Raw genomic sequence first — 118,690 nt, forward strand, 5'->3', positions numbered from 1 at the left:
CCTGCCTCCTCCTTGACCTTAAATAATCACAATAAGTACCGTCGGAATTCGTAGATGATTTTTATGATACGTGTGACCAAGTTGCGCTTTTAATTGAGGAAATAAAACATCAACACAAAATGCATGATTCTTGTAAATAGGTCCATGGTGTGACATATATTTAACGTGTTCAAGTATAAATAGAATTTTGACAAATAAATGCGCGCTGACGTCACAATGGATGAACAGGTGATTAATTAGCTGTGGGTATGAGCTGATTTTTCTCATCATCTGCACTCTAACTGCAGATCCGATGCGTTATTTTATGAAGCTAAACAAAATGAATTATTTCATGGACCATTTTTAAAAATATCTCTACAATTTCAAAATACTTTACTCTGCAGTGCTGCCAAAAATCACGATTATGACCCCGAGATTGAATGAATGGTAGAGTGGTTTTGATTTTTTTCTTCACATAGATACAAAGCATTTGGCGCATTTTTGGTGTTTTAAAAAGCACATTCGCTCTAATAAAAATGCTGATAGTTTGAAAACAAGCACATGAACCCCTATTTTTTAATGTTTGCACCTCTTAGGTATACCTTCCTCTACAACTTTGCAAATTTTGGTGAAAATGACATGGATTTTGAATAAAGTGCAGCATTTATTGTACTTTTGTAGTTTGTTATTGAAATTTCACATTTTTTAGATTGGGTTTTTGTTATCTTTTACACCATTTTCAAGAACTGACAGTGCTGTTAGACTTAAAATTGCTAACAATAAATAGCACTATGAATAGATTCTCCATTCTAACGATATAATTATTAACTCTCCTGCGAAATTTGATGACCTTTTCATGTTTTTTGACGGAGTAATAGAGGTTTAAACTCATTGTAGTGATATTGCGAGGTCTAAAAATGCCAAATTCTTTTGAATGCTTAATTCTTAAGAACATCCAGTTGGGTGAACTTTGAAGCTCTATAGCAAAAAATCAAGCACATGGACCTATGTTAATTTTTGCATATTTCGAATATTCAGGTTCTAAAGTATCTATGTGCAAAGTTTGGTGAAAGTGACATGGATTTCACTTTAACTGTGGAACGTCCTTAAACATGAAAGTACTTAAAGATGAATGACTCTTAATTGAGAATTCAGACTATCACTTTGAAATATATATGTATAAATATATATATATATATATATATATATATTTATATAATATTCTGATGATGATGATATACATAATACAGTAACCCTGATCATGCTCTATGCCCTGATATTGACCACAATTTAATGGTACATTATAAGAAATATGTCGATGAATTTTCATTACATATGAATGGAAAATTAAATAATGTGATCAGAATAAAATATCATATTGGACACTGTAGAAGATGACCAGTTTCTGGATTTGATTCCAGATCAAATTGTAATTTTCTGTAGATCTACTCGATTTGATAGGCCTATAACAGGAGTGTGTTTTCAAATATCACATCTCATATAAAAGGAAAATGTAAAATTCTATATCATGTATACTGTCCAGGTCTTTCAGTTATTAGAACATATTAGTGTTTTTTAATACTGTCTTATATAATTAGGGTCACCCGTCAATGGTCGAAAAGCAGGAAACTCTTTTATTATAAAATAGACCAAAAAAATATAAGTTGTATTTCGAGAACAATGAAAGAAGAAAATAATCGGACAAAAATTAAGTGTTCAAGTTGTATTATCACAGTTATTCATAATAATGGCAGAAGAATAGAAAGTGGATATATTTCATTCTTTAATCTCTACCTATATCATCCTAAGATATAGCTTAGCGGCTTAATCATTTTTTTCATTGAATAATATCACCATGGTCATTTTTGGTACATTATTAGCATCAATCCCCGTTTTTCAATTTCCTTTCTGCTTGTCCAAATTACATATCTTTCGAATTTCCGATTTATTGTTTCCATTTCCGTTTTCTGGGGGAAAATACGCTTTCGCTTTTCAGCATAATATTTTTACACTTTTGAATGAAAGCAATTCCATGAAGTTTTAGTGCATACCAAACTGCAAAAAAAAAGAAGTTGGAAGAGGTTTTATTACGATATTCATCAACAAAAGAGGGCGTCTACAGGTTTTTATTACCGCCCTTAGTTTATTGCTGTACAACCTTGTTTCGTACATTCTGTAATTTTTTTTTGTCTCATTTAAAATATATATGACCGCTGTTTAATGCCATGATATTTTAGAAAACACATAAACTTTATTTGCATACCCTTCCCCAACAAAACAAAACAGAAATAAAACAAGATATGTATATCATAAAATGCATAAGAAAATACACAAACGGGTCTTGATCGAAAGGCACTTAGTTTAAAGGCTAATTTTTTGCTTCATATTGTCATTTTACTATATGTGCAAGAGACAATGCTATAATAAAGTCGTCCAGATTACGTCGTTATTGCACCAAGCGAGGTTACGACAACCTGTGAATATCAGTCTAAACGTACATTCTCTTCCAAAATAATACTAATGATAAGAGAAAGAAACGCGTAGGCCTACCAACAAATCAAGCGCATCCCCAGTGCGATGATTCTCGAGTCTTTATTTATAGGAAGGGGGAGGGTGGAGCTCACCCATGGAAGACAAGTCAGACCCCCCCCCCTTGCTCTAAGCATAGCTACTAGGAGATGACACAAATTTTGGATCTCACATTTGCCAAATAATAATAACAATGATTTAGAATCTGATAAGGCACCTAAGAACAAGTCACTGGTCGTTCGTTAAGTACTGTGTAAGTTATGAGCAGTTTTGTGAAATACGACCCTGGGCATACAATATTTCTGTGATTATAAAGTTCGTTGAGGTTTAGCTAGTTTTCTTGAACAACTGATCGTATCCAGGCAACGTAGAAACTGAGACGTGTGAAGAGGTTCGGAGTATAGGGGGCGCCACACATTGACCCACCGGAAACAGTTCCTATTATTGTCCACTTTCCATTCCTCTGTACCACCGCGGGGCCTCCAGAATCACCCTGCAAAAGATGGAAAGGGTGACTTATGAGGCGTTGCAATAAAAATTATTCTTCAATTCCAAATCATGCATAAGCCCCCAAATCATGCCAAAGTCATTTTGTTATTAAAAAAAATTGATGTGGGGCCCGTTGCACAAAACTTTTGCCATAAAAAAACTCTGACAATTTTTTTGGCCAGAGTTTTTAATGTGTACTTTTCAATGGCATAATTTGGTTTGCCAGAGTTTTTATGGCAAAAGTTTTATGCAACGGGTCCATGATGTTCTTTTTTTTTGGTTAGCAGCTCTATATGGTAGAACACCAAGATGGTGGTAATGCGCCACCCCGTATACATATCAGAAATAAATAAATAGATAAAATTTAAGTGCAACTTTCTTGTAACGCCAATTGTGCTTGATATAGGCCTTATTCTTCATTTGCAATTATACAAAATTTCTTGCAATGCCCTAATTGGCCAAAGGCTGATTCAATTTTGCTAGCAAGCATAATTACAAGTACCTGCATGCATCAACAAAACCACCCAAATATAGCACCGCCTATTTGAAGATTATCTAGTAAATCATTTAAAAAATCACAACAAGATAATAATAACTACATCGATATTAAGGAATAAGGCCATTTACTTTAATTAATAAATCTGTTATAATAAATGTACAGTTTGAAACTGACTGATATAATTATTGAAATTATATACAGTATCAATTCGGGTTGTTGATAAATGTCTTACAATGAACTTTTATTACATGGCGTATATTTTGCCTAATTATCATTGGTTTTCTTGGATGGGCTTCCAACTTTGTACACCTTCTACCCTTCTTACTTTCCTAATGTATGATAATATTTATTTTGACTTTATACCTGCAGACAATAATTAATAAGGATATGATTTTATATTTTAATACACGCTATAACATAACTATGATTAACGGCGGAAAGGGTGAAACAAATCAAAAAGGGCTTACGAATTCCTATATTCATAAGGCCATCTCCACTCGACCATGTTCAGGGGTTATTTACCCCATTTTATTAATTTCATTATTAGAATGTATCACTTACGAGTTCATCTACGTATTCATAGATGTATTTTTTATAATACTTACGTAGCAAGCACTTTGCATTCCGCGCTCGTAGCCAGCGCATATTATTCGTTCTTCGAGGATTCTGCGACTGAAATAGCACCATCTATCACATGCTTGAGGAGGAATTAGGGGTAGTCGAACCTCCATCAACTTAATGCCATCGAAGCCTGGAGAGGAAAAGAGATGAAGCGAGAGAAAGAGAGAGAGAGAGAGGGAGATGGAGAAATGGGAGTTAAGTATCTTAGGAAGGGATGCTTATCGATTGTTAACATTATTTGCAATTGATCCTAAAATCAATCATGAGACCTTCAATTCTGCTTCCTGCAACAGAAAGTGTGAATTGATTTACCATAGGCTAAAATCGATCGATCACATGCAAATTTAGGATTGGTATTTTGCAATCGATTGAAATTACGTTCCTGATGGCATTAAGGAGTATTGGAAAATAATCTATGACTGAGATCAAACCGTAAAATCAATTCCGTTTCGTGATGGTGTAAAAGGCGGCACTGCGTTTCACAAAAATGCCCTTAAACAACAACTAATAATCAGCGTAATGAATATATAGCTCAGAAGGTCTAAAAAGGAAACAAAAAACGCCTTTTCAATATGTATTAAAAATACATGTAAGATGATGATGAAATAGCAACCCGCTTTTAAAAGACCATTTGACGCCTGGGGTAAAAGTGGGGACTGCTTTGCGACTAGTTTATAGATACAAAAGTAAAATAAGTATCATTTTCTAAGTGCACCTCCTCTTTGTGGGGGATGGGGAAGAAGGGTGGGGGGAGGGGAGACACCTCCATATGAGTAATGGTACCATACCTCCTCCCGTAGCACCCCATCCGGTCACGGTCAGGTATTCGCCTGGATCCAGGATGATGTCTTCATCAGGGAGACACACTGGTTGCACCAGGGCGTTGTAGGTGAAAGGCTCCGTAACCCGGGCCAAAGCGACGTCGAATCCACCCTTCGAAGCGTTAGGGTGTCGAATCACGTGGCTTAACTCTCGGTACTGGATATCCGCATGGACGTCTTTACGATCAGTCACGCCAGCCAAGACGTATATTGATCCAACAGATTGTGAGCTGAAAAGAAATAAAAACGATTTTTGAGGAATATTGAATTATTTCCTTTTTTTTGTATGTAATACTCCAGTCCCCATTCCCGTACGGTGGCAATACGCCGAGTCGAAAACAGCCGTTTTATTCATGTTTATTCAATGTATCTGGTACAATTTTTTTTAGAACGACTGTTTCGACTCGCCGTACGACCGCGGCAGGGGAAATGAGACTGAGGTATAAGGAGAAACAAGTCTGTATCGGTTGATATGAGTATCATTTCCTGATTATAAAAAAGCCCAATCTTCTATCTATGTATTTATTCATGTATTATTATTATTTTTTTTTAAACTAAAATCGATAAAACTGATATTTACATATCATTATACTATAATTTTGTCGGTGCCCCGAGGCGAATGGGAGGGGGTTGCAAAGTGTAATAGAACATTTTGGATGTCTGTCTGCCAGTGTAAAATCTTACTGAAGTTTGTCGTCGTCAAGTCCTATCATAACTTCACTGAATTTTTTTTTAAATATATTGTTTTAGACTGCTGTTAGGAAACGTTCTATGATCACAAAGAAGGGGCTGTAAACTTGAGAACGATTTAAATATCTTAATCTCCACCTTCTATAACTTGCCTTATACAATGAGCCGCAGTGACAATCCAATTTCTGTTGATAATTGACCCACCACAGTGAACCCCTTTCGTAGAGTTTGACTCTATAATGTATAAAAGAAAATCGAGGTTATAATTAATATTCGATATCATTTGCTCTCTCATTGATATTTAATATTTATTACATCTCACTTTTTGTTCACATAACCCTCTAAAGACCCTCGGATGAATCCACCCCTTCTCTCTCTCTCTCTCTCTCTCTCATAATCCCTCCCAGGTTCAGCCACACTTCTCCCCTGCTTTCCATTTTCATGTTCGTGCTATAATCATGTATGTAGACCAAAGATGTAGACTGCCTGGCTTTCTGGCACACCCCTCGTCATGTATCTCTATGTTGTCACACTCTTTCGCAGTGGCTAAATGAGCCCCAAAACTTGAGGGGACCAGACATGGCGTATATGGGGCAAAATTTCTATGAAGCTGCGATCGAGCAAATATTTTGACCTTTATGTTAAGAAAGAACGGAAAAGTAGTCATAACTATTAAACTTACTGGTTAGTAATACCTGCCAGGGCCATTCCCCTTTCTGATTTACGATTTGTCCTCCTAGTATCTTAGCTCTAGCCATAGGTTTGGTACCACAAGCTGAAGAAAGTGAAAATATAAAACTAAGATATGGAACGCAGGAAACATCTAGAATCAAATTCACGTCAATTGAAGTAACAAATAATCTCAGATGAAATAAAAATATGCATGTTTGCCAACCGCAGGGTTGGAATCAACATGCTTACAATAGAAAACAAACGCAACAATATTATTATTGTTCATACATATACATAAGAATGCGCATGAAACATATATAGGAGACTTCAATTAGATGCATTTTCAAAAGGCGATTACGAATTAGAAGGTAGCAATCGGAACGGAGCTTGAATTTATAGAACTAGAGGACATTGCACAATTAACTTATTTTTCTTGATACGTTGTTGACTGTCATTCGTATAAAGAGATTCTGACTAAAACAATGCTAAAAAATAACTTCCATTAACTTAAGATTATAAAAATCATTACTGTACTTACACCTAACAGCCGGAAACACTGAAAAAAAGTTTGAGAATTTGGTATTTGTTTTTAGTCTTCTTTCTCCTTTGTCAGTGTAATACGATGGTATTTCGGTATTATTGGGAGGGGGCGGAGCAAGACAACATAAAAACAGGTCCCATTTCTTAGTTGAATAATAGGAGTAATAGAAAATAGCGCGACACATATATCTATTTTCATATTTCTATTCTTTCTTTTCTTCTGTTAAAACACCTATATCCTATTTTTTCACTATTTGAACAATTATAGGGAGGGGGTGGCTTGCCACTCCTGGGCATTTCATCTTTTACATTTAACATAAAGAAAATTACATTTGACTAAAGTGAGAGACATGATTGATATTCTTACTGCAATGTTCATCCGTTCCGTTGATGCAGTCATCTTTTCCATCGCAAACGAAATACGAACCATCACCCATCTCCGAACAGCTATCTGAATAATCATAATCAAGATGCGTATACAGTGAATGATCCATTATCTGATCACAAAAGTGTATAATCAAAGTTAAAATGTTGTTTAAAATCAATAGTCTAACCATTACGGTTACTTTTTTAATTATAATACATATAAGATTTATCATCATGTCTAGCACTCAATCTGTGGGGGTAATACAACTGAAGAGCCTTACAATTCCTTCTGTCACATACATACTCCCAGACCTACAAATAAAATGTTCTTTTATGGTTTACCTTTAAAAAGAAACTGCAAACAAAAAGATATCTCACTTTTTTTTCTTTTCAGAAATCACACATTAATGAGTGATCGCTTATGTCACTAAAAAATGACGAGAAATTAATCTTCATTTTTTAACCGAAAATTTGAATCACTACATCCCCCTTCACTTTGTGAAAATGATATTTTATTTGTTTCTCTACAAATACCATTGTCGTGTGACACATGGCGACCACGGAAATCCGTGATGGCGACAATCACTGTCTTCTTACCAGCCGTTTCTGTGCAAGAATCTTCATCTTCACCTCGTGGACAGTCTCGTATACCATTACAGAATCTTGATTTTGGTATGCACGACTGGTCTGACGTACATAGATCTTCTCCTTCTGGACATGGAGCTGAAATTGAATTTATTAGGATAAAAATCAAGAAGGCAAATCCCGGGAGGCAAATACACAAATTGATACCAAACTAAAAAGAAACCTTGGCGTTACACAGGAATCCAACAACGGATTTTTAAAAAGCTTATTAAAACTCGATGACAACATAGTTTATTATATAACGCTATAAAAATATCACTAAAAGGTTTCATCAAATCCAATGAAATATTTGGATGCCATCTATGCAAGATGAGCCAAATGAAACGCTGAATGGAGTAAAATTATATGGAATTATATCGAAATGTCGAATTTCGTTGGACAAAAAAATATCCCGAATTCTGAAGTTAAGCGTTCTTTAAAAAATGTTCGCGTTTTACTTATGCTATTTGCCATTTGCAGACGCTCGTGACTCGTGGGGGGGGGGGGCATAAATATGACATCATAAAATGATTTTTAATCAATTGAACAACGAGAGTAAATTGACGTTACACGACCGTGACTTCTCTTCGAAATTTTCTTCTTTTTTTTCTTTATTTTTTTTCTTTTGCTACTTAAAAAATAATAGGGGGAGGGCGGCCACGGCCCATCTTCCTGTATCGTCACCCCTAGCTACCTCTCATGTTTCCTTACATTGTGTAGTAATTGGATCGGTCATTGGCCGTCCTGTCGATGATTGGGTCGTGCATCCCTCCTCATCCTCACCACTGGTACAGTCCGCGTTACCATCGCAACGAGCATCCACTGGGATGCACTCCCCGCTGCTGCACGATATACAGTCACTGGCATCGGGCATTTCTTCAATTAAAGAATAAAGAAAATATGCAGAATATGATCGGTATTTGCCAAAGCGACGTAGACAAACGCTCCCTTATAACACCGACATGTAAGTATTTGCTCATATCAAAACAGTCATTTTTTTATTTATGATGATGATGATTAGTATTATCATCATCATCAAACTCATCAATATTAATTATTATAATACGGACATTTTTTCGGGTTATATTCATAAACACGGGCAGTCGGTCCAAATATTAGATAAGTGTGATTCATAAAAGCAAACAAAGTAAAAACAAACAATACTTATTCATCGACTATAAAATTGTACCCTGTATATCATAACTAATTATGTATATCCATGAAATTTTTGTCATGTAAGTAGATAATAATTTTTCAGAGTGAAACTTAGATTTTAGTATGTTAATGTCGTCAGGCTGACCTTGATTGTGATACTATCCCAAGTTGATCATACTGTCTGAGGCTTCGCCGAGGGTAGGGGAAGCAATGCAGGAAGAAGATATACATACCTGTCGGTTGAGTACAGTTCTTTTCATCTTCTCCTCGAACGCACTGCTTTACACCATCGCATAAGAGGCTCGGTCGTAAACATTTACCAGAGCAAGACAACTCTCCAGTCGGGCAACTAGGCATTGTTTTATTCTCTGGGTAAATAAAAAATAAATTTGTAGAAAATGTTAAGTAAACGTTACTTAATTAATTCAAACATGGACGTGTAATTGGTGATGGTTGTGAAAGATGAGGACAAGAAAGAGGAGAGAGATGAAGGGGGGGGGGGTGCAGGGAATGTTGGTTCTGAAATAATGTGGTTTACAAAGAAATTTAATACAATAATTATATCCCATTTACTCACCTTTCTTTCTCCTTTTTCTCATTCTCATTATTTTCTTCTTCTACCTCCTCCTCCTTTTCTTCTTCTTTTCATCCTTTCCTTCTCCAACTTTCTATTCAGCAATGCAACGAATATTAGCAAATACCAAGACTAAGAGAAAATTTGTTTTAAAAGAGAAACGTTAAAAAAAAACATTTTTCTTTGTTGAAATAAATTGCTATCGGGTTAGGCGTTATATGGCAGGACCAGTTTTCACAAAACACTTACCACAGTTCATCTCGTCATCTCCTTTGAAACAGTCTTTGTGTCCATTGCAAACCTTCTCTGCAGCCAGGCATTGGAAAGAGTCGCATTGATACAACTTATCGGCACACACTGCGTGGCAATCAAAATGAATACAGACACTAAAGAGACTACGATGATATAATACTGACAATTCAAACAATTATGACAATGTTGATAAAAGTGCAAGTGTCATTGAGCCGACTACTACCATGTCACAATATTACTATCATGTGATATGTTCCTAGAGGCCTGCCTTCGCATCGGAGATCTCGCCCCTTCGCCTTGGCCTTGGAGGCCAGCTCGGAGGTCTGATATCGTTGGCCGTGACCTCGGGCCACCAGGCCTTGATCTTAAATGCCTTAACTCGTCGCTAGTATTGGAATACGATTTCCAGCCTTGAGCACTCTCAACACTGTTAATAAGAAAATAATCAATCGCCATCATTGTAATTGTGATTGTCATTGTGATCATCATCATTATCATAATCGTCATCGGAATATTCAAATAAGTGTTTAAAAGTGAAGAAATATGTAGTTTTTTAACAGAACCAGTGAGAACTCCTGATAAGTTTCGAGTTAGCATGTTTAACATGTTTAAGTATTTGGCATTATTCATAATGGTTTGTTCTCGTTATTGGTTAAAGAGTGATTGAAAGTGGAAAATAACATTGAATTGAATAGTAATAGTAAATATTTGAGAACAACGAATTGAAAATTACCTGGACAATCTTGCTCGTCTGAACCGTCACCACATGTATTGTTTCCGTCACACCTCTGCCAATACGGGATACACACTCCTGAATTCTGACATTCAAACTGCCAACTCAGGCACGCTGAAAATTGGATATTATTTTGATAAAAAATGTAATAGAGCCATAACACAATCAATTAGAAAAATTGCTGTCAATGAATAAAATATCCTTTTCTACAAGAAATGTGCAAAAAATAAATCAAAATCCGTATAAAGGCTTCAAATGAATGATTATAAAATAAGCTTATCTTAATATGTTTAACAAGAAATTGAAAAATAAATGATTTCTAATGACATTTTGAAAAATGGAAGAAATGTATCAATATTGGGTTGGCGAAAAGACAGTAGACAATGGTAGAGGATACAGGAATATGAATTCCCTTTTACATGTTCATCTTCTTTTTAGGACATCACTTAATTACAAGGTGTTCTATTTCGAGGGGCGTAATGTGTGCATTATTACTTTTACAATTAATAAATGAGCTGCATTTTTCCCAGAATATCTACCAATTCTTTTACCTGTGAATCAAATGAGTTACTTTGAGCCACTTACAGCAATTAGTTTCGTCTTCTCCACCGGGGCAATGAGGGTAATCATCACAGACGTTATTCCGGTAAATGCAGGGCCCATCGCCAGGACACTGCCACTTCTCTCCCGTACATTCTGTAACGAAATGAATTGGTGTTAGCATCTACGGTGTTGTATGTTGGGATCATAATCGTGTAAGAATGAGCGCCGAAACATGCATTTGGATTTTGGAATTGATACTACGCACATATAATCAATAGCTGAACACCGAAAATGTCCATTATATTACATTAAGAACTGTCCTTCGAAATTTATGTTTTTTGTCACAGATAGATTCGGGTGATAAAGATTTTGTTTTCAAAACAAGGTGCAAGAAAGTTCATATTTTTAGAAATTTTATTTTTATGCACTGCTACAGCTTTACAATTAGATTTACAGATGTTTTCTTTATTTTGGGGTAGACTTTGAAAGGAAAAAAAATGATGCAGATAAAGTTTAAGCTGTTATTAAGTAGGGACATGACATCTCAATGATATGAATAATTGGAGTAATGCAATTCGGATTACCTCAATTCAAAACACTATCCGAGATGTAATTTGATATGTATGATTTAAATCACCTGGATTAGAAAAAAAAACCAAATAACAAACAAAGAAAAACAAACAAATGGGAATGAAGTCATTCAAATATACGAATGATTAAGAATGGCACTGAAATATATTGTAATGCAAAAATGATTTACCACAGTTTCGTTCGTCTGTGTAATCTGTGCAGTCATTTACTCCATCACAAAGGAATACATTGTTAATTGTGAAGATTCCATTGTCACATTCAAAATCTGTATAAAAAGACAAAATGTATTACTTATACCCACGTCATTTGATTTATTCATTTTATAATAATGTACTTGGGCATGTTCTTTGTGATATCAAGGATAAAGAAAGAAATGAGGGAATAGGGAGGGGTAGAGAAGGGGGGGGGGTAATATTAAAAAGAGAGAAAGTGATCGATAAGGCGAGGAAGACAAGCTCATTTGCTCTGCAGTTGCAAATCCGTTACCGTTACCCCATAAACGATGTCCAGATGCTCCTTTTCTGCATACGACCACAGATAAAATATAGTTCTCTCTCAATTATATAGTTAAACTTTGGTCGTTTTTTATCAATGCATTGTCATATTTCAATTTCTGTCCTCGAATTCAGTGTTTTGATTAAAATACTCTCTAAATAGTGAAAAAAAGTAATCAATCATGTCATAGCTTACCACAATTATGTTCGTCATCCGAGCAGTCTACTACATTGTCACATACACGTAAACGTTTAAGACATCTACCATCGGAACATTTGAACAGAAAGGGACTCGAACATGCTTTAAAGAAAAAAAAATTAGTGAATAATTACATGTATGATGATCAAGATCTACGCTCTCACATTTTTAACCAACCAGTTAGCTTGGTTCATTGATGAATCTACCAACCATTGGTCTGTTGGTGAAATAATTAAATTTGATTTCACTTTAACAATAAAAGGGAAATAAGTTTTGCTTTTAGAAAGATTCAGGAAGTAAATCAAGGTTATTAATCACTAATTAGACGGTTGGACTTTCACGGGTCTTTCATGCCTAGTGATACACTACGGAACAGTATACAGGCACACCAACGAAACCGAACCCAAATCGATCGAAAATATTCCATATGAAATATAGTAACAGCTTTGATCAACATGGAGCTAACTTCGTAAGTGTGACTGTTGAAATTAGGAAATTCATTCTATTAATGCCATGGACATCCGTGAACTCCATTAAAATCTCTCTCTCAAGCAGCTGCTATGAGTGGTTTGGAACGAATGTGCTGCAGTCTGGCAAGTAAATCAACCTATCGAATCAGAACTGAGGGCGTTTGCGAAATATTTAAATCGATGTCTACTGTCACAGTAAAAATATGAAGCAATGTCTTCCACGGAAACTTAAAGACAACGCAATACTTTGAATTCAAAAGGAATATAGTAGTCATTTGTTTATATCGATTTCTATTTATTTATTTATCTATTTATATAAAATTTATTTCTCGCTTGTCATATTTTGAGGAGCCCACAATATACAAGCTTTGCTTTTTAGTGGGATTCTCCATTTTCACAAATTGTAAATCACAAATCCTTTACACAAGATTATTTTGTATGTAACTTTCTTATAACATGTCTTTTTCAAGTTGATTTTATGACCTTGGTATATTTTTTATGATGTCGACTTGTTATGATTGTATTTATTTGATTTATATTTTGTTGAAAATGAAATAAATGAAATGAAATGAAATGAAAATATCTACATGTATGGTTTGGCGTCCGCGCATAAAATTTCCGGATGTTTCTTTTTCTGTTGGTAGTTCTAGGCTCACTCCGAAGTCGCTCAAAATGGTTTCCACCACATATCAATGCGCCCTCTTCTGTTTGTGGCGCAACCACTGATGAAAATTATGCGATACGACTATCCTCGACTCACCACAGCCTATCTCGTCGTTTCCAGAGATACATTTAGAGCTGCCATCACAAGCATGGGCTTCGCCGTAGCACTCTTGAACGTACTTGCATGGTTTCTCTCCGGCATCGCATTCAATGACGGCATCTTTTAAAGAGAGAAAAATAGAACCACTCTCCAACTACAATGAACCATATTATCATTGATACCATCAAAGCCCATTTAAAGTTTAGGCGAAGGGTCCATAATTATGATGTGAATTAAACTTGAGTATCATCTAATATTTCAATGTTACTCTTCGGCCCTTGTAAGGGGGTGCCCCCTCTCTCCATCTTACTTTTTGTTTAGAGTATACCACTGGATGTAGTCTTCAAGGTCGAGGTAAAAACGCATATTATCTCGGCTGTTCTCGGATATCACTGTTGTTACAGCTTCTGATATTCGTCAACCCCGCCTTATAATAAAATATTTCACTGAAACAGATCATCTTCAATCACTTTGCTTCACATGACATATCGACATAATATCGACCGCATTTTACAGGAATTATGTGCGAATCTTTGCCTCTTGTCATTCAATAGAAACAATGATGACCTTTATATCATTGTTATGTTTTGGCTTGTCAGAATTTTTGGTGAAAAATGCGACCACTTTTTAAATGATAGATATATATTTTTTATCTGTGCGACAATAATGTTAGGTCACTCGGCAGAGAATGATATGAAACCAGTTTGAAAATGTCATATTAACATAACAGAGTTATTTGTTATATATTTATATATAAGATATAAAACAGCTTACCACTTTCTGGTACAGCCCAGATTTTCGCATGGAAACCAGATTCAGCCGTGACGCTGTCACTGAATAACTGTACCCACAATGCATTGCCCGATGATGTTATGACAGGTGGTAGGTCATATCCGCTGAATGAAGCAATGTAATCAATTTCCGTTTGGTTCGAACTGCCTATCCTCACCAGGTCATAGTCTTTGTAAATAGAATGATGAAATTATATAAGATTATATTTCACCTGCTAAGGATGATGCTGTATGTTAATTGGTCAACATGAATCACCTGATAAATTGTAGCTTTGTCTTTCAGTGACGAGGTGTTGTTTTGTAGGGCTTATTAAAACCCCTTTTTAAAACCTGTGAAGGAACAAAGATGGCGGTATTAACATTCATTAAAACATACGAGAGAACGTAGCGATCCAGCGAGAAGATTTGTAGTTCTCACCAGTATTTTGAAGTTACCAGTTGGTATACAATAAAATTTGCATTGGATTGCCGCTTGACATGAGTGCGAGCGGCGAACCAACTGAGCAAGGAGAGAATTCTATTCATAAAAAATGTAAATAGCATATTAGCATTTAAAACCCACACTCGGTATAAAAACGGACACACTTGCAAACAAATTGTACGTCTTATCAAGTGAAACGTAGCGATTTGGACCCAAATACGATATACAATAAATTATAACAGTGAAAGTGGTCATGTGGGCGATTGTGCGTCGCCACCGAGCTCGGAAAGCGTCTCTCAATAGGATTCTAGTGAAGAGACATTTGTTGCCTTGCTACTGGTATAACTTTTGAGAATTTCAAACATATCATTTTTATATCAATTTCTGCGAGTAGGGGCTGGGATGTAAAGCAGAATCCGTATTTTTTCTTGTTCTTTCTCTTTTTTTTCAGTTTTGCCACCTCTAACTTTTTTTTTGCTCGCCTATCAACGAGGGGGCGGGGGGCATCATTCTCTGTACACCCGAGCTATGTAAGCGTTCCATTTACATTATAACCGTAAGTAAACCCAGTCCGAACTATACTTACTATATTCTGTTCGTAAATCTACGAATTCTATCCGGACCCGATATTCATCAGGAGCGATGGCAACCCAATACTGTCTGCTCATATCCTCATAATTATCCGGATAACCGGGCGATGTTAGCTCGGTTATTTGTTCTGTCTTGAGATAAACTGTTGAAATAACAAAGACAAACATAGTATACTTGTTTTTTTTTCTTGACCTCTTACCGGAATTTGAAAACTCGGTTGATCTAATTAAAATATCATTATATCATGGTCGTACCCAACGCCACACGTATGTGGGTCATGCTTAAACTTGATCGAAATTCGTTTAATTGGTTCAGGAACGATGTATATATTTTTTGGCTATACTTTTACAGCATGCATAACAAAATATGAATTGATATAATATGATGTTACATTGATGATAATAATAATACATGATAGGAACTATTAAGCATAAACAAAATAGGTTTCAAATGCAGAATCCCTTAAAAAAAATCGTAGGTAAGTAATTCGTTGGACTAAAACATGGCTCGAAATAAGCATTCATAAATACCAGAATAAAAACTGAATAAAAAAAATAACAATGCCCCTATAGCATATGAAGATATACACACCATTTGCAAATAAAATCAAGAACATCATCGTGCACCTAAATTATGATGATTACTTTAAAGAAATATTATTCACAGTATTCAAAGAGCAACAATTCCTTCATAAATTATTATTCTTGAATGATAAAATATTGTTACAAATTCGTATTTAAAGGTTGTGAATTCCAAATGTTAGGCCATTATAAACGTTTCATTATAAACGTCAACTTTAAAATACTGCTACTAATACAATATACTATTTCTATTTGATCCGCCATTACTATTACCATGGCTTATATGTGGCTAATTCACGGGCTGATTTTATAACACCAAAATAAACTGTCATTGTGCACTGAAAGTTGCGTTAATGTATGAATTCATGACCCTTCGAGATTTTTTAAGTAGATTTTTAATGAAAGGAAGATGAAAGTGAAATTCGAACTGTTCATTTTATCTATGTGCATGAAAAAGTACTATTATATACTAGATATGTGTTGACTGTTTTTTTTACTCTTGTTTTGTGCACACATGTTGACCCTGAACTTACCTTTATTCAAGCTGTCTCATATTTCCGAACCAAAATATTAACATGTTAGCCGATTTCAATGTAGCGTGTTTCCTTACCGGAATAAGAGATTTGTCGTTATTTCTTTATAAAAAAGGATACTCCCCAAAACAAGGAACACCCATAAAAAAGTAAATAGTACAATATCCACAGTTCTCAACGTTGTCGAAGTTTTAATGGTATATTTTAAAGAGTGAAGCATAGCATTTATTGCTGTTTTTTCAATGGTTTGCTTAGTCATCCAATATATTAAAATCATTCCGTTGTGTTTGATAAAATAATTCAATTGATGACGACACATTTTGTAATATGTTTATTATCATATCTAAAACAATAAGAAACGGGTCCCTGGGTCGGAAGCACGGTGAATAAAGACTATGCTTTTTTTTGAGCGAAAAAGAAATGAGATGTCTGTTGTGCATTAAAGAAGGGAGTATCATACATGGAAAAGCGAATAAAAATAAGAATGCAAATCATGAATTAACATAAACCAATACGCTTTTTTTTCGTGTTCTCTCCTTTTTAATACCGCCTATATCGTGATATAGGCATATCCGAAATGCCATTCCCAATTTTGAAATGCATCATTTGTTTTATATAAAACCTTACATGCAAATGTTCTTACTTGCTTCTTTAATTAGATCTGGTTCGTCATTTTCCTCTCCTGTATTTGAGTTTACCCTGGTTCCTGAATGAATACAAGTTAATGACATACACTACTCAAAAAAAGTTAAGGACCACTTTTTAAAACGTACATAAAGATTTTATACAAGGTGTTTTATTTCTGGAAATACCTCAGTACAACTGTCCTAAATGTCCTTAAACACGCTGTAATCAATTTCACGCATGGGTGGTTTCAGTTGTTGCACAATGTCTCTCGCATCACTGCACATCCTGAAAAGTGGGCCCCGAGGGGTATCAGCTACCGACATGAAGTGGTAAAAACGAATGTCTGAGTGTCTTTCAGGCAGTTCAGTAACGAGTGTGACCACCTCCTGCAGCAATAACGGCTTCACAGCGCTGTCTCATGGAGCTGATGAGGCGATTGATGTCTCTGACGTCCAGTGCATCCCATGCAGCCTCCAGAGCCACACCCAGCTGCTGCAGTCCAAGTGGATGGGCTTCGAGCTGCTCGAGACTCCTCCCCATCATGTCCCAGACGTGCTCTATCGGGTTTAAGTCCGGGGACCTCGCTGGCCACTCCATACGCTCAATCCCCTGGCCCTCAAGGAACTCGGTCACCACCCTAGCTCGGTGGGCACGGGCATTGTCATCCATGAAAATGATGTTTTGTCCCACATTTTCTGCAAATGGCACCACTATAGGTTCAAGGACCTCATCCCTGTACCTCACTCATGTCATTGCTCCCCCTGGGACCACGTAGAGACGAGTACGGTTGGCGTAGGTGATGCCTCCCCACACCATGACGCTGCCTCCCCCATAACGGTCATGTTCTGCAATACAGGGGTCTGCAAATCTCTCTCCTGGTCGCCTCCAGACTCTCGAACGTCCATCATTGTGGTCAAGGGAAAATCTGCTCTCATCTGTGAACAGAACTCTACGCCATTGCTGTCTGGTCCATCTGACATGCTCCCGGGCCCAGTTGAGACGAATTCTTCTGTGAGCAGGGGTGAGTGGGACACACTGAGCTGGCCGTCTGGCATGCATATTGGCTCTGTGAAGTCGGTTACGGATTGTTTGAGTGGAAACAATCACTCCAGTTGCTGCAGCGAAGTCATTGTTGAGGCGGCGTGCACTGTGAAAGCGGTTGCGGAGGCTGAGATTCGTCAAGTAGCGATCATCTCTAGGGGTTGTCGAAACTGGTCGGCCACTGCGGGGTCTCTCGGAGTATAGCCCTGTCTCTCGGTGTCTTTGATTTGCTCTGCTAATGACACTGTGTGACACGCCCATCATTCTGGCTACTCTTCGCTGACTGAGGCCAGCTTCCAGCATCCCTAGGGCTCTGGCTACATCTGTTTCACTTAGGTGGTGTCTTGGCATTGCTGTTGTAGGCAAGTTGGAAGCTGGCCTCAGTCAGCGAAGAGTAGCCAGAATGATGGGCGTGTCACACAGTGTCATTAGCAGAGCAAATCAAAGACACCGAGAGACAGGGCTATACTCCGAGAGACCCCGCAGTGGCCGACCAGTTTCGACAACCCCTAGAGATGATCGCTACTTGACGAATCTCAGCCTCCGCAACCGCTTTCACAGTGCACGCCGCCTCAACAATGACTTCGCTGCAGCAACTGGAGTGATTGTTTCCACTCAAACAATCCGTAACCGACTTCACAGAGCCAATATGCATGCCAGACGGCCAGCTCAGTGTGTCCCACTCACCCCTGCTCACAGAAGAATTCGTCTCAACTGGGCCCGGGAGCATGTCAGATGGACCAGACAGCAATGGCGTAGAGTTCTGTTCACAGATGAGAGCAGATTTTCCCTTGACCACAATGATGGACGTTCGAGAGTCTGGAGGCGACCAGGAGAGAGATTTGCAGACCCCTGTATTGCAGAACATGACCGTTATGGGGGAGGCAGCGTCATGGTGTGGGGAGGCATCACCTACGCCAACCGTACTCGTCTCTACGTGGTCCCAGGGGGAGCAATGACAGGAGTGAGGTACAGGGATGAGGTCCTTGAACCTATAGTGGTGCCATTTGCAGAAAATGTGGGACAAAACATCATTTTCATGGATGACAATGCCCGTGCCCACCGAGCTAGGGTGGTGACCGAGTTCCTCGAGGGCCAGGGGATTGAGCGTATGGAGTGGCCAGCGAGGTCCCCGGACTTAAACCCGATAGAGCACGTCTGGGACATGATGGGGAGGAGTCTCGAGCAGCTCGAAGCCCATCCACTTGGACTGCAGCAGCTGGGTGTGGCTCTGGAGGCTGCATGGGATGCACTGGACGTCAGAGACATCAATCGCCTCATCAGCTCCATGAGACAGCGCTGTGAAGCCGTTATTGCTGCAGGAGGTGGTCACACTCGTTACTGAACTGCCTGAAAGACACTCAGACATTCGTTTTTACCACTTCATGTCGGTAGCTGATACCCCTCGGGGCCCACTTTTCAGGATGTGCAGTGATGCGAGAGACATTGTGCAACAACTGAAACCACCCATGCGTGAAATTGATTACAGCGTGTTTAAGGACATTTAGGACAGTTGTACTGAGGTATTTCCAGAAATAAAACACCTTGTATAAAATCTTTATGTACGTTTTAAAAAGTGGTCCTTAACTTTTTTTGAGTAGTGTATTAAACATCAGTCGAATTAAAAAAATAATTCAAAAAAACAAATTCAAACTTGAGGCCAGTTGTGGAAAGATTTGTAATCGAACACAACTGAACAGAAAATTAAAACATATCTTGGTTTTCATTTATTTGAGATTGCGAATATATGACTTTGGCTTATTTGTGTTTAACGCAACGCTTTCTACAAGAAGCGTCTACATGTTACAAATTCCCGGATTTCAATAAAGTGCCATGACATAGGCGGATCCAGCTTTTGGCGAAAGGGGGGAGGGGGCGCACTGCCGAGCGGCGCACATATTTTTGCACTTCACCGGCGCCATAAAAGAAAATGTTGAAAAAGGGGTAAAGTCTGACCCTGTCAAATGCTCTTTTAAAAATGTAGGATTTCCAGTCATGCCATTTTGCATGACCACACGCAGATAATATTTTCGGGGGGGGGGGGCAAGACTCGAAAATTTGGTGCACATCTCACATTTGCACATTTTTCATAGTTTTCATGAAATGTTAAGGAAAAAAATTGTTTTTCACAACAGCAGATCGCGAATATGCCCTTCCTCCTTGCTGCGTACGACCATTCCCTGAAGTCCACTTAAACATATCTCATTATAACAGAAATATACATCAATTTAAACATATATTCTTTCTAAAACATATATAGAGAGAGATTGAAAAACTTATTAAAGAAAGAAACAAACAAAAGTAACACAAATTATGCATGTTATGTGCGATTTCAAAATCTCGTGTATTAACCCTTTTATTGCGATGAGGCCAATACTTTTGTATATTAATAGAGATACAAGTTTTTTTTTACTATATGTATATATATATATATACACAGGGGCGTCGTTCCTTTTTTTAAGATTTGGGGGGCAAAATCATGAATCAACTTTCCAAAGGAGCTCGATATCACACAAAACAAACAAACTCACACAAACACACACACTTATGCATATATATATATATATATTTATTTATCTGACTCATGAGATAGAAACACATATCTCACCAACAAATTAATGCGAGCGCGAAGCGCGAGCTGAAATTTTTTAGTATACTGACCTGAAAACAGGAAAAGGTGCCTGTTTAGGACTGTTTGTAGTAACTCATGAGGAGGATACATATCTCACTACACAGATAATGCGAGTGCCGAGGGTGAGCTGAAATTTCTTTATATTCTGACCAGAAAGCTTGATATTCTATGCATTTTTGGTACCAATGATTAAGATGAGTATCTAAAAAAAACAATAGATGCGAGCGCGAAGCGCGAGCTTAAAATTTTGATCTGAAAAAAAAGACAATTTAATGGACGTTTGTAATAAAGAACAAGATTATATCCAGCAAAAGATTATTGCAAATCGAAGCGGGAGTTCTTTTGACGTTTAGTCCTGAAAAAGGGACATTCTATTCACCTATTTAATCATGAAAAGTATGGGGTTTCTACAGAAATGATGCGAGCGCGAACTGGTTGCGTAATTATACACTCCCGATACTAGCAACGGGTTTTAGCAAAGTTTTAACCAGGTGGTGCTGATTATTCTTGTCCGGCGCCGATTTAGATTTAGGTGGAGCTGATTATTTTTGATCGGCGCCGGTTAAGACTCAGGCAGCGCCGATTTATAAACATATGTATGGCGCTGATTATTCTTGACCAGCCCCGATTTAGATATAGGTGGCGCTGATTATCCTTGATCGGCGCCGGTAACGAACTCAGGCAGCGCCAATTTTTCTTTTCCGGCGCCGATTTATAACCAGATGGCGCCGTTTATTCTTGCCCGGCGCCGATTTAGATTTAGGTGGAGCTGATTATTCTTGATCGGCGCCGGTTAAGACTCAGGCAGCGCCGATTTATAAACAAATAATAGGGGGGCGCGCGCCCCCTGCGCCACCCCCCTGGATCCGCCACTGCATGACTTAATTAAAGATTTAGAATCTAATATTTAAAAGTAATATCCTGCAAATTCCCCCTATATTAACCATGTTTGCCCCCTTAAAATGTCTGCCTCATTATGCCACTGTGTCGAAACAGTGTAATAGATAAGGAAGTACATTTCTATTTAGAAATGTATTTAGTCCTCAGTGTTGAAGTATATAACACAAGAAAGCTTAGGGATGTATTAACATTTGCTCGATTTAATCGGGTGTCAATTATTTTATAATTTGTTGATCAACAGCTGGTGTTGCAAATGACTTTTCCATAATTATTCGGTTTCTCAAACTGATTTCGCACTATAACAAAACCGATTTCAAAACTGGTGTTGATCGATCCAACATATATTAAAAATAGTGCAATCGTTTGGTTCAGACTGTATAGTATGTTCCCTTTGCCAGAGAGTGAAGAGGTCCTACTTTAGGGACAAGGGGTCGTTTCAGAATGAGCCAAAGGTATGGTAAATCTGCCATTATGGATAATTTCCATGGTAACCATGGTAACAATGCAGGGCTAAGCAGACAATCGCAATCAAGGTTCCCATGCATGGTAGTTACAACGTTGTCATAGATGCCATAGTTGTCTGGATTAGACCAAGTTAGATAAGACCAAATTAAAAGTATAGTAAACCAAGTGGCAATTACTATTGTTATATACATGGTAGATGAATATCTTACCGATTATAACCCCCACGATTATTGCAATGGTTACCATGGTGATGAAGAAGACTGATAATCCGATCTTACATTCCCTGGATTGACATCGGTGGCCATTGTCCCCACCATTTCCCTTCTCTTCCACGAACTGCATCATCTCCCCAGAACTGAAGATTTGGAAGAGAAAGAAATGGGATGGAAAAGGAAAAATGTAATGAAGGAGGAAGAAATAATATATATATATATATATATATAAATTTATGGGTGTGTGTGTGTGTGTGTGTGTATATATATATATATATATAAAGAGAGGGAGGGGTGGGGAGACGATGGGATGGACAGAGTTTCGGGAGAAGGATAGAGAAAGATAATGTGTACGTGAGAGGCGGGCGGAAGGGGTGCAGGGTCAAAATCAAACTTAGAATTGGATCATTAAAATTGAAAATAAAAATGTTGCTATTTTTGTTAATAATAATTACATCCAAGAAATGCCGAAACAAAATGCAGGTTGGTCAAAGCATCCGAAATTCTAGTCAACAATATCATATCTCTCGCGGAAAATACTGTATCCCATACAAGATGAAAGAGATACTGGAATGTCTTTAGCATTTAGTTGATAAAGTTATTCCATTATTGAAAATATAAATAACAATGCATCATACGTCACGAAAAAGCAATGTGATAAATAAGCACGCCAATGGAGGCGTTAGCAATGTCACAATACACAAGCTAAAAAATTAGTTTTTCTTACCTTTCCACATTTTCATTATCTGCCATGTTGTCCCAAATCAGCTGTCCTTATCTCCGGATAAATCCTGGTATAGAAAAGTTGCCTCTCTACGGGAAGATCACCCGACCCGAACAAGGGCAGTGACACTGTCAACCCCAATTGCTCCGGGAATAGTTCAATCCACTCTCAAACGAGTAATGTCATGAACTAAATGATGTGATTGAAAATGGTTAGCACGGAGAGACAAAGGGGGAACTTGACATTGGTGGTGACAGAACACGCCCGTGCAACTCTACTAGCGGTGCAAGACCAAATGGTAAATTAATTATCTACTTCCTAAACATAAATCAAATAAATAAAATTTAGTATACACAAACAAACTAGGTACAAATACAGATGGATGATCATGCAGGCGCGTAGCCAGGGGGGGGGCGGTCGCCCCCCCAAAAAACGTCCCCAAAAAGAAAAAAAAGAAGGGAAAAGGAGAGGAGAAAAGGAAAAGGGAAGGGAGGAAAGGGAAGAAATATAGCTTTTTTTTTTCACTCTTCACTCTTGCTTTAAATTTTTATGTGAATTTCGCTTCCGCGCTGCGCTCGGTTAAATGACAATATTGAAGTCTACATTGTTTCCCCCACCCTTTCTCTAACCCTGTTTTTCCACCTCAGCTATATGTGTTTCTTGCCAGTTAAAGTTCAAATGTACACATTAGGGCATGGAATTTGAGTAAGATTAGGCCGAACTATATGAAGTTATCTTTTTTTTATTGATCGCGCAACTTCTGGTCAGGTCGGCTCCGGGCGGGTAAAATCTTTATATCAATTTCTGCCGTCACCTCCATAAAGTCAACTTTTCCCGCTTTTCAGCTCATTACTAAACAACCATAATTTTGGGGCAAACAGGTTCCTAATTTAAAAAGAGGAAGGTATAAAAAATGCGTGTCGTATTAAATAAAAAGTACAATATTTTTATCGAATTCTATTAAACGTCATGTCATTTCCCTGCACATTCATCTCCTGTCCTGTTTTGCGCCCTCAGTTTGAAATTTTGAATGACACTTGAGTTTCTTTATAGTTCAATATGAAGCGCTTCAGGATAAGTCAAAGAAATTAGGCATCCTTTTTTATATAATTTCAATAAATCACAGAAGTTTCAACTTTTTGCGCACTATTTTCCTTGTAATGAAGTTCAATAATCTTATAAAATCAATTGAATTAGAGCCGATGGGGTATTAGAGATATCTGCATTTGATGAAATGTCCGCCCTTTGAAATTTCCGAGTTTCATTGCTCTGCGCGGGGAGGAATATCTTCCTCCCGGCATATACACTTCTTCTCCTCTGTTTTGCGAGTTAAAGATATGCACTGTCGCTAAATTGTTTGTAATCAAATCTGATCTTTCCAAGGGAAGTATTCAATGTATCTTTGAGAATACCCTTTTCTCGGGACCCTTTTCATGGCAAAAAAATTGATAACACGCTTTAGCTTACGCGCTTCGCGCGGGTTTATTATTATTTTAACTTCCTCCATTGTATTCCTTTTTTGTGCGTTCACAATCACTTTTGAAAACAAGGTTCAAAATCACAATATAGTCAACTGAATTGGAGCTGATATAGGTACTAGAGACAAGAGAGACGGCTCCTTTTCATTTTATTTTATGAAACACCAAAAGCTTCGCGCTTCGCAAGGGAGGGGGAAACTCCCCCTCCCTGCACCCACCCCCTAGGGAGCGCGCTTCGCGCGCTCTGTAAGTGTTGGCACGCTTTGCGTGCATTTACCGCCCCCTCCAAAATGAAATCCTGGCTACGCGGTTGGGATGATGGAACAGTAAATGAATACATAAATGGATAATGATAGGAATACAAAAATTGATATAAGGACAAATAAGTAAATAAATAATCAATGAATAAATGGGTTAAAATTAAAGTATGAAATTGGACCAACAGATGAATAAACTTTTTAAGACCTTACTTGAACAATAACACGAATAGAGAAATTAAATGTAAAAGAAAGTGCATCATGGATTTGGTCAACGAGCAGAACTGAAAGTATGAAATTGGACCCATAGATGAATGAACTATTTAAGACATTAATTCAACAAATAACACGAACAAAGAAATTAAATGTTAAAAAAAGTTGTATCGATGTATGGATGTGCATCATGGATTTGGTCAACGAGCAGAACTTAAAGCGCCAAAATAATATTCTAGAAAAGACTGGGGGTCACTTACTTCACATGGCTTCTTTTCATTGAAAATTGTAGGAAAGTAATAGATAGTCGTTCGATAACCATTTAGAGAATATGTATGTTGTTGTGTGTAATAAATTTGCAATGACTACGATATATTAAAAATGTTTGTTTTTTAATGAATATGATATCGGTTGAGTTTTTCAATCTATTCTAAGCTCGAATGTGTTTTTGTACCAAAAGGAAATATTTTCATAAAAGAAATCGCTTTCATTTTTTAGAGCCCAGCCGAAATAAATCGCCAAGTCAAATCGCAAAATACAATACTATATAACCCAAACACGTCCACACCATCCACATCTTTTTGGACACATTTAAGCATAATTATAGTGACCACACGTTAAGAAGAATAATACCCCAAAATAGAAAGAATACCTGTACTCTAAACTCGTTTGAAAAGTTAACTTATGACAAGGAAAGAAAGAAAACAAAAACAAAGATGGTTTGAAAACCCGAAAAAGAAAGTGTGATTTTTTTGTTTGGGGGGGGGGGGTGACAGAGGAAGCTGATTTCGCCTGACTACTTCTTATCCATTTACATGTATGTTATTTTTGCAGTCAGCTTTATGTTACTTTATTCATTTCGTATATGTAACTTGTAAAGATTACTAAAAGCAGGGGCGTGCCAGTGCGATTTGATTGGGGAGGGGGCAAGGCGAGTTCTTTAGAATAAATTGATTGACAGGGTAGAATAGAGTTAAATGACCTATACTCCTTTTCATGATGCTCTTCCGTCTTCTATTCTCCCCCCCTCTCTCTCTCTGTTGGTCGCTTTATTAAGTGAAAAAATTATAGGGCTACGGTCGCCCCACCCCCCGTGGCACATCCCTTTCGAACAATAGCCGATACAAAGGGATTGTTATCCGATTGTTCGATCCCTTAAGTGAAAGTTCGATTCATTAACGAATGAACAGACTAAACATTGACCATGACGGTATAGGCAGACAATACGCCCTTTACGTCGCGACATTCAGGAAATGGAATAAGAACAGGACAATCTTTAATGTACTTTCCAGATGAGGGCAATTTGGCTGCAAGAGAAATGAAGAAAGTACAAAGTTTGGGAAGATTTGTTTAGGTCATTATACTTTCAGCTAGTTGACCATGCTAACTGTGTTGCTTAATTTTAAGAGGACCAGACATGGCGTATCCGGCAAAAGTTCTATTTATGACTTTACTAATAAAAAAAAGAAAAAAAAAATTACGATATATTTTTCATTATATTCAGAAAATGATATCACATTATACCCTTTCTCATTTCCGATATGCTACAGAATATAATTATGTGTGATTGAAATTCGGTATTTCAAGCTCAATTCTGAAGGGTACAAAAATATTGTCAAAAATACAAACCGAGCAATTATCAATTTATACAAGTAAAACGATTGGAATTGTAGCCTAAAATTTTCAGATGGGCGAAGTTTAATTTTTTTAAGCCACATATTTTCAAATGAAATATTAATTAATGCAGAGAAAGAGAGAGAAAGAGAGTGTGTGTGTGTGTGTGAAACAGAGGGGTAGAATGAGGGTGGCAGGGAGCAACCGCATAGCCAGGATTTAATTTTGGAGGGGGCGGTAAAAATGCACGCTAAGCGTGCCAACACTTACAGAGCGCGCGAAGCGCGCTCCCTAGGGGATGGGTGCAGGGAGGGGGAGTTTCCCCCTCCCTTGCGAAACGCGAAGCTTTTGGTGTTTCATAAATTAAAATGAAAAGGAGCCGTCTCTCTTGTCTCTAGTACCTATATCAGCTCCAATTCAGTTGACTATATTGTGATTTCGAACCTTGTTTTCAAAAGTGATTGTGAGAGCACAAAAAAGGAATACAATGGAGGAAATTGATATAATAGTAACCCTGCGCGAAGCGCGGAAGCTGAAGCGTTTTATCATTTTTTTTTGCCATGAAAAGGGTCCAGAGAAAAGGGTATTCTCAATGATATATTGAATACTTCCCTTGGAAAGATCAGATTTGATTACAAACAATTTAGCGACAGTGCACATATTTAACTCGCAAAACAGAGGAGAAGAAGTGTATATGCCGGGAGGAAGATATTCCTCCCCGCGCAGAGCAATGAAACTCTGGAATTTCAAAGAGCGGACGTTTCATCAAATGCAGATATCTCTAATACCCCATATCGGCTCTAATTCAATTGATTTTCTAAGATTATTGAACTTCATTACAAGGAAAATAGTGCGCAAAAAGTTGAAACTTCTGCGATTTATTGAAATTATATAAAAAAGGATGCCTAATTTCTTTGACTTATCCTGAAGCGCTTCATTTTGAATTATAAAGAAACTTAAGTGTCATTCAAAATTTCAAACTGAGGGCGCAAAACAGGACAGGAGATGAATGTGCAGGGAAATGACATGAAGTTTAATAGAATTTGATAAAAAATATTGTACTTTTTTATTTAATACGACATGAATTCTATACCTTCCTCTTTTAAAATTAGAAACCTGTTTGCCCCAAAATTATGGTTGTTTAGTAATGAGCTGAAAAGCGGGAGAAGTTGACTTAATTGAGGTGACGGTAGAAATTGATATAAAGATTTTACACGCCCGGAGCCGACCCGACCAAAATTTGCGCGATCAATAAAAAAAAAAGATAACTTCATATACTTCGGCCTAACCTTACTCTAATTCCATGCCCTAATGTATACATTTGAACTTTAACTGGCAAGAAACACATATAGCTGAGGTAGAAAAACAGTGTTGGGAAACAATGGAGAACTTCAGTATTGTCATTTAACCGCGCGCAGCGCGGAAGTAAAAAAAAGAAAAAAAAGAAAAAAAAACACAAATCTATCTTTTTTCCCTTTCCTCCCTTTCCTTTTCCTTTTCTCTTCTCTTTTTTCCCTTCTTTTTTTCTTTTTGGGGACGTTTTTTTTTTTTTGGGGGGGGGCAACCGCCCCCCCCCCTGGCTACGCGCCTGGCAGGGAGCTCATTTCTATCATAATTGCTTATCATTGCTTGCTAGCTCGTTTGATGGATAGCGCCATCTCTTCACCTTCAATAACATAAGATCGGTTAATTTCATTACTGACAATCTATGCGATATCACATTCGTTGTTTAGGGGGGGGGGGATATCATACAAACTATGCTTTTCAGTGGATGGGCCATTTTCCACAGATATTTAATGAACTTCATAAAAATTATTTCAGAAATCGTTCATCAGATTTGCGCTTAATCGGAAGACTTCCACTTGATTCACGCTCTAATTGGAATTAAAGGCAGTGTTCTTGCAACGCCCCAATGCGAGGAAGAAAATGAATGTCAGCTGGGATGGGGTACTTCGGTTGGGTTTGACCCCAAGCCCCCTCGGCCGTAATAATTTACCCACACATCGTGTCAATGGATCGAAGTAAGTTAATATGTTATTAGCACTGGATTACGGATGGGAGGATGGGGTCTCGGGGTCATTCTCCCCCCAAAAAAAGTCTAGCACCGAAATAAATGTAGAAAAAGGAGAAAATGACAGAAAAGGAGGGGGAAGGATATAGATACCATGTTTTTTCTTAATATTATTTCAAAACCCATTACAAAATTATTTTCCTTTTAAAACGATCATTTTCTCTCTCGCTTCGCTCGTTTGTGATTTTTTATGAAATTTTGTCACACCTTCCGTGTTGTGCTCCCTTATTTATGTTTTTGCTTACAGCATTGGTTAGAAGTTTAGGGAGTTTCTGCTCGGACACATACGGAGGATTCAAGAACACACAAAAAATGTATTGTCATAATTATGCCCGTCATGAGAGAAAAATGAAGAAAAACAACAAATGTGTTGAATATATTGGTGAATCAAAACGGCGGTAATTGATTCTGGAAAAGCAATATATTTGCATTTTTTTCGTCAGGCTCTGAAACTTAGGACGAAACTGCTGTGACTGGATAACCAATTTTCGACAAGGCCCTCCCGGCGGTTGTTTAGCATTTAAAGGGCTTTTTTAAGTACATTTACTTTGTTCTTGAAAAATCCGTACGTCACTGAGCAAAAACACCCTATTATATAATTATACCGAAGACCCTCTCCTATTATTACTACAATTGTTTTTTTTTTTTTTATCCCAGTCGAAGTAAATTATAATTACGCGTAAAATCAATGTAATATTTCCTTTTTTAAGATTAAATTCATGGGACAACAATTCTAATAATTATACAAACCACGCCTTCACAATGATTTCCTAGAACATTAAAGTTGAATTAAGAAGGGGGTGAGTTTCCATAAATATAGGTTCTACATACAATATATAGTATATATAAGTTGTTCAAACACATAGCATGTCACAATAATCCTCTGCCTTCTCGATATTTTGCTTTGAAAGTCTATGAAATTAGCCACCTGTCAGAGCCCGAGAGACGAGTGTACAGAAAAGTCACTCGGAGTGTGACGTCACCGGGGGGAATTTAGTATAAGAGGTGCCTGAATGTCATACAGAAATGCTATGCAGAGAGAGAAAGATATTTTACAATTTTTTTTCAAAGCAACTCAAATCAAATAAATAGGACTGATATGTACAAATCTTTACTTTCCCTGTATAAAAAACAGTATGAATAACCACCATGAACTCTTCAATCATGATGTAAGATAGCAAACAGTGAGTTATTGAATGATATTTTCACTATTTCTCATTTATTTTATCACGATGTTCAATCAAGTGAGTAGCTGGAAAGTAATTCCGGCGGCTAGCTCAGCGCGCGCTGAACGCATATTAGCGCGTTTTCGCCCAGCGTCGTACGACGCTATCTACGACGTAGAACGATCTCTTGGTTCGTGCGTCCGTCGCGCTCAACTCTCGCTTGTAAGCAGTTTCGCAAATCGCTGAACGCGGCCGGATCGACCGCCAACACATGCATTGTATATGTTCCTACTATGTGCACACAACTGGCAGTGCCATGTGTCTTGCAGTCGCGTCGTCGACCGAGCCATGCAACGGCTTTTCAATCATATTTCAATAATCATACTCGTTTAAACTTCTACTGTAACATTTTGAAATTATACTTAGCTTGATTTTAGTATAATTGAAATGGTACTCACCGAAAAACTCGCATTCGAGTCCATGTTTTGAAGCTTTCAGCTATCAGTGTAGTCAGAGTAGAGTACAACATGTGCATGCACGCGATGGGCGAATGTGTTTACATCGGCTCAGCTTGCTCGCTCTACAAGCGATCTGATTGGCTGTTGACGGCTGTTGACAAATCCTACGTTCTAATGCGGACGCCCGCTAATTTGCGGAAGAACCGTCCGTGATTTGAGCTCAAGAACGCTCGGGCCTCTGTTTCCATGGAAGTTGGCGATTTTTGCACACGACCCTTACGTTCTACGTCGTACGACGCTGGGCGAAAACGCGCTAATACTAGTACACACAACACCCAGGCATTGAGTGTACTGTTATGGTCTGGTATGTCGACTTAGTTCATGGCCGTGCAGCGATCCCCTGGCGTTTTTTCTTCTTTTCTTTTGTCTTTGACTCCACTTTTATATCCTCTGGATCATTTCCACTCATAGCTCATTCCACAGAACAATCTTGAACCAAACGTATAGTATTCTTTCTCGGCCTTCTGAGTTGTTTTCTATATTTAATTACGCTAGGGGTCACCGTCACACATACAAACGCAATTCGGAAGTGAGTTGAAGACAGAAAGATATATAGTAATTAGTATACATCTCTATGGTTGAAGACAACAAGAACGGTACGGTAGCTCGACAGCTAGCTGCGCCGGAGCGGGCGGCCGGTCGGCACAAAGCAATTCCGCAACCAACTGTGTTTTTTTGCAAGAGCCGCGTCACACGCGGATAAATATGTCATAATAACACGTCTGCTACGTTATCGACTGGTGAGAAGATCTCGATCAAATTTCATATTATTCACCTTGAAATTATTCCTTTAGGGTCTATGGTATCATTCTGAGGGAATTCACATATTTGGAATAATAGTACGGCCACAAATATTTTAATCATTTCCTCTTTGCAAGTTCTATGGCTCGCAGATACAACTTCAACTGCAGTTATTCCATATGAAGGAGTACGTGCATAGTACACAAAACGGCACTGCCTTGATTACTACACCGGGACCGAATACCCCCCGGTGACGTCACACTCAAAGAACACCCGTCTCGGTAGGCATTGCAGGAGCGAACTCAGGGAAAATGGGTAGGGATAAATCGTTCAAATTCACTATTTTGAAAAAAGAAAATGGGGGGTCGAATCACCTATTAGTGTTTGGGGGGTTGTAAGGTTGCTATTAATGTAAATATCTCAATATTTGGAATCGTCTTCTTAATTCAACTTTAACATTAACTTATTGATCTATTTTTTAATTGAAACGACGTTGACGAAGGCAATTACGATGAATCCATGAATAAAACGCCCGATGTCAACCCTATTGAAACGCACTGGGGTGATGAAACGAGGGCACAATAGCGGGAAATTTGAAAAGGCTGACGAGACAGGCGCGAGATAGGAATGTAAGCTAGCCTACACAATGCTGAGAGAAGGAATGACATTTTAAACAGCGTATAAAATGTTCTCCTATGACAAGACATCCGAGAGACTTTCTTTTCCTGATATTTCTGCGGATGTGAGGACAATTTAATAATGGAAACTTCAGGAACTCATTTGGATGTGATCTCAAACATTTGTTATTACCAGGTAAGTGAAATAATTATCTAAATGTTCATAAAATGTTAAGACTTGTACAACTTTTAATGGCTCAGAAAAATAGGTGTTTGCTAGCGCCGAGCAGTAATGACGTCAAGAGCATTATAGGCGTAATGTGTTTGCCTAGATTGATCAACCCTGATTTTCCTTTAAAAATATGAGCTACAATTTTTTTTTATCACCTAGTTTTGTCAGTGAGATGTCAAAATAATTACTGCCTGATAAAATAAGCACCAAAAATTATTATCAATGCTTCGCAAAGTGAAATATAAAATAACCGGAAACACCATCTCAATTTTGTCCTTAGATCTAATTAAAATTACTTTTGTTGTATAAATCTCCCCTGGAAATTGTTAATTGAATGGATATTTCTCAGCCAGTGACACTTTTAAATGTCTGCACAAATGTGTTTTCCTCCCTTGGGTTTATCTTTTTATCCATTATGAGCATATTCTAAATACAAAATTAACACTTATTAAAAGGATTAAACAAAAAATCAAGAAGACCTTTGTTATGACAACCAATTTCTTTAACAGTGTATCTGTCAGTTATTTTACAAACCTAAGGAAAATCTCACAAGATTGAAAATAACTTTGGACTGAATTGGGTTATGACACAGCCTCGTTGTGAAGCGACAAAGGCAAAAGACGGCTCAAGTCAGAAGAGATTTTTTTTTATATGAAAATGATAAAGTATATAGATGATGATTATTTTGGCAGTGAAAATGTAGTAGGCCTACATAAATAAAAGGAAGAGTTGTCCTCTCTTATAGGACTCCCTGTGTAGTGAAATAAGGTTGGCAATGTTTGGCTTATTTTCTCTTGCTCTATGGGGATAAATGCTTGATTTGTTGACACTGTCAGTTTCCAATACAGCTATTCATCATACAAATTCGCTTTAAAGTAAATTGAATTCTTTTAAAGATTTTTTGTTTTGCTAAATAAAAAAGAGACTGATTGGTTCCACTAAACTAGATCAACTTTATTTTATACCGATAGATGGCCGACAGACACACACAAAAATACTCACACTTCAAGTTTTTTTAACGCGCTGGTGAAAAAAAAAGATCCCCTAGTTAATGATAAATAGAAATCTCAGCTGAAAGGAAATATTTACTGTCTGCAAAAATAAGTTGATGTGGGCAAAGTAAACATTCTTAGTTCATATAGGCGGATCCAGGGGGGCCGGGTCCCCCTACTGGTGGCGCACAAAAAAAAAGAAAAAAAGCGGGGACAGAAAGGGGAAAAATTAGGAAAAGGAGAGAAGAAACATAGGAGGAGGAAGACGTGTGAATAAAATAAAGTGAGGGAAGACTTGAAGAATAATTCATATCACTATAACAAAAAAAAATCGCTCGCGCTCGTATCGCTTGTTTGATGAGATACATATCTTGCTTACTCAGTTGAAATGGTGTTTAAAATATCCAGTTTTGAAGTCGATATACAAAACAAATTTCAGCTTTTTTTTATTTACAAATTGATTTTTTTTGCTGTGTAAAATGTCTTGTTTCATGGTCTGAATGTCAAAATACTTTCATTCATCATATTCTATTAAAAAAGTGGAATTTATTGATTTTTTCATTACATGGAGAAGCTGCATAATGATGTCGGGAATAAAAAAATAAAAATAAACATCGCGTATACTTTGATAGATATTCTTTCCACATTCTTTTTAAATGCCAGATATATAATTACGGTCAATTTCGAAAATATGAATTTCAATGTTTTTCTTTTCTTGCAGGTTGATGTAAGAGTGCCAAAAGCTTGTCATCGTGGTTTTGAGATTACATTACACACACACAGAGGGCCTTTTTGGAAGATATACCATGATTGTAAAACAACCCATATGAATATCACAGTAGTTGTCAAAGTGGGCGAACCGATGACGTCACCTACTCACTGTTTCTTTTAGGCTTATGTTCTCTGGTAAGAAATATTAATTTTGATTTCTGTTCCCTTTATAATGTGTAAAGTTTTATTCCTCCCTGGATATGTTGATTCATTGAGAATCTTGTTCATCAAATATGCAGATATTGTAATATTTCAGAAATACATAAAATATAAAAGAAATATAGTGTGTGACGTCAACTGTGTTGTGCATATGATTTTCGTATGAGAAATAATCGAAATGTCAAAACTTTCTTATCTAACATCCTAATAAATTTTCAGCATCTTGCTTGTTTGATTTTTCTATTCTTATACAGATCTATCTATTTGATGCATGGGTTGACGTCTCCTTCCAACAAGAGCCCTAGATGGCTTTTCTGCCGTGACATCACTCTATTTTCGATGAGCTGATAAACAGACTGGTATGTACCGTTGCTATAGGTTAACATCTCTTCGCAGTTTCAACAAATAAGGTGCAGAGCAGACATGGTGAATCATCATCAGGAAGAGAGAGAGAAAAAAAAAGTTAAAGATATTCTATAAAAGCAGAGAGTTACTTGTCATTGTCTACGAATGAATAAAGCGCAAAGAAATAATAAATCTATTTTATACGATGGAAAATGGAACCAACGTTAAAATTCATGATCAGGATAAGTAGGCCGGCCTATATAGGAAACGATGCCAGGGCGAAGCGCGAGCTCATCTTTTCTTCTTTTTTTTACATACATGCACTGGCCTGAAAATGGGACATTGAAAATAGCACAATTTGAATTTATAAGCAGATGAACATACAAGTGCGAAGCGCTATCTGCTAACTTTATTAAGAAACATTTAAAGCATCGTTGGAATTAGTGAGAGAATAGAATATCTTGGAATGAATAATGCGAGCACGAAGTGCGAGCTAATTTGTTTAGAATGATGACTTGAAAGAGAGAAATTTTAAGCACCGTTTGATTTCATGCACAGGATAACTATATCAATTAAAAAAATGATAGAAGCGCGAAGCTGAGCTGACTTGTTTTATATAGTGACATGGAAAAGGGACATTTCGATCACTTTTCGTCGATCCAACTTTCTGCCTCCCCCCCCCCCCCCCCCGCCTTAGGATACGCGCCTGGCGAAGACAAGATTTTGCTCCTGAACTTCCTTTTTTCCTTGTCTTTAGTCTTCACCTTTTTATCTTCCATTCCTTTGTAGAAAAAAGGAGAAAATGATAAAGAAAAACTGTTTTAAAAAGTTCAATGAGCCCCCGCCCTTCATATCAACCTATTCTCAAGGACAGAGGCTGTCCTTCCATCTTTATTCGTTTTCTCATTCCCCATCCCTTTCACTTTTACTTCTCCATCGATCTTTTCCCCTTCTTTCCTTTCTTTCGTCTCTCCCTCTTGTCTTTTCATTTTTTCCCCTCTCTCCTCCATTCATTTTATCTTTCTCATTCTCTTCTTTTCCTTATCTCTCTCTCTTCATCTCTTCCTTTGCTTTCGTTTCTTTCTCTGTCCTTTCTCCTTTCTTTTCTTTCCCTTCACTTTTTTTCCATAGCGGTGGTCCTTGAATTGTTTATGCGAGCATGGACCTACAAGTGACAATGATGTTGACAACTTTGCCATTAAAACTTGATTGTGATTGGCTTTCGAGACATAATGTCATGGTATTTGCCAACTTGCCATATTGAAAAAGTTACCTTATTTGTATTTCTTCTTGACCTTCCTCCAGGTGGGTGTTCATAAAGTTGTTCGTAAGTTAAGAGCGACTTTAAGAACACATGGTGATCCTTTCTTGTGGTAAATGATATATTCATTGGCGATGGTTAAGCACGTAAGAAAGGATCACCAGTCGTTCTTAAAGTCGCTCTTAACTTACGAACAGCTTTATGAAACGGCCCCCAGATCTGTTTGTTGGCCTGTTTGCAAAAGACTATTTCAGTTTTGTTTTCTCTTGTTTTCTCCCCCCCCCCGCAATCAGCACAAGAATGAACCTGACATCGACCAAGACTTCTATCCCTCTGAATACGATCAATGTTAGCCTCATGCATGCTGAGCCACTATTGGAAATTGAATAGGCCTATGCTAGAGTATACATCACCATCAGCGAGGAATGGAGCAGGTTTTTATCAGGAGGTGATGGCGGGACAGGTGGATAGAATTCAGAATGCTGCTTGGAAGGCATCCTTATGCGACTGTCTAATACCGCGAGATGAGGTGTGACGTCATAGTTCACTGGCCATTGCGATGTCCTTCGCTAGAGGACCGATAATGTTACCATAAGGAGAAGGAATATAGGGTGTGGACGATGTATTTCAGTCGACAATGTATTAATACGATTGTCATGATAATTGGCCCAAGTTCACTCCATACAGTCTCATTATGGTGAGGGGTGAACAAGGATTCAGTTGGGCAACGGGAATGTTCAAGAGGACGCTTATACAGCAGGATTCAATGCAACAAAAAAGTCAACCACCCTTATCTACTTTGCGCGCGGGGAAAATAAAATGCATTTTAGACATTACCTGTATGTGGATGCTCGATTGAATTCTGTTTTAGTATAAAGCGTTCTATGGGACATTCCCGTGCTGTAATGATGTCTCTCAAAGTCCAAAAGAAGAGGTGGTATTTATTTTTTTCTCTTATCAAACATGCATTATAAAGTTTGTTTAAAAACCTTATTTTGGACATGAGACCTGATTGGCGCCACTTTAAGAATGTACAAATAAAAAGGACATCCAGCACCACCTCCCCGCCTCGGGGAAAAATTGTTGGAAGGGCGCAAAAGTAATGCTTGCCCCGGATGGCATGCAGGAAAAATGCAACGTTTTACGCCACTTTGTAGGTCTACTGATCTCCATTAGGATTTTGGATCAAATCATCATTGAATAATTACTTGTTGATTTTACAGTTGTGCTAAAAATTAGTGAACCCCACAACAAAACGCACCTTTTCATGCTGAGTGTAGAATGCAGACAACAGCACTGCAATGTTCTGCGAGCCTACTTAGGCTAGAGAAACAAACTTTATCTAATGTATTATTTTATCGCCTGACTTCACAAGACAGAACTTGAGCACTTAAAATATGTTCATTATCTGGTAGGATTCACTAACTTGAGTACCACTGTAGTACTCCAAAGTTTTTATGAAAATATATAATTATCTTATTTTGAATGTAAACCTTATATTGCATTGAGTATTTGAATAATTATAAAAACGATCCACGTACATGATCTTGTGTGTAATTAATAATTCTGCAAAACCACAAAGAATCACCCCAAAATGAACGAAAAAGAGGACTAAAATAAAAACAGTTTCACATTTCTTCAATTTTCTTGATTAACTTGAAATGAACTATCGTGGACTTTCGTGGTTATTGTTAAATTCATATACTCAATTAGTGGTTTCCTTTTCGTTTTTTTTTTTATTACTATTGCGTGGTTCATGATTATACTATGTAATTCATTGAAATTTGCAGAATTAAAACATTTGAAGGAATAGATAACTAAGCCCGAATTCTGAATAGATTAGATCGATAGATACATAGATAGATAAGTAGATAGATAGGTAGATAGAGAGAGGGGAGGAGAGATAGGACTATGCTAAACATAGAATGATTGCTCTCATCTGATTTATTTTAGATCCACAGCATTTTATTTTATCAAGCGATTATGCATAGAATATGAAAAGTTAAAATGTACAATTTTCGGCTTTCAATTGTTGATACAGTGTATCTCCCAAATTCTTGGTAAAGAATGAAATATGGTAGGCCTTTTTTTCTGAACTACCGTTTATAGTAATCAGAAATGTAAGTTCCTCTGGAATCGACATTCGGGCTAAATGCGAGAGTTTTGCCCTAGTGTCTGGAGTGGACAGTTGATTATTAAATGGCAATTTTGTTATGGTCACCGCACACCTTAAGACTAGTCTACGCTCCGATTTAGGGGAAAGCCAAATGAATAGTTCTTTTTACCTGAAGTTCCAATTAACTGTATGAATACTAATATAAAAATTGTGGATAAATGAAAAGTCTTCTTTTGGCGGAAAGGCTAAATTGGTTACAAATCGTAGCCGATGTTAAGCTTGCTACGACGTCATTACGATTAGATATTAAATTCGTTTTTATTCTAAGGATAATAATCATAGTCACGGATTTACGATGATTCACTACTTTGCACAGTAAGACGTGCCAAGTCTAGAATATTCGGATCAAACGTAACAACGTTTTATCGTAAAATCGGGTCGCAGATCAGTCGTAAGGTGTGCGGTTGCCTTAATCTCCGTTTGGTTATTTGTATTCATTCTCGTATTGATTTCGTGTAAAACCTGCCCCCCTCGCTACCTCCTCTGTCTCTTCTTGAAGTCTATTTCATCATAAACCATTCCCACTATCTCTCAACTGTCATCTCTTTGTTTTTATATTGACAATTTGCATTCATTATTTCAACCATCATTTCTTTGTAAATCTTTCAAACTTTCTTTCTCAACCCAATAAAACAATCCTCTCCCCTTCTCTATCTCTTCCATGTAAATATGTACTTTCCTGTAACCCATTCTTAAATATCATTCGCTATACTTCAAATTTTGAATTCATACTTTATTATTCTATCCCCCCCCCAAAAAAAAAATGCATTTCACTCCCTATTCTCACTCATGTTTTTTTTGCATTCTTTGTTTATTTCAATTTTCAGTAATCTCTTTCACGTCAGTACTATTTTATCAATTAATGTTGGTCTATATCTCTTGCTCCGTCACATCAAACTTAAGCCATGACTGTCATTGGTTACTTTCTCTATTAAAAACTTTTCATTTCATCACTTCTCTTTCGATCTCTTTCCCCCACACTCAATGGGGAGAATTTCATGAGATGCTTTGCCAGTGAATTTCATTCATCAATTTGTTCTCAGCCAATCAGATGAAAGGATTCACAGTAGCTTATTACAAAAGTGAATGAAAATCACGGACGGTCTGTTTCATGATATGCTCACCATGTCAATCCAATTTTCACACAGCCCTTGGACAGAGAGTGAACTTCATGAAATAAATTATTACTTCAGCAAACAAAAATGTAATGGTAAATATAAAAACTGAACAAATTTTCAATTATCCTTGGATCCAAAACCCTTATGATTTACACTTAAAATGTGCACGAACGTTAACTTTATCCAAAGTTCATTCTAACTTTGAAATGACACTTTTCTTCATTAAATGGAATCTTTCAATGTGTAATAAAAATATATAGCACATTTTGGTACACCCTTCAAACAAATTTTATCAAAAATCTATTTAATTACTTTCATTTTATGAAGTTCACTCTGGGTATATCCATGTACTCGAAATGTTGCAAAGTGGATTGGTATCTAGTTACACTCTATGAATTTTAATGATTTTTATTTTGGATTATGGAAAATTTTGTGGTTGATCAAGCATCCATTTGGATGTATAGTGAAAATACCTGTGTTCAATCCCTAAATAACGGGACAATGTAGCAATTCCTGCTATGGTATGAGAAGACATCAATATTTGAAAATAGTAAGAGTTTACCATCAATTTCAATCAATTTTGCAACATTTTATCAAGTCCATGATCAGGAGGGGGAGGGGGGGGGTGGAGGAACACTAGTGGAGGGTTGCACATCTACAAGGGTTACAATTTTTCGAAACTTCTAAAAACCACCATTTCAGTGGAATTTTTTATTTTATCAAATTCTTTTTCCCCAGATAGCGAAGTGATTTTTGTGGATGTGCAATGCTCAATTTAAGGGTGATTAAACCTGATCTACTGCAAGCCAAAATATGACATTTTCCTTGAAAGTACTGTATAAGTAAAAATCATGATTTTGCATTTAACTGATTTTTTCAAGTTGATTACCCACAAAATTAAAAAATCTGCATGTTTAAGTGCAAAAGAAAATTCAAAAATCCAAATTGGATGAAAAATAAAATATCATTGACTTTCTATTGATAACTTGGCCTTTCTTTTTAAAAATTTGAACCGGAAAATGGATCTATAAATTTTAATTTATTTTAATCCTTCAACATGTTTTAGATTACCTACCAAAATTATTAGAATACTATTCCTGGAGGTTTCAGGAAAAATGTCAACTTTGGCTTGCAAAATGGATAAAAAGGGGCAGGGCAACGGGGGGGGGGGGGGTCACAGTTGATTAAAGAGAGGCAGGGAGGGGGTCACAGTGGATAAAAGGGGCAGGGTCGGGGTCATATAGATAAAGGGGGCAGGGGGTCCCAATGGATAAAAAGGGGAAGGTCATGGGGGCCACAATGGATAAAAGGGGGCAGGGAAGGGGTCACAATGGATAAACAAGTTTCAGATGGGGGGCCATCATGATGGATAAACAAAGAGGAAGGGCGAGTCAGTGTACACAAATAAGCATAAGTGAGAAGTAATAATTTTTCATTTTTATAGGGTTTATTATCAATTTTGTCAAAGAAAAATAATTACAAAAAAAAAATGACCAGCAGCCAAGAAGATTCATTCAAGTAAAGAGGTTACCAGAGCAAATGACCTCTTGAGACAATGGGGTAAGCCCCTTAACCTCACAAAATGGCCAACAGCCCAATGTGAGCCGAGGTCTTCTTGACAGAAATCACACAATGTGTAACAGCGCCTCCAATAGTCCTCAGTGTGCAGAGCAAGGCACTGGACACTGCCATGCATGGCATACAACATTTTTAATGTAGGTGCTTTATTTCCAAGTTCAATGCTACTTTGTGTAGCCAAATGTATGCAAGACAATGCACTGATTTTCTACCCCCCCCCCCTGAATTGGTCTGTTAATCTCCTTTGTATTCTCTTTATTCACCCTAGAACAAAACCCCCTTCTTCATTACCACCCCCTCCCCTCTTCTTTCTACAGATATACCAGTTAATCCACTGAGTGTAACCTTTCTCCATACCTCCCTGTACTACCCATCTTAGGGAGCGTTTCATGAAGATTTCTGTCTGTGATTTTCACCGACTGAAAATCCTTGCATCTGATTGGCTGAGAGCTAATCAGTGAAAATCATTGACAAACCTCTCCATGAAACACTCCCCCGTATCTGCCTTCATTTCACATCCTTCAACATTTACTAGCCATGACTGATATTTTAGTAGTCTTTCAATTCTTTTTTCTTTATTTTCATCTTTAATTTTCAAATTACTTTTTCTTTTTAATTTTTGAAATTCATTTCTTTTATTGATTAATTTGGAATTTATTATTTAATATTATTCATTTATCATTTATTTATCATTGTTATTATCATTATTTTATTTATTTATTTATTATTATAATTATAATTTTTTTTTTTTTTTTTTTTTTTTGGGGGGGCTTTCTTATCAAATGTGCAAATAAATACACCCTTTCTGTACATGATGCAATTCTTTTATGAACTCAAATGTATATTGCATGTTGGTCAAATATTTAGAAAGAAACCAACAGCAAATTTTCTTCTTTTTTTTTTGGGGGGGGAAGGTGTTTTGCTTTTTTTATATGCTTTTGTTTTCCCCTATGAATTCATTCACCACCATACAGGAATCAAAATGTTTGTGATTGCTACTTCTCCATCACTCCACCATGAACTCTGAGAGACAAGGCAAGGCAATGAAACGACAAGTGAATCTAGATCTATTTATCGAGCCCTCAACATCGGCTAATCCTGAGGAAGTGCACTTTATATTCCACAATGGTTTATTATACTCCAACAATCATTACAGTACAATGCATGAACCCTAGTAATGAAGCGCAATGTCAAATTTCATAGAACGCACCCAACAAGATTTTTGAAATTCATTCCAGGCTGGATGAAAAAAAAATAGCCAAAGGGTCAAGAGAAGCAAAGTCAAATTTCACAGACAGCATCCAATAAAACATCCAAAACTCATTCTAGACTGGACGCAGAAAGCATTTCTTTAGCCAACGGGTCTATGGAAGCAATGTCAAATTTCACAGATGACACTCAATAAAATCTCAAAAACTCATATCAGACTGAGGAAACCTTTTAGTCAGCCAAAGATGCAATGACAGTCGGAAGAAATTGAACTGAAAAAGAATCTTCTTTGAAGCCTCTTTCATCAATCACCATAATCAAGATTTTCAGGTCGCCTCTTGGGTGAAGAAGCAGCTCTGGTTTGGACTGAATAAATTTTATTAAGCCCAGTAAAGAGCAAATGCCAATTTGAAAGACAATGGGATCAAATAAATCAGATGTACCAAGTTCCATCCAATGCCTTCCTGAACATAGCAACGCCGCTCTAACCAAGTGAATAAATGCACTTCTCGTTAACACAGGATATGACTTCCCTAAGGAAAAACTACCAGACGATTTGATGACTGGAAAAACATGAATTGGGACGATCAGGTGGATCACTGACCTACTCTATGACCAGAAGGCGGATGAATAGCCCAACAGCACCTCATGTCGCCAAAGAACGTGGCTGAGAAACTTCAAACTCACCGAGGCTGATGAAATGGACAATAAAGAAGCAGGAACCAACTCTATGAGGTCTGCAAATACAACCTATACATCATTATAAAGACACTGAAAGACTTGCAAGTTCCCACAAAAGATTTTACAATGCAGATGGTGCAAGATCCAGGGATATGTCACTGATGCTTAGAACAACAAAGGTCACAGAATTGGCATTTTAGAAGATGGAAAACTGGGGTCTCTATCCAAATGCAACCACAAAGAAGCCAACACTCTCATAGGATACTGTCCATCAGCATGGCAGGCATCATACAAAAGGCAGACACCTAATGAACAGACCTGCCAACCTCTGGGAATTAATAATTATATTCTTTGATCCCTAAACTGTATTTTCTCCCCCCCCCCCCCCCGTATGAAAGTTACCTGAAATTAAGTTTATCCCATTGACTATACTTGTATAAGTTTTATGAAATAGAGATATACGCAGAAATAATTTTCTCAATGACATGATTTTTTTTGGATTTTTTTTTGGGGGGAATTTCATTTTATAAAGAAAAACATAATGCCATATTATGTTTGGATAAAATATACTATATTCTGCAAAAAAAATACTGGTTGGCAGCTCTACATAAGATATCAGCTTTTGATTTCCACAAAAGATAATGTGCAAGTTTTGAAGAGCTCTGGATACCACAAGTAAACTGAAAAGGACAACTTTCATCTTGGTCAGACAAAACCTGATGTATCCCAACATTACAAGATTTCCAAACACCAAATACAAAGATGTATGCATGCAACTGAACCAAATTTCTGGAAGCCAGCAGTGCTGTGTTCAAAGATAGGTCAACAGTTCCTCTCTTCTCTTCTTTGTGCAGACCAAATGGTTACCTGGGTCAATTCTGAGTACAAACTGGTCCTTGAACGATCTTAATCAATGCCACAAAGCCCCAAAGCAGTCTTAGCTAAACAGCTCCACTGATGAAATTTGACAAACATGCAAATAGAAACACGACAATGGCAAGGCTCTTGTGAAATGGATTGAGAAGTACTTGACAACTGATGGCAGGATAGAAATCAAAATTTGACATTGCACTTCTAAAACTGGGTTTCAGATATGTATTGCATTAATTGAAGGAGCAATTTTTTTTACACATTATGGAAAAACCAATGTAGCACACAATCCTCATAAAAATGGATTAAAACTTAATATCCAAAATTTAGTAAATACATTTTTTTCATTCATTTGATTTTTGGGGGCGGACGAACCGATACTGAGAAGCCACATTCATCACTTGTCATTTCAATGCAGGCCAATAAATCTCTACACATTGCTTTGATTTCATGATGGATACACACTCAGCAAACGTCACAAACATGAATTTTATGGTGAATAGGGAAAGTACCAAGATAAAGTTTAAAATATTAATTCAAATTTGTCAAAAAATGTAACATGCACATGTACAGAAAAGGGAATATACTACATTGTAAAATAATTAATACTTTCTCAAATACTTGCTCTGCAATTATTGTGAAAATAATAAGATCAAAGTATGCAGAGATTTATGAATTGTCTTCTTAGCACATTATAATATCAGTCATGGCGAATATCATGTTGCAACGGTGTGAAACAAAGATGAATTTAGAGGTAGTGCAGATAGATACATACAGTACAGGGAAGTAAAGGACAGACGACAATCAATGGATCCGAAGTCCCGACAAAATTATCAAATTTTCTATCAGGAATTGTATATTTTGAGAGATTTTTAAAATGAAAAAAAAAAATATTCCAGGGATTACAAAGAATGTCATAAATTCAAAAATTGCAAACGTGGATAAAATGCCCACATTTGGTAAACCTGGTGCCCAATATCTCCAAACTACTTAATGCCCTCAATAATAAATGCTGGAATACCGATTGCATTGTCTCGCATACTCTAGGCTAAACAAAATATCATTAAAATCATTAATAAAGCACTTACACTTTAGATGTTGTATACCACGCACAGCAGTGTCAAGTGCCCTCCTCTGCACACTGAAAAAGAGAACTCTTGGTAGTGATGTCACATATTGTGTGATTTAGGCAGGAAGATCTCAGCTCACACCAGACAGGAAGCCATGTTTGTGAGGTCTGAGGCCTACCCCAGCAATCAATGAGGTCAAATGCTCTGGTCCTCCGACTTGAATGAATCTTCTCGGCTGCTGGTCTTACATTGTTTTTTCAAAAAGAAATGTACATATTGTATGAATACAAAGTTAAAGTACATGTATACAGTACAGACAATCATACACTACATGTGTAGGGCAGGTCCAAGCTATCTGACATGACATTAGGGACAGTGATTCTCAGTTTAAAAAAAAAAGGATCCTTCCTGTTTCTGAAAATCTGTTTCAAACTTGAACTGAACTGGAATATTCATTTTGTCATGAAACAAAAATTATGCTTGTCAAAGGTAAATTCAATGAATTTTTGCATGAAAATTAAAGAACCAACACATATTTACCAATAAATGGAATATCACTGTCCCTAGAACATGTGGCATAAGAGACAGATCAAAGAGGTGTTTCACAAAGATCGCAAAGATTTAAGTGTGACTGAAAATTTCTCATAAATTTCCACTTGTGTGGAAAATAACAGATCACCATATCGGTTGGATCAGAATCAGAAGATACGCACTTCTGCATTCAATCATATACATGGATTCAGATTTAAATTATCATGTGTGTATTAATACTTCAGCATGACTTTGAGTCAGTTTTAACTATTTGTGAAACACTTCCCAAAATTGTCTTGGCAGTTTCATAAACTTTTACATGAATTCAAAATTATCTGATATTTATACAGGCACTTTTCGAATATCATATACAGTAGGTACCGGTATGTGTTTTCTTAATGAAAAATACCCCAAATGACTGGAACAATAAATGTACATTAGTGGGACTATGCAAAATTTGATAGAAACTGATGGGATTCTCGAGTGCACACAGTCAAAGTTTATGCCTCCACTATTGCCAGATTTAGGATACATTATACAACCAACTTCTAATAGTTTGAAATAATGGCCTCGGTGACCTTTAAACCCTGACCTTGTGAGCCTAAAATCTGATTTCTGATTAAGATCATCATCTCACATTGCATTCATGAGTGAAAATTGGAGACATTCTCTCAAGCAATTCTTCAATTAAAGTGAAAACAAAATATCTTAATGTATGAAATCATCTATCGCAATAACGAGATATTCCTGTTTATAAAGACCTATGTGACATTTAAACTTAAACCTCATGACCCTAACATCTATTCAGATCATTACTTGTGTATGTACACATGTATAATCTGAAGTTGAACCCTTAAACGGTTCTTTAGTTGTTGCTAGAAAAATACATTTTCAGGTATATCGTGACCTCTGTGAACTTTGACCTCCTGACCCAAAAATCTTGTCAGATCATTGCCCTTTCAATATACTTACAAGCTTGACCGAGTCTGCAATTGATCTATCATACAGTTTTTAAATCATCGCGAGAACAAGGTATTTGAATGTATATAATGACCTTTGATGTTGATACCCTACAAAAAATACACAGATCATTTTCAATCCTACAATACTTGGAACAAGTTTGAAAGTGATCTGTCACACTAATCTTCAGCAAGTATAAAAACAGGACGGATGGACAGACAGCCCAAAATCATGACGACTCCAGAAACCACCTACAGAGGCTTGAGGTATAAAAATCATTCCCTAACAAGCATTTAAAAATACTGTCATGTATATTCAAGCATTAATTCCCCTAATTGTCATGTTATATTCAAAAATTAATTTCCCTAAAAATTATTTGTCAGGCGCTATACACAACCATCTAATATAAATTAATTAAACCCATATGTCACTCAATAACCAATACAGATTTGCTGCCCTAAACAAAGCTTGATTCATCTACCAATGGAATACTATTTACAGGCTTCAGAACTATAGCATCAGGTGTGCTGCTTTAATCATTATGGTTTGAAACTTTGATCTTTGTTTGCGAACAGTCTACCTTTTGTTTAATTAATGTTAAATCTTATTTTATGCCCATAATGTGCAGTGCTCCGCAAGGAAGTACAAACTCGGACCATTCCCAATTTTAATGATTCCTCTGAAATACAAATTTAAATTATGTATGCAAATGATACTAAAATATTTTGTCACCTAAAATTGAACAGTCTAATTTATCAATAATGGGCTTTGCTTGTGGCTGATAGGCATTAACAAGATTAACAATGTCAAGCACAGGATATTCTGAGCATTTGAAATACATTTTTTTTCTCTAATTAGCAATCAAAATAGGTAATACTGAAATTGAACATAAACTTTTCCCCAATGATGATTAATGAAATTGAATGATTCCATTGATTATGCTGTAAAGTTATGCATAATCTACGTCCCTACAAAACCTTGTGATTTAGATTAATTGTGCTACGACACCCCATCCCCCCAGCCCCCGACTAGTTCTACGACAAGTAGATCCAGGGTAAAAAACCAGAGATAAAACTCGACAAGGAAAAACTCTGGAAAACCTTTGGGTCCACTTTTGCAGAATAGTCAGCCCAACCCCCAGCCAATCCCCCCTCCGCCTACTAGTACCGGCAGTACGACAAATCAATCCAGGGCAAAAAACAAGGATAACAATAAATAGGGAAAAACTCTGGAAAACCTTTGGGTCCACATTTGCAGTATAGTTAGTACAATATAAACACAAATACAAACTTCATAAAGATAGAAGTTGTAAACCATTAACTCCACAAATATCTCCTACAACTATTTTCAAACTATAATAGCTTGGACCTGTTTCTAAGAGCTACACAAAATTCATCAAATTAAAATGGGTTCATGAGTAGTGAATGCATTTGCAAGTCACATATTTCATACTAAAAATATTTTCAATAATTTACATCAAATTTGAACTAACATTTGGTTCATGCAGTCTGATGACCCCCTCCCCCCACCAACTGAGTTTTAACCATATTCTTGACATTCTTGGGAATATTAATCCATATAACTTTACACTTACATGTAACACCAAACATCATCCTTACTCTATATCAGTAAAAACTTTATCTTAAAAAGCCCAGTTAAAATAGGGCTAATATCAGACAGAGTGTAGATAATGACTGGTGTCAAGAGAAAATCCCTGTAAACTATCTCTATCGTGACTACTAGGAACCTCATTAACACAAGATGATGGGAGTATATGAAGTGTTTGGTGTCAAATCCATTTTTATGTTGACCATACTTCAGCAAAGACCTTCACGCCAGACATCCGTGTAGATGAAGTCTTGAAGATTGGTGTCATGTCCTTATCTCTGGTAGACTATCTCTCTCACCTCTGATTGGAAAATGGTTAGAACCAGAAAGGGGGTGTCTCCACTCAGTGACATGACTGCAATTGTAAAGTGAAAGAACAAAATATCATTCTAACACATTCCCTTTCAAAACTATTCATCATACTTTGACGTATGTACATAGGAAATAAATCAGAGGTTGCTTTGGTATAAATGCACTACTTTTCTGTTCCTTTGTCGCAGTTTGTTGTATTTCAAGTCTTTTACACATGCAGCCTTGATGTGTGTCAGAAAATTCTTTTTCTCTTTTTCATCATGAACGCTTGAGGTGCGGACTATTTTAGTGCGGGCCTGGTGCGGTCCAAAAACTCAAAAGGTTACTGAAAACAGTAATCAGTCTCTCTCATCGCAAAGTAATACCTCGCGTACCTCAAGTAATGTCAGAAGCAACTGAATGGTACATTCACACCAAATAATAACTGAGGAAGAACTCGTTGCATATATGTGTTGCAGGTTTGGATTCAACTTTGTTTTGTAAATTTTCCTGGACTTTGTATGTTGGATATTAAAGTGTGCTGTGGTGATGCAGCACACTCAAGGGTATTGACAATATGTAACAAGCATGAGGTGCTTGCACCAATTGATTTTGCATTATAAGGTGTGAATACCTGAGATGCCTAGATCGTCACTAACATCAAACATTTTTTTGAATGCACATCAATTGTTTATAAATTAAACTGTGTGGACCGTTTGTTCAAATCGTTCAAAATTTTCTAGGGTCGCAAAGACAAAGAAGTCACATCTGCTTTCTATTTTAACATCCTAGTCATATCTCATTTTGAGGGGTTCACAAAGTAAAAACATTTATACAAGCATTTGCTTTTTAGTGGATCCCTACATTTTCACAGCAATTGATAATTTGCTTTTAAATATTATTTTGTTAACCCATGGAAAAAATATTAAACCTATCTTGATTTACACTGTTTGTAGAAGTATATTATTATATGCCAATGTCATGGTAATTACAGCCATTTCATTTTGTTCTGTTGGAAATGAAAATAAGCAAATTTGAATGTGAATCTAGTATGCAAATTGCAAGCCTAATAATAAGAGCATCAAAACAGTTACCATAGACTTTACTTTGATTATTTCAGATGGCATCTCCGTCTTTACGCGCTATAGGGAGAATATGCCCCCAAACTGCATGGAACTGCACACTATATACCCCTTGGCAGAAGCTTTACTGGGACTAGTAAGTTTTGTAGAATTATACAATGAACTTGTGACTTGCATATTATGCAGTTATGCACCCATCATTGGCTAGTGACTACATCCTTGAGCTCATTCTAACAACTTTGATATTGCACAGACAAATCATATAGATACTAAAATAAGCATGTTAAAAATGCACCACTTTTTCAAATGCCCTTTGGAAATAATTATTAACGCTGCTCAACTTACCACTCGTGATGGTGGCATATTTCTGGACAGTTTCTTGATCTTTGACCCAGGTTTATTGAGCTGAAATTCTCCATCATGACAACTTCTTTATAATCTAGCTCCATCCTGTTTTGCCATTTCTGCCAGATGAACCTTGTAGGGTTTTGCTTTCATGAATAGCATTGTATGCTTACTGCAGAGAGAAAAGTATTAAATTAATTGGTTATGAATTTGAAAAATAGAATTTCTCAGATTATAAGCGATATTATGCTCAAGATGCATCTAAGATCAATTGTTTGCTCTTAAACCTAATAGAGTCGTATTATTTTGACCCAGTTTGCGGCCAGGTTCTTAGCTGAAGATTGCATGAGCACCGTGAAAATTGCACAGTGGTAGAATGCGATATGATCTACAAGGTCGTATGGTTAATTTTTCCAAATTAAGATTTTTTTATGAATCAATAATGCTAATTTATGAATAAAATATAAATTTTGCCGTAATACACTAAATAAAGCATGATAAACTGCTAATTTTATTGAATTGATAAGATAAATTTCAATTTTCAGATGGTTCATGATGACTAATAAAATGTTTCTTTCAGGAGCAGGTGTGAAAATATTTGTCTCTTGATATACTGAAGGTACAATACAAGTGGAATGCATCTGGCAGTCTCATCTGCATTACACAATTAGATCGAGTAGCAGTGCCAACATTCAAAACTGTAAAACAGATAAATTTTTTTAAAGGAGAGAGAGATAAAAAAAAATATTCATTTGATAATAAAGCCCAATACCGTACCTATTGTCTCGCTCTGCTATGCACCCATGACAAAACATATGAGACAAAAACATAGAAACAAGGAGAGCTCTGAATTGATTAACTTCTATATTTCTTACCACAGATTGCTTCCTTTTGTCTGAAGTAGGCAGCACCAAAGAGATGATCAGAGGTCCGTTCACACTAGAGAATAAAAAACAAGGAAAAAGTTCAAAGATAGATTACATAAGAAACTAATTATGCATTAATGATTATTTCATTTCATTTCCTTTTCAGTCCAGGCTAGGCCCCCTAAAAATGGACTAAACCATGTTTTTTCATATGTAGGCCTAGAATATTCTTTTATGGTTTATTGTCAATTCGAGGGTGCTGATTCCAAATATAAATTATTCCACTTGTGTAACCTTGAGCATTTTCTGCAAATTGGCAAAATATAATATGACCACCAAAAATATGCAAATTACCCACAAAAATAATCAAATTCCCTGCACATTGGCTATAAAATGCATTTAATTGTGTTGTAGGAGGGAAATACTCGCTGAAAAAAAAAATGATTTTTTACAAAACATTGATGTTCTTGATATTCAAATTGGCCGCCATAGAACCCTGTATTCTCTATTATGTCGATTATGCATGGGGAAAATTAATTTCAAGGACGTTCCACAGTTCAAATGAAATCCATGTCATTTCAACCAAATTTTACAGTTAAAATAAATTAGCACCTGATTATTCCAAATACATGTATGCAAAATTTATTATGGGTTCATTTGCTTGATTTTTTGCTATTGAGCTTTACACAATACACAATAAAAATAATTTTGCATTTTTTAAACCTCACGAGATCACAACGTTGAGTTTAAACCTCTATTACTCAGTCAAAATCCATCTTAATAATAATATAACCAAATTTTACATTGTAGTTCAGAATTTTATACTTAATATAAAGAATCAACCCATACTGCTATTCTTGTTTTACCTTTAAGGTGTAAAAGATGACAAAAACATATATCTACAAAATTAAAAATTTATATAACAAATTTAAGAAATACAACAAATGCTGCACTCTGTACAAAACCCATGTCATTTTCACAAAATTTTGTATGGTTGTAGAGACAGGTATACTAAATAGGTGTGGATATTGAAAATTGGGGGTTCATGTGCTTGTTTTCAAAATATCAGCACTTTTGTGTGAACGAATTTGCTTTTAAAAAGACAAATAACACATCAAAAGGCTTGTATTCTCAAAAAGAAAAATGCTACACCACTATCCCATCTAATCAAACTCGACGTCATATTTGTCATACCTCGCAGCACTGCAGAGTAAACTATTCTAAAGTAGTAGAGGCATTTTAAAAAGTTGATCCATGGGATGATTGTACGTTTGCATTTTAACTTGTGATACAGATTTCATAACTTTCATTACTTATCTGTTATTACTACTGTTTTTTTCAGTTCTGCATAAGAACTAGAAACATATTGAAAATCATCAAGCTGGCAGTATGCAAAGAAATTATGATGCAATTTGATATACGTTATCTATAGCCTTTGTTACAAAAACTTATTGCCAGTGACTCAGTGAGAGTATAGGGTGCATATATGCACATTTGTGTAGACAACTAGACATGCCTTTAAACACTGCCAAAAATAAAATTATGGACTATATTTTTAATTAAAAAATATAGAGAAATTTGCCTGCCACATACAGGCAGTAAGCTTGATACACTGTATGTTTGATCTCGACTCTAATTTAATTTACATCTACATTTATGAGCTGGCTAATTAATAACTTATTACATGCATTGTTTTGAGATTGTACTTACCAGGGGATATGTTCATCTCATGTGACATAAATATGTCGTACAATCTTGTCCCCGCTGTGCCTTGAACTGCCTTTGCGTCCTTTCAAAGTCATCCCTCGTTTGTTATGTATGAACGTCTATAAGAAGAATTTTTTTGAAATACAGAAATCTTGACTTCAAATTGAGAAGTATATACAGCATAGAGCAAGACAAATAATATTCAGAATAGAATAGGGTACCGAGTTGCTTTTTTGGCCGTTTGGCGTTTTTAATTGTTTTTTTGTTTTTGTTTATTATGTACAAGGGAAAATTTGGTGTTACATACACCTTACATACATGTATGTAGGCCCTCAATAAATCCCAAATCCTATTTTATAAACAAAATTATGTTATCTAAGTAAAATACTCATTCACTGGAGTGCAAGCTGATTGCCTTCAGGGTGATAAAAATACATTTTTATGAATATATTTTTCTCTTTAATAAATTCATGCATATAAGTATTTCTCACATTCCATGTGGCAGGAGGAAGAACAAGTCCAAAATAAGTCATCGAGAAGACAAAATTTCATATTTGCACAACACTGCAAAGTTTTTATGTGTCATTTTGAAACTTGTATTAAAGTTTGAAATTCAAAATAGGAAAAAAAATGTAGCAACAAATGCTATATTATGCATCGGACAATAAAAGTACATACATGTATGTACGTCTTGATGAGTAGATTTATTTTCTTTTTTGTGATTAGTATGGGTCAATGAAAACAAAATTCACATCACAGGCAGAATCTTTGCTCTTTAAACATATACCTTCATCTTGTCAGTTTCTCTGAAACTTAGAATTATGTTGGAATAGGTGGTACTACTGTATGTACACAATAAAAATTGGTTTCATCTATGACTTATTTAGATAGTAATTGACAAAAGTAATTGGTAATTGATAAAAATATTATTTAATTGAAAAGTAATTGTAATTGAACATTTATTCAATTACATAATTACAATTGTAATTGTAATTAAAGAATGTAATTGAGCCCAACCCTGACATGTACGTATTATAGGCCTATAGATTCCATGCGAAATGTAGCTGGAGAGGAGGGTCCCTCATTACATGGGTGCATGGTTAATGAGCCTGCAGCAGGCATCCCAATCTTGCAGCTTCTACATTGTAGTCTATAAAGAGTTAAAGACACTTGAGATGAGACAATTCTGTTGTTGTTTGTTGGATTTTAATGGCGACCAGTCATATTTGACTATTACCGCCAACTCATTAGGCCTGGGTCAAATCAACCAATTTTCAGACAATTTGTCACCCGACCCTCTTCGATTTTCTTTAAACTCGGACCAAATGTTGCCCCAAGTGTCTGACGGAAAAATCTCGAATATTTTGCCCCAAGGTCAAACGGTTGCTAAGATATGGCCTCCCATAGCAACCAATGCGCACTCAAAGAAATTATTTTAAATAAAATTGCCTATTTTTGATTGACAACTGCAGAAAAATTTGATGAGTTACAGTCCTCATTTTAAGTAAATTGGAAGAACTTTTTGGTCTAAACATGCAGAGTATACTATTGCGCGGACCTGTCGACCGGATTTCGCACACGAGGTCACCGAAAATGGTGTTAAGCATCCATGTCAATGTTTTCAGAAGCATGTTTGGAGGCTCATAAATCAAAAATTCAATTAGCTTAGAACCAAATATTATGCACATTTATGGACTTTCATATACTCAACAGAATTAGAAAATATTGACCCAAGAGTGTGCGTTGTTTTCTTGTAGGGCGCCCTCAAAGTTGGATTTTTTTTCAAAAGATGCCAAGTTCAAGGTCACGGATCACCTCCCGTCCCATCAAGGAGGGGAACCAATTTCTGTGTTTTGATAGACATTTACCCATATTGTCAAGTGTTACTTGAGAAATTTTGCTACCGGAATGTTTAGTGGCTGATTTACGCATTCCAAAATGGCATGCTTTTCACCACTTTTCAAATTGTGATAACTCAAAAATGAAGAGCCAAGAGACATAGATATCTTCTGTGATGATAGTCTGTAATTAGTATTAAAAGGACATATCTTCATAAATAGTTTGTATTGTTGGTAATGACCTTGAAAACACACCTAAAATTCGATAAAAACAATAACTTGGTTAATTTTCCAAAATCATATGGCATTCAAGTGTGTTTACATTGACTTTCAAATGGGTGTCATTTCAATACTAAGGGTGAGTTTAAGCCAAAAATTGAAAGACATGTTCAACTTTTGTTCTCCTTTTAGCAACATGAAATATTTGAACTCAACACCATATCATTTGACCTTGAAATTATTCCAAATATTGCTATTTGTGCTCCATAAGTAGCAAATTCAAATCATGCGTGTACTTTGCAACACATTTCAAAGTGGATTTTCTCGTAAAGAGAATACCTGATCAGGTTGATATTTGCTGTATTTGTAGTCTGTAATGAGTACTTGGAGGATCTACAGTTTAAGTAAATTTTCTTTAATGATAATGACCTTGAAAATATAGCTTAAAATCATTTAAATCAATAAATCAGACAATTTTCATTACCGGTAATAATCAAGTGTTTTCATCCACTTTTAATTGTGTGTCATTCCACCTTAGATTGTGAGTTCATGCTGATAATTGCAAATCATGCTCCACTTTTGGTCTACTTTAATCTACATAAAATATTTGAACTCAAAACCATATAATTTGACCTTGAAAATATTCCAAATACAGCTCTTTGTGCTTCATAAGTAGCTTCATATCACGCATGTACTTTGCAACACATTTCAAAATGGATTTTCTCATAAAGAGAATATCTGATCAGGTTGATATTTGCAGTGTTAGTAGTCTGTAATGAGTTCTTGGAGGATCTGCAGATTAAGTAACTATTCTCTCATGACAATGACCTTGAAAATACAGCTGAAAATTGTAAAAATCAATAAATCAGACAATTTTCATTACTAATCAAGTGTTTTCATCCACTTTTAATTGTGCATCATTCCATCTTAGATTGTGAGTTCATGCTGATAATTGCAAATCATGTTCCACTTTTGTTCTACTTCAAGCTACATAAAATATTTGAACTCAAAACCATATCATTTGACCTTGAAATTATTCCAAATATAGCTATTTGTGCTTCACAAGTAGCACATTTCTGAAGATATATCCTTTTAATACTAATTACAGACTATCATCACAGAAGATATCACCATCTCTTGGCTCTTCATTTTTGAGTTATCACAATTTGAAAAGTGGTGAAAAGCATGTATGTGTCATTTAACATTAAGTTTAGGGTGTTTACAACCATTTTGGAATGCGTAAATCAGCCACTAAACATTCCGGTAGCAAAATTTCTCAAGTAACACTTGACAATATGGGTAAATGTCTATGATCAAAACACAGAAATTGGTCCCCCTCCTTGATGGGACGGGAGGTGATCCGTGACCTTGAACTTGGCATCTTTTGAAAAAAAATCCAACTTGGAGGGCGCCCTACAAGAAACCGACGCACACTCTTGGGTCAATATTTTCTAATTCTGTTGAGTATATGAAAGTCCATAAATGTGCATACATTGTAATATTTGGTTCTAAGCTAATTGAATTTTTTATTTATGAGCCTCCAAACATGCTTCTGAAAACATTGACATGGATGCTTACATGTAACACCATTTCCGTGACCTTGTGTGCGAAACCCGGTCGACACGTCCGCGCAATAGTATACTCTGCATGTTTAGACCAAAAAGTTCTTCCAATTTATTTAAAATGAGGACTGCAACTCCTCAAATTTTTCTGCAGTTGTCAATCAAAAATAGGCAATTTTATTTAAAATAATTTCTTTGAGTGTGCATTGGTTGATATGGGAGGCCGTATCTTAGCAACCGTTTGACCTTGGGGCAAAATATTTAAAATTTTTCCGTCAGACACTTGGGGCAACATTTGGTCCGAGTTTAAAGAAAATCGAAGAGGGTCGGGTGACAAGCATTGGTTGATTTGACATGGATTGACCCGCCTACTATTATTTATTTTTTTTCGACGTGTCCTTTAAAATCGTACCTCTCCTTCTTTTTTTTTTCTGGACTGAGCACTGCATTATAAAGGGAAGGGGGATGGGAGGGGAAGGTTACATAAATCAGTTCACAGTGTATTTGAATATACATGTATGGTTAAATATATAATTTATATTCTCTATAATTATTTCTTTCACAACAAAATAAATGAACAAATAAACAAATTAATGGATAAGTAAATCAAACAGGTGGACCACTTCTGGCAGTCTTGTCTTGGTCTTCGTTCATATATTTGAAATATCACTGACGAACACCAGTAAAAACCCACTCTTCAGACAAGGGTTCATTACATGCTGCCACGCACAGAAAAATCAAGCCACAGAAGTCGTGTTGTGGACGCCAGAAGTGGCGTCGCAGCACGCGAGACCCACTAGTTAGAAATCCACTGCAAAACGCGGTTCTGTGTGCGGGGTTAGTATACTACTAACCTCGCGCTAGTGTGAGTGGTAAAAACCCAATGTTATGACTCAGGCATAATTCTATATAAAATTTTACTTCATTCTCAAAAAGAATTCAAAGGAAACTCACCTTCATTTGAAACCATAATATTCACACTTTCATTGCTGACACGCTTCATCTGATCCCCTTCATGAAGACATCCTGTAAAATAAAAATATAACGAAAGACCGTTTAAGATTTTTGTTTCAGATTTTTTTTTTTTTTTATAGATCTAGATTCTAGGCCTACATGTATATACATGTACATGTAGATCTACAAAACATTCTTATCCTGGGTTTGTTTTAAACAAAATTGTATGCTCACAATATGCCCTTTACCTTATTTCTATAATGCAGTCATAATAATCATTATAATTATGCCTTCATTATAGAAATACTAGGGTAAAAGACATACGTAGGATGAGTGGCCAGACACATGTCATAAGTAACCCTGGGACCTGTTTCATGACGAGATGAGCGATACGTACATGTAGGAACGTCCTTTGACCATTCTTCCAAGATAGGAAGATTGGCGACAAATCAGCGCTTTCCGTTTCACGAAGGCAATTTTGTCTTCCAAGTCCGCAACATCGTTTGATATCGATAGTATTGGAAAAATATTTAGTCTTCATCATCACCTGAACCTTTTATTTCGGAATGACGACGTTTCATAAAATCATGTTTCAATAAATGGAGATCAAATAATTTCTTATTTATTACTGATTGTAGAATTGATGTATGGAGCTTACTTTATGAGGTCAAAAGAGAAAAAACTTTAAAGATTTACATACATAATTGGATAAAATCAAAATTTTCATTATTTCCCTTATCTAGAACACGGAGCAATTTTAGAGACACCTTTCATTGATATTTTAATGAAAGAGACCCCTTTCTGACATAAAAATTGAAGTAACTAAGTACTTTCGACATTGTATTCTTATTCTGAATTTTTATAGAATACTTATATAGTGATAATTTAGCAAATTATGCTTTAAATGTTATTTGTTGAGGTAAAAATAGGGTTTGAATGGAGCTAACAAAACTCAATGTGTCTGATTGTGTGAGACTTAAAAGGAAAATATGAGAGGCTGCATGTGAAAAATCAAATTGATTTATTTTATTGTCAGCAAGAAATACAAGCAAAATATGAAAATTGCTGCAAACATGTCAAGTGGGTAAAGTAGTACTTTGCAATATTAATAATAAAACAGAAAAATGTGTGAAATCAATTCGCAATGGAAAAAAAAACTATTTACAGAAACAATTAATTCAGAAACAATTAAAGAGAAATTCCAGTATTTGCAGTAAACACTGATTTCATGAGAAAGTCTGTAAAACAAGGCTTAATTGTCAGTATATCATCGAGGATCTAGATCTGGTACAGTTACATAAACTGAACTTTGTGAAATCTTGAAATCTACGCTGAAAAATGTTCACACTGAAGATCACCAACACAGATAGGCACACGTGGGACAGTGTATTATTATTGCTAAAATAAAGACCCGACGGAAGTGACCGAATCCGCGCTTATTTTGCTTATTTCTCAGCAATTACACAATTTCTTCCAGAATCCTTTGGCACATATTTTTTATTCATACAAACAGACACTTAGGTGGTCATTATATTAGATTCTGTAAAAAGTCATTTTTAGATCGTTACCAAAACTGGAATTTATCTTTAATGCTAAAAATGACAATGATCATAAACATGATTGGTCATATCTAAAGTTTATGGAAGTTTATAAGAACATAAGCTTCAAGAATATAAAAAAATATTATATGTTCAACAATACAAAGTTAAAAGGTCCAATGCATTATTGCTTTAACATGACCGCCTACCCAAATAACAAATACTAAAATTCAATACGTGATTATAAATAATTAATATAGGGGCCTAATAATAATTATTTATAATCACATATTAAATTTTAGTATTTGTTAAATAATTTTTATCTATAAATTGTTCTTCAAAAACAGCATTTTGTAACATCGCTAATCGAAGGTACGTCAAAAAGAAGCGGTTCAAGCATCAGACCTATTGTATACGCTTTGTTGACAAAAAAAGGGAGCTCCGGCACGCTTCGTGGGCCAAAGCAAAGGCAAAGAATCGACCATGCAAAAAAAGGGAGACACGGGACTGGGGTAGCGTAGATTAATCTTAATAAAATGTGGAAACAAAAATTATGCACTTACCACGATTGTATGGATGAAGGTCTATCATGACACACAAATCTTGACATCGATGCACAGACTGGAACCTCAAAAAAAACAAAATATAGCCTCGGTCTCGATCGACCATTTTGTTTTGAATTTTGAAAGAAAGGAGAGGGAGAGGTATCGCGACAGAACTTTTCGTTTCTTGTATCAAGGAGCTGTGTTGGAAGCTCCTTGCTTGTATTAAGGTTCCAGTCTGTGCCTCGATGTCAGGATTTGTGTGTCACGATAGACCCTTCATCCACATAATCGTGGTTAGTGCATAATTTCTGTTTCCACATTTTATTAAGATTACTATTGAGACCCCAATCTACCCCAGTGTCTCCCTCGTTTTGCACGGTCGACTCCTGGGCTCCGGCCCGCGGGCCGGAGCTCCCTGGGTTAGACTTAGTTAGAGTTAACCACTCATCCTACGAACATCTGACTCTGAGGGAGCGCACAATCAGTCTCACTCTCAGTCAGAAACAGACAAATTACACGATAAAACCCAATTAATAATTCACACATACTCACCTTTAAATTACCCTCCTTTATTTCAAGAAAGAAAAGTGCTATTAAAAACTCATCAATAACGACAATAACTCATTGAAATCACATTTTGGGTCGTACCTTCTCTTCTTAGTTTCAGCATTCGTGTTTTGAATATGGCGCTTTAATTGATGGTGTCGCCGAAACGTCCAATCGCTTACCCGGTAATGGAAAAGGAAAGGAAAAGAAAGGAAAGGAATTAAAGGAGAGGAGGGGAGGGGAGGAGAGGGGAGGGGAGAGGAGAGGAGTTGATTTTTCTTTTATATTCCAATATGAAAACTAGACATATACTTACCCGACAAGGGAACCTGTTAAGCATGAAGAAGATACCCATTCTTTCCGTGATTATAACCAGTGCATAGAATGTTCCTGTTTAGGTCTAAATCTATACAAAAATAAGCTGGCGCTTCGTCTTCGCATTTATTGTCTATTCAGTGACTTGCATATAATTTTTCTTCATTTGAAATTAAGTGCCCAGTTTTCATGTCAGAAAATCAAAAACTTTAATCTTGGCGCTCGCATCAGCTGTTTTAACTTGTTTAGTAATAAACCACTCCTGTTCATGGTTACAAAAGTGCTTAGGCCTACAATTTCAAATTTTCAGTTTTTTTTCATATCAACAATTTTATAGCGCTTTGCGCTGGTAATATACTCAGAATATCCATTTCAGGTCGGATTATAGCTTGCGCTTCGCGCGCTTCGCGCCCGCATCAATCACTGATTTGAAAAGTTATCAAGAAATTTGATTTCTTTTATTTGTGTCAATTCATGGCCCATGCTCGCATTTTGATTAGTAAGAAATACATAATCTTCATGAATTCTTTAAAATTTTCCTATTTATTGTAAGTTTTTCCAAAATTTTAACCCCGCGCTACGTTCGCATAGAAACACATCTTTTCATGAATTCCTTCAAACAGTCCTTAAAGGGATGATCCAGGCCGGAGATATTTATATCTCAATAAATAGAGTAAAATTCACAAAGCATAATGCTTAAAATCTGATCAAAATCGGATAAAAAATAACGAAGTTATTGAACTTTAAAGATTTGCATTATTCCGGTGAAACATGCATACGTTCTAGGCATGTCTTTATGAATATTCATTAGGTGGGCTGATGATGTCATATCCCCACTTGTTCTTTTTGTATTTTATTATATGAAATTAGGTTTATTCAAAAATGTGCCACTAAGAACTAAAACAACTGGATTGACAACCGATTAAGTGCATAGTTATTTATTGCCGTAACTTATTTCATCATAATGGAGACACATCATTTACACATGTATGAAAAAATGAAAAATTTATGATTTTATGTAATGTGACATCATCAGCCCATCTAATGAATATTCATGACGATGTGCATATAACTGTTTTCACAAAATGTTGATAAACTTTAAAATTCAATAACTTTATTTGTTATCCGATTTTGATGAAATTTTCAGCAGAATTGCTCTGTGAATTTTATTCTATTTACATGTATTTAGATATAAATATTTTCAGCCCGGACCATCCCTTTAAACCATTCCCTGATATCATGATTAGCTTTCAGAGCCGTAGCCAAGGGGTTCCCTGGGTTCTGCGGAAACCCGCCGCTTACCAACAGCCAAAAAAAAAGGAAAATGGGAAGGAGAGGAGGAAATTAATAAATTCCCTTTTCATGTCAGTAGGCCTATATCAATTATTTTCAGCGCTTTGAATTCACCTTAAAGGGCTACTCCAGCCTGAAAATATATAATACGATTTGAACAGATATATATATATAATCAAACAAACAGCCCTCGATCATCTGATCAAAGTCGGACAAGGAAAGAAGTTATACCATTTTGAATTACTTTGCATTACTTCCGTGAAACAGCTCCATACATATCTTCATGAACATTCAATAAGCAAACTGATGATGCCACATATCTCCCACTTGTTTTTTTTTGTATTTTGTTACATGAAATTATGTCCTCTTTATTTAAAAGCGTGCTTACAAAGGTGTACAGCTTATTGTTCATTCCTTTGATACATGCTTAATTACAGGATGCGTAACTAAAAAAAAATCAATTTCTAATCTATTTATTACTTATTATTAGGTACAACTTTTTTCCTCTATAGCTCTTTCACCCTCTCTCCTTTTTTTCTTCTTCTCCCCTCCTCATTTTCCTCCTTCTTCTACAGGAATCTACAACAGATATCTAAAAAAAAAAAAAGTGTTGAAAATTATTGTTTCCGCCCGGGCTCGAACCGGGGACCTTGCGCGTGTGAAGCGCACGTGATAACCACTACACTACGGAAACGCTGTTGATGTTGTCATATTACATCACGTTTAATTCAGTTCTTGGTTCCTGTTTGCCATACTGATAGATTATGAAGGCTCTGTGTGGGTACTGATTGGTCATTTATAAACGCACCTCAGATCCTAGAAAAGGGTATTTAGACTATTATGAAAAAAGAAAGAAAATCAATTCCTTTGTTATTTTCATTTTGACACATAAATTATTTTTTATTTTCATTATTATCATACTTCTTCTCGTCTCCTCCTCCTCTTCTTCTTTTTATTAGTTGTTCTCTTCCTTCTTCTCTTTCTTCTTCATTCTCTCTCTTTTCCTTCCTCTCCCATCTTTTATTCTCACAAGTCTTTTATTCTTATCAATTTTCATTTTCATTATCATCCTTATTCTTGTCTCCTCCTCCTCTTCTTCTTTTTATTAGTTGTTCTCTTCCTTCTCCTTCTTTTTCTTCTTCTTCTCTCTCTGTTCCTCCTCTCCCATACTTTAATCTTATCAAGTCTGCACAAGAGGGAACAAAACAGGAGCAGTCTATTCTCTAATGATTCTTTCTGTGGACATCAGGGCCCCATCTTACAAAAAGGTCGCGATTGATCCAATCAATCGCAACTATGGAAAGCCAGCAAAGTCAACATCTAAAATTGCATGTTTGTTCAAAACTATTTTCCAGAAATGATGTAATATTCATCCATTCACTGTTTTCTTGACAGCTCATATGCTTCTCTTTGTTTCCAAAGAATATCGATCAAATTTCCTGAAGAAAAATTATGGCATTGATGGATACTTGAGATTGATAGGATCAATCGTAACTCTTTGTAAGACGGGGCCCAGGACAGTTGGTCATAAACTAAAAAAGATCTCCCCTGGCGACCCTAAGGAAAATGTAAACATAAATGTAGAGGCCCATATTCTGAAGCCCAAACTGAAAGCCATGGTCTAAATCTTGGCATAAATTATGGAGTTATCAATTACAGTTCATTGATTACTAAAAGAATAACAATTCTCAACCTGAAAGATATCAGAAATGAATTCAAAATATTTAATTCAGAGCACTTTCACATTAAGTGTGTGTACAAAACAGTGACGTTATATACATGTCTCAATGTGAACATACAATGCATGTCTACAAGTAGATTACATGGCAAAACACACAGAACAAAAATCCTAAATATACAGGAAAAAGGTGAAAATCAAGAAGGAAAAGGTATGTTTACAACTTGTATCGTTCATTATTTTCCCAAACAGGAAAAATACAAATGAAAAATAGATTGCTAATAGTAATACGGAGGAATCAAGAAGTACAGTGCATATTACCAAAAATTATACACTTTGAAAAATCCCTCTAGTTGAAATTTTACAACAGTGGTACTTGCTTGAGCGTAAACTTTTTGTCATTTGCTTAAAGAGACATGTACCAATACATAAATGTGGGAAAAATTTTACCACATCTCACATATTCAATTGAAAAGGATTTTCCTTCAAAGAGTATACTTTTTCATATACGAAAAGTTGTCAAGCTTCAATCCATTGTTCACATTTATGTTCATTATCCCTCTTACTTGTCATAACCTCCTTGCCAAATTTCAAATATGAGATTTAAATAGTGTAGGTAATTTCAAACAGCCACAATTGTCTAATTTCTGGTCAAATTTCTTTCAACATTCAACCTCCTGTTTTTTTGGTTGTATTTCTATACTTTATAAATCAGTCATTAGGTTGGATGCTCACTGGACCACAGTTCAGAATACCAACCTACACTGGCCGCACAGAATCGTTATAATGCACTAACGGAGGCTCTGTTACAACCGGTGATGTTGCAGTGATGCCTAACGTCACAACCACACGTTACTTACATCTTGGAACAACGTTTGACATCATAACTCAAAAGGTGTAAATGGGCATACAGTTAGTGCGCTGTTAGCGCTAACAACGTTTCGGTGTGGCTGGTACAGGGAAATATCTTGTAACTGGCTGTAGAATTGTACATATTTAGTAATTCAATCATGATTCTACTCTACGATTCATCAACCATTCATAGGCTTGTTGTTGAAGAAATACAACATAGGTTACTAGTAATATACAACTCATTCCTTTTAAAGTGACATAGTTGGTGAATATGGAATGGCAGAAAAGGGAATTAATAAAATATCAATGAAATGAATAATACTGTATAGGGTTTTGTCTAGGGTAACAGATTGAGTTCAACACTTACAGTATCTGGAGTTCAAACAACCTAAAAATTGGGTTCAAATTGCGGGGAAAAAAAACCTGATCTGAATAAAGCAAATTTCAAAAAGTGCAATTCTTCTTAATTGAATGGACATGACACTTTATACAATTTCAAAGCATCATTATTCAATTTACAGTATTTAAACAGATCTTGTTGAGTTAATCAGATATATTTAACATTTAATAAAATAAGCAATGACTTTAACAGAATTTTACTACACTGTTGCATTTTTGTGCACATATGTCTATTATGTGACACAATGGCCAAAATTCACAAAGGTGGTTTCAATCGTACCATGGATAAAATCATGGAATATAAAGATTTCTTGTATTATTGTGCCTCATTTCAAGCATTAACTTATGGTTGGACTTTTCTAAGCATATGCAATGATATAAGCATAATTGCGTACAAAAACTCTGCATACGCTTTTTCTTTGTACCATGGTACAATTGAAATCAACTTTATGAAATCGGGTCAAAAAGTATATTTTTTCTATAAGTGCTCAATAAAATCTGGTTAAATTTGTAGTAAGTATGGCTTTTCAGTTTTCTGCAAATTATGTTATGGGGTGAAAGGGAATTTTACAAATCATTCCATGGCTGTGATGTTACCTTTTACAATTATATTTTGTAAAATACTTTCTGTATAATATTCTATGGACATATCCTTGACACATCCTGCAATGCACTGGTATAACTTGAAGTAGAAATCTAAGGATCTTTCTCAAGATACCCATTCTAACTTTCAAAAAGTGATACACATCTTTGAAAAGGGGAGCAAATTACATTATACTTACAGCCTATGAATTAATATGCCAACGGTGATTATCCAGGATTTACATCATCTTCAAATCAAAGTAAATGCTCTTTCCCACAATAAATGATAAGATGCATTTAGATGTCTTAGCCCTTGATATTCCAGTTAGAAAACCAGTTTGTGTGTTGGCAATCATACAATAAGAAAACATAATGACATTTCATATCTCAAAATAAATTTATCACATATCTAATGATTATCTATGATACAATGTACACCACTTGTCCATAATCAATATGATTAATGCTAGAATACTACCAAGGTCATCGCCTGTCTCTTTCTCTTCTCCTATCTATTCGTTCTTTATCCCTTCTATCATGCCTATCTGATATGTAATCCTCCTTCTCATAGCTTCGGTCCCTTCTTCCTTCTCTTTCATAAGAATTCTTGTACCCATCATTCTCTCTACTTCTGCTATCCACAGGATATGAGCGTACATCTTCTCTTCTTCTAATGTCCTCTCTCCGCTCTTCTTGCCGTCTTCTCACATCATCCTTTTCAGGTCTTCTATAATCTTCCCGTACATGATTGACCTCTCTACGTTCTTTGCTCTCCTTTTCATTATCTTCCTCCTCTTCACTCTCATCACTATCACTACTATCTTCATCACTCTCACTTTGCTCTTTGGCATGTCCACGCTGATCTCTCATCTGCCCTGCACTTTTTCTCTTCTCTTCCTTTTCTCTTTCCGCACTATCACTCTCCTCACTATCACTACTATCTTCGCTCTCACTCTCACTTTCACTCTCGCTCTCTGTTACATGCTCACGTTGCTCTTTCATCCGTTGTTCTTCTCTTCCTTTAGAGGAAACTTTTTCACTTTCACTCTCTTCACTATCACTATCCTCACTATCACTATCATCGCTATCATTTTCACTCTCATCACTGTCGCTCTCCTCACTCTCATCTCTTGCATTCTTGGAAACATGAATTCTTTCCTCTTCTTCCCTCTCCGTGCCCCTCTTTTCATTTATCCTTCCATCATTTTTCTTTACTTCTCCTTCGCTCTCTTCTTCACTACTGGAATCATCAGTTGAATTATCCTCACTGCTATCATCCTCTTCACTGCTAGATTCTGTAACTTCTACCTTCTTTTTTCTTTGATCCCTATGCCTCTCCTCACTTTGATTTTCTCTTCTTTCATCTGATCTCTCCCTTTCCAATTCCTCTTTTCTATCCCTATTACGTCTTTCAGAGTTTTCACGTTCATAAAAACCTCTATCATCAATTCTTGGTCTTGTTTCTCCTCTCTCATTCCTTCTCTGTTTTGAGCTATTATCAATTTCATACTCCTGTTCTTCATCACGTCTTCTACTATTGTCATTCCTATTTCTATTGCCAGTTTCAACCCCTTCTTCTCTCACTCTTCTTCTTTTGATTCTATCATTCTCATCAGACATATCAGAGTCCTGCTTATTTTCGTGTCTTCTTTCTCCTGTTGCTTTTCTCCTTTCTTTTCCCTCTCCTCCCCTTTGGTTATCTTCTCTTTCATTCCAATTTCTTTGTTCCCTTGACCCTCTTCTCCTTTCATCATCAGAACTCTCCTCTCTTGTTCTCTCTATCCTTCTATCTTCATCTCTCCCCTTTCTCTCATTCTCTCTTACACTTCTATTCCTCTCTGATATCTCCTCTCTGTGACCCTTATCCTTTGACCTAACACTATCTTCTTCCTCAGAAGTATGTTTTCCCCTTCTTCTTTCATCCCCTCTCCCTCTCCTTTCACTAGCATTTCTCCTATTCTTCTCTTCCACCTCTCTGTACCTTCTCATATCCTCCCTCTCAGAAGATTCCTCTCTGTCTCTCCTTCTCTCTTCATCCCTTTCCTCCTTTCCACCTCTTCTCTTCTCCTCCTTATCTCTTGACCATCCCATACGTTCATCAGAAGATGAGTCCTCTTCCCTTCTTCTCCTTTCATTCTTCTTAATCTTTTCTTTTCCCTTGTTGCGTTTATCATCAGAGTCTACATCCTCTTCCTGTTCTCTCCTTCTCTCCACATCCCTCTCTCTTCTTTGATTTTCTTCCCTTGGTCTTTGTCTATCATCCTTTCCTCGTCTCTGTCTCACATTTTCTTCCTCCTCACTCTCATCCCTTTGCCGCTCACGTTTATCTCTCTTTTCTTCTCTTCTGTCTCTCCTATCTTTATTATGATTCCTTCTACTATCTTCAGACTCATTTTCTTCCATAGCATATTTATTCCTTCTACCTCTACTTTCCTCTTGTTTTCTTCTGACTTCCTCACCATCGTCACTTTCCTCTTGTTTTCTCCTTTCCTTCCTTTCCTCTTCTTTATTTCTTCTCGCTAGTTCTTCGTCACTATCATCTCGACTTCTCTTCTTTTCCTTGCTCCTTCTCTCCTTATTCCCATTCAGCCGTTCTCTCATCCTCATAGCTAGTTCTTTGTCACTATCTTCATTTTGATCCTTTGCCTTACTCTTTCTTTCTTCTCTCTCTCCTTTCTTAAGTCGTTCTCTCATTCTTGTGTCTAAATCTTCATCACTATCCTCTCGATGTCTCCTCTTTTCCTTATTCTTTCTTTCAACTCTCTCATCCTCCCTCCTCAATTGTTCTCTTAACCTCGCTGCTAGTTCTTCATCACTATCAGCCCTATCTCTCCTCTTTTCTTTACTTCTTTCCTTTTTATCATCTTCCCTTCTTAGTTTTTCTTTTCTCCTATCAGACTGTTCTTCACCACTGTTTCTTTCATCTACTTCCCTTGTATGTCTTCTCTGATCCTGATTATCTTTCTTTTCTCTTTTTCTGTGTTCCCTGTCATCCTCTTTTCTGTGTTTGTCGTCGCTTCTTCTCTTTTCCCTCTCACCTTCCCTCTCCTTTGCCCTTCGGCTAGCCCTATCTGATTCATGACCTGTTTTACCCCCTCTATCTCTGTCTTCTACATGGTGTCTATTTCTTTTCTGTGGAATGTCATCAGTAACTTCTTCACTCTCTTCACTGCTGCTATCTACCTTCCTCTGTCTTTCATTCGATTTCTTGTGTCTTGAATCTCTTTTATGATGAGAGTCTGTTTTAGTCCGACGCTTATCTTCTTCTCTACTTCGCCTTGAAGATATTTCCTTCCCTTTTCTTCTATTGGCAGAGTTTCCTGTGAGAAATAAAATAATAGAAGAACTTGGAGTGTCTTACTTCAAAATTCAAGATGTTGTTTAAACGTTGGCTCAAATGTAAAAACATTAGGGAACTAACTCAGCCCCCCCTTGATTTTCTTTTACAATAAATCTGTGTTAAAGGTGAAAAGATTGCCATCCCCTCAACAATTTTGTTACACAATTATTACAGTGAAAAGCTTTTGCAGAAACTTTTCAAGACTCATTTTTATCAAGGCTTAGGCAACTTTTGAGACCAAACTTGCAATGCCTGAATACATGGTCCAAAGTAAGTGCATGCCAGACCCCAAACTGCTCAAAAATGTGATTTTATCAACAACTCCAATTCAAAATCTGTGTCTAGCAAAAATAGGTAATTATTCTTACTTCCACTTTTAAAAACTAATGAATATGTTTATTTTGTCTCATCTCGGCTGAGATTGTCTTAGACCTAACACTGATTATTCTAAATTCTCATAAAAAATGAATATCTCTTAAACTCTTACCTGAGCTTTGATCGTCTGATTCCTCATCTGAAGATTCATCTTCATTCCCACTATCTGTTGATTCAGGCCTTCTTCTCCGTTTCTTATCTTTCTTTTTCTTCTTCTTTCTCTTTCTTTCCTCTTCCTCATTATCCTCACTGCTACTTTCATGTCTCTTCTTCTTCTTCTTTTTCGTCCTTCTGTCTTCTTCCGGACTTTCTTCGCTGCTACTTTCTCCCTCCTCTTCCTCACTATCACTCTCATCACTGTCACTCTCTTCTAAGGGCTGTTGCTGCTGCATGATCTGTCGTTGAAAGTTCTTGAGATGATCACGAAGGTTATCCCTGCAAAAGATAATCAATCACTAAGGTTGTCTCTAAAGAATAATCAGTCATGCTTCAATAATTGCTGCTTGATCTTATTTGATTGTTATTATAATAACAAACTATCAGCCAAAATCACATCATTTCAGTAGCTTTAACTGCAATTGCATACTTGTTATTGTTAAAAGTATTTATGAAATGGATCCCTGAAGTTGGGTGTTCTTGAGAAGACAAATAGGTTATAAAGGAAAATTAATCATTATATATATATATATATATATAAAAGAGTATTTTGGCCTGCATGATTTGCCTCTGTAATATCAGAGCATACTGCACAAAGCTTTGAAAACTGATGAATTCTCCATAGGCATATGTACAAACTTACTATGTAATATCGTGTTATATTGCAGGGTCTCATCAATATAGATTAACTAAAAACTCAAATAATTATTTCGGATTGATTTTCTTTATGAGATACCAGAAACATTCTGCTTGTATATTCTGCATGCTAGGGTGAATATTGCACTCATCTTCAGTTCGTACATTATTAGCCAAACTTGTTGGTTATTTTTCGGTATCACATGAAGAGCCATCCACTATTATATTATTATCAATCATAATTAACCATAGTCTAGTAACTGATGCATGATCTGGCACTGAATTTATAGAAATTTAATATGAATTTCAAGAATTAGAATTGGAATATTTTTAATATTATTATTTGAACCTTCATTGATCTAGAATTACCTTTAAATTTGATTATGTGATGTGAAATTCATTCCAAATTAGTCAAAACTGAGTCAAAACATGTAATTACTGTTAAAAGTATAACAGATTTGAACATTTCTTATCCATTTGACTGGATGGGGCAAAACCACTTCCCAAAAGTCACTGAAAATTTACATACATATGAATTTAGATGAATTAGATGTGACCTGAAACTCATGCCATATGACCAATGACACCTGGGTCCCTTTTCATTAAGACTTGTTATAATAATAAATGCAAGATTTCTATAACAAAATTACTATCAGCCAATCAGATTGAATGATTTCAATAGCTTATGAAGGGACAGTGATTTTCCGCGATCGCGGAAAACGGACAGAATTCATGGAAAGTGGCATTTCAAACGGAAAATCACGGAAAACATATTTTTCCTCAGAATACACGGAACAGCAACAGAAATTACTCCAAAATCTCAACAAAATAGGAATATTAAATGGCCACAAAACACGATCTCACTTCACTACAAAGTATGACAATCCACACATCGTGACTGCTCCGTACCCCTCACCCGCGCCGCGCCCCGGCCCTTGGCCGACGGCGGGGTCGGCCATATCGAAAACATTCACATGCACACATCGTTTGATTTAACAACACGGTCGTGTGTTGCTGCCCTCTACGTTTGAAGATGTAACAGCACGATATTCCGGTCTTGAAATCGAAAATGGCGGATAGGCTAAAGTCGTTGACTGCTCAAAACGATGTCCAAAAAAACCCCCAAAATTTTCGATAAAATTTCATTCAACTGTAAACTAATGCTAATAATGTGAAAGGTGAGGATCTATTCATGTTAATGTGTTTGTCAAAATATTTTGTGTACCCCTATAGATCCGATTAGAGCGGATTCTACTGCATTTGTGGTACAGTGACAGGAAGAGCGCTCAACCTGTTGGCAGCTCCTCTATCTGCTCTCTATTTCTTTGCTTAATTCGAGTGACTTTTGTTGTTATCTGGAACCAAATTATCAACAGTGGATTTGAATTCATCTATAGATTGTTCTGGACAAGTTTTGTTGAATTTGAGTCACAGGTTTTAAAGATCTGGACTTGTACTTTTCTTACTTCCAACTTCACACTGCTGTAATGTAGCCATGTTGTTGATCTTGCACAGTGTACTCAGTAGTATTGATACTCACTCAAGCCTGATTATCACCTTTACCAATGCCCTATTGTAAAGGACAAGCAGGACTGTCCACAACAATGGATGCAGTCAAGTGTTTTACAATTGTGTTTCTTCTTGGACTGTGCCTTGGACATGATAATGGTCAGCATTTTATCAAACATGTACTTAAGCCTACATGTACTGTACCACAACCGTTCTTGTCCACTTCTGCATGTGTTAGGAGATTCTACGGTAGACGAATTAACTATTACCCGAATTCAGATGCTTCTTACCAAATATCCCTTTTGAAGGATGGCGATATTAGTCCTAATCCTGGGCCTGATGTTGGTTGCGGCAGCTGTGATACAGCGCCAAAGACTATTACCTATACCAGGGAACAGTTGTATGATGTCGCCCATCATGATATTTGCCACCAGCGTCTATCTCCTGTACTGTGGAAGAAGCTTACTACCCTTGGAATCTCGCACAAGAAGAGAACAAAACGTAGTAAGAGAACATGGATGAAAAGGAGGAATAAGATCTTGCGATCATCTTTATCCACTTTCCCGGATGATAAATCTCCTACTAAAGACACTTCATTGACCTGCATTTCATCTGGTGAGGCAGACTTTAGTCTTGTATGTAATAAAGGTCTGAAGAAAGGAAATCAGACTGTAATTGGCCTTTGGAATGCACGTTCTTTGAGCAATAAAACAGTGTGCACATGTGATCTAATCCTGGATAACAACCTTGACGTACTAGTTGTCACAGAGTCATGGCTCACAGGAGATTGCAGGGATGACACTGTTATAGCTGACTTAAAGTCAACGCTTCCCAATTATGAAATCATACATTGTCCTCGAAAGACCTCTAGAGGAGGAGGCATATGTGTCATCCATCGATCATCTGCCACCACATCCGTAAAGGAAATACACAAGTTTTCATCTTTCGAGCTCCTGGACCTTAGCATCCGTTTCTCACCGTCGTCAGTTCTGCATCTGTATGCAGTTTATCGACCGCCACCTTCTTCTTCGAACAAACTGACTTGCGGAATGTTCACATCTGAATTCTTCACTCTCTTGGAGTCTGCAGCTATCGATGATAATTGTCCCCTAATAGTTGGGGACTTCAACATTCATGTTGATAACACTAGTGCAAGCTATGTAAGAACCTTCCTTGGTTCTCTGGACTCACTTGGATTTCAGCAGCATGTTCAGGAGCCAACTCACCGTGCTGGACATACCATAGACTTAATCATTTCAAGGAGAGTTGATGACATAGTCTCTGGTATCCATCTTCTGTCCAACCTGCCTTCTGATCATTCTGCTGTCATTGCAACAATTAAGACTGAAAGTTCTGGGAATCCAAGGAAGCGGATCACGTACAGGAAGTTACAGAGTATAGATATCTGCTCCTTCAGACAAGACATTTTGAATTCATTAGTCATGTCTTTGTTATCGTCTTGTCCTACAGCATCTGTAAACATGTATAATATGAAATTGTTGGATCTCCTCAATAAGCATGCTCCTGTAGAAAGTAAGGTCATCACAATCAAGCCCAAAGCTCCATGGTATAGTGAAGAAATCAAGGAAGCGAAGAGGTGCAGACGTCGTGCTGAGCGACTGATGCTGAAATCTGGACTTTGTATTCATAAACAGCTTTACAGGCAGGAATGTGACTCTTACTACAGTAAACTCTTTGAGGCTAAGTCAAGCTACTTCAAAGGTGAGATCGCGGGATCAGATTCAAAGCAGCTGTTCCAGATCGTGAAGAAATTGTCTTCACCTCTGCAGTCCACCACACTTCCTGATCATGACTCTGATGAGGACCTTGCCAACAGATTTGGGGAGTTCTTCGAGAATAAGGTCGCGTCTATCATTTCTTCATTCAACGTCCCTTTTTCTGATGATCTATTACTGCCTTCTCAGACTGGGATTTCACATGACTCCAACCTTTCAGAATTTGACCTTGTTTCTGAAATGCAGGTTAAGCGTGTCATCAAGTCACTTCCTTCGAAATCTTGTAGCTTGGATCCCCTCCCAACTTGGCTAGTGAAGGCATGCCTCGACGAACTCCTGCCTGTTATAACTCTCATCATGAACCTTTCCATATCATCTGGTGTTGTTCCTGAGTCTTTTAAAACAGCCTGTGTTTTGCCACTTTTGAAAAAACCAAGCCTGGAAACTAATGATTTCAAGAACTACAGACCTATTGCTAATTTGCCATTTCTTAGTAAAGTTCTTGAAAGAATTGTTGCTGCTCAGCTCCGAACTCACCTTGATGAAAAAGGGCTGTTTCCACCAAATCAGTCAGCTTATCGCCACTTTCATTCTACTGAAACGGCCCTGTTAAAGGTTCAGAATGATCTTCTGCTTGCTGTGGATAAAGGACAAGAGGCTGTTCTTATCCTTTTGGATTACTCAGCTGCGTTTGACACGCTGGACCATGGTGTTCTTCTTCAACGTTTGGAACATGATTACGGCTTCAGTGGAACTGTTCTTCTTTGGTTGGAATCCTACCTTGCCGGACGAAGCCATAAGGTTGTCGTGAATGGTTCATTTTCTAAACCCTTTTCTCTGCCCTATGGTGTCCCGCAAGGCTCCGTTATCGGACCTCTCTTGTATATCCTATATACTGGTCCTTTAGGAAGGATTATCAACTCTCATACAGGTATCCAGTATACTACCTATGCTGATGATACTCAGATATATCTCACCATGAAGCCAGCGGATCGAGGAGTTGCTGTTCAAAGACTGTCTGCCTGTATTGCTGATATCAAGCGTTGGTCATTCGACAACAAGGTTCAGCTCAATGAACTAAAAACTGAGATGCTGCATGTTTTCTCTAGGTTTAGGAGTTCAGGTCATTTACCTTGTTTAGATTTTCTCGCTGGAAATATCAGTGGTTCAGATACTGTAAGGGATCTTGGAGTTATTATTGATAACAACTTGACCCTTAACCAGCATATCAGAAATGTTTGTCGTTGTGCATCATGGGGTATTTGTAAGATAGGGAAGTTAAGAAAGTATCTTGATAAATCATCTACTGAACGTATAGTACATGCCTTTGTATCATCCCATTTAGATTATTGTAATGCTTTACTTGCTGGTTTACCTCAATCTAGTATAGCCTCCCTTCAAAGAATTCAAAATACTGCAGCTAGATTGGTAACCCTCACTAAGAAATTTGAACATATCACCCCTATTCTCTACTCCCTCCATTGGCTTCAGGTTCATAATAGAATTATTTTCAAGCTCCTTCTCCTTGTCTATAAAATCATCCATGGTCTCGCCCCATCCTACCTTCAAAATCTTATCTCTCTCTGTCACTCATCCTCTGCAACTCAACGTCTCCGATCTTCTTCTACTGCTCACCTTCGACTATCTCTAGGACCCCGCACTTTTACCCGTTATGGCGATCGTGCTTTTTCTGCTCTTGCCCCTAAACTCTGGAACAATCTCCCCATCTCCATCCCTAATGCATCCACTGTCGAATCTTTCAAAACACTCCTCAAATCTTACCTCATTAAGCAGTCCTCTTAATTCCATATCCTGTTCTCTTTCACTGTATTTTGCTACCTCTTTTTTCTCTTTCCAATGCGCTTAGAAACTGTTGTATTAAGCGCTATATAAATGTTAATTATTGTTATTATTATTATACAAATTTTGACCAGCGCGAGTAATGTTATATTGCTACTGAATGGGTAAACGGAAGTGTCCATTTTCCGTGTACGTAAAGTCTATGGGGAAACGGAATTTCCGTTTTCTGACATGCTGAAACGGAATTTAAGATTTTCTGAAACGGAAAAGGCAATTTTTTGAAACGGAAAATCACTGTCCCTACTTATAAATTATTGATGTAAATTTGTTATTGTAATAAGTTTTATGAAACCCTGACGGCATTTCAAAAACTTAACCTTGTTAACATGTCATATTGATGAAGCAGTAACCATCAAATAGACAGTGTCTGTTTCTCACTTCTGCTATGCAGGCAAGACAAAAACTACGTATGTAATCTATGAATTCTCAATAAAAAGATTGAATAACTTACGTTAGACCGCCAAGTCCTATGGTGGTGAAGAAATTGATGGCGAACCTAGTATGAGCAGGGTTGTTTCTAGGTAACATTCCTTCAAAGAATGGCATTAGGGTCCTGTATGGAAGTAATATAATGTTTGGGAATTGTTAAGGAAGCCACATAAGTATAATCAAATACAAACAAAAAAGGCATATTACACAGTTTTAATACCAAAGCTGACACTAAGTATACAATGACGTCAACGGTGTCTCAACCAATAATTTGAGAATAACATCTTTTTTCCAGAAATAATAGATAAAAGATAGTATTTCAGCGTGTTCATAAAAGCAAAGGGAAATCAGTTCACGATTAAGGCCAGAAATAGCTCTTTTTTTTTAATTTTCAAATTGCTGTACACTTTGCAAAGTGACGTTGGTGTTTGAAGATTGATAATTTCTTGTAATCAGCCGATGTACTTACGCATCTTTGAGTCTGTCGTTGAGTTTTGGGAGTCCCATGTACTCGGATAATTCTTGGAAGAGGATCTTAATGAAGATACGACTAGATGATGTAGTTTCTTCCTCATTCAGATGAATACAATCAATCACCTGTGTAATGAGCAATAACCAACATCAGGAAAGATGCTTTTACACCCGCCCAATCGGAAATCCCACCAAGATCAGAAAATACAATATAAAACAAACTACTTTACTAGTAATATCCCTGAATAATTATTACCCTCAAGTTAGTTAATGTAGGTAGTTTTCAAGATTATATCAACTTCTACAGGAATTTCTCCAAGGTCACAAGGATTCACATGTGATATAAAAATACACGATCTTTAGACACAAGGCAAAGATGAAAATATCTACAACTAGCTCTTAACTATGGGAACTTTATCTGGTTGACGTAGATGATACCGGTAATGCAATATCAGGGGTCTGAGTGATAACCAATAAATTAAAGCTGAAAAACGCTGAAGAGCATTAAAAAAATGCTGAAGATGAAAGAGCTCATGTACTTTCGTACAGGTGAAAGGTAAAATAAGCTGAATTCAAAGTAAAAACCAAGGCAAAATTAGCTGAAATCATCTAAAAAGCTGACTTCTGACACCCCTGTATATGGTATTTAGAGGCCTGATATAGTTCTCATGATTTACAGGTATTCTTGTGATCGAGTGGGTATGAACATGTCAGAGAAAAATAATTCTAGCAAGTACTGGTATAATCCTATGAAGATGGAAAGACAAAGAGGGAGAAATATGAAGGTTTTGAAATTAATGAATTACCATGATTGACTTTGCAGTAATAACTGAATATAGTGCCATTATATTGGTAGTAAATAATAAAATATTTATGAGGCGTTCACATACCGTCCACGAGATAGCATCGGTGTAGAGAAGATGAGAGAAGAACTTTGCAACATTCCTCAGTTTGTTTGTATCCAAGCGATGACAAGTCTCATACTGTTCAGCAAACACCGATTCATATTCCCTCACATACTCCTGTTTTAGCTGACAGAACCTCTGCAATACGGAAAATTACATGTAGTTGAAGGTATCAGGGGAGCGTTTCATGAAAGGACTTGTCGGACGTTTTATCCGACAAGTCCCATTTTATCCGACAGTTACCATAGTAACAGTACCTCTCAACCAATCAACATCAGAGAAAGATGTCAGATCTGACAACTTGTCGGATGAAAATGTTGATGAAACACTCCCCAGGGGAGCGTTTCATGAAAGGACTTGTCGGACGTTTTATCCGACAAGATCCATTTTATCCGACAGTTACCATAGTAACAGTACCTCTCAGCCAATCAACATCAGAGAAAGATGTCAGATCTGACAACTTGTCGGATGAAAATGTTGATGAAACTAAGCTTGTAACCGATTTTGCAATCGGCAACCGATTCCATTCGATTTCACAACAATCGGCGATCACTTGCCGATCTTCGATCATGCCCCTTGAAGGAAAAAATCGGATATAAAAAATCGGCATACCTGTAGATCTAGTTACAGTGCGGTCAGAACATATTTCAAGATTGTTCTTGCAGATGTGCTAGCTATTTAGAGCTTTTTAACAATCGAATAGTTCGAACAATCGAGATTCCTAGAATGTCAGAAATGACTCATAAAAGGTTGACCTACTTATGATTACCTACCGGTAGCTGCGCTGACTGGTATGGCGGGAGTGTAACTTGGAATGAATGTATTGTATAATATACAAACAATGAACATGTACTTGTACTGTGTTTGTCATTTATCCCGCCCATGAGTGCACACAATGGCCAATAGCAATGGAGTTTGAGAGCTGTATGTGACTGCATGGGTGCATGAATGTGTTGTATGCATTATGTATGCTAGTGCTTATGCTGATAAATCCCGCCCATAAGTGAATACAATGGACCAATAGCAAGGGAGTTTGAAAGCTGTGTGTGACTGCATGAATGTGTTGTACGCATTATGTATGCTAGTGCTTACGCTGATAAATCCCGCCCATGAGTGAATACAATGGACGAATGACAAGGGAGTTTGAGAGCTATGTGTGACCGCGTGGGTGTAGGAATGTATTGTGTGTATTACGTATGCTAGTGCTTGCGCTAATTTTTGTCATAATCCCGCCCATGAGTGCACACAATGGCCAATAGCAATGGAGTTTGAGAGCTGTATGTGACTGCATGGGTGCATGAATGTGTTGTATGCATTATGTATGCTAGTGCTTATGCTGATAAATCCCGCCCATAAGTGAATACAATGGACCAATAGCAAGGGAGTTTGAAAGCTGTGTGTGACTGCATGAATGTGTTGTACGCATTATGTATGCTAGTGCTTACGCTGATAAATCCCGCCCATGAGTGAATACAATGGACGAATGACAAGGGAGTTTGAGAGCTATGTGTGACCGCGTGGGTGTAGGAATGTATTGTGTGTATTACGTATGCTAGTGCTTGCGCTAATTTTTGTCATAATCCCGCCCATGAGTGCACACAATGGCCAATAGCAATGGAGTTTGAGAGCTGTATGTGACTGCATGGGTGCATGAATGTGTTGTATGCATTATGTATGCTAGTGCTTATGCTGATAAATCCCGCCCATAAGTGAATACAATGGACCAATAGCAAGGGAGTTTGAGAGCTGTGTGTGACTGCATGAATGTGTTGTACGCATTATGTATGCTAGTGCTTACGCTGATAAATCCCGCCCATGAGTGAATACAATGGACGAATGACAAGGGAGTTTGAGAGCTATGTGTGACCGCGTGGGTGCAGGAATGTATTGTGTGTATTACGTATGCTAGTGCTTGCGCTAATTTTTGTCATAATCCCGCCCATGAGTTCACACAATGGACGAATAGCAAGGGAGCAAGTGAGAAATGTATATGAATGCTGGGTGCATGGATGTGTTGTATATGCTAGTCAATGCCCTGCTTAAATCCCGCCCATAAGTGCACACACGGCCTAGGTACATAGCAAGGGAGTTTGAGAGCAGTGTGTATGGATGTGTTGCGTGTTGTATGTATAATGTAAGCCATACTTGCAGTGATATATTGTCATTAATCCAGCCAGTGAGCCAACTCAAAGAATAGCACTGTTAGCAGTGTCAATCAAACCCACCACGTGCACATGCCAAAAGGTAGTGTAAAGAATTTTGCGCTAGCCCGTTGAGTCTGGGCGGTTCCAGTTCTCGGCTATGCCACAAAACTATCTTGTATTGTGTGAATGCTTGCGCGCATTGCGTAATTCACTGATATTGTTGAGTGGGTGGGTATACAAAAAGATCGATACTGAGGCGTGACTTAACTTTTCCCAGAACTGATTCGGAGAAATGATGTACCAAGTAAGCTATTATAACAAAATGGGTGTACTTTGGAATGGTTATTGGGCGTGGCTGTAATCACATATTATAATGAGCGAACTTAGCTGAGCTCAGCTTCACATAAACATACTTATAAAAGATGTCCCGCCGATCGTTCATTGACCTGTGATCTACGAGAATTATTTTCCTTTGCGACTGCTCGGAAGATGCGTCATTCGTTTATCTTTCTAATAAAAATCACTCATTTTATTGTTAAGCAGTTAAACCTCAAAACCCTTTAAAAGCATGTTCCAAACGATCGCGCATGTCGACTACTTCCATTCCTAAACATTCGTCTTTGTGACTTTGTCAGGAAGATGCGCGCGACCGCGAACAAAATGTTGATGTATTCCTTTGTTTTTAAACATCGCCGATTCGATTTTCGATTCGATTTCGATTTTAGAAGCTTAACTGCCGATCCGATTTTCGATCTGATTTTTGATCCGATTTACAACATTAGATGAAACACTCCCCTGGTCTGCATATATATCTTTTTACATTATTCCAATAATAAATTGTTGCATTATTTAGTATAATCAAAGATGTAATAATGCTTCTGAAAATCATCTTTGGTGGCAGGGGCATAATAAAATCAAAACATGGACACTGTTGGCCAGTAAAAACAACTGATTGAGCAAACATCATATTGCCTATTCCCTCAAAACGCACAATAATCTTTTTCTATGCAAATACAGCAGAAAAAACAATGTACTTTAACCTCATTCGTTCATCTGTACTTGTATAATCACAATAATCTGCTTTTATCTGCTACCAAGTAGTTGGATTTTAATATGTCCCGCAAACAAATGTATGCACTTTCTCCACTCCCTGGGTAGCATTCAAAGCATAAAAAGCTAAAATAACTACATTGGCTTTCATATTCAATAATACCAGGTACCTGTTCATCACCCATGTTTAGATAATGTAGCGAAGGATTGATGCCTTCCCTAAGGATACTAGAGACATTATGATACATGTATAATCCTCTTGAAAGGTGAGTCAGGAAAATAAAAAAGATACCTCCACAATAGATGTACACATATTCTGTTTCAAGCCTAATGGTTTATTGCATACAAAATTAATACAAGCTGCACAGCCAAAAGGCAGAAATAAGCATGCTTACAATAAAAGTATTTACAGGTCTATAAATGAAAGTAACAATAGTGAGATAGAGTGAGATTGAAAAAAAAATTACCTGTCCCAATAGTCCAAAGAATTTCTCATATGTCCTCTGTTGGGCACAGCAATCCAGTATCATCAGACATACTTCTTTCTGCATTGCAAAAGAAAGAAAACCGAAATCATATCTAGGGAACTTGTACAAGAATATACAATATAATGATAATAAGAATAGTAATAATAAGAAAGAACTATATTTTTAGGCCTCATAATATGTAACACTTTCCATTCCTTTTTTTAATAAAAACCAATGTGTCACTTGTCAAAGAAACAACAGGAGAAATAAAACAAGACTACTCAATACATAAAATGACAATATTTTGATTAGATTTTGCAAAGTTTTGATGAAACTTTATCAAACTCCATGTGTTGTGTGATATAGATTTCCCCTAATGCAATTTTCTCAAGAAATTGAAAGTGATGTTATTTGTGCAGTAAATATATTATCAGACACATCATTTCATTCCCCATTCCATAAAGAAACATATCATTATTCATCTTGTTCCATTAAAAAATTTGAATTTATGGAATTTATATTACATGATATATGGGGAGCTGTTGACATCACAAATAACAAATTCAACATATTCTTAACTTTTTTATTCTTTGATGGATTTAATCAAAGAATCACCAATATTTTCTCAATTTTTTGTGCTCTTATCAAAACCACTTATCATCGGAGTAAACTTCGCCTTTAATGAAGTGTTTTATTGAAAAGTTTGTGGTACCTCTTGGCCGGGTTTCAACTCCATCTTAAGCATCTTATGAGCACACTCTTCAAAGTCCAGACTAGACTGAATGGTGAGGTAGATGATACGTCTGAGGGCTGTCAGGTTTGTCTCGGTGTTATCTTTGATCTCCATCTTTTCTTGCTCTAGATGTTATAGAAATAAGGTCGGGCAAAAATAAGGGATGAAAAGAGGAAAAAGGGTGAGGGGGGTATCTGTAAAATGTTAATCAAATTATGCAAAAAACAAAACAGAGCAATGGACATTGGTTACGGTTCTAAACTAAAGAAATAATTCAGATCAAGAAACCATTGTCTTTGTATTTGAGTAAAGTTTTTCTTGGATTAATAGGTCAGCATTTGGCATCTCATTTCAAATATACAAATAATGCACAAGAGAGTGTATGTTGAGAGGAAATACGGCCCATTCAAGGATATTTGCAATGAATTAAAGAGAAATTCCAGTATTTGCAGTAAACACTGATTTCATGAGAAAGTCTGTAAAACAAGGCTTAATTGTCAGTATATCATCGAGGATCTAGATCTGGTACAGTTACATAAACTGAACTTTGTGAAATCTTGAAATCTACGCTGAAAAATGTTCACACTGAAGATCACCAACACAGATAGGCACACGTGGGACAGTGTATTATTATTGCTAAAATAAAGACCCGACGGAAGTGACCGAATCCGCGCTTATTTTGCTTATTTCTCAGCAATTACACAATTTCTTCCAGAATCCTTTGGCACATATTTTTTATTTATACAAACAGACACTTAGGTGGTCATTATATTAGATTCTGTAAAAAGTCATTTTTAGATCGTTACCAAAACTGGAATTTATCTTTAACACGACACTAGGGTCAAGTGCCTGTGCACCTCACTTTCGATATGTAAGATCCGAGCGTTGCCCTGACATTAAGATTGCAGATCTGTGCAATGATTGTTTAACGAAGCAGGTTGGTAATATGAATTTTCATACAAGTGGAATGCCCCTGGCAGTTTCGCCTGCATTACGCAATGCAATATAGAAGCTGTGATGGCTTTACGAAATTAAAATATCACACATTTTGTCTTCTTTTTTATCGTCCTAGCGATGAATATTTGATTAAATAATCCAAAACAATAACAAAAATATAACACTACTGCAATAAAGTTTCTATAGTCAAGGCTTGATTTTTAGGTCCTTTTCTTTTTTTTCTCTCTCTTTTGGCTTACTAGTAAAGATCATCACCTAATCAATATTCAGAACTGAAGCTGATAGCTCAGCAGCTAGTGAGATTCATCGAAGGGGCCAACTTTCATTTCAAACTGGGTGCTAAATTGGCCTACAACCAACACAAAGCATCCAACACCAAACTTAATAGCGTACAATGTGTTTACCTTCTTCATCTTGCTCATCAGAATCTTCTTCGCTTGATCCACTCTCGCTTCCTGATTCGGAATCTTCACTGCCTTCATCTAAGATATCTTTACGAATTGCTTTGTATTTCTCTTCATTCTCCAGAAACTCTGGGTCGGCCTTGAAAACATCTGGATAGAAAAAGAAAAATTTGTTTATGTTAATCTAAACTGGAAATATCACTCCCACCCTATACAATAGCCATTGGTGAGGAACAATGGTAGAACAGATGCCATTGCCATGTCAACATCATAACTTGCCATTGCCACAACAACAGTTTCTGACACAAGTCAAAATGTGCCTGGCATTCTTAATACCAAGACAAACATGCATCATGAGCATTTTGCAAAAATGAGGCAGTATATTTTTTTCCTGATTCATTGCCAATATATGCCATTACCAATTGGAAAATATCACTATCATGTTATAATGAAGCTCTTCTCCCAAAAAGATGCAAACGGAAGATAACATTACATTCAAACACACACAAAAATAAAAACATGACCATCTAATGCACTTAGTCATTTAGGCAGTCAGTCATCCAAAGTTAAAATTTGGTTTTGTCCCCATGAAATGAGGGGTGGCAGGATTGACCTCACATTTGCATCAATCACTGTTATCCCCTCCTTCCACTTTGCATGATTAAGTACATCCTCTATCCTCAACCCAAGTCTCCAACTGTCCTCCTCCTCTATTAAGCTATAATACAAACCCATACTAAAGAATCAAAACAGAGTCTTGTCTGAATAATAAAAAAAAATTGTGGAATTAAGCAACTTACTGAGTATATCTTCCGTATTGTAGTCATCTTCAAGAGTGAGTAGATGAGTGTACTGGTCATCTTCTTCCACCAGATCCAGTTCTTCAATGACCGCAGGGAAGTCCTTGAAGCCATCCTTACGATTGGCAAAGATCACCTCCACCATGTACTGAACTCTCTTCTCAATCCCAGCTTCATGAAGGATGCTACGCAGTCGTTCAAAGATCGCTGTAATAGAGAGCATACACTAATGTTTCTATGTGCCAGGCATTCAGTTCATTATCAGAATCTATGTCCAACTCCAATAAATCAATGAATTAGTGATAAGCTGATTGCTTTCCTTGAAAAAATATAATATTAAATTCAATATTGAATATTAAACATCAAATATTCATAATAACTTATGAGTGATCAAAAAATATTTTTGAACTTCTCATTTCCTATCTTTTCAAAAGAAATATCACTATTCCATGCCTACAGCTCTTAGTAAGGAATGCAGTGGTTTAATATGTAAATTATTATCATTAATACAGAGAGACAAAGTGATTAATATCTTGATAATTCTATATACATAATTGTTAGTTTTTGTTTTGTCTTACCCATGATTCCTCTTGGAGAAAGTTCGGTGATTTTTTGACCAACTTCCTTGAGAAATCCTACAGCTACTTCAACACTGTCATCAGTAGCTTGCTCTAACAATAGTGTTAAGATCTCAAGAGAAACTACTTCATGCGCCTAAAGAAAAAGGAAAAAAAAAATAACCCAATCACAATTAGGTCTTCAAATTTCATCACTGTAGTTATTTTCTATTAATGATAAATTAGAAAAGTATGTGGGCTGTTTCTTAAGATTTATTTTTAAAATAATATTGGAATGTTGACAAGTATTCCTCTCTTAGATCACTTTAAATTAATTGATAGACTATTGTTTCTGAAAACAGCTTTGATAGCATTCATGGTCATGAAAAGAATGATTAGAGCTGGCATATTAAACAGCATTTGCAACCATCATCATCATCATCATCATTATCATTATCACCATCACCATCATCATCCACCTTATCATCATCATCATCATCATCATCATCATCACCAGTATTGTCATTGTCATCAACATCACCGTTGTCAACATACATGTACATGTAACCATGACCATCTTCTATTACCCTCATCATCATCATCAATGTCACTATCATTATCATTGCAATGATCACCATCACAATAAAAAGAGAATGTATCTTACCACTTGCTGGTTGACCAAGTGAGCAATAAACCTGGTTGATGACAGACAAAGTTTCTTGTCATTACGGCGATACCCTTTCTTGAAATTAGTGATGAGCCTGCGCAGGATCAGTTCTCCATTTTGAGGAAACTAGAAAAGGAGAGGATAAAGATTAAGAATCATAATTATAATCGTTTCTACTGATTGTGCAACAAAAATGAAATTTCATTGAATTCTCACAAAACGACAATTACACAATGGATGACTTTAATCTAGTGAAATCTAAGGTTCATTTTTATCTACTAGAAATTATTGGCACGAATAAGCTGATGAGAAAGATCATTTAACAATGGAAATGATTTACCTAAATTGGAAGTCCACTCAGAAGCCAAAATAATTTGCAATAAAAACAATAGAACAAGAAAAGCAAACCAGTGAAAGCACCAATAGATGAAGATGTGGTGACTGAAAATTTGAGGTGGTAGATTTGCCTTGACTAATAAATGATAACTACTACAAACAACTATGGTTGGCAGGTGATTATAAGGTTTAGTTCCACTAGATTCTAGACTCTATGGCCCGTATTCTGAAGTCAGGTTTAATCTAAACTCTGGTCTAAAGTTGTGGTTCAACCAACCAAAGCCAATTGTGACTCACTTGACTCTCAAATCAATCTTAACTGTCTGGGAACGACATAAATACGATAACTGTCTTCACCATTAAGGAATCAGGAAATAGCACAGTAAACATAAGAAACATACCATGTGAACAAATTTTGGCATGTTTAGAGCAGTGGTCTAAGTTCAGAATGCGGGCCCATGACAATTGATGAGGATCATGTATTTTATAGATAGATCCACTGGTGGGTCTTACCTTTGTATTGATGATGGCTATAAATGCCGCATATACATGTGTGAAGGTGGGAGAGGCAGCCTGGGCATCAATTACTGCTTTAGCTAACCAACCACTGAAAAGAACAATTAATATGAGAACATCAATTACTGCTTTAGCTAACCAACCACTGAAAAGAACAATTAATATGAGAACACCAATTACTGCTTTAGCTAACCAAGCACTGAAAAGAACAATTAATATGAGAACACCAATTATTGCTTTAGCTAACCAACCACTGAAAAGAACAATTAATATGAGAACACCAATTATTGCTTTAGCTAACCAACCACTGAAAAGAACAATTAATATGAGAACACCAATTACTGCTTTAGCTAACCAACCACTGAAAAGAACAATTAATATGAGAACACCAATTACTGCTTTAGCTAACCAACCACTGAAAAGAACAATTAATATGAGAACACCAATTACTGCTTTAGCTAACCAACCACTGAAAAGAACAATTAATATGAGAACACCAATTACTGCTTAAGCTAACCAACCACTGAAAAGAACAATTAATATGAGAACACCAATTACTGCTTTAGCTAACCAACCACTGAAAAGAACAATTAATATGAGAACACCAATTACTGCTTTAGCTAACCAACCACTGAAAAGAACAATTAAGATGAGAACACCAATTAGCTAACCAACCACTGAAAAGAACAATTAATGTGAGAACACCAATTACTGCTTTAGCTAACCAACCACTGAAAAGAACAATTACTATGAGAACACCAATTACTGCTTTAGCTAACCAACCACTGAAGAGAACAATTAATATGAGAACACCAATTATTGCTTTAGCTAACCAACCACTGAAAAGAACTATTAATATGAGAACACCAATTACTGCTTTAGCTAACCAACCACGGAAAAGAACAATTAATATGAGAACACCAATTACTGCTTTAGCTAACCAACCACTGAAAAGAACAATTAATATGAGAACACCAATTACTGCTTTAGCTAACCAACCACTGAAAAGAACAATTAATATGAGAACACCAATTACTGCTTTAGCTAACCAACGAATGAAAAGAACAATTAATATGAGAACACCAATTACTGCTTTAGCTAACCAACAAATGAAAAGAACAATTAATATGAGAACACCAATTACTGCTTTAGCTAATCAACCAATGAAAAGAACAATTAATATGAGAACACCAATTACTGCTTTAGCTAATCAACCAATGAAAAGAACAATTAATATGAGAACACCAATTACTGCTTTAGCTCACAAAACAATTCAGTTACCACCAGTTATAAATCCACTATGTGGCGATATAACAGCAACCACCCACCCCCCCCCCCCCCATAAATGTTTCAATGTTCAAATATACCCTTTTCCAACTAAAACTAATCAAATGTGGATAAAAGGGAATACCATTGGTTAGGGATGGCATCTTTCCTACTATTTCCCTCGAACTCTGGTGAGTGGGATTTGAATTAGAGGGTGATTTCTTGTTTAATAATCTTTCAAGGCAAATTTCCTCTCTGAAACACAGCAAAAACTTAATCATTCATAATATAATATTCATGAGGCAATAAATCATGGTCCCAATATGAGGTTTTCACTGAAGTTTAATGTAAAGTACATTACATTGTACATGCACTATGGTAATATTCTATATATTTGTCATTTCCAACAAGCTGGCATAAAACAAGCTTTGCAGGTTTTATAGATTTTATAGATTTACATACCGTCCTCGTACGATGTTGAGCTGTAGCATCTCTTGCACAATCAAGCCAAGATTGGAAATATTAGCCTTGTTTACCAGACCATTGATGCTCTTCTTCAAAGCTTCCCATGATATCCTCTGGTATGCTACACTGTAATGACAAATGAACAAGGGTTACAATGAATTATGAATTATTACAAGTTTGTACGACTGCATTTAATACAGGTGTGTCTATTTTTTTATTTTTTTTTGCAACAACGTTTAGTTACTCTGCTGCAACAGTGGAAGAATCAAGAGTCGCATAAAGCAATGATACCATAACATTACAGGCCAATACATTCAAGAAAGAAATGATCAAAATCACCTTGCTCAAGCGCTATCTAGATGAGTGTGCAGTATACCAACATGCTTGCAGTGAAACAAGCCTAAATCTTGAGACACAATATTTTTGTGGAACATTCTTTCTTGTAGATAAGTATAAATATTGTTTGCTCCATACATATATCTAAATTGTGTTAAACCTGGAATATATAAAACATATAATCACTAATTGATTTGAGGTGATAAGAAAAATTATCACTTCCTATCTATCCATCTATCTATCCTCACTTTTAAATCAGAACGACAGGCGACAGCTACATCCAACTCACTTGAGAGTGACAGTTTGCCCATCACCTACATCAATGGTCACCATCAACAGGACTTTTTTTAAGAAGAAAGAACGTTTAAGTCATCATCAAGCATAAGAGCATTACAGTCTAGACATCTAATTTGATACTGAATTATATACCTTGTTTTATCTGTAATCTGTTCTTGCATCAATCTAAGTTTAGCTGGAGGGATATAAGCTCCACCTGTCTTTGTTAGAATAGGATCCACCTCTGGTTTCTTCTTCTTGGGAGGAGGTTCAGCATTCTCCTTGTTCTCCTCTTCACCATCTCGTCTCCTCCTAACAAGATAAAATCAACCAAAGCAATAACCTTTACCAGTTGATAGATCACATGGAGACAGGTTATGCAATCATTGTTGGTACCTATTACTATTAGATAGAATGTGTGCATGCTTATAACGTAAGGAACCAAAGGATTGGAGACTTTTTAGCCCTCTCAGATGCAACAAAAATAAGATATGACATCTTAAAATTCAGAGTACATGTAACTTCCATTAGTCAGACATAATTTTTTTAAACATACTTGGAGCAGGAGTAAGTCACAACAACTAATATCAATATTGTCTTTAGAAAAATAAATTACATATATCTTACTGGTCTACAAATTGATTTTGACAATCATTTAATCACTACCTCTTCACCTGAATAAAACACCTGACATTGAAATCAGTCACCTTTCATTACACAACAACATAGTTATTCATGATGCAATTCTCAAGACTGGTAACATAGCAAACCTGGCAATAAAGATTAAGAATTAAAGACAATCAATTAAAAAGATATGATACACACTTACCGTCGACTGGTATCTTGGTCTTTACTTCCATCCCACTTCCTTCTCTCTTCCTCCTCATCTCTAAATCTTCTATTCCTGAATCTTCTCCTAGCGTCTTCGTATCCACCCGTCTCCTCCACCTCCCCCTCCTCCAACCTGTCCTGCCTGGAACGTTGGTATCTTTCTTCATACTTGTCTTTCATCTTGCTGTAGTGGTTTGGTGAACGAGATCGACCCCTTCCATCACGGTCTTCTCTCCTAAAAGTCATAATAATTCATCAAATTAAGCCGAGTGCAACGTTCAAGTCAGTTCATTACATGTACATATGAACTATCAAAATCAGAGGGAAAGATGATGCAGGCTAGGTACAGTGATACCTGTCTTAAAAGACCACAGGTGGTAGACAAGAAAAGCGGTCTTCATGAGCAGATGGTCTAATTACTCTTCATCTACTAATTATTTTGAATTTCATATAAAAAATGTATTCATATAAACAGTTCATCTAGACAAAGTGGTGTAAGACTTAATTTGATTAACGGATTGAGTGGCATCGCCATCTGGTGGCCACAACAGCATAACAGCATATGATAAATAGACTTGTTCAATCTGCAACAATAAAATGAAAATCTATTTCCCTCAATATTGCCCAACTTTAAAACTGGTTTTCATGACTAAAATACTAATATTGAACACTGTGTTACTTTTCTTAACTAAGTTAGAATTAAGTATGAAATTCAGGCTTTGAGATGCTCTTTTTCAAGAAATACAAAAAAGGAAAGAATTATACATGTAACATTTGGATAGATGTTAGACAAGTAACTCATTAAATTCTTTCTTCATTTTTTCCCCATCTGAATAATAAATATCAAAATCGATATGGAGAACAAGAAAAAATTTGGAAATTAGATTTTTTTTTGAAATACCATTAAGGGGTCTTCACAAGAAGCTTTGACACAAAATTTTTTTTGCTCATGTAACAAGATGGAATGCTGAGCCCGTGAGAATTGGGGAAAAAATCCAATCATGTAATGTACACAATGAAGGTCCTTGAAAACATACTGAGATTTTTTCCCCACTTAACTCCCTCTATGTGTTATATTAAACCATGGTAGCTAACATGGCAGGAAAAATATGACCATGAAAACATGTTCAAACAGACCACGTATTTCAGCTCAAAATGAAGTTTAATTGATCGATATGAAGCAAGTCCTTTCTTTCCCTTTCCTTTCTTTGTATTATCACAATACATATGGAGTGCAATTAAAGCTCTCAAATGATAACTACTACAAACCTAGAACTGGATCTATCACCATCTCTTCCCCTTCTGTCTTCTCTGTCCCTTCCTTCTCTCCTATCACGGTCTCGATCACGATCCCTGTCTCTATCTCTCCTCCGTTCTCTATCTCTGCTGTCCTCTTCCTTTTCTTCCTTCTTCCTCTTCCTCCGATCTCCTCTCTCTGTATCCTGGTCCGAGTGTCTGTTCAATTCACCGTCTTCCACCTCTCTAACGTTCCCGTGGATGATGTTGCTTCCAACAGCACTCTGCATCTTCTTCTGTTGTCCGTCTTCATCATCAGAAGCAATGTCCCTGAATACAATAAATATGACACTTTACTTGTGGTAATGGGGAAAACACTGCTGACATGGATTTGGTAACTGCAAACTCTGAGCAGAATGGTCTGTTATTTAAAATAGCATAAGAACGCTTTCTGTCTGGAGTTGGGATCATTGCACAGTCAAAGTCATGCCTTTGCCATTTCCGGTTCAGAAATGCATACCACACATACCTTCTTAAATTTTCAAATAATGTCCACACTGTAACCATTGAACTCATGAACTTCAAGTCCAATCAGATCATTGTCATACCCATAGGCAGACATTGCATGTGTAAAGACCTGTGTGACTTTGACAATGATACCCACACAATAATCAGACAATTGTGACTCCTACATGTGTACTTGGAGACTTTTAAAAGCTGATCCAACAAACAATTCTTTCTTTATCCTGAGAAGGAAATGGGAAAGAAGACATGACAACCTGAAAACATAATGCCTCTGACCATGACCCACAACAACCATATCGTATAAACAACTATCACTGTAATCTACAGAACCAATTAGCATTCTTCAAATCTTTCGTACACTTTCGAAACCCATAATTTTTTTTTTCTTTGCTCCCTGGATTTTGAACTTGTGTTTAATTTAAACTCAATTGTGGTTTAACTATGGATAGCCAATGGTCACATAATTCTTGTACAGTAGAGGTTGAATGCATCAGCTCATGTGATTCTCAAATCACTGTCGTTGCTGGAAGGATACATGAGATAGATGTCTTCACCACTAAAGGATTGGGAAAGATCACAGTAAACATAAGAAGTATACCATGTAAATAAAGTTGTGACACTTTTAGCTTCCCATACTTTTAGCACAGAATTAGACCATGGTCTAAGTTAAACCCGAGTTCAAAATAAGGGCCTTAGAGTGTAAAAGAGAGACAAAGAATGCTAGCTGATATGTCTCTGATCAGATATTTTAATAGCTTACATGTGGCTTATATAAATCAGTTTCTTATCCTGTCCAATATTGATTTCTGAGACAAAGGCCGCTGCTGTGAAATCATGTATGGGGTGAAGCCTAAATTGGTTCCATTTTTTTTCCTAATATCACAAGAATATCATCTCTTACCATTTTTTTCTCTCCTCTACTTGCTGCACATGGCTCTGTAGAACACTTTTCACCCTTTGTTTTCTCCAGTCTTGACTATTGTCACTGTCATCACTGTCACTGTCAAACCTAGCAGGTTTCCTTCGTTGTTGCTGCTGTTGAGTGGCTTCGGCGATGCTAAAATATTAAAACCAAATGTTTATTAACAGAAACATAATGATGGGAAGATAAATCATTTTGGATACACAAAGAATGAGCCGGATTACATATGATTTTTGTTTTCACTAATTGTATATCAGGAAATGACATTAATCTTGTGGTTTCCTTACCCTTCTTGCAGATTATCAAAGTCTGAATCAGCACCAACAGAGAGCTCATCATCAGATTTGTGTTTTCTATGATTTGTTTCATCATCTTCTTCCCTCTGTCTTCCCATAACCTTTCCATCATCAGCATCATCTCTCTTGAGAAATTTCCTTGGATGTTGCTTCTTCCTCTCATCCTGATATTCCTCATCTTCTCCATCTGAAGATCTGTCTCTCATCTCATCCTTACTCCTCCTCCTCTCCTTATCCCTTGAGCTCCTCATCGATCCATGTCTTGGGGATGGAGATCTTCTTCCAATCCTCCGACGTTCACTTCCATCATCCTTCTCCCGCCTACTATATTTCTTATCTCTTACATGACTTGGTGATGCATCGCTTGAAGATGCCGAATCACTGGAATCTCTCTCACTACAACAAAAAAGGAAAAGAATCTCACTATTACGGGAACCTGTCTATCAAGATTACCTCCTAATAAAAGACAGCTTACTTATTTCACCGTCATTGAAGAAAACTTCAGCAAAGCTAATCTACCTTCTCGGTGTGATGAATACTGGTAGATCACTGATAAGTACATTAAGTAGATGAAGGTTTCCACTTTCCAGTATGCGGAAAAAAAAATTCAAGTGCAAATTTATCAAGCAAGTGGCTGTTGAGGATTAAAAAATGAAAAGCTTTTGAAGAAGTTGAATCTAAGATAGAGTTGAATGTACGGTAGATCAATCTACTCCTTTGAATATTCAATGAAAATGAAACATTTCAGAAATAAACTCAAATGATAACATGGATGTGAACACCTGAGAAGATACAAGTTACACAGGCAAAATTTAATTTAGCTGTAGAGGGGAATCCAACAATCAGAAATATCTATTAAACAATGTCAAAGTTATGAATTGCTAAGAGTTGTAATCATATACAAAAGCCATGGCAGAAGCCAAAATGGCAGCACAAACACCAGCATATTTTTCACGGTTCCTCAACTACTTTGGTGAAGCATCCTACTCCCGCAAAAGTCAGTTTTTTATAATAATCATTTTGTCAAACCTTGCGGAATGATAATTATTGTATTTTCACAAGTTTGATTTTACCATCTTGGTTTTTCTAGGACTTGTTAACTTAAAGTTACAATGTATACTTCTCTGTGCGATTGATACAAAGTGCCAGAAGCATTTATTGGAGACTAACCTCCTGTTAGGGTTAGCGGAGGATTTTTTACTCTCCACCTGGGAAAGAGTTATGCATCCCCCACCCAAAATAACAAAAGAATGTCGAGACTTCCAGTTTGTTCACTTCATATTTCTCTATTGAATTTTTTTAGTGTTTCTTACCTTGCTATGCTAGCGAGGAGCGCTGATACCAGTTACTGACTAAATAAACTGATGTCTATGGACAATTACACGTACTCGATCCTACTCGAAAATTTGACATAATAAAGCCATATTTTGGTATGTATTTCCACTCCACCATCATATTAGGGCTATATTATATGAACCTTCTCCATGTTTTTATTTTTAACTTTAGTAAGGGTGCATATGGAACTATTGCCTCCACCCGCTTCACCACTAAGTTTTACCCAAACACAAACACCAACACATTACACAACTTAAAGGGGAATTCACCCTGACAAAAAATTGTAAAGATAGCAGAAAAAATAATACAAAATATTTTCTAGACTAGATGTCTACATGTATTATTGGTGAAGGTCTGCGGAAAATCAGAGGAAAGAGTTCCATATGCACACCACACCAAAAATAACAAAAGATTGTTGAGACTTCCGGTTCGTTCACCTCAGATTTTTCTATCATTTTTTACTATTGCTTACCTTAGTTGGGAGTTGGGACTCGAACTCACCTCGTTTTATCTGCAGTCAAGACCTCTTCCCGCTATGAAGCGCTGATACTGGAAGGGGTATTTTAACGATTGCCAGCCGATAGTTCGACTAGTCTAGACTCACAGACCCTTTACTGACTAAATAAACCGATGTCTATGAACAATTACACGGACTAGATCCTGCTCGAAATTTGACGGAATAAAGCCATATTTTGGTATGTATTTCCACTTCCCCGTCATATATGTTCTATATTAGGGCAAGATATATTATTCTGAACCTTCTCCATGTTTTTGTTTTCAATTTTAGTGGGGGGTGCATATGGAACTCTTGCCAAATCTGGTGTTAATGCAGTTTCGCACCAGCCAACTTTGAGCAAATTTCTCAGCAGTAATCATTCTTGAATGTCATAGCAAGTCCCTCAATCACATTTCAAGGTCAATATGCCCACCGCTTTTACAATTATATCGCGATCGGGAATGACTGTATTTCGGCTTCGTCATCGTGTTAATTTTCAGTCAGATATCGCTTCGCTTTGGCTTGGCTTCTCCGTAATTTTGATATAAGGTGAAGTTAGCGAACATGTGGCAAGCAAACGGATGAGCTGCCACGCTGCAAGCAAATCTTTTGGTAGCCACTATTAATCGATATCAAAATATTACGGCAAAACCAAGCCTAAGTAAAAATGGTAAATCGAACGATCATTGTAACGCCGAGATCAGAGCCAAAATACAGCCGTTCCAAATCGCGATATTTGGAAAAGTGGTGGGCATATTGTTTATTGACCTCGAAATGTGACTGAGAGACTTGCCATGCCATTTGCAATCAATTTCTGGTGGGGAAATTTGCTAGAATTCGGCTGGTGCAAAACTGCATTCGCGCCAAAAATCCATTAAAAATAAAATTTTAAATAAAAATATTAAAAAGTTAGAATTTCAATTTTTTATTTGTGATGTCATAATCATATGCTAGCAGCTTCCCCAACGAAAAGGAAACCAAGAAAAAATTATTTCTAACAAACACAGTCAGGACAAATCCAAAGCTTTTCTTTGACCGAAAATACCACACAATCTCAAACCCATATGTCACAAACACATTATGGTCATGATGGAATACCGACTCGGATCCTACCGATTCTAACGGGGACTGCATTGCCACTGCATGCACTGGCGTTAACGTAAACGGTAAACGTCGTAAGATACGACTCTTAGTCTTACGAGTTACGCTTTGTTCTGTGATTTTGAAAACAGTAAATTCGGGATCCGGACCCAAGATCTATGACTTATTTTCATACATGAGATTAAGGAAAATATAATAAACCCCAAAAACCTTATAATAAAATAATATTTACCTGTCTGAATCCGGCATTACAGGAATTTTTGTGTCTTCGTTCAGTCAAAAACTCATTCTTTCTGCGTGTGCGCGTTGAACTCTATTAGGGTATCGTCAAAAAGGCAAATACAAAATGAAAAAGCAATTGTTCTCCCAAAAGAATGCCCCCTCCCCCGGCCCCATGAATGAATGAAAGCATGAGTCAATGAAAGAATAAGTCAAGGGATGAATGAATGAATGAATTTTTAATTTATATATTAATTTTGTTTTCATTTTATTTCTTTTCGGTTACCTTGATTCGCCAAATGTTAGCCTAAACATGGATTGTTTAAGAATCAGTATACCGGCTGTCCCATTTGACAAAGTGTTTTTGTTTTTCCTCATTTTTTTATTGTGATGCATAAGGCTAGTGGTGTAATGAGAAAAAACAAACAACAATTTGAGAGGCCAAACACGCGAGCCAACAAAATTTCCCGGGGGGGGGGGGCACTTCCATTTATGAGTGGATACCATGCGCGACCATGGGGTCTCAAAAAGCACCCTAAACACGTATTTTCCATTTTCTGAAAATGCACCCCTTAACAAGTATTGGCGTGTGAAACCATACCATTAACAAGTATTGGTAACAAAACGATACTCTTGGCAAGTTCCCTGAATTGACCTTTGACCCCCTAAACAAGTAATGCGATATATTTTTATTGTTATGTCACGGACGTCGGTCGTCGGCCTACCTTCACCCACATCATTGGGTTTTAGTACAGCCCCACATCTTGCCCAAATCGTACTCTAAACATGTAGTGTTGACTCTTGGGGCAAAAGTACATCCTTTATAAAACATTTTTTTTTTCTTGGTGGAACTGTTGGCATTTTCCTTTTTTAGGGGGGGCTCCTCTTGAAATGGAGTAATAACTAGTGAAAGTTAAAAATACCTCCTTTGCATGGGAAATATGTCAATATACCCTTTTTGAGAGCACAATATTTGCATTACAATCTTGGGTGGTGTCTGGATATTTTGATAGGGGGGAGGGGGAAGATTTTTTATTTTTTTTTTTACAAGTGTAATATAGGGTAACACCTTTACATATTTTTTTCTCTCTTCCTTTTCTTTTCTATTTCTTCTTTTTCTCTTTGTTTTTCTCTACTTGAAAAATCTATGCTACCCCCAGATTACAATTGCAAAATTCAATCATATTTCATTTTGTATTTCACTTTCACACTTTCCATAAGTTAATACAGACAAAATAAGTAGTAAACTATTCCATAGAATTGCCCAACAGTTTTATTTCGCACAAAAGGCAACAATTCAGTCAAAAATGTGTCGCATAACTTACCAAAATATGTTGACATACAAAGTCATAATAAAACTTCAACATATCTTTCAAAGGAATTTGTAATAATCACACTGAATTAATCATATTTAAAATTGTAATGTTTCTTGGTAAATATATAATCTTTTATAAAAAAATATTGTAACAGCATAAACATTAACAAGTGGAATGCCTCTGGCCGTCTCACCTGCATCACGCGATTCAATATAGCAGCAGTGCAGATTTTGAAAACTACTATAACTCGCACAAGATGTTCAGTGATACTTGGTTACTCTTATTTCCAAATTTTATGAACTAGACCAATACACTTATAGAGATATGATGGCAATTCAACAAATACCCCCAACGTGGCCAAAGTTCTTTGACCTTACATGACCTTTGACCTTGATCATGTGACCTGAAACTCGCACAGGATGTTCAGTGATACTTGATTACTATTATGTCCAAGTTTTATGAACTAGACCAACACACTTTCAAATTTATGGCTGTAATTCAACAAATACCCCAATTTGGCCAAAGTTCATTGACCCTAAATGACCTTTGACCTTGATCATGTGACCTGAAACTTGCACAGGATGTTCAGTAATACTTGATTACTATTATGTCCAAGTTTCATGAATCAGATCCATAAACTTTCAAAGTTATGATGGTAATTCAACAGATACCCCCAATTCGGCCAAAGTTCATTGACCCTAAATGACCTTTGACCTTGGTCATGTGACGTGAAACTCATGCAGGATGTTCAGTGATACTTGATTAACCTTATGTATAAGTTTCATGAACTAGGTCTATATATTTTCTAAGTTATGATGACATTTCAAAAACTTAACCTTAGGTTAAGATTTTGATGTTGATTCCCCCAACATGGTCTAAGTTCATTGACCCTAAATGACCTTTGACCTTGGTCATGTGACATGAAACTCAGGCAGGATGTTCAGTAATACTTGATTAACCTTATGGCCAAGTTTCATGAACTAGGTCCATATACTTTCTAAGTTATGCTGTCATTTCAAAAACTTAACCTCAGGTTAAGATTTGGTGTTGACGCCGCCGTCGCCGCCGCCGCCGCCGCCGCCGCCGCCGCCGCCGTCGCCGTCGGAAAAGCGGCGCCTATAGTCTCACTCTGCTATGCAGGTGAGACAAAAATGAAAGGTGTAAAGAAAAAAGCATAACGTGTAAAATATTCATAGGAAAATTAAATCAATGTAATCGTAAAAAAACTTAATTACATCGAATGTTTGGAAATTAGAAAAGATTTAAAGGCAGCTGAAAATACCTTCCAAAATTTATATGCAGTATGAAAGATGTTTAAGCCAACATCATCCCATCCAAACCCTAATCCTCCATGGCTGCTATTGGGCTGATATGAAATTAGGTCAGAAATTAAAAACTTCCTAAAATATCTTATTCCTGAAAATATTCATAGAACTGTTTGAGACTTCCAAAATGTAATCATGGTAGAATTCATATACATATATATTTGACTGGAGGTAATCTGAAGACTTCAATATCACTTCATAATCTATCCAGGCTGGAGATATTGATATCTCAATAAATAGAGTAAAATTCACAAAGCAAAATGCTAAAAATTCGATCAAAATCGGATAACAAATAACAAGTTATTTAATTTTAAAGATATGCATTATTCCGGTGAAACAGTTCTAGGCATGTCTTTATGAATATTCATTAGGTGGGCTGATGATGTCATATCCCCACTTGTTCTTTTGTATTTCATTATATGAAATTAGGTTTATTAAAACATTTTCTACCAAGAACTAAAACAATTGGATTGACAACTGATTAGGTGCATTAGTTATTTATTGCCCCATCTTATTTCATCATAATGGAGACACATCATTTACACATGTATGAAAAAATGAAACATTTATGATTTCATGTAATAACGTAAGAAAAAGGAAAGTGGGGATGGGACATCATCAGCCCACCTAATGAATATTCATGACGATGTGCATATAACTGTTTTCACAAAATATTGATAAACTTTAAAATTCAATAACTTTGTTTGCACCTGTATAACATGGCATAAACTAGAAACTGTCATTACCTAAAATACCACATCAACTTATAGTAAAATGTGATCAGAAATGAAGCTATTAGAACAATTCACGATACATGTCATACTGTTAAAAAGGTTCTACCACTGAAAGAAAACATAATATATAAGCTCACATAAATCTCCATATTAAACAGAGGGAATGAATTCTAACAAAATAGAGCGAATGAAGTGTGACATGTCATCCTATCAAAGTCAGAAAAATGCGGGCACTTCCAACGAAAATTTCCTAGCATAAAGCCCTTGACATGCACACCGTGGTTTAATCACATCATATGAGAAATGAGTTACATGAAATGAGAATAACACACTGGTATTCTAATATAATAAATTGTACTTAGCTTCCCAAACTTAGAGTACATGGTGTAATTTTACTTTCATTTTAAATATTTGAATATTAGATTAATACAACCTTCATTTCTACATGCTTCAATCACACAATAAGAATTTACTAATTATTTGTCCAATCTTAAAAAACAAATGGTAAAAAATTATTTATTATTCTGCTCCGGTTTAACGGGACAAGCTCCCAAATTCACACCTAAAAGGTAATTGATACGTTAGACTTTTTTTTTCTAAAAGCTGTAAAAACTTAAAAATTCAAAATTTCCTTAATTCAACAAAATAACTTTTGCAACAGGCATTTTTCTTTCTTTTTCTTCTGAAGGGCATACAGAAATGTGAAATTATATGAAATGCACTATATAAAAACTATTCATTATTATTATCATTACAAGTCATGTACAACTATATTACAAAATAAAATTAAGAGGCAATTATAAAATCCAATTTATGGCAATGAACTTCTATTACAAAAATAAAATTGCAGACAGCGCCGAGTCTTATCTATAATACTAATTACATGGTTGAAAGCAATCATCATAATTGTTTGCCTTTCTTGTCTTTGTTGCTAGGCAAGCCAGCTTCCAAGATGACCGACATTAGGACCTTATCTTGAAGAGCAAATTCTACCTCCTTCTCATTCATCTTCAGGCACATCTGAAAGTTTGAAGGGAAAGAATAGAAAAGATTAGGCATGCATAGTGTAAGACAGGATTGTACCATTAACAGTGGTTATCATTATGTTCAAATGCCACTTTGAGTCACTGTTGACAGTGTCAACCCTATTCAATTATTCAGTTCAATGATATTACACTAGCTTTATTATAATACCCCAACAAAAACTTTATTTGAATAAGTGAAGAACAATCAGCAAGCATGACAATGGAAATTTCATCAAAATTCCATTAAAAAAAAAAGAGGAAAGACATTTTAAACTTTATATATCACAAAGCAGTTCTATGCAAAATGTGTGTGATAACTGATAAATGTCACATCCTCACTGGCCCGTACATTTTCATTTGTTCATTGTTATGAACAAGAACAAATGCAAGGGCTCACCCAATCTACACAAGTTCAAAGTGTAGGAATAATAGTTAAGACTTTGGGAAGGACATATTGCAACATACTGGTAATCTAAACAAGGTGGTTCACGAACCACAATTGTCCCCTGATTTCGCTATCAAGATTGCCTTTGATGTATGCTTTGAAGGTATATGTGACAATATCTAATGATCATTTGTTCAAAGTTTAAACAAAATTTATATAAAAATAAGGAGATGAGGACTCTTGTAAGTAGAAGAATTATTGGAGACCATGCATTATTTTTTTCCACAGGTCAAATGATGGCCTTCCATCTTTTGACCCTAGATGACCTTTGATGTTATCATCACCATAAATGTGGTATTACCCAGATATCATTATTACCAAGTTATAAAAACTTTAACATTTTTGTAACAGATGAACAGACTAACAGGAAAAGTGATTACTAGTTCTCTGCCGAACTTTGTTCAAGAGTGACAATAAGGACAAAATATGGGTCTTATTAAAACAAAAAAAATTGCACCTGGGGTTGTGGTGCCTTGAAATAAGGAACGTTTTTTTACCTTTGTTTGTCTAGCATCTTTTGATTTCTTGAGAGCAAGAACACCTCTAGTCTCGATCAGCTGACAAAGAGACAGGAACTCTGATTGGTCAACAGGTGCCACATGACAACTTGCACAGATCTTTGAGTATGTATCATGGACCTGCAGAGTATAAAGTATATTCATTTTGTAAGATTGCCTTCTTTTGTGTGCATAAAAAATGTTAACAAATGTTGCATTTTTATTTTATATCTTGCAAACTAGATGCAATACAAAACTCAAGCATGGTATTTAAAAAGAGTGTTGATCGTAATAAATGCTCAAAACTAACATACAATTCTCTAACATAAAATACTTGAAAGCAATCTCCTCATTTTGGAAATATAAAGTACATATCATTTTCATAATTATTCCCTTAATGAGACTTCTATTTAAAACCGTTCTCTAAGAAAATACACCGTCAGTAGCATGAGTAAAAAATGTTGAGGGGGCAGTTATGGCATACAGGGACAAATTTCAAGACTGTGAGCTTTTTAATTCAAAATCTGATTTTGTGATAGATTTTAACATACTATTCAGAAAATTATATATCTCACCCCTTTTCCTTTCCTTTTCTCCCCTTTTCTTGGACTTGAAAATTAATGGGGGGGGGGGGGTTCTGTGTCCCCCATCTGTACGCCAGTGTACATCACATTTTCATAAGATTAAGCCATATACTTGCTGATCTGATGTTGAATGACCATTGAATACTACTATTGTTCCTCAACCTTCATTGTTTGAGAAACTTTTTAATACCACTATTGTTCTGGGCATGCATTTGCATTATGGATTCCTTAACACTAAATACATTCATTGATTAGGGAGCTTAATGGCACCATGAATACAAATTAATCCCTGCACCACCTAATAAGTCCCCATTCTTTAATAGATAATTCCACTTCATAAGATGAGACACAATCAACATCAGGGACTAGATTACCACCCCCATCATTTGACCATTTTGCATAAAATATTAGTTTTGAAGAGCATTCACACAAAGCATTAGTGACAAGGAGCAAATCTTTGTTGGGGTCCAGGAAGCAATGGTGGTAGAGTCACTGACCAGTGGATGGCAGGTTTAAGATTTTATTTCTGACTTCCTTTTCACACTTCTCAAACCAAACATGCGATCTTATTTACTGGTCGCCATCCAAAACTCCAGATAATTGTTTAAAAAGTTTCAGGGGCTAAAAGTCACAAAGAATATATATTGTGATAGAGAGGAAAATTGATATAATCTTATTTCAAAAGTATGCATTTCAACCTACCTTTCCCAGTGTGACCTCTCGAGCCTTGCCTTCCTTGACCATGAGAAGAACTGTACAGATAACCAGCTTCTGTTGCAGAGGGAAGCTTTGACCTTTACTTCCGGATGAGGTCATGACCCCTGACCCATACACCTCATTGATGACATTGGAGACTTGGAGCAGAGAGACTTTCTTTGGGAGCTTTGATGGAGAACCTTTCTTGGGCGAATTCCTGGCAGATGATTTGACGGGTGACAGTAGGGTTTTTCTTGGGGAGCCTGAAATGGAAGAAAACCAACCTTGCCATTTTAGCACTCTTGAATGCAACAAGATTCCCATTTTGAATAGACTCAAGCAACAATAAGTGCTCTGGGAAAAAGGGTATACAATGAAACAACTGCCATTTTTTTCTTATGCGGTGTTGCCACCAAGCATTTCTTTACACCATTTACAACCTTTTTTTAAAAGCTATGACATTGTTGTTTTGTATTTACCTTCTAAAGCAGTTTTAACAAAATGTGACAGTGCATGTATATCACAATCTGTAATACACCGACTGGAAAACTTACATTTACATCATATTTACTGAAACCGTAAGGTGAACACACACAAAAAATTGCCAGAATTCATGAATCAAAATGAAATTCACATGGTCTTAAAATCACCATTTCCTAGAACATTATTAATCATATCTAATTTTTTTTTACTACTTGGTACCCAATTAAAGGGTTTAACTACTCTGTGAGGCATATATGTCGGGTAGAATCTCGCACATGGTTTCAATGCCAGCACTGCAATTGTGCGATGTCTCACATAGGTTGATTGCAAAACTGAGATATTTCGCACTGTCTAAAAGCTGATTGCACGGGTGGGATTTTTCACAAGATCTAAAGATTGATGGCAAATATATAATATTTCACATTGTGCAAAGGATGTCATACCTCCTGATGGTTTTAATATCGACTGCCTCCTAATGTCTGCTTCAACAATCTCCACTGCTCTCCTGAAGTGAAAAGAAGACATACAAAATTGTGGTTATTTATCCATATGAAGCTAACATAGAGCAATTTACGATACAAAAAGCTCTATATTTTAATATGCTATACATTGCCTATATGTCAAAGAAAACAGTACCAGGCAACCAATGTCAAATCTATAATGGTACTTTAGTACATCACATTATAGCTGTATTCAGATCACCTTGAAGTCTAAGAATACCAGGTTTTCTCTGATTCAGAGATTCACCTTGATCTATGCAGATCCGTAAATACCAGATATTTTTGCCAATGTGAAAGAAAAAAACTTTAAAATATTCCTGAAAGAACATACCCGCTAAACAGTACGTACTTGCACAAATATGAATGCATTCACAGAGATTTTTTTTTTCAAGGCTGTGGGTTTCCAGTATGAAAGCAAATTACGGGAACATTCTCAACCCAGCAACCATACTGCTCATAACTTACCGTGAAAGGGTCGGTGTGAATGTGGAAAATAATCATGGGGTATTTTGAGGCCTGGCAAGTAGGTCTGAATAAAAACCTACTGACTGTGTTATCTTCTTCTTACCTCCCAGGAATGTTACGTGATTTGTTTGAAATGAAAACCTTCTTCCTAAAACCTACCTACAGACGTCTAGTGCTTTCCTCACGTCTCCAGCCACTGCTGCTACTTTCCTTGCACAAAGCTGGACGGCCATAGGATCTACTACAGCTGTACCATCAACAGTACTCTACACAACCAAAGAGAATCAATGTATGATTATAGTTATGTACATGTGTTAACGCTTTGGATTCTTACAGACATGCATTGATCGGACAGGATTATTTAAACCCGTGAATATCCTTCAATAATGTCATCAAACACCAATGTATTGGGTGATTTCAAGTCCAGTGTTGGTGTTGGAAGCACAATTTCCTACACAAATAATCCAGATCACAATATTGACGGCTCAACACATAGTGACTAACTTTTCGGGACCATCTCCATTGTGTGTTTCGTGTTATACTCCAGTAAAATTTACCAAACTCCAACAGCAATAGGTGAACACTGAACTAGAAATCACCCATTGTGTACTCGGCTGTCACAACTTTTGTACCATAAAATGCGTGAGTTTCAAAAGAAAAGGATCATGAAACTTATTGAGAACTACTTATGTAGAAAATTCAGCATAGGAAATGTTAATGGAAGCTGAATTAGCCCCCTCCCCCAAGTATTTTCTGGAATACATGACACTAATTGTCCAGTGGGCAACAGCACTAGTCTCTAAAAGTGATGAGATATAAATGTCATCTTTTACCATTATCAACAAAACAACTTAAGAACAATAAGATGACGCATTTCACAAGCTCAATTTAATGTCAATGCGTAATGATAATGACTGTTACCTCTTTGAGTCTATCCTGCAAGATGGTTGAGATCTGGGTCCTTGTGTATGGAGCAAAATGAAGAAGCTCTGGTCGACATTTGGGTCTGGATTGAAGCCTAGGCAGTATCCTATCTGTGAGATCCAGTGAATTGGCCACACCTGACAGACACAAAGTCAATACATACTTAATATAACTATCTATACAGAATCAATATGAACACACTACATGGGATCGAAAGTGACCACTGTCATTGCAAGCTTTAACTTTCAATGTTTATTTAGGGAATTTTTGAAAATAATATACCGTAAGTAACGGTGTATTAACCGCACCCGTGTATTAACCGCACCCCCCATTTTCGGATGGAAAAAAAAAAAAAAAAAAAATCAAAAAAAAAAAAAAAAAAATCATTAAAAAAAAAATTTAATCAAACCTTACTTTCTATCTCTAATATGCGTATTTAAGAAAGAGTCAAGAACCAAAAAATATCGAAGAATTACTGGTAAAAAATGATGGGAAATCAGCGCTTCGTCACTTATCTGCAAGTTGCCGATATTATTGGCCACTTCCACACTCCGAGTCACCTCACACACACACATATGGTACCGGTGTTCATTGCAAGTACCGATACCAGCATCAACATGGGGGCTCACCCATACGAGAAGATCGTTCATATCATATTTCCTGCATCACAGCCCCACTTTTGCTTTCAGAATTCTGTCTAGCATTCAATGTCTTGACATGAATTTTAGACAAGGGAATACGGGAAGGTTCAAGATACGAGAAATTTGCGATTTTGTTCAGGTGATTTTCTTGTCTGCTTTGAACCACTACCGGTAGTTCTCAGTACGTGTGTGGCGGTATCTTACAGACAGCAAAATAGGAAAAAAAATGCTAGTACCGGTATACCGTATTTTCAATGGGAGCTCTGGGCGGGAATAAAGTGAATAATAATTAAAAATAAAAAGTCGGAAGGAGTGAAGATGGGGATTGAAGATTAATTTTGAGATGATGGATGATAGAGAGAAATGAAGGAAAGGCAAATGAAAGAAATTAATTGTCAAATAATACCAATAATTTGTCAAACAAAATAACTTCCACGGAAAGGTAAAGCGCCAGCTTACGTTGACGTTGCGATAAACATTACACATGCATGTCTTATTCGGCTAGCTGCACCGCGCTGTGCGATCGATTGGCGTCTGAACTTTGCCGCGATGACTAAAAAATGACAACAAAGACAGAGTCACACCATTAAAAAAAGTCAGTTTCATGAAGGTAGGTGCGTTTGTTACCGTGATATAACTTTGAGGGACATTTACGGCAGATACCGGTAGTCATAGTTGCTTCCCTTTTATACCCGCGGCTCATACCCCTCTAAACGGGATTGCCCCAAGCGGCTACGCTCGGCCACCCGACGCGAGTTGAAAACTGGTAGTGGTATCGGGCTGAGATTGGCTTGGCTCAGACCTGTCACCGTGTATAAACCGCACCCCCGACTTTTGATTCTGTCCCGCCGAGAAAAAGGTGCGGTTAATACACCGTTACTTACGGTACAAGAACATGTGGTTGGGGAATAGGGTTACAATAAAATGACAATAAAAGCATATAGTATAAAATAATATGGCTTGCAAAATTGTGACCCCCCTTGACAAGACATACAAAATAATGAATCAAGAAATTAAAGCAAAAATCAAATCTACAATAAATCAAGTAAAAACTAACAAAGTAAAAATGAAGACAAAAAGACAAAAAAGAAACATAAAACTTGAGCTGTAAAAAAAACATGCAAGTGAAAAAAATATTTAAAAACTGTTATCTTACCAACGAGAACCAATCTTGATTTTGGTAGACTAGGCCATTCAAACATGGTGTAAAGAACCTCCTGTCCCTTGGAGTCTAAGTGATCAATTTCATCCAACACTAACAATCTAAAATTAAATAGAAGAAAAAGAGTTATATTTCCTCCTTTAGTGGCAATAATGGCATCCAACTTACATGTTGTGTGTATAATGGGTTTGACACTTAAAAAGTCACATTGATAAAAACGTCTGAAGCAGATGAGATGGCTTCTGTGAGAAATTTGATATTCACAGCATAAAAACCCCCAAACTTTGAAGTGAATTATAGAGAAAACTGTATCGACATGATATTGTGAAGGATGCTTATAATGCACCTCAGAACTGACGTTTGCAGAAAAGCAATGGGATTTCCAACATGCTAATCAATTCTTTCATAGGTCACCTGCATTTCAAAAAGCATTAGACAAATCCCAAGTAGTCAGACCGACAATTTCGACCATTATTAATTAGACTTTAAATGCGAGGGCATGGGAAAAGCAATTCTTTGCGGTGGATCATTTTTGGTGTCCCTTGAATAGTTTTCCTGATCGGAACGTGTACAATATGTACCAGACCATATAGACCAACTGCTAATAATGACCGCATGCCTCTTTTTGGGGGCCTTTATTACACGTTTCAATATCAAATCTAGAGAATAAAGCACTCTTCATCTCTTTTCTCTAAGATAATACAGAATGGAAAAAAAATGAAAAGAACTTTGCATTTTGGTTCACAGAATGCAAGACTAAACATTGGCATTACTGTACTACAGCACATTACTTCACAGGGCACTGACAAGAGCAAATCCCAAAAGAAATAAAGGCGATAGTGTCTGCAGAAGATTTACTTACACAGTGGGTCCAGGGGATGTGAATGACTTCTGTAGAGCTCTGGCAGCCATCTTGGCTGACATTTTATCCGTTGATACATCATGATTGACCTCTTTCAAGACTGTGTGATATATACCTTGGCTCTGTCTAACTAACATACAGTTTACAAATATATGCTGACTGCTCTTTCTGCTACCCTGCAGTGAAAAAAGAAAAGAAATGTGTGGCAGTGTAAGAATATTGTCAAATAATATAATCCAGGGATCGTATTCATAAATCCCAAATCAGTAGAATAAGCAGATAAAATGACTGTGGGTAACAAAGTGAAGTCAAAGTTATTGATGGTTGTTATTGAAGTTCATTAATTAGTCTGATGGAATTTGTCTTAACATCCTTGGCAGGGGCTTATTCACCTACCTGCAAAGCTACTACACTCATAAAAGAAGCTCCACCCCCTCAAGAATGGTGATGTTCCATGATATTTTTCAAGTCAAGAGCGTATTGCTGCCTGACACATTCCTACATGTATACAAAGCTATCAAAATAGCAACATGTATAGTTGATTTGCTTGTCTTTATACTTTTCAAAAATAATTTCCTTTAAAAAGTTATAGATGTATTTGTAGATGAGCACTTAACTTTTTGTGGTTTATCTGATATGAACATTACCTTCAAATTAGAGATTGCAGGATGATATCATTGGAGTTTTCAATTTAAAGGTCAGTCGACCATCATTTCAAAGAAATAGTATAAAAAAAGTCTTTCAATATGGTCATCATCAAATTATACAAAATTTGTCATATTTCCCAACATAAATAATTTGTTGTAGGTTTAATTTGATAAAGTACCTTATGTTGCTGCTGTAAGATCTGTTTAAGACAAGCCGTCTTGCCAGTTCCCGGTGCGCCAGAGATGTAGAGACTCCCCGGCTTCCTTGCGGTTAGGTGATTCTTGAGGAAAGACTGGATGGTTTGAGTCTCTTTCTCTCTGCAAAGGAGACGCTCCGGAAGAGATGTGTGAAGGGCTTTCTTGGCCGAGCTGTAACACTCACCTGAAATACATTAACAAACAAATTTGATTTCAAAAACCTATCCAGGGTATACAAATCTTGGGGTTCTCCCACGTATAAAAGATTGTTTGGTAGTGAATTCTATGAATCAAGGAATAGAGGCGAAACATAAATCAAAAGCTTTTCAAATGACACCCACACAATATCACAAAGTAGTGCTGGTCGGTATTTAATTTCATTGTTAGACGATTATTGCCAACAAAATGTCACTGATAACCACTGGCACCATGGTTTGCCAGATCAATGTTTCCTTCTATGTGAAACAGGGCATGGCCCTGGGAAAGTAGGAAGCACCCCCAAGATTTGTCTAGGGGGTGCTGCATCAGGTAGGTATGATAAAATGTAGAAATTTAACATAGAAAGTACAAATTTGAAAGCACATTCATTTTGAAGTGTAACCCTTATTGTTTTTGGCTTGTCAAATTGTTCCTGACCCAAATCTGCTACATTTTAGGGTGAAATTTTTTTTTCCCTCTCTTGCCAAATTTTTCTTCCAAATAAGCAGCCCCTAGTAAATAATTGTTCCCAGTGCCCTGGAACAGGGCAGTAACGGGGCAGAAATCATTGACTCAATCTTACAAACATTGGATTCTGATATCTTACCATCTTGCCTTGCGACGCCGAGTTTCCTGATAGGAGTGGACTCGCATCGCTTTGAAGGTGACATTGATTCCAGGATACTTCTCTTTACTTTAGTTGGACTGCAAGCTTCTGGCTCTTGGTTTTCATCATTGTAATGATCTGAAACAAAATAAAAAGAAACCCTTTTCATGTAAATTATAATGAAGTATCAAACAAGCCTTCAATTTTGAAATTTTAAGAATAGGCCACTTTTTCACAGGGCATGTTTTTTAATATTACTGCACAAATGGGAAAAATGAAAAAGGAATTAAATCTCCAAGACCAATAGATGGGCATGAAGTCAGTTAAAGAGCACCCACAACCATGACCCTCGATGGCCTTAGATTTATTCAAGCCCAGGGGTAGGTACTATAAGGACCTGCATCCTAAAGGTTTAGTCCAGCAACCAGCGCAAGAAATAAACCATGGCACCTATTACTGCCCAAGTTGCTCCTCAATACCTTCAAATTATTATTTGTAGTGACCATTTTCTTCAAAACGCCCCAAATATGCAAATAATTGTTTTCTACAGTCATTGCTATACCTAATGGTTTATATAGCTATAGTATGCAGCTCTAAATGCTATTAACTTTATAACTGATGTGCAACAAAATATGGCTCCCAAATAAACAAGAATAGCCCTACATTTGCAAGACCAAAAATCAAAGATTTATTTTCTCCTTGTTCTGCATACATACAAGTTGATACATTCATGACGCCAAAATGAATATTTTGCTTCAAAAATTTGTCCCATAGGTTTAAGAAGGAGCAATTGTATATTCAGCGGACTTAAATTGATTTGCAGAATAATAGTAAAGATTGTGAACATACCTGAAATCGATCTCTTCCTTGGAGATTTAGATGGTGTCTTTAAAGGAGAGTCCTTAGCAGCAACAACTGAAAATTAAGGATAGATAAATTAGTCCACATTGAGGAACACGATATTACCATAAATGTTGAGATCGAATATTAATACGCAACATTTATTTAGTGCTCACTTAATACAAATGTTTCTAAGCACTGCATATAATTACCGTACCCAGCATTAGTTAAGAACAATTATATTAAAGTTAATTATTTGAGATTACCATGAATATGAAGTCCAAATCAGGGGTGTGAGTGGTCACAAATAAAAATATCTGAAAAAAGCTGAAGTGTTGAAAAAGTCTGAAATAGAAAGAGCTCCCATACTTTTTGTACAGAGGAAGGCCAAAAATAAGCTGAAAATCAAAACAAAAAAATCTGAAATCAGATAAAAATCTGTACTCTCACACCCCTGGTCCAAATAATTCATTGACAAAATAACAAAGAATAATCACATGACGGGATGTGTGACTTCATTTCATGAATCTTAATGAAGAGTCATCTTATCTTGTGATTGGAGGATTTTAATACATTTCTCCAATTTTTTATGATATACATGTACTCTCTAAGGTAAAAGGAAAAGAAAATTCTGAGCAGAAAGGTTTATCTACACTGCAAGTACTAGAAGTAAAGTTCATAATGTACATGTTTATAAAATACATGAATGAGATCATGTATGTGGGTCTTGCTTCATTTTGAGTAAGCCCCACAGGCCCACAACCATGAAGATTAATATGTTCAACATACAAACTTCATGAAATCATACATCACAATATTTCACACTACATGTATATACTTTGATACTTACCAGTACTCCTCTTCCTAGGTGATATAACCCCATCCAGTCTATCAGCTAATGATATAAAGCTTTGTTCACTATCTACATGTACAGGTGTTGATTTTGAAAGTGAAGAGAGACTTTTACTTCTGCAGTGATCTCTCTTTAGTCTATCAAGTTTCTTCTCTCCACCCTTGAGTGTGTGTTCAATCCTACTCGGTGTGTTAGTTTTTCTTGTTGGGAATGACAGAGTAGACTGATTACCCCTTCGAGTTTGGACTGGCATGATGTTATGGTTAGAAACAAACTGCAAAGAAAAAAAGATTAAAAATTGTGTTCAGACGTGAAATGCTGTCAGGGGCTATGCAGTCGATGAGATAAAAAAATACTTGGAGTGGCCGATAAATATGAATCTCAACTCGATGCTAAAATATTCCGCACGCTAGACCAGTTGAAGCAGGATTTAGCATGAGGTAAGATTCACGATATTTATCGGCCGATGCAAGTATTTTTTTATCTCATGATATTGTTGGCCTCCATACGCGGCTTGTAGCTAGGCTACGATAACAAAGATGGCAAGATGGCGACTATAACAGACTGAGTAATGCTTCTCTACTTTTAATATTTTCATTCATTGCATGTTTTATAATATTATCTATAAAAAAGGGTCCAAATGATATTGTAGCCCATTAACATAAGTTTGGGCTCAAAACCCTAAAGAAAATGTGTGTTTCTGAGCAACTTTATTGTTGGCAAAATACTTGGTGCGTGTAGACAGGGCTCCACACTAACCCTCTTTTTCTACTGGTCCAACCTGTTCTTTTCGGACCAGTAGATACCCAGTTTTTCCATTTTTTACTGGTCCAAACCTAAAATTCACTGGTCCCCAAAATAAAGAAAAACATGAATAAATTCAAATAAAGACTTGTTTATTTTGCTGTCTTTTATTGCCTCCCCCCCCCAATTTTTTTTTTTACTAACAAACAGTGCACACATACACACACAGAATATAATTCATGCGAACCATTTCACAGTTTTAGAAAGACACTTTAAAGATGCCAAAGCCATTTATATTATTTACTAAAGAGGAGAAAATATCATTTATATTAGTTTGATATATATTTTACTGGTCATGTCAGACCAGTAAATCTGGCTATTTCTGAAAAGTTACTGGCCCGACAGCAATTTTTACTGGTCTGGGACCGTCGGACCAGTGCCAGTGTTGAGCGCTGGTGTAGTGCAATGGCATCCCGTCCCTGGCTCCGTGAAGATTAAGCATGTCAGTGATTAGACCAAAAGCTTCAGTCTCTGTATTTTGGTTGTTCCGCTGAACTACGTTGGCTTCACTCACCAATACATAGACTGAAGAGTTGTTGGCCCGTACGTATAGACAGTGGTATACTCATGATACTGAACTAACATTTTATAGGTCGCGATTTGAAACTGTTTTTAAGCGAAATTTACAGTTTCATGGTTTCCCTTGGACCGGAGTTATTGAAAAAAAAATCCTTTGGATGATTGAGAAATCTTTCATCTTAGACATTTTCACCTACGCTGATGATTTTTCTTGCAAGTTGCCATCTTGAATGACGTCACTATCCTTATAACTTTTTAATGTCTTGATATATCTAATGTCGTCTGCTACCTGTGATTGTAGCGGTTTGGCTCGCATATGGAGCAGATCGTATAATATCGAAAGCAATATCGATATCACATTCGTAAATTGTTGACGCCCTCTCCGTTCGTTAATTAATATTTCATATTTTGGCTGCCATTTTGGGGGTGATTCTCGAGACCAAGACAAGTAAACATCGGTAACGTACTATTTCCACACCTTTTAATCTTTTTTTTTTCATATGTCTTGATTCTTTAGATATTCAAGACATTATTTAGGTAGTTTCTAAATCCTTAGACTGTAAATTAGATTTTAGTCTAGACAGTACTAATCCTAGTCTTGAGGACTCCATGATGATTTTTTTAAAAATATTTTGACTTATACTCCTTCATCATAGAGTCTTGACACTCTTCCCATAGACGCATAAGAGACTGACCAAAACAAATAATTATTAATTATTTATAATCACGTATTAAATTTTAATATTTGTTAAATAATAAATTTTATCTAGGCCTATAAATTGTTCTTCAAAACGGAATTTTGTAACATCGCTAATCGTAGCTACGTCATAACGAAGCGGTTCAAGGGTGAGACCTACATGTATTGTATTTGCTTTGTTGACAAATGGATCGAGGGATCTACACGAGATTGGTCGGGTAAGAAACCTTCAATTTTTAACATTTTTATTAACCAATTTTTTAAACCTTCATACGCATTAGGCATAGGAAGGTGTAAAAATAAATAAAATCACCACCATTTACGTGATTTTTATCTTAAAAGATGGATTTCCTAGGGAAATCCATCTTTGTTTTGGTCAGTCTCTTATGCGTCTATGGGAAGAGTGTCAAGACTCCATGATGAAGAAGTATATGTCAAAATATATAAAAAAACATCATCATGGAGTCCTCAAGACTAACTAATCCCCCGAAGTGGGCGACGTGATAACACATGTGAGCTCACACTAACGAACTACCTTCGGTGAATGGGGATTATACATGTATGTAGTAAAATGACAGAAATTGTTGAATAAATCCCCATAAACGACGGTCATTCCTGTCTAGTCAGTGATATGACATTAATCTCCAGGAGCCTCCTGACTAAGCCTAAGTCGGATGGGAGTCTTCCTTCTGTTAAGGAGGAAGACCGAGAAAAATCATAACATGTTTATAAAACTCCTCCGACAATAGATTTTCCAGGCAGTTATTTTATGTTATGTTAGGCCTATATGGTTAGTTGGTGAAATTGCAGTTTGAAATGCAAGAATAAGGTATAGGCTCTATCGCTAATCAGATTCGCAATGCATCATGGGATCGCAAAGGGGGCCGTTGCGCACGCGCACTAGCGGACAGTCCGCAGAACTAGCTTACGGCCCCATTTGCAAACCCCGCAATCCGCATTGCGAATCTAATTAGCGATGCCGATACTTAGGATCTATTTAATCATCTAGGCCTAGCCTAGATCTATTATATTTTCATAAAATGGAAATCCACTTGTAAGCAAAAAAATTTAAAAAATGTTAAATGACTCAATAAGGTTTATCAAACAAGATTAAAAACCTGAAAAACATAATAACTGTGAGAATAGAACTTTCTCTTGCCATATCACGATATCACACACACACCGGCCGGCCTCTGGTCGACGTGAAGTCTCGACGGGCGCAGACCCACTCCATCCGAGGGAAGCATCGCTTCGTCAAGTTACATGTAGCTAACATAACAACAGTCGACAACAGTTGTTAGACAGGGCAAACTTGGGTACCGTACTCATTTGAGATTTTCACATTTCAGCTAATTTACTTGATAAAAGTGGCATGCAATAATACTACTACCAGTACTCACTTTTGAAAGAAAAAAAAAGAGTCCTCAGTTTGCGTAAAACACAATTCCAGAATAATTTTGCTTGACAGCAGCAACAACAAGCTTTCCACCCTCGGCTTCCGCTAAGTACGTGTAACTTGCATTGGCTTCCAATTCCCGCGAAATCGAGTTCCGCGCGAAATAGTCAGCTGATTGATCTAGCGTCCCCAAACGAGTCATCTGATTGGTCGGTCCAACAACCCATAGCATGCACCTCTTGTATTGCATATTGCAGTACCTTTAAGGACGTTCCACAGTTATGTTTGTGTGCATTATGATCTGCGCATACTTTACACTCTGCGCGCTGACGTCACAATGGATGAACAGGTGATTAATTAGCTCTGGGTATGAGCTGATTTTTCTCATCATCTGCACTCTAACTGCAGATCCGATGCATTATCTTATGAAGCTAAAAAATTGAATTATTCCATGGACCATTTTAAAAATCATCTCTACAATTTCAAAATACTTTACTCTGCAGTGCTGCCAAGAATCACGAATTAGTCCCCGAGTTTGAATAAATGGTAGAGTGGTTTTGATTTTTTCTTCACATAGATACAAAGCATTCGGCACATTTTTTGTGTTTAATAAAGCACATTTCCAAAAAAAAAATGCTGATAGTTTAAAAACAAGCACATGAACCCCCATTTTTTAATGTTTATACCTCTTAGGTATACCTTCCTCTACAACTTTGCAAATATTGGTGAAAATGACATGGATTTTGAATAAAGTGCAGCATTTATTGTACTTTTGTAGTATGTTATTGAAATTTCACATTTCTTTAGATTGGGTTTTTGTTATCTTTTACGCCATTTTAAGAACTGACAGTGCTGTTAGACTTAAAACTGCAAACAAATAGCACTATAAATAGATTCTCCATTCTAACGATACAATTATTAACTCTCTTGCGAAATTTGATGACTTTTTCATGTATTTTGACTGAGTAATACAGGTTTAAACTCATTGTAGTAATCTTGCGAGGTCTAAAAATGCCAAATTCTTTTGAATGCGCAATTCTTAACAACATCAATTTGGGTGAACTTTGAAGCTCTATAGCAAAAAATCAAGCACATGGACCTATGTTAATTTTTGCATATTTCGAATATTAAGGTTCTAAAGTATCTATGTGCAAAGTTTGATGAAAATGACATGGATTTCACTTTAACTGTGGAACGTCCTTAAACAAACTGAGTGTGCGTAGTAGACGGGGTAATAGATACATGATATTTTAAAATGTCTGCATATCAGGGTATATCATAAAACAGAGACCTTCTGTGCATTACAAAAATATTATTTCAAATATGCGATATGGCAAGTTATATGGGCACTGTTTGAGGCTAACGTTACTTCTCAGAATAATTGATATATTTTAGGGAAAACTATATTACAGTCTCATTTTTTTTTTTTTTTTTTTTTTTTTGGGGGGGGGGGTATTTTTTCAATTACAAGACCACACATCTCTACCATCAATCAGTAGACACAGTTACTGTTACCAATCAGAACTTCCTCTTTGAATATTGCTACTTGGCCTTCATAGTGTGCCTGTGCGTATAAAATCAGTAGATATATGTCAGGCCCCCTCCCCCTACATGTTATGTATGTACATGTATATTCATATATTGTCCTTATCAGGAAATTTAATACCAAAATGCTCGTTCATTGAACGAAATGACACTGATTTTTTTCTCTTATTATAACAATGTTATTCTTATTATTTTCTTTGTTGTTCAAGGGCAAACTTACAGTCTCATTTTGTGGTATTTCTTGGTAAAATATAGTTTCATAGCTCAAGTCTTATCTCACAGGGGCGGCGATTCGCCTGCATGGGGGCTCAGTGCCCCCACTCTTCGAAGCACTGAAAAGGTGCCGTTTTTTTACGCAAGAAAAATGCCCCCCCCCCCCATGAACGTGTAGTAATGAAATAAAATGAAAATCCATAACGTAACTGTGCCCCTTTCAGAAGAGGAGCCGTTTTATGCGTTTCCAAGTGCCATATCTCGTATCGGTGCCCCCTTTTACCCAAGTAGAGTGCCCCTCACGAACGTGCTCTGTATGCCCCTTTCACCTAAGGATCCGTTTTATGTCTGAGCAAGCAGTGTGTATTTGAGTTTTGTCAGACGTGTATCAATCAGATATGATTATTTACGTCTGGGACCGACCTTTAACGTCACCATCCGAAAGACGTGACCAGGGCTCGAACCTCGAACCTCTGCATCAATTTGTAACTTCCCCCACATAGCTTGGATACAGGCGCACGCCACAACGCCCAGTTGTGCTCTCAGTGCCTTCTTTTAAGTGCCCTTTCTCGAATCAGTGCCCCTTTTTAAAGAAAAGTGCCCCTCATGAACATGTGCCCCTTTCGCCTCAGTGGCGTAGCTACGGGGGGGGGGGGCCTGGGGGGGGGGCACGTGCCCCCCCCCCCTGAGATTTGGTGTGCCCCCCCAGAAAAAATTGGCAGAGCAAAAAAAAAAAAGGAAAGAAAAAAGGGAGAAGAAACGAAAAAAAGAAAAAGGAAAAGAAGAAGAAAGACAGAAGAAAAAAAGAAGAAGAAAATAAGAGGAGGAAGACGAGTGAATGAAATAATGTAATTAAAAAAACAAATCTTTTATGTTACTAAATAAAAATTTTGCTGGCGCTTCGCGCCAAAATTGCCTGTTCAATGAGATTCATATCTTGCTCAATAGGCTGATATGGAGCAAGTTTTGAAGTCAATATGCAAAACATATTTTAGTTCGATATCGAGCTTTCATAATTTTTTTTTCATTTACAAATTTAAGTGCTCTGTAAAATGTCCGTTTTATGGTCTACATATATCAGCATTTTAAGCTCACGCTGCGTGGTCACATTGTTTGATTTGCAAAGTTCATATTGTCTACGTGTATTCCATAACGTTCCATTAAACAAATGTATTCAGAATGCCCAGATTCTAGGTCTACATCTACAACACGCGCGATAGCCTGCATGTTCTTTATTTAAAATGTACATGTACTTGAATTATCCAGTTTCACATCAGAATATCAATAATTGTCTTTGTTTTAAGATAATGGCCGTGCGTAGCGGGGGGGGGGGTGGGGGTTAGGGGCAGTTGCCCCCCTTCCGAAATTTAGAAAACTCAATTTTTTTACTGCAGATTTTCACAAAACCAAAAGTATGCACAAACTCCATCAATTTCACTTAACAAAATGCAAAAGCGCCTTATTAAGCTCCCTCGCTTTCGATTAAAAAAAATTGTGCACACAGCCATGTTCAAGATAGTGCCCTTTTGAAAGAAAAGATGCCTTTGTTCTATGTGCCCCCCTCCCCAATTTCAACTTCGCTCCGCCGCCCCTGTTATCTTACATTACTGCTATTATGTTTTACCGTAATATCTTAAATTTATATTGTAATTGTTAATGTAATTTCTTGATTATTTTTGTTGATTTCGTTATTGTTTTAATGCAACATCTATAAATTCAGCTTTTCAAGCTGCGATTACACGTCATGTTCAACATGTTCGTTCAACAAATCTTAAATCTTGAATTAGTTTTATTTTTTTCAACAGGTATTATGTGATCTGTAATTATTGGTGAAAATCAATAAAATACAAATAAAAAAGAAAGAAAAATCCGAATTGATTATTGAAATGTGATTGTTTAAAAACTGACATTCCTAAAGGCTGGATGATATTTGTAACAGAATGGGGAGCAATGATTCTGCCCAAAATGTCCTTTCCTAATTCGGTATTATTACGCTTAGTTATAGACATGATTATTAGATTCTCTTTTTGTCTATAAGAACAAAGGGCCCTGGGAAAGATTTTTAAATAGAGGGTGTTGAAATTTGTTCAGGGGATTGTCGTTAGAAAAATAATTGTATAGCACAAAAAAAAAGAGAAAATGAATAGAAAAAACTCTCCGTGTCATTCGGGAGCAATATAAAATTTTTTCATTTTTTTGTGTTTTTTTGTTGCTTGTAAACCTCATTTTCCAGGAGAGGATGCGGCCTGGTAAATAACATACACGACACACCGAACCCCCGCTTCCCAGGGCCTTGTCGGAACACTAAGCAACACTGAGACTTAATTAGATTGTTTACTTTGCTCACACTGTTTTTCAGAAAGTGTAAAATTCATTAAAGGAGAATGAAACCCTTGAAACCAACTGAATCCATATCAAAGAGAAAAATCAAAGAAACATATTGTTGAAAGTTTGAGGAAGATTGAATGAATAATAAGAAAGTTATGAGCATTCGAATATTGAGATCACTAGTGCCATGTAGATCCTCCCAACGGCAATGCGACCAAGATCTGTGATATCACACACGTACAACTCCCTCATTACTTTAGTACTTATTTCACTTATATTCTCACTTTTATAGAGTCTACCACAAGGTGAGGTGTTCCCTTTATGAGATGACAAGTACAGAGGTTTCACAACATTATATCATTGATGAATCGTTTGTCATATGATTAGAATGAGCAAAAAGAGATGTTTTGGGGTATATTTTCAGTGTCCAAATGGGAGAGTTGTACGTGTGTGACATCACAGATCTTGGTCGCATTGCCAATGGGAGGATCTCCATAGCATTAGTGATCTCGACATTCAAATGCTCATAACTCTTTTATTGCTAGTCCTATTTTACTCAAAGTTTTGTTGATCTAAATTCATTAAAGGAGAATGAAACCCTTGAAACCAACTGAATCCATATCAAAGAGAAAAATCAAAGAAACATATTGTTGAAAGTTTGAGGAAGATTGAATGAATAATAAGAAAGTTATGAGCATTCGAATATTGAGATCACTAGTGCCATGTAGATCCTCCCATCGGCAATGCGACCAAGATCTGTGATATCACACACGTACAACTCCCTCATTACTTTAGTACTTATTTCACTTATATTCTCACTTTTATAGAGTCTACCACAAGGTGAGGTGTTCCCTTTATGAGATGACAAGTACAGAGGTTTCACAACATTATATCATTGATGAATCGTTTGTCATATGATTAGAATGAGCAAAAAGAGATGTTTTGGGGTATATTTTCAGTGTCCAAATGGGAGAGTTGTACGTGTGTGACATCACAGATCTTGGTCGCATTGCCAATGGGAGGATCTCCATAGCATTAGTGATCTCGACATTCAAATGCTCATAACTCTTTTATTGCTAGTCCTATTTTACTCAAAGTTTTGTTGATCTTATTCTTTGATTTTTCTGCTTTCACAAAAGCTAACTTGCTCCAAGAGTTTCATTCTCCTAAGTGTCTCGGAAATGACATGAAATTAATACAGGGAGTTGGGAGGTATATAGACCCGACATGCCCTATGGCATATTCCTTTGGATCGTTTTACCGTTGTTTATCTGCTTCATAATGTATTTTAAGCGAGGATGTTTCATGGGCATCACTCCGAATTTGAACTGGGGGGAGGGGGGGGGGGGGAGGCACAATACCTTGTCGCCTTTCCTATTAACTACTTTAAAAAGTTATACCTCATTATATTCCTATACCCCCTTCTCTCTCTCCCTCACCCTCTTCATCTCATCCCCTCCCTCTCCCTCCCCCAGCTTACTCCCAGAGTCCCAGTCTCTCATTCTCTCTTTCTATATCTTTCCTCCTCATCGCCTCTCTTTCTTTTCACCAATCCCATTGTATCATGTGATGTTCTCACTGCTTGACTACACTCCCCACAAGTTGGTTTCCATGGTAACCTGATTGAAATGAAGTCATGCAGATGAAAACCGGAATGAAGACATTGAGGCATCTTAGAATGATGTCCCTTTTTTCAGTTTTGGTTCGTGATAATGATTTTCGAAAAAGAGAGGTTCGCCTGAATGAATAATATTCAAGTTTACCCGTCCCTGGGAGGTAATATCTTATGAAATGACGCCAATGATTTCCCATTGATCAATCTATCATGAAGACTTTCAATAAGAAAATGTTTCCTTTCAAGTAAAATTATAGAAAACAAAATCAAGACACTTTCCTGTCTGTCCCAGGTAATCCAACTGTAAAAGGCTTGATTCGATACATTGGCAAAACACTAAAAGAGAAATCAAATAGTCTTGAATGCTTGAAAAGAAATTAAAAATCACAATTAGATTTAATGGTCACCTTTACGTTTTTGTTCACGTTTGCTGAAAGGAGAGGGGGCTATAATGTCCCCTCGCCAACGAAATACGTGAGTTTTGTGACGGGGAAGAGGGGGGGGGGGGGGAGCTGTGAGTAGTGGTGAGTTGAAGCATGGACCTATTACGTAATAGGTCCATGGTTGAAGTGAGCTTGTGTGAGTGCCTGGGGAGAGAGATGAGGGGGGAGGGGGTATGGGGGTAAGGTGATTGTGTAGGGACGTTTTAGGATAACCTTCCTCTAATTAACCTTTAAAATAATATTTTATCCTTTTTTTTATTTCTTGTACAATTAATATGTGCAAAAGAGATTATTTCTATTCTATTCAGGGAAAAAGTCATTTTTTACAAAGTAGGTTTTTTTTAATTTTGTCGATTGATACGGGTTTTTCCCCTCTGCTTTCACATTGTTATAGAAGAGAAATTTGGCAGTTTAATTTCATTTGTAATCATTTAAAAAATATTCGTAATCTCATTGATATTGATATATTTATTTGTTTGATTGTTTATTGATTGTATACATACAAAGAATCTTTATTTATATGAATTGTGATTGTAAACTTATTGATTTGAAAGAGGAAGAAAATAAAATATTATTCAAAAAAAAAAAAAAAAACGTCAATCCGATCCACTTTTTGGGAGGCAACGTAACGTTTTCATCTGAAACATTTTTCCTTGTAATTACTAATCTGATTTCTTACAACATGACTTACGTGATCTACGGACTAACATGAGCCACTTTTAAAGGACAAGTCTACATAAAAAAAATGTTGATTTGAATAAATAGAGAAAAATCAAACAAGCATTATGCTGAAAATTTCATCAAAA

General features: G+C 36.6%; 3 protein-coding genes, 2 long non-coding RNA genes and 1 other non-coding gene across 9 annotated transcripts; 1 reads left to right on the forward strand and 5 right to left on the reverse strand.

Moving 5' to 3' along the window:
- Positions 1–1,687: 1,687 nt before the first annotated feature.
- Positions 1,688–31,108, reverse strand: LOC129273487 (atrial natriuretic peptide-converting enzyme-like). Of its 3 annotated transcripts, none has more exons than XM_064099027.1 (21): positions 31,008–31,108; positions 23,126–23,440; positions 22,396–22,541; positions 17,165–17,227; positions 15,403–15,549; positions 14,379–14,564; positions 13,602–13,724; positions 12,369–12,473; positions 11,848–11,943; positions 11,130–11,240; positions 10,545–10,658; positions 9,809–9,916; positions 9,219–9,353; positions 8,542–8,706; positions 7,804–7,929; positions 7,208–7,291; positions 6,311–6,403; positions 5,781–5,862; positions 4,906–5,168; positions 4,102–4,247; positions 1,688–3,001 (listed from the first exon to the last, which is right to left on the reverse strand). In XM_064099027.1, exons 2-21 carry the CDS (start codon positions 23,149–23,151, stop codon positions 2,840–2,842), a joined length of 2,481 nt encoding a protein of 826 aa, XP_063955097.1. In that variant the 5' UTR covers positions 23,152–23,440; positions 31,008–31,108; the 3' UTR covers positions 1,688–2,839. The 3 variants fall into 3 exon arrangements, with proteins under 3 accessions (XP_063955097.1, XP_063955099.1, XP_063955098.1); XM_064099029.1 differs by having other exon boundaries at positions 23,126–23,311; positions 31,008–31,072; XM_064099028.1 differs by lacking the exon at positions 31,008–31,108 and adding an exon at positions 30,954–30,993 and having other exon boundaries at positions 23,126–23,396.
- Positions 31,109–31,435: 327 nt separating this feature from the next.
- Positions 31,436–38,683, forward strand: LOC135154014 (uncharacterized). Its single transcript, XR_010293466.1, has 4 exons — positions 31,436–31,993; positions 33,743–33,927; positions 34,206–34,310; positions 35,851–38,683. It is a non-coding gene; the product is annotated as an uncharacterized LOC135154014 (long non-coding RNA).
- Positions 38,684–47,206: 8,523 nt separating this feature from the next.
- LOC135154016 (uncharacterized) lies at positions 47,207–58,998 on the reverse strand. Its single transcript, XR_010293467.1, has 6 exons — positions 58,858–58,998; positions 56,223–56,294; positions 51,653–51,768; positions 49,952–50,015; positions 49,077–49,248; positions 47,207–47,713 (listed from the first exon to the last, which is right to left on the reverse strand). It is a non-coding gene; the product is annotated as an uncharacterized LOC135154016 (long non-coding RNA).
- Positions 58,999–61,080: 2,082 nt separating this feature from the next.
- Positions 61,081–61,153, reverse strand: TRNAV-CAC (transfer RNA valine (anticodon CAC)). Its single transcript has one exon. It is a non-coding gene; the product is annotated as a tRNA-Val (tRNA).
- A 1,009-nt stretch (positions 61,154–62,162) lies between these two features.
- Positions 62,163–93,444, reverse strand: LOC129259866 (pre-mRNA-splicing factor CWC22 homolog). Its single transcript, XM_064099030.1, has 19 exons — positions 93,336–93,444; positions 90,163–90,567; positions 89,855–90,010; positions 88,462–88,758; positions 87,191–87,427; positions 86,515–86,673; positions 85,747–85,875; positions 84,016–84,109; positions 83,164–83,292; positions 82,521–82,656; positions 81,943–82,149; positions 81,143–81,292; positions 79,761–79,906; positions 79,049–79,126; positions 75,373–75,525; positions 74,481–74,608; positions 74,034–74,135; positions 67,798–68,120; positions 62,163–67,290 (listed from the first exon to the last, which is right to left on the reverse strand). Exons 1-19 carry the CDS (start codon positions 93,350–93,352, stop codon positions 64,454–64,456), a joined length of 5,883 nt encoding a protein of 1,960 aa, XP_063955100.1. The 5' UTR covers positions 93,353–93,444; the 3' UTR covers positions 62,163–64,453.
- Positions 93,445–94,577: 1,133 nt separating this feature from the next.
- On the reverse strand, positions 94,578–112,000 carry LOC129259882 (cell division control protein 6 homolog). 2 transcript variants are annotated; one of them, XM_064099031.1, is made up of 13 exons: positions 111,745–112,000; positions 108,322–108,598; positions 107,481–107,546; positions 106,632–106,769; positions 105,808–106,010; positions 104,982–105,157; positions 104,114–104,220; positions 102,314–102,453; positions 101,552–101,658; positions 100,871–100,932; positions 99,951–100,207; positions 98,665–98,805; positions 94,578–97,717 (listed from the first exon to the last, which is right to left on the reverse strand). In XM_064099031.1, the coding sequence occupies exons 2-13, from the start codon at positions 108,575–108,577 to the stop codon at positions 97,598–97,600; spliced, it is 1,773 nt and encodes a 590-aa protein (XP_063955101.1). In that variant the 5' UTR covers positions 108,578–108,598; positions 111,745–112,000; the 3' UTR covers positions 94,578–97,597. The 2 variants fall into 2 exon arrangements, with proteins under 2 accessions (XP_063955101.1, XP_063955102.1); XM_064099032.1 differs by having other exon boundaries at positions 111,504–111,857.
- Positions 112,001–118,690: the final 6,690 nt, after the last annotated feature.

Source organism: Lytechinus pictus, chromosome 1, assembly GCF_037042905.1.
Source record: "Lytechinus pictus isolate F3 Inbred chromosome 1, Lp3.0, whole genome shotgun sequence".
NCBI lineage: Eukaryota > Metazoa > Echinodermata > Echinoidea > Temnopleuroida > Toxopneustidae > Lytechinus > Lytechinus pictus.

Coding starts and splice junctions, on each gene's coding strand:
- LOC129273487 (XM_064099027.1), bottom strand. CDS start 23,151: ATGGCAGATAATGAAAATGTGGAAAG. Junction 22,542..23,125: donor GATAATGAAAATGTGGAAAG/GTAAGAAAAACT, acceptor CCAAATCTTCAG/TTCTGGGGAGATGATGCAGT. Junction 13,725..14,378: donor CTGGGCTGTACCAGAAAGTG/GTAAGCTGTTTT, acceptor TCTCTTTAAAAG/ATGCCGTCATTGAATGCGAT.
- LOC129259866 (XM_064099030.1), bottom strand. Junction 83,293..84,015: donor TAGCCATCATCAATACAAAG/GTAAGACCCACC, acceptor CTCCTTTTCTAG/TTTCCTCAAAATGGAGAACT. Junction 74,609..75,372: donor CCGATGCTATCTCGTGGACG/GTATGTGAACGC, acceptor CTCATTACACAG/GTGATTGATTGTATTCATCT.
- LOC129259882 (XM_064099032.1), bottom strand. Junction 107,547..108,321: donor ACCTAGGAAGAGGAGTACTG/GTAAGTATCAAA, acceptor CTTAATTTTCAG/TTGTTGCTGCTAAGGACTCT. Junction 100,933..101,551: donor AAAGCACTAGACGTCTGTAG/GTAGGTTTTAGG, acceptor TTTTCACTTCAG/GAGAGCAGTGGAGATTGTTG.